This window comes from Vicia villosa, linkage group LG4 (assembly GCF_029867415.1).
Source record: "Vicia villosa cultivar HV-30 ecotype Madison, WI linkage group LG4, Vvil1.0, whole genome shotgun sequence".
Lineage (NCBI taxonomy): Eukaryota > Viridiplantae > Streptophyta > Magnoliopsida > Fabales > Fabaceae > Vicia > Vicia villosa.
Genome location: NC_081183.1, coordinates 158,134,213 through 158,275,929, shown reverse-complemented (window position 1 = coordinate 158,275,929; position 141,717 = coordinate 158,134,213). Strand labels below are relative to the sequence as shown.

The 141,717-nt window shown below is 34.4% G+C and overlaps 7 protein-coding genes, 1 non-coding gene and 1 pseudogene across 9 annotated transcripts; 6 read left to right on the top strand and 3 right to left on the bottom strand.

The window, feature by feature from the left end:
- The first annotated feature begins 24,659 nt into the window (after window positions 1-24,659).
- Window positions 24,660-31,317, top strand: LOC131600089 (G-box-binding factor 1-like). The gene is made up of 12 exons (XM_058872317.1): window positions 24,660-24,749; window positions 26,217-26,309; window positions 26,416-26,463; window positions 26,580-26,672; window positions 26,764-26,838; window positions 27,093-27,262; window positions 27,338-27,392; window positions 27,585-27,633; window positions 27,778-27,866; window positions 29,216-29,296; window positions 30,416-30,541; window positions 31,058-31,317. Exons 2-12 carry the CDS (start codon window positions 26,250-26,252, stop codon window positions 31,121-31,123), a joined length of 912 nt encoding a protein of 303 aa, XP_058728300.1. The 5' UTR covers window positions 24,660-24,749; window positions 26,217-26,249; the 3' UTR covers window positions 31,124-31,317.
- Window positions 31,318-45,130: 13,813 nt separating this feature from the next.
- On the top strand, window positions 45,131-46,882 carry LOC131600087 (deSI-like protein At4g17486). The gene is made up of 4 exons (XM_058872316.1): window positions 45,131-45,286; window positions 45,645-45,897; window positions 46,044-46,331; window positions 46,430-46,882. Exons 2-4 carry the CDS (start codon window positions 45,687-45,689, stop codon window positions 46,672-46,674), a joined length of 744 nt encoding a protein of 247 aa, XP_058728299.1. The 5' UTR covers window positions 45,131-45,286; window positions 45,645-45,686; the 3' UTR covers window positions 46,675-46,882.
- A 23,485-nt stretch (window positions 46,883-70,367) lies between these two features.
- Window positions 70,368-73,157, top strand: LOC131600086 (UPF0496 protein At4g34320-like). Of its 2 annotated transcripts, none has more exons than XM_058872315.1 (3): window positions 70,368-70,606; window positions 70,716-70,749; window positions 71,739-73,157. In XM_058872315.1, exon 3 carries the CDS (start codon window positions 71,757-71,759, stop codon window positions 72,876-72,878), a length of 1,122 nt encoding a protein of 373 aa, XP_058728298.1. In that variant the 5' UTR covers window positions 70,368-70,606; window positions 70,716-70,749; window positions 71,739-71,756; the 3' UTR covers window positions 72,879-73,157. The 2 variants fall into 2 exon arrangements, with proteins under 2 accessions (XP_058728298.1, XP_058728297.1); XM_058872314.1 differs by having other exon boundaries at window positions 70,368-70,619.
- A 694-nt stretch (window positions 73,158-73,851) lies between these two features.
- Window positions 73,852-73,933, bottom strand: TRNAS-AGA (transfer RNA serine (anticodon AGA)). The gene has a single exon. It is a non-coding gene; the product is annotated as a tRNA-Ser (tRNA).
- Window positions 73,934-78,488: 4,555 nt separating this feature from the next.
- On the top strand, window positions 78,489-79,989 carry LOC131595690 (oxoglutarate-dependent flavonoid 7-O-demethylase 1-like; annotated as a pseudogene).
- A 2,070-nt stretch (window positions 79,990-82,059) lies between these two features.
- LOC131595691 (protein VACUOLELESS GAMETOPHYTES-like) lies at window positions 82,060-83,151 on the top strand. The gene is made up of 2 exons (XM_058868122.1): window positions 82,060-82,610; window positions 82,698-83,151. Exons 1-2 carry the CDS (start codon window positions 82,120-82,122, stop codon window positions 82,981-82,983), a joined length of 777 nt encoding a protein of 258 aa, XP_058724105.1. The 5' UTR covers window positions 82,060-82,119; the 3' UTR covers window positions 82,984-83,151.
- A 14,129-nt stretch (window positions 83,152-97,280) lies between these two features.
- Window positions 97,281-101,784, top strand: LOC131595688 (probable CoA ligase CCL6). Its single transcript, XM_058868120.1, has 19 exons — window positions 97,281-97,684; window positions 97,809-97,872; window positions 97,961-98,050; window positions 98,178-98,234; window positions 98,334-98,382; window positions 98,610-98,686; window positions 98,831-98,870; window positions 98,974-99,068; window positions 99,273-99,437; window positions 99,595-99,705; window positions 99,797-99,884; window positions 99,983-100,049; window positions 100,125-100,200; window positions 100,277-100,394; window positions 100,482-100,727; window positions 100,826-100,965; window positions 101,065-101,247; window positions 101,357-101,476; window positions 101,588-101,784. Exons 1-19 carry the CDS (start codon window positions 97,533-97,535, stop codon window positions 101,633-101,635), a joined length of 1,986 nt encoding a protein of 661 aa, XP_058724103.1. The 5' UTR covers window positions 97,281-97,532; the 3' UTR covers window positions 101,636-101,784.
- A 118-nt stretch (window positions 101,785-101,902) lies between these two features.
- LOC131595689 (cold-regulated 413 plasma membrane protein 1-like) lies at window positions 101,903-104,142 on the bottom strand. Its single transcript, XM_058868121.1, has 4 exons — window positions 103,790-104,142; window positions 102,782-102,889; window positions 102,586-102,656; window positions 101,903-102,379 (listed from the first exon to the last, which is right to left on the bottom strand). The coding sequence occupies exons 1-4, from the start codon at window positions 103,978-103,980 to the stop codon at window positions 102,123-102,125; spliced, it is 627 nt and encodes a 208-aa protein (XP_058724104.1). The 5' UTR covers window positions 103,981-104,142; the 3' UTR covers window positions 101,903-102,122.
- Window positions 104,143-108,683: 4,541 nt separating this feature from the next.
- Window positions 108,684-111,778, bottom strand: LOC131600085 (allene oxide synthase 3-like). The gene is made up of 2 exons (XM_058872313.1): window positions 110,892-111,778; window positions 108,684-109,567 (listed from the first exon to the last, which is right to left on the bottom strand). Exons 1-2 carry the CDS (start codon window positions 111,644-111,646, stop codon window positions 108,850-108,852), a joined length of 1,473 nt encoding a protein of 490 aa, XP_058728296.1. The 5' UTR covers window positions 111,647-111,778; the 3' UTR covers window positions 108,684-108,849.
- Between the last annotated feature and the right edge of the window lie 29,939 nt (window positions 111,779-141,717).

Sequence of the window (141,717 nt, the reverse complement as noted above, 5' to 3'; positions counted from 1 at the left end):
TATCAACACAATATCTATTTTTTTCTTTCTCTATCTCACGATTCTTTTTTTCTTCTTCTTTTTTTTGCATGATTGTTTAGTATATTAAAATTTATATGATTATCATTCATTTTGCAATTAAGTAAATCATTTTAAATCTTACATTTGTAATTAAATAAATTTTATCTCACGGTCATTATTAGCACAATGTCTATTTTATTTTAACCAAAAATTATCTTTATTTGAGAGACAATTTTTATTTTTAAATGTTAATTTTTTTTCATCTTATGAATCTTTTTTTATATGATTATTTAATACAATTGAGTTTATATGATCACTGTTCATTTATAATTAAGTCACTCATTTCAAAAGTTGTTTAAATTCAGAAAAAGAAACTCTAAAGGGCTTTTAATTCAAAACAGAAATAAAATACAAAAAAGAAACCCTAATAAAAATTTTATGCAAAAAAATAAAATAAAATAGCAAATTGCGAAAAATATTAAAATACAGTTTTTGAGTCTGAAACAAACTCGGATGGCTTTAAAAACCTTTCTATATAAGTCTCCTCTACCTCTGAAGAACTCGACACCGAGTTCTCTTCTTGATAAAGAGTCTCATATGCTTGATATTCATGAATGTCAACAACATTGAAAGTATTAAATATATTCATGAAGTTCGGGAGAGCTACCATATAAGCATTATCATTGATCTTCAGGTCACTTTGAACGAACCATATTTGTGTGGTTGTAGCTTGATGTACGTACCAATTGGAAACCTCTCCTTACGCAAAAACACCATCACATCGTCTCCCATATTGAAAGCTTTAATTTTCCAGCATTTATCTCGCATAGGAGGCAAATCATTTGATGGCTCATATGCAGTCAATTTCTCGAAATTATATAGGATCCCTGGCACTTCTTCTGAAATTGTTGTTTCCTCACTCATCATCCCTTTACTCACCACTTACATAAAAATTTAGTTTCTTTAACAAGCATATCGAGCTCCTTTTCACTATGTGTCATCACATAGGAACTAGACGTCTTTCCTCCTAGATTCTTATCAAAGTGCAAAATAGGAACCATAGAAATTTTATGTGTGCCCTATGTAAACATCATTATGTTATCTTGTCCTCAATAAGTGACATCATTGTCAAACTGCCAAGGCCTACCAAGTAAAATATGACAAACATTCATATAAAAAACATCACAAAGTACCTCTTATTTGTAATGTTTTCCGATGGAGATATGAACTATACATGCTAGTGTTACTCGAACTCGAGAGCCCTTATTTACCCAACCGAGAGTGTATGACTTCTCATGGGGTTTTGTGGACAACTTCAAATAATCTACCAATTTTCGTGACACTATATTCTCCATATATGCTACCAGTATCCACAATCAAATTACACACATTGTTCTTGATAGAATAATGTGTTTTAAACAATTTCTTGCATTGTCATTCATCTTTGGGTGCTAGTGAAATTCTCTGCAACACAAAATTTACCCTCTCATCAGATTCTTTTTCTGCAAACTCAACCCTAGCATATTCATCCTTCACAACTGCATGTCCTACTTTTTCCTCTTCCTCTTCCCCTTCTTCCGCAACAACAACTCTCTTTGGTGGACAAATATTAAATTTGTGATTACAATGATAACATGTGTCTCTAGTGGGTTTAGCATATGGGTTATTCTGCCTCTGGACTAGTTCTTTACCCTTGCTAGACACAGCTAGGGCTTATAGTCCCCTTATTCTCAAGGTTGGAATCCCTTGTTGCTGCACTTTTTCCTTGTCGCATACTGATTCAAAGTTATTCTATGGAGAATACCTAAAAGGTGAGAAATTTCGAGAAGATTTCTCCATCAATTTTGCATTCAAAGCTAGACTGTATGCCTTAGTCACGATCCATATAGTCTCTAAACCCATCTTCTCATGCAAGGAACCCTTTAAGCCACTAATGTATCAAGCCACTTTCGGACTTTCTAATTCTCCTAATTCATTATGCTCAGAGAAACGCAAGAACTCAATTGTGTATTCTGTTACAGTTCTCTTTCCATAAACACACTCAATATACATCTTAGACATAATTTAACATCAATTATTTCATTCTTAGCCAAGATCTGGCTGACCCTTTTCTTTGTCTTTGTCTTTGAACAACAAGTTTATCTCACCATACAGTAGCAATACTCTTTACTGTGATCACCACCACCTTAACTTGCTTATTCTCATGTATGCCCATGACGTCGAAGAACCTGTCAACGTCGATCTTCCAATATAGAAACTCCTTTACTCCCATCATTCCATAGTGTAATGAAATATTAGCCTTCACTCGATAATTATGGTTATGTCGATATCTGTGATCAACTACGTCTTCCTCATAGAGATCTTCTTCTTCAGAACACGAATTTTCAGCAATAACAACATAATTGCCGTTTCAACCCTCAGAATCCTAACATGTTTTCCTCCCCTGTCTCTTCACCAGTTCTCGTTGTTGTTAGCGTTGTTCACATGATTTTTTAAATTCGCCATCTCTTCAGTCAAAGCAGCTAGAGTCCCGGTAAAAGCTGTTGTAATTTCCTCAAGATTTGCTCTGACCAGTTGATCTCCCATGGATGATCTATCTACCAAAAGAAATAGGAGAAACCTACTCTGATGCCACCTGACGTAGTTGGAAACCCTAGGGATTAGTAAGTGCTAAACCTAGCATAAAAACACAGGATTGCAAGCGCTGTCAGATAAGCTCTGAAATTCACCAGATAAAGAAAATACTAAATTTTATTAAGACCAAAGATAACTTTGAATGCCACACCAAAGGTGTTTAAATATAGAAAAAAATCCTAATGGGATTTTAATTAAAAAAAATAAAATACAAAAAAGAAACCCTAATGAACTTTGTATTCAAAAAAAGGAAATTGCGGAAAATATTAAAATACAACTTTTGAGTGTGAAACAAACTCGGATGACTTAAAAAACCTTCCTACATCACCATAATTTATTAGATAGTCAGCACAATCATTCCATTCCCTAAGAGTATGAAATATTTGAACTCGTCATTTCTTATAGAGAATCTCTTTAATGTTGTGAAGAATCGCGACATGGTGATGTCAAGCATTAACAGACTCTGAGATAAGTTTGATAGTAGAGTTGAAGTCAGAATAACACACCTGATCTTTGATGCCAAGTTCCCAGGACATACTCAAGCCATGATATAACGCATCAGATCAACATGAATGATGTTGAAATAATCAACATTTATCCGCTAAATTGTGACCCCAAGCACCATTAACATCTTGAATTAATCCCGCATAACCCGAGACGTCGGGATTATCGAGACTACTACCATCAACATTTAAAATTATATTATTACCTTTGTATCTATTTAACATGATCATTATTGTTGGATTATACATATTATACTTGAGAAAATATTTAGCTAACAAATTAACATAATACCATGTGATGAGTTTCAAAATATAGGAAGATATCCCTTCATTCGCAAGACACAATTTGTTCCTAGAATGCCACAACCACCAGCAAGCATTCAAAAAAAATTGAACCACCTTCAATACCATGTCTAATCCAATCTTATAAACTATCCCCTTGGTAGAATAATGGATCAAAGAAGTCATTAGATTTCCAAAAGCAAGTAGCAAATTCAGTCTCTCAAGAAGTGTAGAGTCGTCTCCACGTCTTGAATGCATTTAGGACATAGATTTATCTGGAGCATACCATGATGACACAATATTAATATTAATATTGTAAGAAAAGACTTGTATAAAGCCATTCAAAAAAGAATTTCACATTCTCATAAGTAGGACTATGTCACACCCATTTCTAAAATTTTTTGTTTATATAAATGAAGTGTTTTAATTTTATTTTTTTAGACGTTTAGCACAAACAACTTAAATAACTCTAATATATAATAATATTCTATTATATATTTGAAGGACACAAGATAAAAATAATAATAATAATACTATTTTAATATTTTATGTATTTAATAAACATTTAATACTATATGATAAGTTGAATATTAAAATTAATTAATATAATTATTATTTTAAAATTTTATAGATATTTAAAATAAATTTTATTTAATAAATAAATGAAATACTGAAAATTTTAAAAAATGATAAAATAAATTTACATAACTTTTATAAGAGTTTATTAATACTAATAGATAACTAATTTCAATTAAAAAACTCATAAATAAATAATTCTTTATATGATGAAAAAGTATATATATATATATATATATATATATATATATATATATATATATATATAAATATAACTATTTATTTAATCTTTATTTTCTTAAAAAGATTAAAATTGGTGTTTTAATTGTGTCAGATAATAAAAAAAATTCTCTTTGGTGAATCCTTATGATTAATCATGGTTAGTGATCAATTAATTATCTCTTATTGTGAAGAACCATTTTAGTCAAATTCAGAGAGTAATCACAATCAATATACAAATGACAACACATTAACTCAATCAACACGAACAAAATATCTTCATTCACATTGATAGTTGATTCGATTGAACAGTAAGAGAGAAATATGATGTCTGCTGAAAGCTGAACAATCTCATTTAAGCATATTGTATCTTACGATGTATCATATTGCACTTAAATATTTTGTACCTTATAGTGTACCACAATTCTCTAATTAACAATAATGTATTGCAAGACTGCACCACTGAGTAAGTTTCATTATTTATATAATCTCATCAATCAATTCATATGTACATGATCATTTAGGTTTCAGTAACATTTGCAATTATATTAAATCACACATTTAAAATAATAAACACCGCACAATATCTAGCAACATATCACTAATATCAAGGTGATGAAAATGTTAGGTGATCTGACGAAAAACTTTTCATGATAATGTTCATGTGTAGAATTGACCTTTTGTCATCAAATATATGTTGAACACAATGCATATATTGTGCCACCCTTATCCTGTTCAATATTTGGGCCTTAGACATTTATCCTATTATATACGACAAGTGTTTTCCATCTAGGTTACTCATGTCTCTCAAAAAGATTTATGGAGTATCCATTAATCATCTTTACAGTTATCCTTTACGGACAATATTTGAACAGTAATAAGTACTTGACTACACATCTAGGGTTCTTATTAGATTCATGTCTTAGCATGGTATTCAGTAGTATCACCATGAGAATAATTTATGACACTTGATAACATTTTAGTCTATCCATATAATAGTCTTTATGCTTTAATGTAATCATACTTCACAATAAATCTTGACTAAAGTTACTTTAAAAGTAATGTCCTTATGTTTAATAGGGTCTAAAGATTAAGTCATCCTTAATGTTTCATCAAATGGACGGGCTCTTCTATAGAATTTATTACTTCAAAAAACAAACATAATAAAAAATATCTTATTAATGTTAATAGATAATTTGATACAAGTACCAAATTAAAATAAAACTATTGAACTCTAGGGCTTACACCAACAATATCTCATTAGCACTAGCGTTAATTAGGGAATAACTAATACTTATATATCTAGTATGAAAATCATGTTTCTACTATGTAAAAAAAACTTTGTCAGTGGGTCAACGACATTGTCAAGTGTTAGCACTCAACATATCATTACATATCCTTTGTCTAGTATCCGTCGAATAGGGTGATAGCGCCTCAGTATTTGTTTGAATCATTGGTGAGATATGAGCTTCTTAGCTTGTGCAATGGCATCATTCTAATCCTAATAAAGGTATATGGGATCCATAACGGCCAAGTGCATGCACTCATGAACTTCCTGATCCAAACAACTTCCATGGTGGCATTTGAGGTAATAATATAGTCGACCTTAGTTGTACAATCTGCAATAATACACCAACCAACCATCTCAAACCACCTGAAATGAATCCATCTAGAATAAGTCCAAGTTGGCATAAAAGAAGGTTTCTTGTCTTTTCACCCTTTCAAAATGTTGGGCGAAGATAACTAGAACGTCATCCTTGAGTAAAAAGGATTTCTCTCCAAACTATCCATGGTACTAAGAGTTTCTTAGAGCAATTTCTCTAGACGCTTCACCTCTTCACACTAGGAAAGAGTCGCGGTAGCTACTTCCTTAGTACACGCCTTCAAAGCATCCCGCTTTTCTCTCAAAGCTCTTACCGCCTCCTGACCTTCTTGAACGATTCTCATATCGTGGTTCATACTAGACTATAATTCTCGTAGGTTATGTGAGTGTTTCTCCCTTTAAGACTTCCCTACTAGAAGGCACCACAAAAGTTAGACCTTTAGTAAGTTCGATAAACTAGCAGTAGATGTGCTAAGAAGTAGCTGGTAGTCACAAGGAAATCTCTAGGAAAGAGAGAGGTGGCGATTGGAGAACTCTACCATGTTAAAGGTGGTAGTATTCCCCAATGAAGGTTCAGGGGGAAGAACCACCACTCGCTTTCTCGCCCTCTTGTGCTACTCACTGGCATCATGATGGTATAGAAAGACCTCTCTCCTCCCTCAGAAGCTTGGGGGCGAGCCTCACCATCCCAGGATGTTTCACAACTTGGCTTCCCTCCGTCAACAGTAAAACTCTTGGGGAAGGGTGGGGGAAACCCCATCCACCGTTGTGTAACTACATCTGAACCAAACTCTCTCTCATTTTATCGAGAGAAGTTTCATCCATATCAACTACAAAGAAGGGAACACTATTAACACATATAAGATAATAAGCATGAGATCAAATCAAAAGGTAATCTTTCATTCCACAAAGCATACCCAAGTATTCCTCTAGCCCATCATCGTGTTCACGGTCATGGGTGATTAAAGTCAACGAGTTTAGAGTCTATAAGTATTTCAAAATCTGAATCATCTCTTGTTCAATGAGGGGAAAGAACGCTTGTATCCACTCCTTTGTTAAGCTGAGGATTTAGCGTCTACGATATAGGAAAGAGGGGGTGCCCCTCGTCCTTATAGTCACTAGAGAGGCATCACCTCTCCCTCTCACGTGCACAAACCTATCCTTCCAATTCTTATAAGCGTTTGCATAAGGTTTTAACAAGCACTTGCCTGTTAAGGAACTTAACGTTACCCAATCGTTGTTAGAAAGAATTTATGTGCTAAAGAAAAATAGGAACAACAAAATAGTGAGAGGGACACCTAGGTTACAAAAAATTATCTAGAATTCCCTAGGCATACTCAAAATGTTTGAGGTGACCTAGGATGGTGCAACATTAACAGTTGTCGGGGAATCTACCTCCAAAGAAGTAATAAGAAGCAAATGGCTTGTCGGAAGTGTCCATATTACACTCTTGTTTCTGAACATGGTTCCAATATCACATTATCCTCACGTCCTATACTAGAAAACCTAATGCCACGATGAAATTTGTTGAATATGTCAAAATTGGAGTACAAGGATACAATATCTATAGCATGATGGACTCACCCTATGCTGAGGGACTCACGTCCCAATCGAAAGGGCCACGCCCGAAGACAAGGGACATATATCCTACTAAAATACTCACTTCATACCATGGGACATAATTTAAATTAAGCCTTAAAACACTTTTCCCTTTTATAAGATCTCGTGCTTAAGGGTCCTCGCCTAGTAAGGCATCTCCTGGGCTCCACCTTTACAAAGTAGGAGGTCTCGCCTTTAGGATAAATAACATGTATGATAATGTTATCTCTCCCATAGTCATACAAGAACGAGTTATACCACGACTCCCTTGAAAATAAGTGGTCAACAGTCTCCCAAGTCAAGAGGGATCAATTACCACTTCCTAGGGTTTACTAAACCTTAGGCCAAGAGCCTTTATATATCCCCTCCCATAATAGGAGGAAAGTGGATCATATCCTCACCGAAAATATGTATATCATAGAGCCTTTCACCTCAGGTGAGTTGGCCTCTCTTACCACCATAAATACCACCATACATGGCATCTTGTCACCGTGGGCAAGCCTTAACCATCCTAACTATTATAAAACTACTAAGGCCTCTGATTATTCGTTACCCTTGTAGGGATACCACACACACTTGTACTTCTTGACCAATATATAAGTTATCGTGTCTGTTATATCTATAAGAGTTTTATTTTTATAACAGAAAGGAGAATGAGATTTATACTCTCTATAAACGGTAATGAATGATAATCCCAATACTTGTTTTGTGCAAAGTTAAAATAACCAAAGAAAATAATCTATCAACTAAATAATTTCTTTTAGATAATCAAAATATAAAAAGAACTACTAATCGTAATAAGCCCATGTGGACCAATATTTTTACTTCTCAATATAAATCACGCACTTGCATCTATCAGAGGGGACAAATGTAGTACCCCAAAATTAATTCATGGTTTCTTAGGAATAACAAAAAGGAGGAGTAGACTTTAAATGTGTAGATTGGCCATTCAGAGTCTTATGATTGGTAATTGGAAGGTTTGGAGATCATAATGTATCCTAAACTTGGAGAGATTTTATTTTCTAACCGTTGCATCTCTAAATTGTGCCCTTGCGTGGACACAAATTTTGTGTTCTTATTTATGTGCGTGAAAGATTATTGTTTTAGATTGCACACATAAAGTAACGAAAACTAAGTTTTTGATATTATTTGTGTCAAATTAAACATTTTCTTTTAAATCCCAATTTTTATACACCAATTTTCTCTACAAAAATCTGAACTTTGGTTATCGCAATTTTAGACCATTGAAATAAATTTGATTGATTATACAAGATTTTTGAAACCACAAAACACCAAGTTACGCATTCCAAACAAAAGGTGGTTCTCAGATGCCTTTTGTAACTCTAGATAGGCAGAAATCTTCACTACCGGTTACACAAAATTTCATTTCCTGGTTGGCGAGAAGACTATAACATTGTATGATGTATATGTCTTCTACATTTGCCTAACACTGGACATATGTTTGACCATATCTCGATTGATATATTATTGGTGAATATGATTATACATGACTCTAATAGAGAAAATTGGAGTGTGATAACACAAAATGATCTTGTGCATGACTCAACCAACTTAATGATGTGTACAACACACACATATCCATAAGACTACATGACATAAAGTGTGATGATATTACGAGAGACTCTTACAGGGCATTCACAGTCAAACCTAAATGTTGCTTTTAGTATGTTCCACTATTTTCTCTAGTAAAAGTACGACATACATATATTTCATCTCGAGATGTGATAGGATTAGAAACTTGGTCATATGGATGCTTGGCACGGGAGGTGAATGAAGGTAAAATATTTCGGATAACGTGCATAAGACCCTTAGGATGTTTGATTTTCAATGTAGGTCTGGTATGTCGTGTGTCATAGAACAATGCAATATTTAGGTCTAAAATTAAAAAAATGAGATTTTTTTATATTTTATCTTGATTTCATTTTTGGAGAGGGGTTTAAACTTCTTTTAAAATTCCCTTTCTCAATATCTAAATCACTCTTTCATCATTTCATACAAAATCAAGTATTTTGATTATTAATTGTTAGACATTATTGCTACCAATCAATATCTATATTGAGTAATTGTCTTTAACTGGGATAAGTTCTTTCTTCATAGTCTTTGCAAATTAGATGATAAAATAATTCCTTATGAAATTTTATTCTTAAGGAGATCAAATGCATGAGACAACATGTACAACCGATTTTATGACAAACGATAAATTTAGGGGACAAATGATTTATCGAAAGATCAGTTTGCAAGAAGATATCAAATAACAATGAAAACAATACAAGAACACAAAGAATTGTTAACCCAGTTCGATGCAACCTCACCTACATCTGGGGGCTTCTAACCTAAGAAAGGAAATCCGCTATTTCGAATTAGTACAATTATTCTTATAGGAAAAACAACCTCATGTTGTTCAATGCCTCTTCCTAATCCTAGTGACTTTCTATTTAGGTATCTCCCTAAATATGAGAACCCCTCTCACTTTATCTCAATCACTAATCCCAAGTGATCAACTTAAATAAACAACTTAAAGAATATGGACTTACAATTCAACTAACAAACCAAACTTTATGCTTTAAGATATGAATGAAAGCGCTTGAGTGGTGCACAAACAACAACAAAAACAAAGACTCAAAGTATAAACCCTGACGCACAAATCTTTAATACATGCACACTTCAAACGTTAGGTTTGAGTCTCCTTAAATATCAATCCTTCTTTTGGGCTTTTTCCAATTGGCATAAGCAGCTTTGATCTCGTCCAAAGATATATGAGATTTTGTTTTGATTTATTTCTTAACAACCTCTAAAAAGATTTGATTTGATTCAAATTTAATTCTCCATTTAAATTGATTTAATCATGTCTAATCTAATCAAACAAATCTATATGAATTTATTGCTAAAAGATAGCAACAAATCTGCAACAAATTTGATTGAAGCTCAACCAGAAATTACATTCAGAATAACAATAATCATGGTCTACTATCAAAGGCCAGATGTCGCACACATGCTGAAACATCGTGTCCCACATGTGTCATTGTGACAAAATTCTAAATCTTAAACGAATCAAATACAATCTTTACTTTATATAAATCGCAATTTCAACTTCTCAAGTAAAGGATTCATAATAAATATCTTGCTAAAACTGAACCACACTTCTACATATTAGATTGAAGATCTTCTTATTAAGTGCAAATCTATATCTTGTGATTAAAATAAATCCCATTAAATCTCTTCATGGAATATTTATTTAATTAAATTTTCAGCACAATCTTGGATACAACTAAACCAAATCTACCTCCAAAGCATATCCAATTAAATCTTTTCTTCAATTCAAATCCAATAAAATCTTCTTATTTAAACCAACTCCAAATTTTTTAATTAATCCATATCTAATTAAAATATACATCAACCAATCTTCCAGGAATCAAACATCAAAGCACACAAATTCACTCATAAATCTTGGTCTGCAGACTGAGGCCAGATGCTGGAATACATGTTGGAACATCTTGTTCCACAAGTTGCCTCTATATAAAATAATCTTGCAATATTTCGTTTGACCTAATGCAACCAATCAAAAGGAACAACACCTTATAGTTTATCCCTGACCTTATTTATCATTTAGTTGAATATCATTGATCGTCTCATTAGAATTATTAATTATATGTTAAAAATTCACTTAGTGATAAATCTCAAATTTAAGGTAATAGTGATATTATTTTGTATGTGTTATGTGTTTGATAATGAATATGACAACATAATGCATAACTTCCCACATTGTATGGGGCTGGTCAAATTCTAAACCATAATTAGTGAGTTTTATGAGTTAAATGTGATAATGTGTAAGAGATGACAAAATAAAGGTTAGAAACCTTTTTAAGGTATTGTGTGTTTTAATATTAAAATACATGCTATAATTTATGTGATGTTTGATAAATGGAATGATGTTGAACATTATAAAATTACCCACTCTCTGTGTGATTTGTTGCTAAGTGTTATACTTGACAAATTGTGCTAATTATGATATACAAGTGTAACTTATACATGTTATGTGAGTTATGTGCAACTTTGTGCAAAATGAATAAAGAGAACATGTTACATGTGTTGTGAATGAGTGTGAAACATGTCGAATACTTTGTGTCAATATGTGAATTATGATAGACTAATCCCTACACTACTATAAATAATACATTTCACGACGAAACTTTCACCTCAGCAAAAAAAAACGAGGTATTACGCCTAGGCGCACCATGTTTTATTTGTTTATAAGTGTAAACTAAATGAATTAATCCTTAATTTTTTGATATAACCGGGGGATCAAATAATCATATTTCACTATAAAAGCACTCGTCAAACAGATTGTAACCTAATCCTTACTTACATGAAGCCGCCCCAAACTCGCATGCATCATTCTTTGGGATGGATTACAAGACAACATTTTTTTTCATTGTTTTTCTATCTAGAACAAAACATTTTTTATGACCTTGCAATCTATCTCACATAATGGTGTTGATGTTGTATTTTTGTTCATTTGATATATTGCAAGCGTAGAAAATAAATCTTGCTTCAAATATTTGTTGTACATTTCCAAAAAAAGGAAATAGTATATGACATTTCTTGTGTACTCTTCTCTCTTCAAACAAACAGACTGCTAAAAAATGGTGAACTTAAATGCAATGTTCTGACATTCAAACATCATTCTTTTAGAAGTTGGAACTTAAACAGAGAAGGAAGCTTTAACTTACACAAAGAAGGGAGCTTAACCTTTGAAAAGATTTGTTGTAAATAATTTATCTTAATATTCTATGTAAACAATGAAATATTTAAAAAAAATTATCCACCTCGGTTTTAATCTAAAATCGAGGTGATAGTTTATAGGAGGTGAAAATTTACCTCTCTTTTATAGTTAAACCGAGGGGTATAGTAGTCATGTTTTACTATAAAAACACTCGTTAAATAGATTTTACCCTAATCCTTAATAATATGAAGCCACCCCAAAGAGAGGAAATATATACCACCGCTACAACATATCTCCGGGAAGGATTGCAAGTGCAAAAAATAAAAATTCTCACTGGCCCTGGAAACAGTTTTCTAGCATCTTGCATGAGACCTCTAGCATTTAAATCTTGATATCATTGAAGATTTGTTGCATACAATGTATTTTTAATATTCTGTAAAAGCAATGTAATTAAAAATAAAATAAAATGCGCATTCACCTCGGTGATTTGTCATGATTGATGTGATAGTTAAGTGTTTTTTTCTCTACTATATACACCGACCTTAACAAATCTTTGTCGTCCATTTAATGATTATCAATGTTCAAGATGATGCCATTAGTGATATGTGTGAAACCTAAGGGACATCCATTATAAAAGCATGTTGAATATTGAAAATCAAGCCTAAATGAAACATATGAAGCGCTTGAAACCTAAGGACGCTTGGAAAAGTTCTCTATGATGGATTGCAAGAGCATAAAATTTTCTAGGTTCAAGGTTTATTTTCTTAAATATTTATTCGAACCGAAAATGATATAATTTTTTAAATTAATTATCTTACCCTTTTTTTTCATCAGAAAAATTGCATGTAAGATCCAACAGAAGATCTTCCCCAAGATTTAATAATTCGAAGATCTAAAGTCTAAATCTTGAGGGACTTTGATTTTTATCTAGATCCCTAGGAAATTTGATTTTATATTGAACTCTAGGGAATTTGACTTTTATTTTAATTTTAATATTCTGTGTAAACAATGTAATATTGGGTAAACAGTGTAATATTCTGGGTAAACAATCTAATAACTTAAAAAAAATAATCATAACCCTCGATTTTTTAAATAAATCGAGATAAAAGATACGCTACTTTTGAAAATAATAAAACTGTAGTTGCTGGGGTTCGAATCCATGTGCATATAACTATGTTACTCAGTTTTGTTAATCATCGATGTGTTAAGTGGAAACTTTTTTTGATGCCCTTCGTTATCTCGCTACTTTAGCCGAAGTAAAACGTATTTCACATCTGAGGTTAAAAACATTATTTGTTATAATGCTAATTAATGATAATACTTTGTTATGAGTAGGTACTTGGGCCTACAAGAGGAGAAAAATATGTGTTAGGACTTATAGTTAAGTAGAGTGTTGTAATATGCTCATAATATAAAGAGTTTAACAAACCTAAGTATTGGGAGAACATTATTGTATCGAGCCTGATGGAAAATGTCTACTAGTTGGATCACAAAGAATTTTAGGAGAGAATTCCTAAGTGGTTTAGTGTATAAATTACGATGTGGAGAGCTATAATGTAATCCTAATTTACTTTGACTAGTTACATACATTAGATCTTGGGCAAAGATGAATGAGTATATGAGAATTATAATGTGTTATCCTCGTGAGTGAACATATTATTACATTTCTAACAAAGTATTATGAGCTATATGGTACCAAATAAAATATAAGTTCCATATGAATGTGTTCTTGCATGAGTTTAACTCCAAACACATGTCAATGAACGTGGTAATATGCTCACTTAAGAGACATTCATATTCAAGTTTATACTCACTCAACTCGACCGTAATCCATTTAAATGACACGCAAAAACACCGAAAGTTATATGGTAATTTTCAACATTAGAAAATTATCCACTAAGTCACTTTATGAATTCCCCCTTGATGAGTCCCCGTAAATCCCATTAGCAGACAAAACTAGTATGTTTTGTCCAACATATAAGTTTGTTAGACCATTCCTATATCGTGATCACAAATGAAACACTCCGCTTAGTCTAAAGGCCTTAAAACAAGCCCCCATTAGGTCTAAGTAACTCACCTTAATAGAATACTGCATTGGCTAGAGATTAGACTAACATTTTTCACAATACAATTTTCAGAATATTTATATACATAATTCACACATAAAGATTTTATGACACTAGTTCACATAATTCTCATATAAAGATTTCACATTAAGAGATTTTGCATTTATCACATAGGGGAATTTCACTTAATTCACATAAAAGAATTTTGTATAATTTACATAAGGAATTTCACATACCATAATTTAACCGCATGCACACATATTGATACAAATTTAATAATTAGAAGATTCAATGTAATTTTTATAACACATGTTGATTTCATACATACAATTCTTACATTAAATAATTTTCATATTTAGAAAAATATATAACATGCAACACCTTAATAATAGTATTACTTTCATAGTTTAGTCTCTAGTTACCAATAATAATATTTATTGATTCAATTACTAAATAAGGTTTGATAATTGATTCATACATACATAATGAGTTCTTTTAAGCTCCCAAAGGCCATATGCAAGGAAATAGAAAGGATGGTGAAATTTTTTTGGTGGGGAAACAACGAGAGGAAAGGTAGATTTATTGGAGGAAGTGGAATCAACTTTGCAACTCTAAAAGTGAAAGTGGTTTAGGTTTCAGACAAATCAAGGACTTCAATGATGCCTTGCTAGTTAAGCAAGGCTAGAGATTCATTACTAATCCTAATTCTCTTGTGGTTAAAACTCATGCAGCCAAGTACTAATCTAATCAAACTTTCCTTTAAGCTAACCTTAAAAACCCTAGTCAAACATGGAGAAGAATCCATCAAAGCAAATGGATAATCAAGAAAGGCACTCGTTCGATATTAGGAAATGGTGAAAAAGGTTAACATATGGGAAGAAAATTAATACCCAATCAAGGAGGGTTTAAAGTCCTAACACAAAAACCCTTGAATACAAGGGTAGTTGGAGTTAGAGACCTGATTGAGAAGGGAAACAGTGATTTGATCCATGACATCATAGAATATACTTACATACATATAGACAAAAAAGCCAAAATGGAAATCTCCTCTACAAAACTAAAGTAAAAGACATTCTCAGCTGGATAGCAACCCCAAATGGCAATTACAGTGTTAAAGCTGGTTACCAATACATACCAAACTGGAAGAAAGACAAAAAACCTCAAGGGTCCATCAGAGAGAAAGACAAACCCTTATGGAAGAAAACTTGGAAAAGCCAAGCAACTCCTAGACAATTATTCCTCATATGGAGAATTCTCAACAATGCTATACCCGTTAAGGAAAATCTCACTAATAGAAGAATTCAATGCAACCCCTTTACACTATATGTAACTAGTGTATTAATTCCATCAACCACTGCTTCTAAAACTACTTTTAGACTAAGAAAGTCTAGTTTGGGTCACAACTCAATATAAAACACAACAAAAACATTCAATTTACATATTAAATTAGAGACAACTTAACTACAATGGATGACTACACAAATGTAATTATTATCAACAACATATACTATATGTGGTTTTCTCGGAATACCTTATTGTATGACGAAAAATAGATCACATCCACTGATGCCCTTGACCAAGCCAGTTAGAGTGTCCACAATTATCATATGGCGAACAACCTCGGTCATACCAAAAGCAAAGAAGAAAAAGTAAGAAATAATCAAGATCATCAATTGAAGATTAACAAGTTTGACATGAGTACGAATACCATCACCTCATCTGAGGCCATTGATAACAACACTAACAAACACCTTTCTTCTAAAACTAAGCAAAATCGAAAGGGAACTAGATAAGGATTGCATCAATAAAAACAATGAGAGGAGGAATATGAATAAAAACTTAGAAAGCAAGAAAGACAAAAGAAGAGAAGATACATCCAAGCATAACGATGAGGATATCAATAAGAAGATCTTTGATAGCATGAGCAACATCATTAATAACCACAACCTCAAGGAGAACTACCAAATCATACAAAAGAAAAATTCTAGGTTAAACAAGTTAAAAGAGAGGATTCAGAACCAAAGTGAATGAAAAGGGAAAGAAAATGTAACAAACGTGAATTAAAGGGAGCTAAAGAGCACGAATAGCCATTATCATAATTAGAGGTTATGGAGATACAACACTACCAACATTGAGAGCCACATGTTATACAACATAAGCATCTGTCATAACAAATACATGAATAATAACAAGAAGAGAAATCAATACCCGAATCCTAACCTAAAAGGAGATTATGGTAACTATCAATTGAATAATCACAAAAATCACTCTAGAACGGACCCGTAGAGGGGCGATCATCACGAAAACATCAACATGCAAAAAATGAATAGTGACAATTCAAATCAAAGAACAAATAAAAATAATTGGAATAACAAGGACAATATACATGATAAAGGGTGGATCAAATGCAAATCTGCTGCGATGAAGCAATTTTTAGAGATGAAAATGGAGATATTCTTGCTTTCAGTGCTTGATCCGTAGATGGGGGTGAGGATCCAATTATGGCCGAAGTTACTGATATGAAGTAGACTTTAACCTTAGCAATTAAGTGTTGCTTTCTTGACGTCATCTTTGAACTTAACAACAATAACATTGTTGAAACTATGAATTCTGAAGATATGTCTAGAATGAGTTGGGGTTTGATTTGCAATCAGATGAAAAGAAAGAGGAACTTTTTTTCAAAGACTTTGGGTTCAACATGTTAGTAGAACAAACAACGAAGCAACACACCAAATTACTTGAGATGCTTCTAGTAACAAGGACAAGTTTGACTTGAAAACATACTGGATCATGTAAAGGCCCAAATTGCGAAGGAAAAAGACCAACTTTGTAACAAAGCCCATATTAGCGTAAGGCCAAACAATATCAATCAATAAATAAGGACACTTTCTTTATGGACCCCCAACCTTCTTGGATATCCGCGGAGAAATTCCCAAAATGCCCCTATATTTCAAAAATGCATCTCCGAAGTCACTATTTTATGAAAAAAAAATGGTTTCGGATGTGCACTTCCGAAAACACCTTTTTTTTTTGAAAGAAAGGTGATTTCGGAGATGCATTTCCGAAATATAGTTTTTTTCCAGAAAAAAAGTGACTCCGGAGATGCACTTCCGAATTCACCCCCCTTGGAATATTTCGGAGATGCACTTCCGAAATCTTGTCTGATACAGAATACAAAAAACAAACGAACCAAGCTTCGATTTATCATAAAGCATCAAAATTACAAACATCACAGAACATGATATTAAAGTTACATATTGTTAAACACGGGTAGTTGAGGATGAGTCAACATTTTGATAACGTCGGCTCCCGATCTTTGAAGTTTTGCATCAAACTCGATCAGACCCTTTGAAGAAAATGGTCAAAAGTTATCCAAAAAACCGCTAAATATTTGTCGTTCTCGACTTCAAATGGGGTGAGCTGAACGTCTCCCTCGTCGTTAAGCGAAGGCGATCGGTACTCAAGCTTGACAACCTTCTGATTTTCCGGGTACTGCAAGAGAGAGTTGAGCGACATTATCAATTCCGCGAATGGCGTGTCGCGCGAGAAGCGAAATTGAAACGACATCGGGTAACCACTGCTGAAGTAGAAAAAAGCTAGATGGGGGTAGGTTTGTGTCATTGCTGTTTGTGGGTTTATGATGATGAAAATGTATGGTGTATTATTTATAGACTTATTGGAGTAATAATGACCCAACAAACCTTATCTCGCTTTCAGTGGATGTTTCAGAAATGCACTTCCGAAAACATCCCTGAAGCATTAAATTTTCGGAAATGTACTTCCGAATTTACCTCAATTTGTAGCTTTCTATGCTCCCTTTAGTATGATTAGGGGTGTGCATGGTTGGTTATTTTCAAAAACCAAACCATAATCATTTTAAAATCATTTAAATGGTTTGGATTTATAACCATAACCACATTTTAATCAAAATTGGTAATATAACTGGTTATAAATTTGGTTATGATTATATAACCGGTTTTTTTAAAAAATCTAGTTTTAAAAATATTTTTTCCGAAATTTTCTTCTTCAATTTTTTTATTTATTTTGACAATTAAAATATTTGGATTCGGATAATAACCGGATTATAACCGAATCAAAAATAATTTAACTGGTTAATAACCATTTAATAATATCCGAATTATATGAATGGATAACCAAATCATTTATAACTAAACCGGTTAATAACCATTCAATTATATCCGAATATTTAAAAGTAGTTTAGATTTGGTTATGGATTTGGGCATCACAACCGGATATTTTGCACAACCCTAAGTATGATCAACCGCTTGAAACTTGATTTGGAGACGAAAAATTGATTGAGAATGATGGAGGTTTTGGAGAGGGTTTATGTTTTGGTTTAGATGAAAATGATGAAATAGTGAAGGAGGGAAAATTTTTATGAATAACTTTTTTCGGAAATGCATCTTCGAAAAAACACCTGACAGTTAAAATCCAACGTTCAATTTGAAATTTAAGTGCTTTCGGAGACGCATCTCCGAAAACACCACAAAATAGATAGATGTTTTCGGAGATGCATCTCTGAAATATGAGAAACTCTGAAGAAAAAATACTTCGGAGATGCATCTCCAAAACATGGGTATTTTGGGGTTTTCAGCAAGGATTATCCCCACAGGGGGGTCTATAAAGAAATTGTCTAAATAGATTATTTCTTTGATAGAAAACTTAAAAAACATGAGAAATAAGATATTCTCTATTTGTTACAATTTATCAATATACACATAATTCAACTGAAATTGTTTTCATCTTTAATAAAGGTTTTTTGCAAGGTGGATTTTTTACATAAATAGTAGGCCACTACAATATGAAAAAATAACTATACTAAAGAAATATATAGGATTATAATTATAATCTTAAATTAATTTAGGGTTAAATACTATTCACCCCCTGCCAAAGTAGGGGGATTCGGTTTTCCCCCTTATTTATTTCTTTGTTTGGCTGCTGACGTGGCTTCCTTTGAAAAGGCTGGAAAAATAGCAAATAAATAAGTTGCACAACCCAGCTCCAAGGGGTACACATGCGTTCCCTCTACCACTAGGCTATAGAAGCTTTCATGTTTTACATATGGAAGGATCTGTATATATGTAACATATTTTCTACTTTTCTACTTTTTTTTCAATAAAAGTATATATTCATATTTATAATGTATTATTTATTTATAAACTTATTATTAATATGTATATATTACTTTATGTATTATTTATTTATTTATTTATTTTACATAAACGTTTTTTTAATAATTTTATTTAAATGTTTTTTTTAATAATTTACGTTTTTTTAATAATTTTATTTAATTTACGTTTTTTAAATAATTTTTTAATTTACGTTTTTTTAATAATTTTATTTAAATTTATTATTAATATGTATATATTACTTTATGTATTATTTATTAATTTATATAAAAGTTTTTTTAATAATTTTATTTAAATGTAATATTAAATAATTTATATAAACATTTTTTTAATAATTTTCATAAACATTTTTATTCAGTTTTTTTAATTTATATAAAAGTTTTTTTAATAATTTTTTTTAAATGTTTTTTTAATAATTTTATTTAATTTTTTATAAATGTTTAGATATTTTTATAAATTTTTAATAAATATAAACGTTAATAAAAACGTTTAACATTTTTAAATAAATTTTTAAAAATGTTACTAAATTTTTAAATATTTTTAATAAAAACATTAATAAATAAATATAGATTTAATAAAAAAAAAGCTGTACATACAAATTTTTTTTAACATTTTATAAAAACGTTAATAAATATTTAAATGTATTATTTAATAATTATATTATTATAAAATATATAAATGTATTTTAAATGTATTTTTAAATATTTTATAATTATATAATTATATAAATGTATTTTAAATGTATATTTTAAATATTTTATATATATGTTAATAAAATAAAAACGTTAATAAAAATGTTTTATAAATTTTTTAACATTTTAAAAAAACTGGGCAATTAAAATAGTTATTAAAATATTTAAATGTATTTTAATTAACGGTTTTTTATAAAATATTGAAATATTAAAACTGTTTATTAAAATGTTAAAATCATTATTTAAAATTATTAAAAAAATGTTTATTAAAATGTTTATTAAAATATTAAAATCATTATTTAAAATTATTAGTATTTAAAATATTTAAAATACATTTATATAATTATATAAAAAAACGTTAAAATATTTTAAATACATTTAAACATAATTATAAAAAAAGTTAATTAACAACGTTAATTAAATATTTTATAAAAAAACATTAATTAAAATACTTTTAAACATTTTATAATTATATAATTATTAAATAATACAGCTTTTTTAATTTATATATTACTGAAAAAGTTAATTAAACAACTAAATAAAAGAATGGAGTATTATTGAAAAACTAAATAAAAGAATGGAATATTATTATATAGAACATTTTTGCAAATATAAACAACAAAACATGCATGGTTTGGTGGTAAGCTAGTGGGAATGTAACATTAGTGACCTGGGTTCGAAACCGAGTTTTTGCAAGTTTGATTATTTGCAATTTTGCAAGCTTTCCAAAACCATGCCCAGTCAGCAAGATTCCCCTCGCCCAGTCAGCCAAACAAGGGATAGGGGGTTCCTAGAAACAGAATCTTGTTTTCTAAGGGGCGAAGGCTAATTTTTTTTTTTAATAAGGGGGAAAACCGAATCTCGCTACTTTGGCAGAGGGTGAATAGTATTTAACCCATTAATTTATAAACCAATTGGTGAAACATGGAATAACAACTTACTTGAGAAGAAAGAATTCAACCAACTAAATTTATAAACCATGATATTGGAGGCTTACTTTTCTAAAGAAGAGATTGAAGATGTTATCTTTGAATGTGATGGGGATAAAAGTCCTGGACCTGATGGATTTAACATGAAATTTATTAAGAAGTGTTGGAGTATTGTGGGAAGAGACATAATTGAATTCATCCAAGAGTTTCATAGGTTATCAAAGTTGCCAAAGGCAGTGACCTCTTCTTTTCTTGCGTTGATTCCTAAGGCGGAGAACCCTCAAGGGTTAGACGAGTATCGTCCCATATGCTTGATAGGGAGTATGTATAAAGTCATCTCAAAGATTCTGGCAGCAAGACTTAGGCATGTGATTGGGAAGATTATATCTGAAAATCAAACTGCTTTCATCCCAGGCAGGGAAATTCTCAATGGTGTCTTGGCAACTAATGAGCTGATTGATTTTGCTAGAAGGGAAAGAAGGAATTGTATAATGTTTAAAGTTGACTTTGCTCAAGCAGATGACTGCGTCGATTGGAAATATTTGTGTGGAATCATGAACAAAATGGGGTTTGGCCAAAAATGGTTGAGTTGGTTGGAAGCTGGAATTTTTTCAAGTAGGATGTCAGTGTTGGTTAACGGAAGCCCTACAGATGAATTCTCAATCATGAGAGGGCTGAGGCAGGGGGATCCGTTATCGCCATTCTTATTCGCAATTGCGGCAGAGGGATTGACAAGAATTGTAAATCAAGTTGTGAGTGGGGGGTTGTTCTAGGAGTTTAAGATTAATGGTACTGATGCTTATAGTCTCTTGCAATTTGCTGACGACACGATTATTGTGGGAGAGGCTTCGTGGAAGAATATCTGGAGTCTGAAGGCAATACTGCGCGAATTCGAAATGGTTTATGGATTGAGAATTAACATGTCTAAAAGCAAATTATACGGTGTTAGTGTGGATCAGTTTTTTTTGGTGGCTGCGACGGAATTTTTATCATGTAAAATTGATTCCATACCATTCAAGTTCCTTGGAATAATAGTAGGAGGAAACCATAGAAGAGTTGAGTTCTGGAAACCAATAACTAGCAGCTTGAGGGAAAAATTATCAAAATGGAAGGGTTGAATGTTATTGAATGTTATCTGTCCTTCTTTAAAGTTTCGTCCAAGGTTGTTAAGGAAATCGTCTGCATTCAACGGAACTTCCTATGGCAAGGTCGGCTGACAGAACAGGAATTGTGTGGCAAAGTTGGAAGTCCTTATGTAGATCTAAAGCTGATGGTGGTTTTGGCATTACAGATGTATCTCCATTCAATAAGCTGTTGCTCAACAAATGGTTGTGGAGATTTGGAGCGGATCATAATGCAATTTTGGATGAAACTTTTACACCAAAGGTATGGAAATGTTTTTAATAGGCTGTGGAGGGATGATGAGAACTTACTAAACTCTAAAGATTCGCTACGGTGGAGAGACCTTATGTCAATTAAGGGATCGATCCTCAAACCTAGGTTCACTCAATGGGTGACTTGGAGGCTTGGTGGTGGGGGTGCTATCCCATTTTGGAATTCGAAATGGATAGTTGGGGGCTACACTGAGGAGCGTGTGTCCAAACCTGTACGCCATTGTTACAAGAAGGAATGCGTCGGTGGAGGATAATGGTTGTTGGATTGGTGAGAGATGGCATTGGAATATAGAGTGGAATTGGGATCCGTATAATGCTGAATTGGTCGCAGAAGCTACATTATTGGCAGGAATTCTTATGGAGGTTAGTCTGGTTCGGTTAGAAGAAGATGTCATGATTTGGCCATTTGGTGGTGGGAATGGTTTTTCTGTTAAATCTTTCTATGACCGGTTGTTGCTACTTAATGATGAGGATGTTGTAAATGAGAGCATTGCATCATCTCTGAAGATTGTATGGATGGCGAAAGTCCCGCATAAAGTAAAAGTTTTTGCTTGGCGTTTGCTTCATAATCGGCTCCCAACCAAAATACAACTTGCAAGGCGTGGCATAGAATTTTCTGCTAGCGAAAAACAGTGCAACCTGTGCAGTTCGACTAGTAGTCTTGATGATATACCGCATTTGATGTTTAACTGTGAGTTTACTAAGAAAGTGTGGCAGGCTGTTTATTTATGGCTTAATTTGCAGGGAAACCTTGACTCTTTGATGGATAGCCATGTACATTTGTGGGACTTCTACCATAACTTGAAGGAATGTAGCTAAGGGGAGGGAGGCATCAATTTGGTTTGCTGTAACTTGGTGCTTATGGAAAGCTAGAAATGGCATGATATTCAATAATGAGATTGGGGATGTGGAGGAAACTATTTTCAAGATCAAGATGTATTCATGGTGGTGGACTCAAATAGAAGGAAAGAACCTTAATTGTAATTTCTATGAGTGGTTTAAATATCCTCTGAATTATATTTGAGTAGGCGGTTGTTTTTCGATTGTATGTTTTTTTTATATTCGGGTTTGAGTACCCCTAGTACTCCGAGTTGAATATAAAATTGCTTATAAAAAAAATCATTTGGCAAGATCTCTAACACTAAAAAAAATAAAATTAAAAGATATAAATTGAAAATTGAAAAGTATGAATTATGAATCAAAAGTATAAATTGACTAAAACCATAGATCATGGAACATACACAAAATTGGAAATAAAAGTAAGGTAATTTCACGGGTTCAACTTGACGTCTTGCACACGAAAAGCGATATTTTGATCGAGCTCGCTATTAGTAGTTGACGTCTTGCGCACGAAAAACGATATTTTGATCGGACTCGCTATTTGTAGTTGACTAGCGATACTTTGAAGTATTCTACCTTCTAATTCTTTCCTTTTTTTCTTCTATAATAACAAAAATTATATCATTTAGTTATGTTATTTTTATTATTAATTTTTAATTCAAAGTTGTTATAAATTTAGATCTAATTTGTTTAATTTGATTTAAGGGTTCTATATTAAATTTTATTTAAATATTTAAATTAGAATTAAATTATTTTAAATTAAGATAAAATTCAATTATTTAAAGAATAAAGTAAAACTATGAATTAAATTTATTCAATGAAAGGTAAAATTAAAAGAAAAACATATATCTAAACTTGGTATTCCATTTATATATAGTGATATATAATTTGGATTTGATTTGTGTACATTAACCTAACAATTCAAATCAATTCAATTCGCACTTTAAAATTAAATTTATTCATCTAGATAAATTAAAAATAGAAAATAATAAATAAAAATATTAAACAAAAAATAAAAAAATTGAAAGAAAGAACTACAAACGTCAAATAATGTATTTTTCTTTTTGAAAACAAGTCAAATAAAGTATCAGTTCGATAACGTTCGAAAATTTTTTCTTACAAGAAATATTTTATTGCATAAAACGAAAGTAATAAAAATCTTCTTTATTCGGAAAAATAATATCCAAGTAATTAATAACTATCCAAATTTATAAAGAAAGAGTAACATACACAGACCAAAATCTCCTGCATAAAACTAGACACAGTGAAGAACTTTCAACCGTTGATATAAACGCTTTAACAAAGGCAAAATCAATCTAACGATCAAGATTCACCAGATCAAAAAGTGCGACTGTAGAAAAAAATTCCAAATTTTCAAGTTTGAAGATAAATAAATAAAACAGTGTCTTTCATCTTTCATAACATTACACAAACTTGTCTTTCGCGCCACAACGATTTCTCTTCTCTTCTCCATTAACATTCATCACCGTTTCGTTGAAACTTCGGTTTCAGCTTCTGGTAAAATTTGAACCTTTTTTTTTATTTTTTTATTCTCTCGTTTTCAATTGTTATCTTCTTTGATATTTTTGTTGTTAATTTTTGTTTCCGTTAGTGTTAGTTTAGCGATTCAAAGATGATTATTCTCGTTTATTTTTTTCGTCAATTTTGTTATTTCGGACTTGAACAATTATTCGTTGGATTTTGTTTACTGTTTTATCGAAATAATTCTTAATTAGACTTTACTCTATTGAATTGTGTCCTTTTCGCGAAGAATTTGCGGCGAATCGATGTTTAATACATAAAAGGAATAAGATTCGATGCGATTTTTTTATTTTATTTTTGAATTTCTGACAATGCAGTAATTATTAAGTGTTTTTTTTTTTTATTTAAAAAATGTCTGTTTTGATTGGTGTAGGATTATGATTTTTTTTTTAGGTTTTCTTGATGGTGGATTTTGTAACTGAATATATGGATTGTGTGTTTGATTGAGGGAAGATGAAGGAAAGGATAGTAGAGAGATAATTTTTAGGTGTCTATTCAATTTTGATTGTTTTCCAATATTGGTGGATTTGAACCGAGAGGACTAAAGTTTTAGATTTCAGATGTATTAATTACTGAAATATTTTTACATGAAATATTATGACAGTAAATTTTATAATTTAATGGAGATGCAGTTGCTTGTAATAAAGAATCATTTGTCTGCCATGTCATCAAAATAATTTTAATATATATGCGTGATTTGGAAGAATATACGTCGTTGATCGGTTGTCAGTGTAAAATTTTCTCTAAATTTTATGGGTGTAAAAAAATAAATTAGCATTATCTCTCCATTAATATCTTCTACTTTACTTGTGAATCAAGTAAGAAAAGTGTCATTAAGTTTTTCTCTCTCCTACATTAAAATCACTCACCTCTGCATTGCTTCTCTCCACTCTTTGGATCAAACAGACTATGAGATTAATGACTGTCCCTATTAGTATTGTTAAATAAAGGCTATAGCGGCGTTTGAACAAATTTTCCATTATTCCGCGCTATGTAGCACCTATTATTCCGCGAAAAGCTATTTAGTACCAATTATTCCGCAAAACGCTATTCAGTACAAAATATTGTCAAATAGCGGCACTATAACAGGTTGCATAGCAGACCTTGAATACACCGCTATCTTTTGCGATCTGCGATTGACCACATTTGCTAGTATTCAATTGAAGGAAATAAAATCGGGGTCAATATTTTTCAATTTTGTATTGATTGAACATAAATAGTTCGCTTTTATTTATTAGGTACATATATATAATCTCCCTGTTTCTTCAAGGTTTGATCCTATCAGACCTGATCAAATATATCTTGAATGTTTGGTCAAGTAGTCGATGAACGTCTTACGCAACTATCCTTCTGTGGAAAAACACTTGAAGGGTCTAGGATTGTTTTTTGACATTATGTACGTTATCATAATGTGTTTTGATTTATAAACAATTATTTATTTAGGAAGCTGCTGGATTCGCAAGTTTCTCGAGCTTGATGGGGAAAGAAGAATTCAATCCATTTGGGAGGCCTTACAATTTTATTGCGCCTCAAGATGTTAGTAAATCGTGTTATGGCTATCTTAACTAATTTTCTGAATGTACAGTCTGCTTATGGTTATAGCTGATATGCTTTATATTATTTTGATATTTCTTTCTAACAGCAAACTCCAAACCAGCCTATGCCCCCTCATTGGTCTACAAATATGCAGGTGTAAAACATTTTCTGTTCTGAACTAATTTGTGATCGTATTTTGGCCATGTAACCCGCGTCTCGTACGGAAAGGGAGAAAACTGACTCATTTATCTTCTTTTAAATTTTAAATAGGCTTATTACAATCCTGGGTCTACTTCAAATCCCTTTTATAATCCACTTGCAGCTAGCCCTTACATGTATCAGCAGTACATGTGGCAAAATCAGGTAATGATATACATATAACTGCATCGTATGACAGTTTCTTTCTTAGAGAAGCCACCTGCTGCATTTTCAAATTCTTTATTGTTTGGTGCAGGCAAACAATGCACTATTTCACCGTGATGCCCTAAATGATCCTGCAAGGCTCTCCAATAAACCTCACGTAGCTAAGGTGAACCTAACCTTTCAATAAATGTATTTGTTGCACTTCATTAATGTATTTTATTCTCGCATAATTGCTATGGAATTCATTTTATAGTTAGTATATATTTAGTAGAATTTTCGTATTTCTTTAGGGGCGGGGTTGGGTTTAGTAATTACTAGTGGATGGATTCAATGAATGTTTGTTCATCCTAGAGAAACTTCCATAATGAATTATGTACGAGTTTGTATATTCATATACAAATGTTTCTGCATTTTCGTCAGGATCCTGCACTGGCCTTTTCAGGAACGGCTCGAAGGAATGTCGGAGAAGGAAACTCGGACTTCAACAAATTATTCATCGGAAACTCACTAAGTTTAATAACTGGGGATTCAAGAGAATATGGAAACCCATCTTCAGCACCGAAAAATGATAGGGATGGAACCTCAATGAGGTACATTTTGTTCTTGTTATTTTGGTAAGCATGTTGATAACATTTTTCCTGGCCTGACTAAAAAACTGTTCACAGTGTACCAAGTGGAAGCAAGATATCACCGGGCGAAGAACAAGAGGGCACTAACAATGTATGTTGATCTATTAAATTTTTATATAAATATGTGGTTCATGAATTTAATACACCTTTTGTCACTGTTATATTTAGAAGTTAGAACATTTAAGAAATTAGATTTTTATAGATGCTTCAACTTATTCTTTAGTACAGGTCATATGCTTAAAATCTTCTGCATAAAAGTCTAACTATATCCTTTTTGTGGCAGGTTTTACCTTTAAGCATGACACTGAAACCTAACATGATTATTGGGGATGGTAAGATTATGAATTTATCTTTTGATCAACTGAGTAATGTAAATTCATGTTTTATTATTTAAAATTTGAATGATCAGATGGCGACAAGTAACAGAAATTGTATTGCAGTTCTTGCAACTAACAGTCTTGCTTCTTTCCTTGTAGAAAATCCATCTGGGCTGACTCAGAATTTAGAGACTTTGGTCAAGGAATCTGATGCTGATGAAAATGCTGATACTCAACTGAAAATTCTGGTACTAAAACCTTTTCATACCTGCAACCTAAAGCCGTAAATTTTTGTGTTAGCTAAAATATAAGAACAATTAATTTTTACTAAGATAACTCATAAAATCTCTTTTGAATCCTTGTGATAAACACACATTCGATGTAGCTGTAAGTTTGGACTTTTGTATCTTAAATTTTACAGCATTTAATGCTAATAATCAACTGCATAGTCAATGTTGAAATATAGTACGAAAGCAACCTAAAGAAAGAAGAGATGACATTGACTAGCTCCTCCTTTATATTTCTTTAGATATATCTTATAAATACCTTCTCTCTGCAATCTACATAAGCCATTTATAATTACCATGGAAAAAAATACATAGGAAAAAAATATTGCATTGTTGATTATAACATAAGATTTTTTTTAATGGTGTTGGTTATAACATGTGTTTTATGGTCTATAGCTCATTCTCCCTCTTTAACATGTTCCCTCATACAAGAGCCCTTTTTGGCTTGAAGTATGGGCTATGCATACAGGTTCTCTTAGATATTGGAATTAACTTCATAAAGTGAGGAATGTCTAAGGTGTATAAGCACTTATTACGCCCTAATTGTAGTCAATATAGGGCTTGGATCTTTTCCAATAAGTTCAAACTATTTGGTAGAACATAACTTTATTTAAAACTATGAAACCTGATATGGATATGAACACATCACTGACATGTAGAGATTAGAGATATATAATAATATGAGAAAATGAAAGGGATCGTGATTAAATGTAAATTCACATATCTGTTTTGTATGGGTGTTGGACTCTGATAAATGTCGGACACTCGGACAAGCCTTCGGTCTATAGTGTCAGTGTAACAGATTTAGGAAGACAAGGCTGTAAAAAAAAACTATACTTTTTTGTGAAATTTTCTATCAAGGCTTGATTCTCCTCATAAAAGCATAAGCTATTAAGTTACAAACATTAGATGCCCCATTGACACATTGTATGTATTGATATTTAAATTGTTGGTTTTCTATCTCGAATCTTGTTAGTTATGCTTAAGTTTGTTGGCTGCCATAGTTTCTCTGTCTACCTAGTCCTATAAGAAATCAATATGGTCATTGCCATGTCGAATTGGCAATAGTTATAGTATTTTTTTTTTTTGCAGGCCACTGATCTTGTAAGAAGTTGCATTTTTAACATGTCTAAAAAATTTCTCTAGTTTGCATTTTTTTTCTTTCTACATTTTATTCCTGTCATTTATGAGCCTTTCATGTGAAATGCTACCATCACATTCCTGTCGGTTGAATATATTTCAGAAAGTAAACTCCTTCTTAGGGTGGCCAAATTTGATTCTTAAATATTTTTCCGCATTTCTTTTGACAGGAAGGTGATGATGATGTAAGAAAAGAAAGGAAAAGACAGTCAAACAGGGAATCAGCTAAGAGATCAAGGATGCGAAAACAGGTACACACTAGACCATGACTGGTGCAATGCAGCCGGGTTTTTTTTTTCCGATATAAATATGTATCCTTATAATTACCGAAAATATTAAAATATCTATGAAATCGATAATGGTTGGATATGATTCACAATGTAAAAAATGTTTTGGGTTCGTTTCCAATTGTGCATCTCATCTTTTAGTCCAAATGTTTTTTCAAGTCCTTATTCTACTTTTTTATTTAATAAATCATGAAATAGTGATCTAATTAAATAGTTGAGACAACATAAAACTATTAATTAGTCAATGTTGTCCTATTTTTTCTACTTTGCATTTTATTACTTTCTTGTTTCTATTTTCCTTTGCTGTTTCCTGTGACCTCATGTCCTAAACATGCATTCAAATGGCAGCGACAAATACAAAACGAACCACATGCCTACCCAAGATACTTGGACTAATTTGGAATTTTATAACCACTTATTTATTAAAGCCATGACAGAACTCTGCCAGCTAAGCTGCATTTTAGACACTATATATATATATATATATATATATATATATATATATATATATATATATATATATATATACTGGTAATTATTGAGAGCTAGATTTCAAAATATCAAAGAAACAGTGTTTTAACTTGGTTGGTTATGCCACATGGCCAGCTAGGTTGATCAAAAGGATACATCTCCTTCATTGATGACCAGTCTCATAGACATGCTTATATTAATAATCTAATTTATAAAAGACGTAAGCTACAAGTTTCCTTATTATGAACTTATGGCGCATTCTCGACAACCTTTCCCTTTCTTAGGAACATGATTGTACGTACGTGGTTATGATTAAACACGATGGCCTTTATGACATCGATTGATCCATGTAAATGAACCCACCTAATGGAAAAGGAAGAAAAATTTGTTGTTATTATTGGTGTATAATCATAGGATCTTGCCTTGCCAAAAAGCTTAACAGTATCTTTGATTACCATTGTGGAAGTAGCAAATTTTACTTGTTCTTCTCATTGACTTTGTTTTACATCTCTTCTGAATTAGTTACAGTTTCCTCTAGGAAACATATAAACCTTTATAATTTTCTTGAAATTTGTATTTCATTTGATGTTCTCATTGTTTGTGCCTTGGCAGCAAGAATGTGAAGAGCTATGTAAAAAGATTGACACTCTTAAGGATGAAAATTCCGTCCTTACGCAAAGGCTTGTTACACTTTCTGAGGAATGTCTGGAGCTCACCAATGAAAACAATTCCATTGAGGTCCGTCATTTTAATTCTCTTGTTTTTCTATGCAACTTTTCTTTTTCCACCCATTGCCACTAAATCTTGCGATAAAATCCGGCCAAAATTTGTTTCGCCCGAATTCGAACTCGGGTTCTCCCAAACGATTCGTTCTTAAGTGGAGTTCATTAACCACTTGACCGCAATCAATACAAATTGATTCTAAATACAGAAAAAATTGTTTTAATTGATAGAAAACTCTTTGCATTATTACTGGATTTATCCCATTCTAAGTTCTTTTCTAAAACAAAAAAAAAAATCTTTAATCTCTCCTTCCTATTCTTTATAACCACTGATCTTTGTAACCAAGCTAGTGCAACAATTGTCTAAGGAAGTTACCTAAGCCGAAGATGTCCATGTTCATTTTCTTAAATGACTAGTATTTATTCAAAGCTTTTGATATTGGTTTATAAAGAAGGTTTTCATTATTGTGCTTCTCAATGCTCTATTTTCAAAGATTGCCACTAATTTGATTGTGATTTGATGGTGGAGCAGGAAGAGCTAGTTAAGAGGTATGGATCAGAATCAATTGCAGATTTATTGCTCATGAAGCCTGTTTGACATTGTTTCCGGTGGATTCCCAAAAGGAGTTTGAGATGGGAAGCATCATACAACTGATCAGAATCTATTATATATTTTTATTTGGGATGGAATTGAATTTTGACTGCTTTAAGTTGTCAATCATATTAGACATAATGGTTTTTTTTTTGAAAGGACATAATGATATATTTTGATCATTAATAAAAGATATTTTTTATCAATTATGAGGATTTTTCTTTGATTATCTTTAAATGATGTCTCATTAAGCTTAATTCTTTATTTTTAGGTGTTCTCTTGAATAAGAGCAAAAACACAATCACTCTTCACTCTAGTGATACACACACATATTTGTTCAAGCTTTGTTCTTTCACTCACACACTTTGTGCACTTAAGAGAATTGAGAGAAGAAGATGGAGATAGAATTTTCTCACAAAACAACTTCTTAATCACTAAGTAACCTCCTAACACTATGAGTTATACATCTTTAGCACACCACCTAATTCATTGTGTTTAAGTTTTCTACATCCATCATGCTCCTAAACTTCTTGAACAATTCAACCTGCACTACTTTGGTCACGGTATCAGCTATTTGATCTTTAGTTCTATAGTGTTACAAACATAGCCTTCCATTGCTTACTTGCTACCTAAGATAGTGAAACCTCATCTCTATGTACTTACTCCTTCCATGTGCAACATGATTTTTGACTAAATTGATGGCTGATATGTTATCAATCTTCATAGTCATAGCTCCATGGTCCTTGTCTTCAATTTCATCAATAAAGTTCACCAACCATACAACTTGACAAGCACAAAGTGAGGCTGCAAAGCACTCTACTTTACATGATGATAAAGCAACCACATGTTACTTTCTTGAGTTTTAAGCAACTGGTACACGACCTAGCATAAACACATATCCTGTTATAGATTTTTTTATCATCAGCATCACCTCACCAACTAGAATTAATGTATCCAATAAGCCTTCACTCCATTCCTTTATCTACCGTTGGAAACAAAATTCCATAGTCCAATGTGCCTCTAAGATACCTTAGTCTATCCTCTTTGTGGCGGCTGCAATATGTGACAATTTTGGTTTTTGCATGAACCTACTCACCATTCCTACACTATATGCAAGATCAGACCTTGTGTGAAAAAGGTACCTCAGTGATCCAATGAGTCTTCTATATTGAGTTGGATCAATGTCACCCTCATCTAAGTTCTTTGTCAATTACAGCCTTGGTTCAATTGGTGTTGATGCAGAATTACAATGTTCCATCTCAAATCTCTTGAGTATCTCACTAGCATATCTTCTTTGGTGCATCATCAATCCTCTTCCACATTTGTACAACTCAATACCAAGGAAATATGAGATGTTGCCAAGACCAGTCTTCTCAAATTCCTTCATCGGGTCCAATTTAAAATCTCTAATTCTTTCTTGCAGCAGCTACTTGTGATCAACAAGTCATTTACATAGAGGCATAGTATTGTCGCGACGCAAAAAATAGCCAAGCGTAAGAACGCTTGAAATACAACACAGAGTCGTCACTGAACTTTATTTATTCCAAAAGAAAAGGAAAAATATCGATAAAACCCTAAAAAGAAAAAGTCGTCGCAACCAAAAGCGGGTTCGGAAGTCCATTATGCAAGGGGAAGATATTAACACCTCTCACATCTGTTGCACTCAATGGGACCAATTTAGTTAGTTTTACGAAAGAGTTTTATTATGGTGTCTGACGAGACATTGAATCTTGCTCCTACATATTCTCAGGTGCGATGGAAAACTCAAGCCTATGTAGTTCTTAGTAGAAAAACCACGTATATGTTGATTGATTTTAGGGAGTGATGATTAGGTCGCACTAAGCGGTTAAATATTGCTTGTTGCTCGCGCTTGGAGGCTGAAGCGTTTGTTTGTTTTGCGTCAAATGGATAAAGCATACTTGTTTATAAAAAGGTTTTCGAAGTTGTGCTAAGGCGAAAAATATAGTTTGATTGGTTAGATTATTTTACGTAAATGACGAATATTCGAACATTAATCTCTACAACTAGTATCCAAATACTCGAGAAAAGAATAGGCCTACGCTCAATCAATCATTCTCTCACCCAATTTTATTGAAAAGTATGCGAGGTAAGTAGAGTCACGATTCTTTAGCGAAAAACTAGTATTTGAATAGTGAGCTCTATAGCAATATCCAAATACTCAAGGAAGGAAGAGGCCTACGCCCAATCAATCATTTTTCATCCGCGAAAGAATGAATTAAACTTGGTTAGTTATTGTGTTTTTGTTTTGGAAGAAGAGTACTTGAATAACGAGCTCTACAATAATATCCAAGTTCTCAGAGAAGGAAGAGGCATACGCCCAATCACTCCCTTTTTCATGCGATTTATTATGAAAATATACTGACGCTTTTGATTAAGTGGGAAAAGAAATTGGTGTTGACTAAGTATTTGATTTCTGCATGATTTAGGTTAAATAAAAAAATGTCTTTGAATCAAAGATTGATTTTATTCACGAAGGTGAATGGATGTTGAAGATTAACTTTATATACAAAGGTTTAGGTTTGTTTTTAAAAATGTATTTGATGTTGATCAAGGGTTTTAAATTAGAAAAAGGTTAGTTTTAATTTGCTTAAGAAAGGCCGATTTCAATCATGGAAGTAAACTTGATGAAATGGTGCAAGAATATCGAAACGTAAGGCAATGTACGAAATGTAACGAAAAGCGGTAGACAAACACGCAATAACCGCTAGGAAGAAAGTCAACATGCATACCCAATAATAACAACTAGCACACATATGACGCATTCATCGTAATCATATTAAGAAAGCAAACAAATCGTAACACACACGTAAAGTAAACATACGGAATAGCGTCACACGTGAATTATCAATATTTTCTCTTTTCTTTGGAATAAATAAAGTTTGGTAACGACTCAGTCTTTATTTCGACCATTCCTTAGACTCGGGTATTTTTTGCGGCGCGATACCTAGGACCTTCGATAAAGCCAATAAGGTCTCCACAACAACGTCACTCGTGATTCGCTGTATTCTCCACCTTAGAAGGTGAAACTGCACTTAATTATCCATATATTATGTATACAATTATTTGTAAAGTAAATACATCAAAGATATATAGATAAAAAAAGTCGTAAGCCCCAAAGGTCCCAGATCTTATAAAAGATGATTTTTTCTCTCTTCCTGAGAGCGGGCTCTTATTAACAATCAGACATTATTTAGGCATTTTAAGCATTTTTGTTTGATCTCCTCTACAGGAACACCTCCTCTGGTATATCCCATATAGTTGATAAAATTCAATAACAGACCTTTCTGATATCGAGCCTCATCAGGAAGATCCTTTTCCCTATATACGTAAATACAATTCCCTAGTAGAAAGTGATCATCAATCCAATACTTGAAGAATAAATTGTCACATCTATCACCCGCTCTGTCAGCGATGTTGGAAACTGTAACATGAGCTTAGGGCTGAAGGGGGTTATAAAAAAGAACTGGTCCTCAAAGCACCGGAGCTTCGGAAGAGGCTCAAAGCCATAAATAGTTGGTTCTTGGTAGATTAGCCCATTAACCCTCATCCGGGTAGCGGCGGAACCTGAATAGATGGAAGAAAAGGAGCTCATAAGGATCTCCTTTCAAATGTGCACACCAATACTAGTAAACTTTCATGTATGCCTAGCATGTATGCTGTAGTTGCGAATGATCCATATTTAAATGTTTCATAACCTCTATCTCAAAAACGGAAGGGAAGACGGAAGCCCATAGTAAAAAAAATCTCGTTCATACAAAGGAATGACCCAAGCACTATACTTGTCACATATTTTTTCATCTTGAGAAGGACTTAAGATTCCCTAATCAGAAGATGGACTAACTTCTATAAAAGTGTCGTCAAGATCGCTTGCTTTAGCAAAAGTAGAAATAGTGGAAGAATATACAGGATCCAACCATGAAGATGGAGCATCCTTTTGGGACTTATGAATACTTTTATGTGATTTATTGCTCATATTGCACTAACTTTACAGTTGTAGGAAAATGAAATGCTAAAGAAGAATGTAACTGCTAGACTTGAAAAGAATGACTTAGAAGAAAATGACGCTTATCCTTCTAGAAGAGACTATATTCTAGCATATAAATAGGCTTTACCAAACACATCAAATTAATCGCACACAACACTTAAGATTTTCAATTCCCAAGAGTTGTAATGATGATAACTCCGAAAATACGTTGAAGTATGGTGCATTAAATGCATCATTATCTAAAGAAACTGACACGCTTCTCCTTCACCTGTCATAAGGTGATAAAGGGATAGTTGATATATGTGGTTAATTTATCAAGCACTTGCCTACCTATACATCATCAAGAGCTTGGGGGGGATTGTTCTGGGTTAGCCACATTGACACCGACCAACCGCCAGAAAGGGGTCTTACTCTTTCCAGAATCTTCTTAGTACATGATGATTATCATCCGAATGATCACTAGAGATCTCAACTGCAAGTGCATCCAAAGGTTCTCCAAATTTCATGACTAACAAGTAGCTAGTTCATTATTTCCCTCATATATATATATATATATATATATATATATATATATATATATATATATATATATATATATATATAGAGAGAGAGAGAGAGAGAGAGAGAGAGAGAGAACTCCAAATTGAGGTAATAGGTTTCAAACTCAATTCCATCTCCCACTTGTTCTTCACACACTGAATTGAGTGTTGGAATACTAACCTTGTAGAACCCCCCCCCCCCCCCCCCCCCACTTCACTGCATCAGAAGGAGTCATCTGCCATCATTGTCGTTCCTCCTCTCATTTCTAGTTCCAGAACAAAACATTTTCAAATCTTCCTATTTGAATGAATCATTCTTTAATTTCTCTAACCTCTACAAAAATATTTGTATAAGCTTAATAAAAGACTTTTTGTTCCAGACAAAGCCTACACACATAAGATTAACCTGAATATACTATGTGGATCTCGTGGAAATATGTGCTTGCAAGTTTAATCAATTATAATCAAAGCTAAGCAAGTCATGTTTATCATGGTTTTGATGATGCTAACTCATTCTTAATGAAAACTTGTAAAGATCAACCTGACTTTAATGACAACTCATAGAGATGAAACTTGACTTTAAAGACAAAAAATCATTTAAAGTGGTCAAAGATGCACATGATACTTTGTTTAAGCTCTTCCTCCTTGTAAACTATCAATATTTTCAATATGTTATATGAATTTATTTAATTTCAGAATTAATGTATTTGTATTTGATGGTAAATTATAATCATTTTGAGTATGTTGTATAAATTTATTAACTTTTGAGTATATTGTATGAACTTATTTAATTTAATTTAAAGTTGTTTGGAAAATTGAAAGTGTGAAATAATTTGTTTAAACAAAATGATAACACTAAATAGAATTGTTATCAAATGAATGCATTTTTGAAAAAGAAATATTTCATTCAAATCGAATCAATCAAATCAAATCAAATTGAATCAACATAAATTTCATCGGAATCAATCCAAACTGAACTGTTAGACCCATATCCAAACAAATGAAAAGTATCCGTAAAACCCTATATAACTTGGCTAATGGATCTATTGAACATATTTGAAAGGTTAATGAGTTTGCTCATAGTTAGGCCCAAAAGGCCATTATGTAAGAAAAAAAACCACATCAGGCTTACTAAACCTAACAAAAATTTAACAAAGTCTTTTTTTAGAAATATATAATTAATATCTTTGTTTAAAAAAAACATGCCAACTTTGTATCTCTTCTTCAACATAATATTTAAGTCTTATCAATTTCACCACTCAACTTAAATTCAATATTTTAGATATTCTTCTACTTTTCCATTGTAGACCTAAGATATTTATGTAATAAATAATAAAAAAACTACAATAAAAAATATTTACATAAAAGTATAGGTTTAGATTTTCTGACTTTGTTAATCAAATACTCTGTCGCTCATAAATTATCTGTTGTTATCAAAAAGTAAGGATCGCCTTGCTTCGTGGAAAGAAAAATTCCTTTCCTTGGGAGGAAGAATTACTTTGATCAGATCGGTTCTATCTAGTTTGTCAATCTTTCAGTTATCTTTCTTCAAAGCGCCAGTGAAGGTTTATAAAGATATTGAGAAAATTCAAAATAATTTTTTATGGGGTAGTAGTGTGGAGAAAAGGAAGATTAATTGGTTTTGGTGGGAGTCCCTCTGTTTACCGTTTAAGAAAGGGGGTTGGGTTTTAAGAGCTTCAAAAAGTTCAATTCTGCATTATTGCTTAAGTGGCATTGGAAGATTTTGCAAGACACAAAGTCTCTTTGGTTGAACATTCTTATGACTAGATATGAGAACTTGAGGCATCAGATTTTGCTGGGAGGTAGCTTGGATGTTCGAAAACCGAAGTCTATTTGGTGGACTGATTTGGTGGCATTGGAATCAAAATTTGATTATCTTGTATTGTCTCGAAACTGTCTGTTCTTGTTGGGATATGGAACGGAAATCCTGTTCTGGAGTGGGTGTTGGAAGGCAGAAGGAATACTACTTGAGTTGTTTCCCAAATTGTTTCAGGCTAGCTCGAAGAAGGAAGGTAACGTTGGCAGTGTGAGATGGTGGTTTGCAACCACTTGGGATTGGGGTAACTTTGGGGTTGATCCTTTGACGCTTGAGTTACTGTTAGTAATGCAGGCCCTTCATTGACTTTTGGATTTTTCCAGTCTGAACGTTGCTAAGTTGGATGTTTTCGTGTGGCAACCGGATGCGGAAGTAGTGTATTCGACTAAGAGCAGGTATAATGTGTTACTTCCTTTGCGTTATGGGAGCAGATCTGAACGTCTCAATTTCTTTTTGCTTTGAAGTATTTTGGAAAGCTCCCGTGCCTTTTAGAGTCAAAGCTTTTAGTTGGAGAAGTGTGCATATTCGTTTGCCTTCGAGGGAATTGTTGAATCGTAGAGGTATTATCTCTCGATCCAATGATCTTCTCTGTGTTTTTTATTTGGAAGAGGTAGAATCTAGTGATCATCTGTTTCTGAAGTGTTCCTTTTCTATGTTGGTTTGGAAAGAGGACTTTGCGTGGTTGGGTGTTTGAGCGGTTTTAGGCGGGTTCTTGGTTTCGAGTTTGGAGATTTGTATCCAGGAGTGCTGTAAAATGGGGTGAAAACTTAAAATTGTAATTATTATTAAAATAGATTTGGCCTAAATTATAAATAATTTACAATTTTAATATAACATTAATATCATTTATTATTATTTCTCAAATTAATATCATTAATTGTAATTATTATTTATAATTTAGACCAAATCTATTTTAATAATATTACCGGTAACCTTTAGTTGAAAACTTAAAATTGTAATTTCTTTTTGGGCAAACATACATGTTAAAAAACTCACTTGTGGAAATTTTGTTTTGAAAAAATAATAAAAAATTTAATTTTTTATTTTTATTAAAATTAAAATATACTTTCCAAAACAAAATTTCTTTAATTAATTTTTAACTCATTCGCTAAAGGCACAAGTTACCATTAATTTCTTTTTTTGGGACAAGTCAAAACCAAATTTGTTTGAAAAATGGCACCAACCAAGGTCGTTTGTTTTGAGTTCACTTATTATCATAGGATTCCCTGCAACACCTGAAGATATATAAACCAATAATATACAATTTATACTTATAGTGTATTTATTTTTAAAAGGACAATTACAGATATTAATCGTATTTCCAGCTGTTTCTTCGAGTGTGGGGGATCCTTACTTTCTGTTCCAATGTGTTTTAAAATTCAGACAGGTATTGGTAATTAAATTTCGGTCAACGTATTTTTCAACTAGAATTTAATGTTAATTTATTTAAATAGTTAAAATTTATTAACTGTATTTGAGTTCAATTACTTCGTACTATGTGTTTAGGTTTTATTTGAACCATAATGTTAATCTATGTCTGCTTCAATGCAACAATTTGTCTCAAACTAAGGTTTTGTTGTATAAAAAATGTATTTATTTTGATTTCATCAAAAATTGGTGGGTCCTACTAGGTTAGTTTCTAGTAGTTTTTTTATTCTTTAAAAAATATATTGTTGTGAAATTATATGCAATGATTCTAACACACTACTCTTGTTTGTTTTTTTAAAATAATTTCTAATATACTCAACGAAAAGATAGTGCAAAAGAGATAAAAAAAATTATTTAAGTTAACTAATCAAAGAGATGAAAACTTAAAAAGATATATGTTTAATCTATTTTTTACAAAATCATTCTTTATTTTAATGAGATGAAATCAAAAATTATAGAAGAACTCGTGTTTAGAGCTATATTTGTAAAGTAGATAAGAGTTTATTTCTTTAAATTATGTGATATGATGATGTTTGTTTTGTTAGTTGTATTGAGCAAGATGTCAATTTGTTCTTCAATCTCCAAGGGATCAAAAGGAGGTAGGTAGAAGCTTTGACAATCATCAAACAATCAATCTCAACCCTGAACTTATGCCAAACTCTTTGATTTGCAATTTCCATACACTTCAAGACAGTTGAAACATCATTAAGTCTAAGTAAAGACCTTAAACCTAGATCTTCACACTTTTAAGGCTAACAACTTTTTTCCAAGCCACCATAAACAAACATTTCTTGTGTATATTACTTGTCCAAATGAAGTTTCTACAAGCCTTTTCAATTCTTCTGAGCAAAGCCAAAAGCCAAGAATAAATGCTGATAAAATAAGAAATACATGTTGTGTATACTTGACCAAGGTGAGCCTCCCTGCCATTAACAACATAGATCCTTTCCAAGCTAACATTTTCGCTAAGATTTTGTCACTGATAGGAAGCAAATGGTTAGATTTGACTCTCCCTTTGAATGTAGGGACTCCTAGGTAATTAAAAGGTATTGACCCTATTTTGAAACCAGTGTTGTCCACTATCCTGCCCAGGTTCCTCTTACTTATGGCACCAAAATGAATAAAGGACTTTGCAAGGTTGAAGTTTTAACCTGAAGCTTTAGAGTATTCAAGGAAAACTTTCTTAAGGGCGTGTAGATTAGACATCTTCCTAGAGCAGAAAATAAGAATATCATCTGCATATAAGATATAACAAGGAATCAAGTTGTGTCTATAAGATTTGATCATATCCAACTTTCCATTTGAGACCAACTTACCAATACTTCTACTAGGCATGCCAACATTTTGGTATTTTGATTGAGATTGTCTTATTTTATTATTTGTAATGTAATTTTATTTGAAAAAAATAAATATTCATTTAAAAATTGATTTCACTAAATGGATAGTGGCGGGGGCGGGGATACCCCAACCCATTTTGGGACGAGTTTGAGTTTTAATTCTTCATCCCTGTTAGAATTTGGAGCAGGGAACAAGGATTGTATGGGGCTTTGGGTTTGGGTTTGGAGGAGGTAAAAACCATCCCCGACCTTTCTCGTTGTCGTGCTTAACTTCTACTTAGAACATCCTCTACCAGATAAAACAAAAAAGGGGGACAAGGGATCACCTTGTCTAACCCCTTTAGTGCACATGAAATAATCATGTTACACTTTATTAAAGTTGATTGATGAGCAAGAAGACGATGAAAGAATATTAATTCACTCACAAAAATGTTGACAAAACCCATACCTATTTAGAACCTTCTCTAAGAAATCCCATCTAATGGTATCAAAAACTTTGGTAATGTATACATTGACAGCTAGATTGCCATGATTGTTCTTGTTGTTTAAAACATTTATGGCTTCTGAAGCTAAGCAAGCACAATCTTTAATATTTCTTCCGTTGTCTGCTCTTTAGAGATGAGGATAAGCATAATGGAAGAAAACCTATCTGCCAAGATTTTGGAGACTATATTTCGTATTTGAAATTTTACATGGCTATATTTCTGAACATCTCCATGGTATAAGTATTTTTAGACCTAGATATCACGATTACTATATTATCATTAAAGTTAAGGAGCATCCATCCTATCTTGAATAATTATGTGACTGCTTCACAGACATCTTGTTCGATAATCTCTCAATAAGTGTGAAAAAATGCATCGCCAAAACCATATAGTTATGAAGCACTAGACTTATTGAGCCTAAAGACGGTACAGGAAATCTCATCTTTTGAGGAAGCATGGTCAAAATTTTATTTGTGTTAGAATCCACCAGAGTTGAAATAATTTTTTAACAATTGTTGCATTCTGATTTGTACCTGTAAAATAGAAACAATTAGCTTTAGACATATGTTATAAGAGCATACTGAGTCCATGACTCAACTCTTACCCGTCTCTAAACTAGTTACCATAATTACACCAGGCTCTCATAACCATCCAATATGATGAAACCACAATCTGAATTGAATTAGTTTTCTCCCTCTCCCAGAGAAATCCTTCTTCAATTGACCAATTTTATGAAAAATGAAGCATTTGTGCTCCGACTTATCTAACCCCATTGGAATTGGACTCAAACCTAGATTTTTCCCTTTTGGATTCTTATACTTTTCAGTATGTTATTTAGACTCTTTGTCCGTGAGACCACTTGTTGTGTAATTATGTGCAAATATTCAAACACACCAAGAAAATAATGTGCATGACAAACAACAATGACAACCAAACTAAACTAAATCGACTAAAGCAATAGTTAATCTATCAACTAAATGTATGTAAACCCAAAATATAACAATAATAAAGATTAAATAAGGATTATTTACTAAAACAACCTTATTTAATTCAAAAACCCCACTTTAAAAGAGAGAACAAATCTCTGACTCACTGCCAATCAAAAGTTTTCATATAAAATTATAAATAAATTACACGAAATTAGCTAGAGAAATTTATAAGAACATTCCTAATATATACTCATTTATAATCCAATCTCTTTTTCTCTCAATATAAAAACCACTAAATCCCAAAAGTGTTTGGAAGTACTTCTTTAATTTTAGATCACAACTAAAGATCTCATAGACTCTAAGAATTCCTATCTAATTTTGTTTCTCTAGAAAATAACAAATCCTTAACAAAATGATAAAAAAAAAAAACTTAAAGTTAGTTTATTCTTGGAGATATTTTTATATAAAAAAAGGGTATAATAAGATATCATAGAAAAGAGAATCGTTTTTAACTTCATTTCATTTTTATTAAAATAAGTTTTTATAATCATAAGAAATATAGGTAAATTTATAATCATTTTTTAAGTTGTTTTAGAAAAAACAATATTAGTACAATATTATTTTATACTAAAAAAAATTCTATTTAATCTTTATTATAAAATTAAAACTATTTTTTTAAATGCATTAAATAATTAATATATAAATCAGATATATTAATTATTTAATATATTTAAAAATAATTTATTTATAATAAAAATATGAGACAGTGCTGTTTTAAAAATATGAGCAAAATATATCAAAGTATCACCAAAGTATCACTGTACATTTACATTTTAACAAATGTTTAAATATTATTAGGATAAAGCTAACATGTGCTCCAAGGACACATGTTAAGAAACTTAAATATAAAAATATTGTATTAGAAAACGTAATAAACACATTAATTATTAACTTTTAATGAAAGTAATATATTATTTTTGAGAAAAAAATTGCACATTTAGCTTTTTAACATGTGCCCTTAGCATTATCCTTATTATTATTATTCTATTATATCCAAATTGTATAGTAGTCTTTCAATCTCATATTAGATGTCCTCTTTGAGATTTTCATATTTTTTAAGAAAATGATTAATTGTGATGATTTTAATGATAAACTGAATTTTATTTTTACTAAAACAACTTTATTAATAATAGATAATTGAAGTAGTTATTTAAATTAAAATATATTATATATGTTCTTAATTATAAGATTCTCTTGAGTTTTTTTTTTCTCGTCCCTTTTTTATAAGACGCTCTTCAACTTTTAAAGTGCATTAATTATTTTTCCCTAACACATCCATAATTATATCATTTTTTTACAATCAATAATACATATACATGTATGAAAATCAATTAACTCTCTCTCCCTAAAGATAAATTTATAAAATTGTACAAATAACATAATTTTATCTGCATCTTATAGTAGTATTTAGGAACGGAGGTAGTAATAAATTAGTAGAAAAGTAATAATAAATATTACATTAATATTCTAAAGAAACATAACACCTATAAGTAGTGTTTTAAAATCGGACCGGTCATCAAACCGATGAGAATATTAGGTCATTGGTTCATTGGTTGAACCACTGAGTCATTGGCCGAACCGCATGACAAAATTGGATTAAACCGGATAACTCGGTTGAATAAACCGATCTCTATTGCAATACTTTATACTATTTATTAAATTGGTCGAACAGGATGACTTAGTATCTAAAAAGTGTCACAACACCTACAAAATTTTAAAAATTTAAAATATCATAATTTTACATATTTATTCTTTACCTTCAAATTCTAAATATAATCCTCACTCATAACAAATTGATACAAAATATAATTTAAATAAATTTTAAATCAGGTCTAATTGCAAATCGGAGAAAATTTGTTCCAAATAAGGTTTGAATAAAATTTAATTATATTTTAATTATAAATTTTTTTAAAAAATCATGAAAACGACGTCGTTTTGTGTGAAAAAAACCATGCATTTGAACCACCGATTTTCTAAAATCATCGGTTCACCGGTTTTTTCCAATTTTGACCGAGTTTGACCGGTTTTCACCTATTCAATAGCATACCTGATCCAACAATCAGACCAGACCAATGACCCCTCCAGTTTCCAGTCTAACAAACCGGTTCAGTCCAATTTTTATAACACTGCCTATAGGTACCGAGGAATAGAGTATTTTTTTAATAGACATATTTAGGGTCCGTTTGTTTTGACTTTTTAAAAAAATGATTTTTATAGTGTTACATAATTTTGTGAAAATTTTTTTAACAAAGAAACTTTTTATAAAAGCTTCAAATGAAAGTTTTGTGTAAATAGTTATTCTTAAAATGTGATTTTAGGTATTTCATCTATTTATAAGAAAAATATTGGATATCAAAATTTCAAAAAATCACTTAATTTTGAAGCTATTTCAAATAGATTTTCATGAAATTCATTTTTAAAATACAACTTTTCGAAAAAAAATTGCAATTTTAACTAAGTTTTGATCTTCAATAATGTATGTTTATGTTATAGGATGTCAAAATTAATGTTTTATTTTAGAAAATACTAATATAAAAAAAACTTGTAATATTTTAAAAATAAAAAATCTATTTTCAAAAATAAAAAAAAAATTATTTTTTTAATTGAGACAAACAGACCCTTACTTCAATGACAATGAACATTAAATGTAATAATGAAATTGATTTTAAAAAGTGTCAAGGTTTAATACAGAATTTAATTACGAAGTATTACTCCGTGAAATGGAGGGAGAATATTTTGTAAATGAATAATTATAGGACATTTGGCAAGTTAGTTAGAATACCAATAAAATAAACATCAAGCTTCATAAAGCTGCAATAATTTCTCACCTGAGAGACCAAAAGCTGCTTAAGCCAGCTCCTATTAATCATAGCAATAATTTATTGATGAACTAAAAAGAAAAATAAACCAAGAGATTTGTATTGAGAATAAAAAAACAAATATATGCAATCCAAAAAAGAAAAAAAAAACAAATATTAACTTGAGAAAAGAATTAAAATAATATAATTAGTATTTACAGAAAACAATATAAAATAGTGCTAGTACTATTTTATTTTATTTTTTCTAATAAAGAACAAACACACACCTATTTAAAAAAAAAAGAAAAAAAAGCAAAAATGAATAAAGAGAAAGAGAGAGAATAAATAAAAAAACCATTCAACGCAAAATGCAATGATGACAGTCAATGTCAAAGTGTCAAGTCCAGACAGAATTTCTTTCACACTTTTTTTCACTTATCCATTATTATATTTTATTTATTTTTCACTTTCAAATTTTCTCATTTTCCCAAAATAAAATATACTTTATTACTACTAATATTTAATTATTTACGATTAAATATCCTCATTAAGCATTAAAAAAAAAGACAAAGTAGTTTGTGTCTGGTTTTTAACTATAACTACATAACACAACCAGCTTTCACTTGTTTTGTCAGAACAAGAAGATATTAACCAAACAATGTGCGAGTTTCAGACACACACATTGTTTCATCAATGACTAATTATTCATTCATACTTTGGTGGAGTAGTTTTTCACTTCACTCTTAATAGGTTTGTTTATTTTCTGCTTTTTTCATTTAATTTTGAGTTGATTTTTGTTCTTGTTTTATGTGTTTTTCTAATCTGATCTATTACCTTTGATGTTGTTTTGTTCTTCCTTTTAGATTTTGATAATTTTTTCTATTAGTAGTTTCATGTCACAGAAATTGAGCTCAGATATGAGTTAGATCTTGAAATATTAATAGATTTTATTTTCACTTTTAGCTTTGAGGTTGAACTTCTCATGTTGCTAATTAGATTTAGGGTTGAAGTGATTCCATTGCTTTTACTTTAATTTGTTCAAGAAGAAACAAATTTTGGTTAATTTGTGCAAATAATTTTATTTATTTTTCTATGTATCTATCTGCAGGTTGGAAATAGATATTGAGTGGTTACTGGATTCATTCATAAAATGAAATCTGGATTTAAAAATGGATGGCCTTCGATCGTTCGGTTTCGACTCAAACACAAATCAGTTACACCCTTTTGCATATTCTCTAAATTGAAGTCAGATGGGAACAAACCTGGGAACACTCCTGTTTATCTTAATGTGTATGATTTGACCACTGTTAATGGCTATATGTATTGGGCTGGAGTTGGTATTTTCCACACTGGACTTGAAGGTTAGTTCACTTCATAATTAAGTGCTTATAGAAAAAGTGCTTATATGCATATGCATGTGTATATTACTTATATCTGTGACTATGGCGAAAAGTTATTATTTTTGACTCTGAGTATTTTCTAAGATGAAGTTTTTATGTACTTGTAGTTTATGGAGTGGAATATGCGTTTGGAGCTCATGACTATCCAACAAGTGGTGTGTTTGAGGTTGAACCTAGGCAGTGTCCTGGATTTAAGTTTAGGAAGTCGATTTTCGTGGGGACTACTAGCTTAGATCCGTTCCAGATTCGAGAGTTCATGGAGAACATGTCTGCAAAATACAATGGTGATAGTTATCACTTGATTGTCAAGAACTGTAATCATTTCTGTGAAGATATTAGTTACAAGCTAACCGGGAATTCTATACCGAAATGGGTCAATCGTCTTGCAAGAATAGGTACATTCTTCTGACTTCTGTTGTTGAAGAATAAGTGATTATGCTGCGCGTATATATGAATTTGCTTACTGATGTATCGTTTCTTGTTTCCGTTGTAGGTTCCCTTTGCAATTGCATACTTCCTGAAGCACTTAAAACTTCTACGGTTCAGCATGATTCGAACTTTCAAGAGAGTGAGAGTGAAAAAAAGAGACTACGAACGGCCTTCAGTTGCTTGTCATCGATCTCGATGCCACAAATGGAAGTACCAATGTGTTCGTTGTTTCTGCATTCTCACTATAAAGGTTGCTTACCGCCGTGGCAGTTAAAGAAATCTAAAAAAGACTCACTAAAGCAAAAATGAAAAGAAGGAATTATTGTTTTCGGTCATTCAATCTCCTCTGTAAGAGCAAAATTTTCTGTCAATAGTTATTTTGATTCTCCAAGATGTTTCAATTTTTTGTCCTTTTTATTGTCTAGCTTTTTTCCTTGTAATCTTTGTCTGATTCTGAATTTCTGTAACATATATTGCTGTGGATGTTGCTTTTAAACAAAGACATCCCTTATGGATATATCATTGTTTACGCATGCGTGTGTGAGAATCGCTAGTTTAGGTCTAAATGACTAAGTAGTTTGCGGTGCTGTGCAGCGACTGCATATGATCGAAACTTGGTCAAGCATATACATATTTCACACCAAACAAATTGCAAGTAGGCCCTGAATTGTGTGTGGCAGGAACATTTCCTAGTCAATTAGATAGGCACCACTGACCAACACTAATAATGTCATTATTGTACAGATCATTTATGAACAACATTAGTTAACACATATGACAGCTCTTACACTTCCAAACCTATTTGGATTCAAATTTTTGACGGGGAAATGAGGCGGCTGCATACCAAACAAGAAAAATGAACCAACTTCTGCAGCAATAATTGTTAGTATTGGGGGCCAAGGTGAGGCCTAATCCTAAAAACAGAATAAATTCCAAAGCTGATTTCCAACAAAAGGTATAAAGTTTCATGACTGAAAGAAATTGAACATTTTCTTCACTGGTTAATACAGACATTGCTGGTTAATCAAAATGAAAGTTTTTTTTATCTTAAATATTGATTACTCTGATATTTCCGGTGTTTGATCAAATGATGCTAACATGGGAACAAGGATGCTAGTGCTACATGTTTTATAGTATTCGTTTGACTGGAAAATTTGGACTGAGAATTTTTTCATTTGCTTGGGTCAATAATTAGATGGTTGAAAGTGATGTGCAACTCGTTTGCATTAGACCCACAAAATTAGACCTTGAAAATTAGTTGACTATGATTTTCAACCAGCATGTCATTTCAAAGGTCATTAGTCTTTTGTCAGCAATATCAGCACTTAAAGACAAAGTCTTAACGTTTTTGAATATTAACTATTGTGAATTTGTTAAAAGCTTCTTACACAATATGAAATTTGATGTGTAAGACAAAGTGTATGTTTGGATTGGCTTCTACAAGCCCCAAAAGCACTTCTAGCCCACTTCAACTTGAAAACTGATTATTTTTTTTGTTTGGATACTTTTTCAAAATCAATTCTCCTCCTCCAAAAGCAATTCTACTAGAAGCTACAATTCCTAACTTTTGAGTTTAGTAGAATCAATTCTACCTTTATTATATATTCTTTATTACAACTCTTTTAAATTTTCCTTCTTTACCCTCTTTAATTTTCATCAATTACTTCTTTTCTTTTCAATTTGTATTAGAATCTATTACCATTTTAGTAATTATACAATTCAAAATCAATTTTGCTAAAACTATCCAAACAACATTAATTGATAACAATCACTTCTATATCATTGTATCCAAACTGTGAGATATTGGATCGAACTCTAGTATGGCCGAAGGGTAGCTTCTTGGTTCGACAGGGTTAAGCATGATGTCGAAGGTTGTTCACATGCTTGTGTCGAAGATGCTAGGGTTGTTAGCATGTTAAATTAGGTTTTAGTGTTTAAACCCTAATTTGTTAAGTTAGCTTGTTTATTAAGTTGGCTTGTGTAATGGGCCTTGTGGAAAAAGCCCATTAGTTAGTATGTTAGGTTTTATTATAAATAGCATACTAGTCTCTCATCATTGCTAAGCTGCAAATCCTAATTTAGGGTGAGAGAGGTTATTTGTTATTCTTGTAAACTTGTAATCTTGTTTTAAGAGAAAGTAAAAGAATAGCAGTTATAACCAATTCTTGTGTTCTTATTCTCTTCCCTAATTCCCTATTATACTTTGTTATTGGTATCGTTTTTCACAACAAATTGGTGCGGTGAGCGTGGAGAAGATGCCGTCAACAAAGTATGAGATTGAAAATTTCACCGGAGTGAATGATTTCGGTCTGTGGCGCTTGAAGATGAAAGCCCTACTGGTTCAGCAGGGTTGTTTGGAAGCGTTGAAGGGAGAGGCAGCCATGAATGCTGCATTAACGGCAGCGGAGAAGACAACTATGATCGAGAAAGCACACAGCGCAATTTTGTTGAGCCTTGGTGATAAGGTTCTCCGACAGGTATCAAAGGAGACGACGGCATCAGGGTTATGGGTGAAACTTGAAAGTTTGTATATGACCAAATCGCTGGTAAATCGACTCTACCTGAAGCAAGCTTTGTATTCATTCAAGATGATTGAAGACAAAGTATTGGCTGAGCAGTTGGATATGTTCAACAAGCTGATTCTTGATCTTGAAAATATTGATGTGAAGATCGATGATGAAGATCAAGCGTTGTTACTATTGTGTTCTTTGCCTAGATCACATGCTCACTTCAAAGAAACTCTCTTGTATGGAAGGGAGTCCCTGACGTTTGAAGAAGTTCAATCAGCCTTGTACTCTAAGGACTTGAATGAACGAAAGGAGCATAAACCTTCGACTGTTGGCGAAGGTTTGGCCGTTAAAGGAAAACTCTTACGAAAGGATGGTAAGTTCGACAAGAAGAAAGGCAAAAGCCAGTCGAAGTCTTACAGTGGCGAAGCATCTGGCATTCGATGCTACCATTGTAAAAAGGAGGGTCACACAAGAAAGGTGTGCCCTGAACGCCTGAAATATCATGGAGGTAAGGATAATGGCAACGCTGCCATTGTTCAAGATAATTTCGAATCATCTGATGTTCTTGTGGTTTCAAGCAGTGACTCTAAGAGAGAGTGGATTATGGATTCAGGTTGCACTTGGCACATGACTCCAAACAAAGACTTGTTCGAGGAATTATGTGATCAAGATGGTGGATCAGTATTGCTGGGAAACAACAAGGCTTGCAAGATTGCAGGTATTGGATCTGTTAGATTCAAGCTCCATGATGAGTCAATAAGGTTGTTGACTGAAGTCAGGTATGTTCCTGATTTGAAGAGAAATTTGCTTTCTCTTGGTGAATTCGACAAGAAAGGATATGTTTTCCAAGGAGAGAAAAGCATCCTAAGAGTCATGAAGGGGTCGAAGGAAGTCTTGAGAGGCGTGAAGAAACAAGGCTTGTATACCCTTGAGGCTGAAGTTGTAAGTGGTTCGACAAATGTTGTATCCACGAAACCTTTGTCGAAGACAGAAATCTGGCACATGAGATTGGGCCATGTCAGTGAAAGGGGTCTGGTCGAATTAGGGAAACAAAATCTGCTTGGTGGAGACAAAATCGAAAAGCTGAAGTTTTGTGAACCCTGTGTACTTGGAAAATCTTGCAGAGTGAAGTTCAACAAAGGCAAACAAAGAACACATGGATCCCTTGATTACATCCATGCTGATCTTTGGGGGCCTGCAAGGTGTCCATCACATTCAGGAGCAAGGTATTTTCTATCCATAGTAGATGATTATTCCAGAAAATTATGGGTATTCATCCAGAAGACTAAGGATGAAACTTTTGAGAATTTCAAAAGTTGGAAGACTCTGGTTGAAAATCAGACTGGCAGAAAGGTCAAGAGGTTGAGAACCGACAATGGCCTTGAGTTTTGCAATGAGGCATTCGACAGTTTTTGTGCTGCCTCTGGTATTGCAAGGCATAGAACTACTGCAGGTACTCCACAGCAAAATGGTTTGGCTGAAAGGTTTAATCGAACTATTTTGGAGAGAGTCAGATGCATGTTGACTAGTGCGGGGTTAACAAAGGTGTTCTGGGCTGAGGCTGTTTCGACAGCAACATATCTGATAAACAGATATCCTTCGACAGCGTTAGATATGAAGACACCTGAAGAAGTTTGGTCGGGACATCCACCAGATCTCGACAAACTGAGAGTATTTGGCTGCGTAGCCTATGCTCACATTAGGCAAGACAAGGTCGAACCTAGAGCTCTGAAATGCATGTTCATGGGATACCCTGAAGGAGTCAAAGCTTATAGGCTATGGTGCCTAGAGTCAGGTCACAGGAGGTGTATCACCAGTCGAGATGTAGTTTTTAATGAAGCTAAAATGGCTTTTAAGAAAACTGATGATGTTGGTCGAAGTACAGAAACATCTGACGAAGAGCTGGAACAGGTAGAGATTCCTGTTGAGGTGGAGCATGTTGATGCTGAATTGCATATCCCAGATGAAGTCGAAGAAGAAGCAGAAGATGCTGAAGTTGAGGAAACTGACGATGACTACCTATTGTCGAGAGATAGGTCGAGAAGAGTCATCAAGCCACCTCAAAGACTTGGATATGCAGATCTTATAGCTTATGCCTTAATCTCTGCAAGTGAGGTTCTAGACGAAGAACCTAGAGACTATAAGGAAGTTATGAGGAGTCGAAATAAGACTGAATGGCTGAAGGCCATGGATGATGAGATGAAATCTCTTCATGATAATCATACTTGGGAACTGATCAAGAAACCTGTTGGGGCAAGGTTAGTCAGCTGTAAATGGATTTTCAAAGTTAAGGAAGGAATTGAAGGAGTGACGTCGAAAAGATACAAGGCAAGGTTAGTTGCAAGGGGTTTCACTCAGAAAGAAGGTGTCGACTTCAATGATGTGTTTTCTCCTGTTGTGAAGCATAGGTCCATTCGAATGTTGCTTGCCATGGTGGCACAGTTCGATCTTGAACTGGAACAGATGGATGTGAAGACTGCGTTCTTGTATGGTGATCTAGATGAAACGATCCTGATGAGGCAACCTGAAGGGTATGTCGAAAAGGGGAAGGAAGATTATGTGTGCAAGTTAAAGAGATCTTTGTATGGGCTGAAACAATCTCCTCGACAGTGGAATAGGAGATTCGACAAGTTCATGGCACGCATAAGTTTCATTAGAAGTCAGTTCGACCATTGCGTTTACTTCAGATTTCGACCTGGTAATTCATTTGTTATTTTGTTACTTTATGTGGATGATATTCTCATAGCAAGCAACAATGTTGAAGATGTGATGAGGGTGAAGGCTGAACTCAGTAAGGAGTTCGATATGAAGGATCTGGGAGCTGCTTCCAGGATTCTTGGAATTGACATTCGAAGAGATAGAAAGAAGTCGAAGTTATGTCTATCTCAAGAGGCATATCTACGGAAGATTCTTGAAAAGTTTGGTATGTCGAATTCGAAGCCAGTTGTGACTCCAACAAACCCTCAATTTAAACTGAGTGTTGATCAGTGTCCCAGTACTGATGTCGAAATAGCCTATATGAATAGCAACCCATATGCTAATATAGTTGGTTCTTTGATGTATGCTATGGTCTGTACTAGACCCGACATAGCTTACGCAGTCAGTCTTGTAAGCAGGTACATGGCGAATCCTGGAAAGGCTCACTGGCAAGCATTGAAGTGGATTTTAAGGTACATAAATGGGTCTCTGAATAGAGTCCTAATTTATGGTGGAGCCTTGGGTGAAGATAGTAAAGCAGTAATAGAAGGATATGTCGACTCTGATTATGCAGGTTGTATGGATTCTAGAAAGTCTATTTCTGGATATGTTTTCACTATGTTTGGCACAGCAATTAGTTGGAAAGCAACTCTTCAGAAGGTTGTTGCTCTATCAACCACTGAAGCGGAATATATTGCTCTCACTGAAGCTGTGAAAGAAGCATTGTGGCTTGAAGGTTTTGCAAAGGAGCTGAAACTTCAAGGTCGAAGTATCACTGTTAAATGTGATAGTCAGAGTGCAATACACCTGTCGAAGAATTCAGCCTATCATGAGCGAACTAAGCACATTGATGTGAGGCTGCATTTCGTCAGAGGAGTAATCGAGCGTGGAGAAGTCCAAGTGCTGAAGGTTTCGACTGAAGACAATGCTGCTGATATGATCACCAAGACATTGCCGAGTTGCAAGTTTTTCCACTGTATGCAGTTGATAAAGCTGCATGAAGAAAGCTAGTGTGTTCCCTTGATGTTGTAGAGTTAGATCCAAGGTGGAGATTTGTGAGATATTGGATCGAACTCTAGTATGGCCGAAGGGTAGCTTCTTGGTTCGACAGGGTTAAGCATGATGTCGAAGGTTGTTCACATGCTTGTGTCGAAGATGCTAGGGTTGTTAGCATGTTAAATTAGGTTTTAGTGTTTAAACCCTAATTTGTTAAGTTAGCTTGTTTATTAAGTTGGCTTGTGTAATGGGCCTTGTGGAAAAAGCCCATTAGTTAGTATGTTAGGTTTTATTATAAATAGCATACTAGTCTCTCATCATTGCTAAGCTGCAAATCCTAATTTAGGGTGAGAGAGGTTATTTGTTATTCTTGTAAACTTGTAATCTTGTTTTAAGAGAAAGTAAAAGAATAGCAGTTATAACCAATTCTTGTGTTCTTATTCTCTTCCCTAATTCCCTATTATACTTTGTTATTGGTATCGTTTTTCACAACACAAACATAAATCAATTCTTTCTAAACTCAATTCTATTGAAATCAATTCTATAAAACTCAATTCTGTCAGAATCAATTCTATCCACCGTCAATCCAAACACACCCAAAGAAGAAAGAGAACAAAGTAAATAGGCACAAGCAATCTGCTATAAACAAAAATATAAAGAAATTTGTTTATTCAGTTTGATCAAACCAATTTACTATAAGAGTGAGAGTAGCTATCCAATTCGCTATATTTCTAAAAGTAATTACTAGAAATTACAAAAGAGTTACTAGAAAATAGTCATGGAAATTCCCCGAAATGAACTCTATTTTATACTCAATTGTTCCTAATCTCTCAAATTCTCTATAGATGAATCACACAAGGTCAATGTGTTTAGAAGTGTTTTTCAATCTCCTTAGATACCATCAAGAATTTCAAGATAATTTCCCCTTAGAAGTTTTCCAATAAAATTCCTCACTCTCTGTTTGTTTATATATATATATATATATATATATATATATATATAAAATATGACTGCAACCCAATAAATCCTTAACAGGAAACACAACTCATTAACGAAAGGATCCATGAACTAAAATGACAAATCCTAATATACGTGAATCTCCTGATCTATATCTGTTACTCTGATGACCGTCAACGACCCTTCGAACCCGGTTGACTAGTCGACCTACTCTGCCCTAACCTTGTTGGCGCCGCCGAATTCTCTGATGCTTTTTTGGCAATTTTGATTCCTTTTAGTTTTTGACAATCTTTAAACATGTTTTTTTTTGTCACTTGAGGACTTAAAGCAAACTTATATGTAATGATATATTTGTAAAGGGCCTAGAAAAGGCGGGAAGGCTATAACTCTTTGAAGGGGCGATGACCATATGTCGCTCTCCATTAGGAATCGTTTCGCCCCAAGTACCTCTCACTCACATAGTTATACAAAACATGGGAAAAACGTTTCTTGATTAGAGAGAAGCCAGAGTCAATAAATAAGCCACATCTTCCTAGAAAGTAGGGATTCAACGATCCATCATTGACTGAATGGACAGTGATTATTCCGAAGGAAGCCCTATGCACAATGCTCTATAAATATGTCAACCTTAGAGATAAAGAGAGAGAGAGAAATGGCGATTTACCTAGCATAATGCTTATACACAAGAGCCTCTCTCATACCACCGTAAACGCCATAAACACCACCAAACAGGGTCTCTTACCACTGTGAGCATGCTCTAACCTCATCAACTACTAAGACTATGAGTATCCCTTACCCACGTAGGAATACCACACATACCTGTACTTTTTGACAAGTACAATGGCGCCTTGGTAAAACTAACTTATGTCACACCTCTTTCATTACCATCTTCTTCATCTCCCCTCTGAAGATAGCCGATTAAACTCTATGCTCTAGGGCCAACATCATAATTAGGGGTTTCTTCGTTGGAGGAAGTTCCAACTCCTTCTGGAGGAAATACGCCAGCAAGGTGCTTGCTAAAAGCGTAATATCTCACGGGTTCCCCAAAAGCGAACAAGGAGAATCGGGAGTTAGCATTACTTTTTTTTTTTGACAATGATGCCATCAAAATCCCCCTCATGATAATGAGCCTATGACAATCATTTTGCAACATCGCATATGGGATATCAAGCGAGTCTAGATAAATTCTAGGAGCTATGAGGACGTCCTAATTTGGGATGATTTCTAGAAACTCTAGCTTGATCCTAACGAGATCAAAAAATTCAAGGGTTTGCTAATAAAGTTGTTAGGCGACCAGGTACAAGTAAGTGGCCATGTGACCCTAGAGATGACATGCGGCTAGGGAGCATATGTTAGAACAAGATTTGTTCTTATCAATTATCTTAGTTTTGATGATAACAATAATATGAATTTTGCTTAAGATAATATGGTACTCTAATCCAATGCAATTTCCCTTTCAGGAAATATATATAAAGAGTACGCATAATTCAGCGCTCAGAAGTTGTGTCTCAAATGGTTCAGCATGCAACATCAGAACATGGTCTGGCAAGACATCAGAAGATGGTCGAAGCAGAATCAGAACATGGGTCTATGGAAGCATCAGAAGAACATGAGATCAGAAGCACTGAAGATCAGAAGATGGTATCACGCAACAGAAGCACTTCAAGATCAGAAGATCAGAAGATGCTATGCACCAAGCTGTTTGACTCTGATGATATTCAAACGTCGTATTCACAAACATCAGATCAGAAGGAAGTACACGTGGCAGACTACGCTGACTGACAAAAGGAACGTTAAAGCTACTAAAGGCAACGTCAGTAGACACAGCGTGAACAAGGCTCGAGGTAGTTGACAAAAGCGTATAACATTAAATGCGATGCTGTACGGAACACGCAAAGCATTAAATGCATTCAACGGTCATCTTCTCAACGCCTATAAATATGAAGTTCTGATGAGAAGCAAGGTTACCAATTCTTAACAACTCTGAACGAAAATAAACTTGCTGAAACGCTATTCAATCAAAGCTCAGAATCTTCATCAACTCACTACATTGCTGTTGTAATATCTTAGTGAGATTAAGCTTAAACGATTAAGAGAAATATCACAGTTGTGATTATCGCTTTTAAGAAGCATTTGTAAACTCTTGAATTGATTACATTAAGTTGTAAGGAACTAGAGTGATCGTGTGATCAGTATACTCTAGGAAGTCTTAGCAGTTGGCTGAGCAGTTTGTAACTAGAGTGATCAGGTTGATCAGAATACTCTAGAGAAGTCTTAGGAGTGAACTAAGCCTAGAGTGATCGTGTTGATCAGTAGACTCTAGAAAAAGTCTTAGAGGGTATCTAAGCAGTTGTTCCTGGAGTGATCAGTGTGTGATCAGAAGACTCTGGAAGACTTAGTTGCGGACTAAGTGGAAAACCATTGTAATCCGTGCGATTAGTGGATTAAATCCTCAGGTTGAGGTAAATCATCTCTGCGGGGGTGGACTGGAGTAGCTTCGTTAACAGCGAACCAGGATAAAAATAATTGTGCAATTTATTTTTATCGTCCAAGATTTAAAGTCACACTTATTCAATCCCCCCCTTTCTAAGTGTTTTTCTATCCTTCAATTGGCATCAGAGCGCCGGTTCTAAGGTGCAAGCACTTAACCGTGTTTAGAAAAGATTCAGGAAGAGAAAAACGCTTCATTTAAAAGATGGTTGATGAAAGTGAAAAGTCTACACCTACACCTGCATCTACATCTGGCTCTGCTGAGCAATACAACGGTAACAATGGTTATACAAGACCGCCGGTATTTGATGGTGAAAACTTTGAATACTGGAAAGATAAACTGGAAAGTTACTTTCTGGGTCTAGATGGTGATCTATGGGATCTTCTGATGGATGGTTACAAACATCCAGTAAATGCCAGTGGCGTAAAGCTGTCAAGGCAAGAAATGAATGATGATCAAAAGAAGCTTTTCAGGAATCATCATAAATGCAGAACTGTTTTGCTGAATGCTATCTCTCATGCTGAGTATGAGAAGATATCTAACAGGGAAACGGCCTATGACATATATGAGTCCTTGAAAATGACTCATGAAGGAAATGCTCAAGTCAAGGAGACTAAAGCTCTAGCCTTAATCCAGAAGTATGAAGCCTTCAAGATGGAGGATGATGAAGACATTGAAAAGATGTTTTCGAGATTTCAAACTCTGACTGCTGGATTGAGAGTTCTTGACAAAGGATACACCAAGGCTGATCATGTAAAGAAGATCATCAGAAGCTTACCCAGAAGATGGGGTCCTATGGTGACTGCATTCAAGATTGCAAAGAATCTGAATGAAGTTTCTCTGGAAGAGCTTATCAGCGCCTTGAGAAGTCATGAAATAGAGCTGGACGCAAATGAGCCTCAAAAGAAAGGTAAGTCTATTGCATTAAAATCCAATATCAAGAAATGCACTAACGCTTTTCAGGCTAGAGAAGAAGATCCTGAAGAATCAGAATCTGAAGAAGAAGATGAACTGTCCCTGATCTCCAGAAGGCTAAATCAACTCTGGAATACCAAGCAAAGGAAGTTCAGAGGCTTCAGAAGTTCAAGGAAATTTGAACGTGGAGAATCTTCTGATGAAAGAAGATTTGACAAGAAGAAGGTCATGTGCTATGAATGCAATGAGCCTGGACACTACAAGAATGAATGTCCAAATCTTCAGAAGGAAAGTCCCAAGAAAAAGTTTCATAAGAAGAAAGGTCTTATGGCAACCTGGGATGAGTCAGAAGATGAATCAGAAGATGAGCAGGCTAACTGTGCGCTGATGGCGACAGAAGATGACGAATCAGAATCTACATCAGAATCAGATTCTGAAGAGGTATTTTCTGAACTTACTAGAGATGAGTTAGTTTCCGGTCTAACTGAACTTCTGGAACTCAAGTCTCAGATTAGTCTCAAATACAAGAAGCTGAAAAAGCTATTTGAATTTGAAAAAAAGAAGCTTGAGTTGGAAAATTCTGAATTGAAAGATAAACTTTTAAAATTATCCAATGATGTTGGATCTCCTTCTAATTCAGAAAAATCCACTCCTAGTCTAAACCATATTCTGAAAGAATATGATTTAAGTTTCAGGAAGTTCTTATCTAGAAGTATTGGCAGAAGTCAGCTAGCTTCTATGATATATGCCGTATCTGGAAACAAAAGAGTTGGCATTGGTTATGAGGGTGAAACCCCATACAAACTTGAACCTGTTGATGAAATGAAAATTACATACAAGCCATTGTATGATCAGTTCAAGTATGGCCACTCTCATGATATTAGGCACACTTCACATGCACAAAGTTTTCACATAACACACACCAAAAAGCATGTGACACAACCTAGGAAATATCATGAAACTCATATTAAAAATTATCATGCTGTTCCTCCTATTGCTTATAATGTCAAACCCAAGTTCAATCAGAACTTGAGAAAATCTAACAAGAAAGGACCCAAGAAGATGTGGGTACCAAAGAAAAAGATTACTTCTTTTGCAGATTCTCTTGATAACAAAGAAGACAACATTCAACATGACATGACACCGGGACTCAAGTTGCTCTCAACACTTGAAGGGAAGAAAGATTGTCCTCCAAGTTCTGGTTCTTAAATCTGTTGAAGAAACTATGTTTGTAGGAATTCAGAAAAGAAGCTTATTAGTCTTGGAACCATCTATGATGTTTGCCTCTAAGGCTTTGATGTTTCTTTCTTGAGTATTCTGAATGCTCTAAATGCTACAGAATATACAACATTGAAACATTGATTGTGGACAAATCAATAAACATCTGTTTTGATGATAAACTTGTTTCTGATGAAACAAAGAGCTTAAGAATTTCTGCAGATACAGTTTTTGTCTTATCAGAAGCTGCAGAACAAAGAAGTGAACCTCCAGAAGCTGTGTATATCAGAAGTAATGGATCAGAAGATCATTCAGACTTATATCAGCACACTTCAGAAGGAGTATTTCCAGAAGAGAAATTAGATCAATTCAGAAGCAGTAATCAGAATTTGAAGGCGTAAAATCTCTCTGATATTTACAGCTGTCATCTTTTATCTGATGATGAACACGTATCCGTACGGTTTGTACAAAGCGTGCAGTTGAAAAGACGCCGACCTAGGTAACTGTATTAAATCATTTCATTTACTGTGTTCTCTCTCCTAATGTCATTTCTCATTAAATGCATAATGATTTCTTTTTTTTTAAATCTTTTAAATAACCCGCTTCATCTTCTTTCCCATTTTTTCTCTCTTTCTCTCACTTTTGTGCATTCACCTCGTTGCATCTCTCTTCAAACCCTAGTTCTTGATTTGATCACAAAGCATTATCATAATGAATCCATCTTCTCGTTCATCAATCTCTAAAGATAGTATCACTTCCACACAGAACCGTTTAAGCAAAAATGATGCTCCGTTGAAAACATGCTTAATACCCACGAAAGAACTGGAAGTTCTATGTGAATCGGCTGTGGACGTCAACAATCTTAAAGCAAATGGCTTTCAGTGTGATGCAAGAATCTTTGAGCAAGGATGGTCTAAATATCTTGATAGATTGGTTGGTCCAATTTATCCTGAACTTGTAAAGGAGTTTTGGGTACATGCAACAGTTACCCCAACTGCCATCATTTCATTCGTGCTAGGGCATGAAGTGACTATCACTGAGAAACTCATCAGAAAGCTGTACAATCTTGATGATGAAGAAGGTTGGTCTGAGTTTCAACCCCATACAGTTGACTGGACTTTAGTTGAAAAACAAATCTCTACGGTTGTTGGAACTGATTCTCATTTTACGGGCAACTTAAAGTCTTTTTATAAAGTATGGGCTGAGATTATTCTGGGTTCTCTTCACCATAGAAAAAGGATGCGCTGCTCCTCCTACATCAGTCCGACTCACAAGTATACTCTTTTCTGCATTGGCAAAAAGATAGAGATCAACATCTCTCATATTCTATTTGAGAATCTGAAAACCTCTATCTTTGAGTCAAGAGAAGATGAAAGGGCGAAGTACCCTCATATTCCAAGAACAACCATTCCTTTCGGAAGGATGATTTCAGACATTCTGATTGAAAGCAAAGTGGTGGACTCCATCAGAAATCGTAATGCCTCGCATTTTCTTGGAGTAACTCAAGGTCCCATCTTCAATGGTGTTGATCTGTTCGGACTGGAAGTCATTAAGAATGTACCTGTTATGTGCACAAGCTTTCCTGACATTCTGTCAAGAAGAATTGCTGTTGAAGGATTCATATCTTTGCATCATAAAGAACTTGATCAAGTTGTCAAGTTTTACTTGGAAGATTGTGTGAGGAAGCAATCAGACGTTGATCCTGCTTGGATCCGTGGCAGAGTACTTCCATCCAAAGATGATATTCTGAAGAAGGATAAAAAGGAACGTCAGGCAAGGCTAAAAAGAAAGGCACAAGAAGATGAGGCTGAGAGAGCCAAGAAGTTGAGGGTCACCTATGATCCTGACAAGGTGGACTCTAAAGAACGAAGAGATAAAAGGATCAGAGATTCCTTTCGCAGAACCAGATCTTCTTCTTCTTCTTCTGTACAAATCTCCAGAAATGTCCTTACTCCACCTCCTTCTGTCCCTAAACCATCTTTCCAATCACCTCCATCTGAACCAAAAGTAAACTTCACTCTACCAAATCCTTCTCCATCATCCTCCTCCTCTCCCATTCTAAACCCCACACCTTTAAGTATTCTTCCCCCAACTCCTTCTGATAAATCTCTCTCACCAATTCCCTTTACAAACACTCCATCCTCGTCTCAATCCATCATTTCTGATATTCCATCCTCATCAATCATTCTCTCAGATATCCCTTCTTCCTCATCCACCGTACTTCCAACTTCTATATCTCATCCCTTACCTATCGAATATTCCGAACCTTACTGTCTTCTCTATCCTGACTACAAATTCACCTTCAATCCGCCTGAATCTGAACCCTATACCTACCTGGAACTTTTCAGACTTGAGGTGATTAGCAGTCTAGACCTTCTGAAGGATGCTTTCCTAAATGGTCTGGATGATGTTTCTACAAGAAATCTCTGGAGAAGATTTCGCAAGGATTTTCAAGTAGAAGCAATAGCAGTACAGAAAAGACTAGTGGCAGCTGCCCCTGGTTACCCTGGTTACCTTCTGGAGGGAGATAATGGTATATACTACCATCCTCTCAGAAATTGTGTTGCTGCTGAGGAGAAGCCCTTTGTGGATGAGATGGAACAGTTGAGACTGGCTGCTGCAATGGAAGCAAACCCATGCAGGGACATGGTTATCTGGATTCCTGAGTATCCTGTTCTGCTAGGAGACTTCAAGACTCTCTTTGACTATCTAAGGGAAAACCCGTCTGAGAAAGATCCAAACTTGGTCATTCCAGAAGTTGTTGACCCACCAGTAGTTGAAGGTCCTTCTGCTCCAAGGAATCTAGCTGTCATTCTTCAGGCACTTGAGAATGGAGACTTGGAAATTCCTGCTGCAGAATATGGAGATGCTTCTATGCAAGAAGCAGATGCTGAAGATCATGTTGCCAAAACTATTCCTGTTGAGGATATCCCAGCAAATGATACTTCTATGGAAGCTGCAGATCAAGTTGTCATTCCTGTGGTTGAAAGCGGTGAAGCTTCTTCTGGTGAATCTTCTCGTCTTGAAAGGACTCTAGAAGAAATTCAGAAGAGACAGGATGAGCAAAGCTCACTCAATGATCAGTATAGTGCTTTCATGGTGAGGCAAGAAGGACACAACAATATGGTTCAAGAGATGCTGACCAAGATCTTGTCAAGACTAGGGCCATCTTAGACTGAGTCTGTGTTGTTTCTTTCTTCTCGTTGCATCTGTCTTTGCGTATCTGATCTTTCCTTTCTTCATGTACTTCTGAACCTGCTGTTTGAAACTTCAATGAAATCAACTTCTTTCTCCGTGTGTTTCATTTCTTTTGTCGTTTTATGCATCTGAATTTTTTTTTGAAATATTCTTTTTGATGTTATGACAAAAAGGGGGAGAAGATAAATGATAAATGATTTGATTAAATCTATCAGTTGCTGGGTAAAGAGGCTCCCACACATTCACTAACAAGAACTGCAAGTTCTATATGGTTTAAGTGTTTTGCAGGTATAAAGAAGTGAAGAGAATCTTCAAAGCAAAAAGCAAACACAAGAAGCAAAACCATAAGAAGCGTTATTCTGTAAAAGGAATAAGCTCTTGGAAACTGAAGCAAGCTGAGTGCTGTCAAGCTTCAGAGATCAGAAGCAAGAAAGAAGAATGAATCAGAAGCACTGATAATAGAATTTGAATATCATTGTCTATCCTGTTCTGACAAAATTCTATTTGCTCTGATACATATAATGTTATGGCTCTGATACATTATTTGCTCTGATACATTATTTCAGCCTATATGGCTCTGATACATATAATGTGTTCAAACATACATTTTATGTTCTAACTCGTTCATGCTGACTTTTGTCGTTTAGTTTTTGTTCTGTAACATTTCAGGATGTAGAGATGCTCTGATGATGCTCTGGTACATTCAACAATGTTCTGATACAAATCTAGCATGAAGTGATGTTGGTAGACATTCAAAGTTCTGAAGCTATCCGAGGGAAGCAGAAATCAGAAGATGTGAATGTTCTAAAAGATCCAGAAAACTCAAGTTCTGAAGCTGTCCTGAATGGAAGCAGAAATCAGAAGCTGTGAATGTTCTGAAGATCAAAGAAATTCAAGTTCTGAAGCTGTCCTGAATGGAAGCAGAAGTCAGAAGCTGTGAATGTTCTGAAGATCAAAGAAATTCAAGTTCTGAAGCTGTCCACGATGGAAGCAGGAATCAGAAGCTGTGAGTGTTCTAAGGATCTAAAGAAATTCAAGTTCTGAAGCTGTCCAATGGAAGCAGAAGTCAGAAGCTATGAATTCTCTGAAGGCAGAAGCTTATATGATCGTCTCTACCGAAATAATCAGGGAAGTCTTTTATCAAAGTTCTTCGAGTATTTATTTCAGGGGGAGATTATTTATCTCAGGGGGAGATTGTTAATCTCAGGGGGAGACATATTCATATGCTTATGCTATAGCTGTGTAATTTGTCTTTTGCCGTCTACTCTTTCTGATCGCAAATTCATATCATTTATATATGTTTTTGTCATCATCAAAAAGGGGGAGATTGTTAGAACAAGATTTGTTCTTATCAATTATCTTAGTTTTGATGATAACAATAATATGAATTTTGCTTAAGATAATATGGTACTCTAATCCAATGCAATTTCCCTTTCAGGAAATATATATAAAGAGTACGCATAATTCAGCGCTCAGAAGTTGTGTCTCAAATGGTTCAGCATGCAACATCAGAACATGGTCTGGCAAGACATCAGAAGATGGTCGAAGCAGAATCAGAACATGGGTCTATGGAAGCATCAGAAGAACACGAGATCAGAAGCACTGAAGATCAGAAGATGGTATCACGCAACAGAAGCACTTCAAGATCAGAAGATCAGAAGATGCTATGCACCAAGCTGTTTGACTCTGATGATATTCAAACGTCGTATTCACAAACATCAGATCAGAAGGAAGTACACGTGGCAGACTACGCTGACTGACAAAAGGAACGTTAAAGCTACTAAAGGCAACGTCAGTAGACACAGCGTGAACAAGGCTCGAGGTAGTTGACAAAAGCGTATAACATTAAATGCGATGCTGTACGGAACACGCAAAGCATTAAATGCATTCAACGGTCATCTTCTCAACGCCTATAAATATGAAGTTCTGATGAGAAGCAAGGTTACCAATTCTTAACAACTCTGAACGAAAATAAACTTGCTGAAACGCTATTCAATCAAAGCTCAGAATCTTCATCAACTCACTACATTGCTGTTGTAATATCTTAGTGAGATTAAGCTTAAACGATTAAGAGAAATATCACAGTTGTGATTATCGCTTTTAAGAAGCATTTGTAAACTCTTGAATTGATTACATTAAGTTGTAAGGAACTAGAGTGATCGTGTGATCAGTATACTCTAGGAAGTCTTAGCAGTTGGCTGAGCAGTTTGTAACTAGAGTGATCAGGTTGATCAGAATACTCTAGAGAAGTCTTAGGAGTGAACTAAGCCTAGAGTGATCGTGTTGATCAGTAGACTCTAGAAAAAGTCTTAGAGGGTATCTAAGCAGTTGTTCCTGGAGTGATCAGTGTGTGATCAGAAGACTCTGGAAGACTTAGTTGCGGACTAAGTGGAAAACCATTGTAATCCGTGCGATTAGTGGATTAAATCCTCAGGTTGAGGTAAATCATCTCTACGGGGGTGGACTGGAGTAGCTTCGTTAACAGCGAACCAGGATAAAAATAATTGTGCAATTTATTTTTATCGTCCAAGATTTAAAGTCACACTTATTCAATCCCCCCCTTTCTAAGTGTTTTTCTATCCTTCAGCATACGCTAAGGCGATTGAAGTCAACTACCTCATAGTAGACGCCTTGTCGTGCTAAAACATATTAGGCCTTCTCGCCATCAATGCATCGGAGGCAGTTATTTCCACCAAGTATCTGATCCTAAAGTACCCCTACCTGAAGGGAGAGTCACGACAATTTGAGGAAACTAGCAGACCGCTAAAGAGTGTTATGAGATGGATAGGGAGTAGCTCGCCTTTGTGAGTGCCCTCTTCTTGAGGCGCTAGATACAAACATCCATCGTTAGGATCCTAGGCTGGGGGAAGACAACAAGAGACTCGCTCCCACTGAAGACTTGAAGGAAGTCACAATAAGCCCATCTACCCATCATGTGACAAAGAAAAGTACTTCACTTACCAAGGAAGAAAAACATGAGCTATTCGACCAACTCAATAGAAACATTAACTTGTTTGCCTGGGCTTCCACTAACATATCTAGGATATACACTAAAGTGGTGTACCATTATCTCATTGTCAATCCTTATGCCAAGCCTGTGGCACAGAGGAATTAGAAAGTTGGCGAGGAGAAAAGAATCAGCTAATTGTATCATATGTATAACAATATAAATAGTTGTTAAGTGCCAAATTGTAGTTATTTTGTGTATGTAAATAGTGGCACTTATCAATGCTTTTTGTTAATACCGTTTGAATAATTCCCCGTTTTTGTGTAAATACGTATACTTTACGAATACTTGTATTTTCATATACTTTTATACCGTTTGATAGTTTTGTTGTATTTTTGTAGGTATTCTTACGTTTTCGGAGCCTGGAGGAATAAAGTGTCGAAGACACGGCTGCGAGAGCAAAGAGGAAATAATTCTGCTGTTCTGGTGCAGGGCGCTTCGCGCGCTGTAGGGCGCGTCGCGCCCTCTTTGAGTTTGAAGAACATAAGCTGGCAGAAGTTAGGGCGCGTCGCGCCGGATTAGGGCGCGTCGCGCTCTAGGGCGGTTTGGTAAATTTATACAGGGCGCGTCGCACTGAAGTAGGGCGCGTCGCGCCCACTGCGAAACTCAGTTTTGTATAAATAGTTAATAACAGATTTTTTAGGTTTTTTATCACCTCTTCTTGACAAGTTGAGCTCTGATCCTTTTTTGGTAGTTTAGAGGCTTAGGAAACACCATTGGGTGCGACGTCATGTGGATTGATCATGGATCTGACTCGATTTCATTGTACCGGTGAGATCTTTCCGGTTCATCTTCTCTCTTCCCTTTGTTTCATTCCAATGGTGGGTGTTGTATGTATGTTTCTACTCTTATTGTATGTATATTTGTGGATCTTGGGATCGTTTATATATTCGCTTTACAAATCTTCATTGTTGTTGTTCTTGATCTTTTTGCTTAAATGCTCTGGATTTGTGTTGTTGCAGACATGGACACCATAGATCTTGATTAGGAATGATAGCTGTTAGTTTCTGGGTTGCAGACATGGATTCAGGACTAACAATCTTAGTGGGTATCGAGTCTAATGCCTCCGTGTTGTTTGTGTCGGTGGAGAAATCGCTGATGTGAATAGTACGGTTGAGCTTTCGTCGGTGTTGCAGACATGGACACTGATGTGGCATCTCGAATGATGCCCGGTGATGTTGATGCGTATTGTGAGTGTCGAGCGATAGATCTTCAGATTTAAGTATTCGACGGGTAGAACTAAATGCAACTCCATAACTATTTCTCTTAGACTATTGAGATTGTTTATCTGCTTTTATTTACTTTTCCCGCATTTACTTTTCCGCACCCAATTCATGAAACTTAGAACGCGAGATAGTCGAACGGCAGTTCTTCTCACCAATCTCTGTGGACACGATAATTCCCGGATGAATACTTCCAAATCTTTTGTTGCTTGCCGCTTTACCGCTCCAACAAAATGGCGCCGTTGCCGGGGATTGGTTGAGATTAATCGCATTGCGGTGGTTTTATGTTTTAAGTTTCGTTTGTTAAGTGTTTGGGCAGGTCATTTTCTTTAGGTTGCGTTTGAGGCGAAAGCATTGGCGTACCGCGAGGAAGTTTCTTACCATTCGCGAAACAATAAAGGCGTCGAGCTAACGACGTTAAACGAGCGCTTGTTGGGAGGCACCCCAACGGTTTTATTTTTCTGTTTTTCTGTAATTGAGTTGTGTAGGTGTTAAGTGGTGGCTCACTGGAAAATCTGTCTTTTTAGACTGGTCTGGTTTTTCTGGTGTAGCGCGCGTCGCGCGCTCATGGGTGCGTCGCGCGCTGGGCAGCTTTTGGCCAGTGACCTCTTTTTAACGGGTCACTCGGCTCGCCTTTTTCCCACTTACACCAAGGCTTTATAGTATAGTATTTTATCGATTTATTTTTAATTCTTTTGTTTGTGTTTAGACTCAAATTTTGGCCCGATTACTTGGAGTCGCATTTGGTAATTCTTCGATTTTGATTGATTCAACAAGCCGGTTGTGCGGTAATGATTGATCGAATTTATACGTAGCAAGGTACTCGTTTATCGCTTTCTATAGCATAGCATGTTTTTGAGACTTTTCATTTGTACAAATTTCATATTACTCATTCTTTTTGCATAACTTGCTCATGACTTGAATCACAATTAGTTTCCCCTTTTTACCATAAATGTGAGGTGGCTTTCCATTGTATATATATGCGAGAGACCGACATTTCTTGTTTTAACTGAATATTATTATGTTTAATCTTTCGTCTGTATTGATTTTGTGAATGCACGAAAGTGATCAAGGCACTTGTTTGATTTTGAGCACAACTACCATAAGCCAAATGTCATTTTACCTTGTGAGTGTGTGACCATTAGTATCCCTTTGAGCCTTTTTGTCATTGTCCATTTTGTTTTTGAACTTGAGACATAGTTCACCCTTTTTGATGGATTTTGATTATCTTTGTTTTCTTGACCTTAACTATGATGTTTAGTTGTATTTTTACCTTGCCTTAGAAAGTAGGGAGTATTCACTTTATGTTATGGTTGAATTCAAGTTGGGGAGAAGGTGTTTGCCTCTTTATGATGTGATTGATATGAGGTAGTGGAAAGAAAAGAAAAGAAAAAGAAAAAAAAATGTGAGAAAGAAAGAAACGAAAAAGAAAGAAAAAAGAGAAAAGTTTGAAAAAGAAAAGAACAAAAAGAGTTTTGAATAAGAGTGTGCTAATAAGTTTTGTGTTTGGTGTGAAATTTGTGATGAAGAAGAGAGTTTGATTGAAATTATATTGTTTGAAACTTTGTGGAAGTAATTACTCCCTTAGGTTTAGGCAAGTTTTTGTTTCGATTAGCTTTAGGACTTATCATTTGTTTGTTAACCGAGCCACATTACAACCTTTAAAGCCCTTGTGATTCGTGTCGTTGCATTTTCGATACTATTTTTGGATGAATGCATAATTTTGTCTTTTGTTTGCAAGATTGTTGGATGAGTGTTCAAAGTCCTCACCTTTCGGTGTTTTTCATCTACCGATGAGTTTTTGCTAGACGTGATTCGTGATTGAGCTTGTTTTTGTTTAGAATGTTTTGTATGATTTTTGTACTTAGGAATCGTTTCATTTTCATGTTGTCGTTGTAGGATAGTGGTAAGTGTTTACTTTGTTTGTGCGTTTTTGTTTGAACCGTACAATTGTTTCGTTTTTCCAAATCTTGTTGATTTTTGATTCTTTGGATTTTTACTTTTGCGATTTGAGTGTTTGGCCCTGTTTGAGGACAAACAGATTCTAGTTGGGGAGAGTTGTTAAGTGCCAAATTGTAGTTATTTTGTGTATGTAAATAGTGGCACTTATCAATGCTTTTTGTTAATACCGTTTGAATAATTCCCCGTTTTTGTGTAAATACGTATACTTTACGAATACTTGTATTTTCATATACTTTTATACCGTTTGATAGTTTTGTTGTATTTTTGTAGGTATTCTTACGTTTTCGGAGCCTGGAGGAATAAAGTGTCGAAGACACGGCTGCGAGAGCAAAGAGGAAATAATTCTGCTGTTCTGGTGCAGGGCGCTTCGCGCGCTGTAGGGCGCGTCGCGCCCTCTTTGAGTTTGAAGAACATAAGCTGGCAGAAGTTAGGGCGCGTCGCGCCGGATTAGGGCGCGTCGCGCTCTAGGGCGGTTTGGTAAATTTATACAGGGCGCGTCGCACTGAAGTAGGGCGCGTCGCGCCCACTGCGAAACTCAGTTTTGTATAAATAGTTAATAACAGATTTTTTAGGTTTTTTATCACCTCTTCTTGACAAGTTGAGCTCTGATCCTTTTTTGGTAGTTTAGAGGCTTAGGAAACACCATTGGGTGCGACGTCATGTGGATTGATCATGGATCTGACTCGATTTCATTGTACCGGTGAGATCTTTCCGGTTCATCTTCTCTCTTCCCTTTGTTTCATTCCAATGGTGGGTGTTGTATGTATGTTTCTACTCTTATTGTATGTATATTTGTGGATCTTGGGATCGTTTATATATTCGCTTTACAAATCTTCATTGTTGTTGTTCTTGATCTTTTTGCTTAAATGCTCTGGATTTGTGTTGTTGCAGACATGGACACCATAGATCTTGATTAGGAATGATAGCTGTTAGTTTCTGGGTTGCAGACATGGATTCAGGACTAACAATCTTAGTGGGTATCGAGTCTAATGTCTCCGTGTTGTTTGTGTCGGTGGAGAAATCGCTGATGTGAATAGTACGGTTGAGCTTTCGTCGGTGTTGCAGACATGGACACTGATGTGGCATCTCGAATGATGCCCGGTGATGTTGATGCGTATTGTGAGTGTCGAGCGATAGATCTTCAGATTTAAGTATTCGACGGGTAGAACTAAATGCAACTCCATAACTATTTCTCTTAGACTATTGAGATTGTTTATCTGCTTTTATTTACTTTTCCCGCATTTACTTTTCCGCACCCAATTCATGAAACTTAGAACGCGAGATAGTCGAACGGCAGTTCTTCTCACCAATCTCTGTGGACACGATAATTCCCGGATGAATACTTCCAAATCTTTTGTTGCTTGCCGCTTTACCGCTCCAACAATAGTCTCCCAATACCATTGGGTACAATCGTGATATCTACATTTAGTTCTCAAAGACAATTTAGAATTAAACAACTCGTCAACAATTTATAATGTTAAAATCAAATGATATTGAATAATATAAAAGTTTATCATTACAATAAATTGTACTCAACGAATTACATGCTTTAACAAGTTTAGGATAAATTCATCTAAAGGAGCATACTCTAATGAAACTAACCAATCATTTTAAGAGAAATCATGGCAAAAGAAATAAAAACGAAGCAAAATAACATTACAATCAATAGGGACAGATGACTCCTTTCATGAATTATCTTCAACTCCCAGCTCCAAGCTCTAAAAAGTGCATTTTTTTTTTATAAAACTTAAAACCCTAAAAATTAAACAAAATTTCTATTGATAATAAGAATTTGGACCTTACGCATTATAACAGTTATGCATATTGTTCCGTGACAGCCAAAGGCCCAATAACACAAAGCCCACTTGCCCAACCCGCTCCATTGAGCCCAAAGTACAAATACTTTCACAAAGGATTTTCAGGTACACAATCTCTAATCTCCACTCTCACCACGATGAGTTGAGTGTTGGAGTGCGAACCATGCAAGTACCCCCTTTGCTCCGTCGCACCGGAGATTAACGACACCAGTTCAAGTTCAACGTCTCTAATTCAAGAGACACCATGATTGCAACCTTTAATCCATGATGCTGCATCGCTGAATCCCTTAGGAAGTTTTACCCCGTCGTAGTTTCCACCATTCTCTCCATTTCTGATTCCACAACGGAACACATACATATCCCATAAGATCTTCACACAACGCACTGCACTACTATACATGGTGCAATACATTTTTTCCAATGAGTGACTAACAATTTCTACTTCATAGAATTTTGCCAATTTTTGTTCATTTTTATTCTTTTCTCCCGATTCTCATATTCAAGTTTTCTTCATTCTTGTCATTATAACTTCCGCTATAAAAACACTGTAAAATTTGTCATCTTAGAATGATTTCGTCATTCATCAATTTTTTTACAATTCTTCAAAATTTATTAAAAGACTAAACACATGAATAGAAATAAGAGCTCTTACAAATATTGTAAAAAATATCATAAAAATGCAACGACCGACCATTCTCACCCAACTTTTTATAGAGTTGGGTAATAAATAAAGCAATCTAATTCAAGCAAAAATTTTAAATTTAAGGTGTGTTACGGGTAACAACATTTTAAGTTTGGAGTGACACTCTTAGACTTCTTCATAAGTTTTTGTATTAGATGAATAAAGTCAATCCAAGGGTTGAAAAGGAAGAAATTAATGAACATTAATTTTTTTTTATTGGGAAAAAGTAACAAAGCAAAGAGACTCATGTCATTTTCAAGTTGAAACTTGTCAAACAAATAAACCAAATACATTCCTTTTTCTTGTAAAACCCCAAAAGTCCAAAAGTGAAAGCATCATCAACATATACTAAACCGCTAACTGTTTGAGCTTAACCTATCATCATGGACCCTTCACCCTTTACTTAATATATTACTCAATCTTTTGCGCGTTAAACTCTGCACTTTCACAAAACTAATTTAAGCTTAAGAAACAAGGTGCATTCCTCCGCAAAAACCCTCTTTTATTCATTTGTTCGTGCGTGCAAGTCATTGATTCATAAATCACAGCATTGCTTCGTATCTCGCAAGTAACCACACTTTGTAACTTCCAATTCCATCCTTTTTTTAACTCACTTTCTATATTTCTCTTACTTTCCTTTTTTACTAAATGCTAATAAAATCGATTTTTGCTTTCAGCATTTCTCATTTTCTATCTGGAAAGCTCTCAAAGGTATCAACTTTACTCAAATCTCTATCTGGGTCTGCTTCATTTCAATTGTTCATCAATTTTATTGAATAGGGTTTTCTTGTTCTTATTTATGGCAATTAGTTTGGTTTTTTTAATGAATTTGTTTTTGTAAATGTGTGTGAATGGCAATAGAGTGCATTGATTTGTTGAATAGATCATGATTTAATTGCACTAATAAATAATCATAATTTCAGCTTTCACTTTACCATTAGGTGAAACTTGTAGTTTCCATTCATAGTTTTAAATTACGGATGCGGATGTTGCGATTGCGATCGTTGCGATGCGCAATACGGCCGTTGTGGCGTGGATTTTGATTGAAAAGAGTTTGAATTACACGGTTAAAAAACACTTAAAGTTAAGATTTTTCGGAAGTAAATTGAGTTTTAGGGTTTTGAATTTTGAGTTTCGAAAAAAATACTTGAAGAAATTTGTGCGGAGTTGTGTGATGCGGTTCCTAATGTGGAAGGACGCGTAATTTCTAATCACACCATAATTGCGGTTTGATGTGGTTGCGGAGATTACTGCATCAGCAATATTGCGTCCGCAATTTAAAGCCATGTTACAATTTCTCGAAATTCGGAAGTAAATTGAGTTTTAGGGTTTTGAATTTTGAGTTTCGACAAAAATACTCGAAGAAACATGAGCGAAGTTGTCTGATGCGGTTCCTAATGTGGAAGGATGCGTAATTTCTAATCACACCATAATTGCGATTTGATGCGGTTGCGGAGATTACTGCATCAGCAATATTGCGTCCGCAATTTAAAACCATGTTTCGATTTCTTGAAAAAGTGGTTCTTATTTCTTTTTTGTTTTAATCCTATCTGCTTTCGGGGAAAGAGGTCCTGGAAACTCGTTCTTCAGCTGGTAGCTAAGTAAAACTGGTCAAAGATTGTTTTAATCAGGATTTGTGGTGTTCAAAGTGGTTCTAATTTGAAATTGATTATGCTTTTTTTGCTTTATGTTGTAATCAGGTTATTTAATTTACAGCAATGGGAGGGCGTATGAGTAAGAAGACCCCTGGAACGCCGTCTGATATCAACCTTAATGCTGATATGGTAACGCAGCTGAGGTCATATGAAGCTGCCTGCAAGCTTGACTCAGATTTGCAGTCATTTGACACTAACCTTCAAGCTCGAACGAATCAGGTCATCAATTCTCTTGCAGTTGGAGTTGAAGTTCGATCTCTTTCGTTTGATTCACTCAGACAAGTCACCGAATGTCTACTTGAGATGAATCAGGAAGTTGTCAAGGTGATACTGGACTGTAAGAAAGATATATGGGAGAGTCAAGAACTGTTTGAGCTTGTTGAGGAGTATTTCGATAATAGCTTGAAGACTCTAGATTTCTGCAACGCTTTAGACAAGTGCTTGAAGAGAGCTAGGGATAGTCAGTTGCTTATTCATCTTGCTCTTCAAAGGTTTGAAGAAGAATCTGTGTCGGGAGACAATTGCTATGCGAGGACGCTACAGGAGCTGAAGAATTTTAAGGCTGTCGGTGATCCTTTCACAGAAGAATTCTTCCAAATATATCAATCTGTTTATAATCAGCAAGTACTCATGCTTGAGAAGTTGCAACTCAGAAAAGGCAAGGTTGATAAGAAGCTGAAACAAATTCGTACTTGGAAGAAGGTCTCGCTTATCATATTTGTTGCCACGGTTGCTTCTGTGTTAATCTGCTCGGTTGTAGCTGCAGCCGTTGCTTCGCCGCACGTTGCGGCTGCTCTAGCTGCTCTTACTGCTATACCAGTCGGTTCAATGGGAAAGTGGATTGATTCCTTGATGAAGAACTATGAAAATGCATTGAAAGGACATAAAGAAGTTACTATCGCATTGGAAGTTGGATCCTATGTAGCTATAAAGGATTTGGACAATATACGGATTCTAGTTAATCGACTTGAAGTTGAGATTGAATCCTTAAAGACGAATGTGGATTTTGCCATCGAGGAAGAAGAAGAAGGGGTGAAAGTTGCAATAGAGGAAGTAAAGAAGAAGTTGGGAGTTTTTATGAAGAATGTCGAAGATTTAGGAGCTCAAGCTGATACATGTAGCCGTGACATTATAAGGGCAAGGACGGTGGTTCTACAAAAAATTGTTAAACTTCCGCACAAGTGAAGACGTTTTCCTGTATTGTCAACCAGTATTTGCTGTTGTGGAATTAATCTATTCCTGGTTCTTGTGAAATTTATTGATTTTCAGTTATCATGGATCCATGCAAACTTGGGTTTTTCTGTTACAGTACAAAGCTGACTTTTATTTATTTGGAATGTGTTGGAAGCTAAAACTTTTCATCATTTTCAAGACTTTAGGGTGCTTCTGTTTGCAACTATATTTTGTAATGTAACATCTATTTGTGTTTAGCTTCTTGTTTGTTTATAAAACTGTCTCTTTCTCTTGTTTATGTGTTCTCATCTCTCATCTAAATGCCTCATCGATCTTCTTCATTTCTCTCCCCCTCAGTCGATAATTTTCTTTCGGATTCCACAGATAAAGGCTTATGATTTTAGTTTCAGATTGCTCTTCATTGTTCTTCTGATTTTCCATCTTCAACATGTTTTTCCTCCAGAATTTAGGAATAGTTGAGATTGGTTATTTCGATGTAATGATTGACATAGTTGACAGTTGAGTAGTTTTAGAGAAGCCAAAAACTTATTTAGGACACTATTGGCTTTTTCTGTTGGCATTGCTTTTATTTGAGTTGTTGAGTAGTTTTCGGATTGTCCATTTGCAGTGAATTTGATCTCTTACTGGCATATATACTATTAGCTAAAATCACTGCTTGCCACACATTCTACTATTTTGAATTCATTTGGAGTCGTGTTTTAATGTGGTGGAACAATACTTCACTGGAAAAAAACTAGAACCAGAAATAGAAGGTGAAGTGGTCGAGTCGTGTTTTAATGTGGTGGAACAATACTTCACTGAGAAAACTGAAAAAAAAAAATCGTGGACGCAACAATACTTCACTGAGAAAACTGAAAGAAAAAAAATCGTGGACGCAACAATACTTCACTGTGAAAACTGCTGAAAAAAAAAAATCGTGGACGCAACAATACTTCACTGAGAAAACTGAAAAAAAAATAAAAATCGTGGACAGCAGGATTCGAACCTGCGCGGGCAGAGCCCACATGATTTCTAGTCATGCCCGATAACCACTCCGGCACGTCCACTGATGTATGAGGGTTCTCTACCGTTTCATATTTCTCCACATGATTCAGCTTAGTAAGTTAAAATGGCTTAATTAAGAGTGAGTTTGTTAAAATCTTCTCTCTTCTATGATTGTATACTGATATGAATAGGAGGCAACTGCATCAATTATTAGTAACTCCAACAGTTTTAGGAATCAAGAGATTTCAATAATACAGAATTCCCATAAATCATGATGTTATTTAGCTGTTTGAATGTTAGACCTTATTTAATAATTTCTCTAGGTGAATGCAAACTTGAGAACTCTTTGTGTGACCTGCCATCATGATGTTACTGCAGTACAATGTGCTGAACGATGCATTATAAGAGCTGGGACATCAATGTATGAATTAGGTTATGGGGTTTTGTATATTACTATAACATACATTCTATGAGATTTGGTATTGTTTGTTGTGGATAGCCTTCAATCAAATTAATATTTGACAGCCACTAATTTACTTGTATAGTGTTAGTTCATGCAGAAATATGAGACGGTCGACGATCTTTCGTACTGCAGTTAAATACAGTGTAATTTTATTTGTTGTTGACCTCCGACTGCTAAAACGATGGCTTTGCAGAGTTTTCCTTCTAGCAGAATAGACTCTTCTAGCAGAATAGACTCTTCTAGCTTACTCTTAAATCAATTAGGAATAGGATCAATCATATCTATAAGTAAAATATTGAACTGTACATTTGTGGTATGAGTAGAAGTTTTTTTTGGCTTTACCAATCTTGTGTGTTGCAATTTGGAAAATATAATGGTTTTTGTCAATCATTCCAACTGATTCATTATATTTTGATCCTGTTCCAGCCGACTAGTAATTGCTTGTTCTGTTACAACTAACGAAGGAAGTAAATTGAAATCCCAAATTCAGCAACTCAAGGGATGACATTTGATCCACATTCTTCGTTCGCTCCCTTTCATTATGTTTAAGTTGTATTCCTTATCTTTGTTTCTAGGTGTTGTCATGTGGTTTCAGTTGCAATCTCTTTTTCCTGTTATGTATCTCTGAATTATTTTCTGTGTTTCTGAATTTTTCAAGTAATTGTTCCCGAAACGATATCATGTTCATTAAATTTCCTCTGTGCATATTTTTCAAGAAATTGTTCCTCTCCGCCACTTCTGTTTCAACTGAAATCTGCATGATTTACCACCCTGCATGATTATTGATTAGTATTAATTAATTGAGAAAAACTTGCATGGATACGAACATAAATCACTAGTGTTAGGAACAACCAATAAGAAAAGAGAAATTTTTAAATTTATTTAAAATTTAACTTCTTTTTTAATTAGATTCATGGGGTGGTTGTGATTCAGTAGGAGAGAGAAAAAAAATATTTTTGTTTTTTAATTAATAAAAATTTGTGATTGGTTGTTTCTAAAGCCACTTGTTATGTTTGTGTTCATGCAAGTATTTTTCTAATTAATGTACTCATTTAAAATATGATGCAATGAAAGTAGGCTCAACCTGCAAACAGTGCATCCTTTGAGATAAATTAGTAACCATTTGACTAGCTTGTTTCTCTGTATTTGATATCAATTCATTTTCACACTTCAAAATCAACAACTGAAAAAGTACAACAATGAAAAATTAGAATAATCCATAATCTCCCTTTAATCTTGAAATCTCTTTCAATTGATGATTACCTGATGTTCATTTTATTTCTTGAAACTGTAGACACATCACTGAATGATGATGATGATAATATTTTACGCCATTATAGTCAAGAAACTGGGCATAAGTCTGATCCTAAGATTGAAATTGAATCATATCTACAAAAAACACGGGTACCGTATGTTAAAGCAGTTGAGTTTGACATCTTAGGTGGGTGGAAAGTCAACTTAACTAGATATCCTATTTTGGCAAGCATAGCTCGAGAAGTGTTGGCTACTCCCGTCCCTACTGTAGCTTCAAAATCTTCTTTCAGCTCTGGTGGAAGGGTTGTTAGTGATTATCGCACTTGTCTAACACCTAAAATGGTGGAAGCGCTTGTTTGCACGCAAGATTGGTTGAAAGGAAAATCCATCTCCTTATTTTCTGAAGAGCACCTTGATGAGATCCATCAATTAGAGCAAGGTAAATTAATTTTTTTAACCTTTTTATATTTATAAGATTCCAATTTATTGAAGATGTGTTTTCTCGAGTGCTTTAGAAATATTTTCTATGTCCAAGAAGCTGTGATCTTATAGTTGATTGATGAGGTCAGACTAAGATATAAAAAATTCTACATTTGATACATAGCTACATGAAACAAAGGGTTTAAATTCTTAAGCCTATTGTGTATTCGTTTGTTGTAAATTTTGATGATATTTCAAAAGTTTTAAATAGTTTTTGTCTCAATTTTAAGTGAAAAATAAGATAAAATATTTTTAAAGAAAATTACTATTATTATTATTATTTAATTTATAATTTAAAGCAAAATTAATGTGGTCCATGAGTTTATTATAATATTGACTTGACTTAGTCCAAGTCATAAAATACTATTCTCTTATATGTATATCTATGCCTACACCTTACTTTTAGAAAGAGTAGAAAAAATAAAATACTTTAACGTGATAATCTAACCAAACCTCTTTTATACTTCCTTTTCTTTTGTTGCTCTTTTGTTTTTTTGCTATTTTGTTTTTGGATTACATCTTCCAGTCATCCCAAAGAGTAGTTCTGGTTGTTCTGATACCTCAGATTTATAATGAGAATCTGGGAAGAACCTGTTGAATCCTGGGGGATTTGTGCTCCGTAAGTTTTTACACGCCTCAGGTTTATATAATTGTTTATTATTTTGCATGTCAAAAATCAATGATTACAAGAAAATGGAATCAAACTACATGGGTGATCAAATTCTACAACAATCTTAAGGATTTATGCTTTATCATATCATGGTTGATGCTGTTAAATATTCAGGTTCTATATTTTCAAACTCAATGTTATATTGTTTTTTATTCAATGATGGCTAAAAGAGGTTTATGATTCTAAAGGTTTTAGTGTTATTTATCACTGGTAATATTATGTGAAAATAATTTTGTTCGTGTTCCAAAATCATATAAAGTTATACAATTTTGAATGAATGATATTTTCTAAACATATATAGAAATACTAGATTCACCGTAATCACGTTTTATTTTTAGAAATAAAAATGAATTTCTCTAATTAAGATAAAATATGACTGTTTTTAAATTTGGTTTGTTTGATTAATCTATTATATGAGATTTTTGTTATTGAAAAATAGGAGATATTGTTATGAATTGATAAAAGGAAAAGTGATATTATTATGAATGACTCGTTTGTTTTTATTTGGATGGTCCTATTACCAAAAATCAACATAATTATTTTTCTTAAATATTGATTATATAGTCTTAATTATTAAACTAGTAAGTTGGAAAATAAACGTTTCTTTTATATGATATAAAAGTAAGATAGAAACTGACATTATAAATATTATTATGATCATTAAAATACAAATTGGTTATGTTTTTAAATTAAATGTCTTTCATAATTACTGATTAATTGTAATTTATGTGATTAATTGAAATTGAAATATGTTGTAGAATTTGATCACCCATGTAGTTTGATTCTATTTTCTTGTAATCATTGATTTTTGACCTGCAAAATAATAAACAATTATATAAACCTGAGGCGTGTAAAAACACTGTCCTTAAGGATTTATCCGCCTCATAAGCGCAAATTCCCTCATAAGCGGGTGTGATTTCGGGTTTCGGGTGCGGGTTTCACACTACCCAAATCCGCATCCGAACCCAAATCCAAATCCAGTCAACTCGGGTTCGAGTGCGGGTGGCCCCCGCGGGTGCGGGTCTGCTTGCCATCTCTATTAGGCCATTGACTTAGAACTTTGATTTAGTTTGAAGTTCGAAAACGGTTGATACTTGTAGTTTATTCTCAGATCCTAATACATTTAAGTGCTAATTTTGGAAGACATCTTGGTTATGGTTACGTTGATATCTATCTTGTTTGTCATTGTAATTTATATGGTTGTTGCTTGCCATTTTTGTTTTTGTTGTGAGAAATCGATATGAATAGGCTTAAATTTTGTTTGAATGGTCTATTCTTTACTTTGTATGATAATTTTTTATTTTGTTTTGTAGAGATAACATCTCCGACGTCGGTTAATCTTGATGATGATGAAGACTTTGTAAGTTAAAAGAGTTTCAGAACACCCTAATTTAATTTTGTTTTGCAAAATGAATGTTATTTGGTAGTGCACATTTTGTGTGAAAGTTATAATTTTCTCTTACATGTATTCAAATTTCTCCTATTTTCATTCACTAAATGATATTTAAATATATTTGTCATATTTTCGTTAAAAAATAATAAAAATTACACCTAAAGAATTGTATCTAAATTTTATTTTTTTTAGAGTACCCACTTAGAATGGGTATAATTTCCATCCCTATTCAATGACCATCACATAATTTATTTGATAAATTATAAATATATTATGATTATAAATGACAGTATAGAATTATAATTAAAAATGACACCATGACAGTATAGAATTATAATTAAAAATGATCACGTCATATACAAAATTGCAAAGAGGGCCAAAGAGGATACATCAACACAAAAGGATTGGTCTACAGGTAGAGAGCAGCCATGGCTATGCAAGGGACCTCTCTTCTTGTTCCGTCTGTTCAAGAGTTAGTAAAACTACCCATTAACAATGTTCCAGAACGATACCTTCAACCAAATCAAGACTCAATTATTGTATCAAACACAAATTCTTTACCACAAGTTCCTGTTATAGACCTATCTAAATTGTTGTCTGATAATGAATCTGAGCTACAAAATCTTGACCAAGCATGCAGAGAATGGGGTTTCTTCCAGGTTCATATTGCTTATCTATAATTTCTCTCTTAAAAAAATCAATTTATGAATTATAAAATATTTTTGAAAATTAATTTCAGCTGATTAATCATGGAGTGAGCCCTTCAATTGTTGAAAATATGAAGATAGGTGTTGAAGAATTCTTCAACCTTCCTAAAGAAGAGAAAAAGAAGTTACAACAAACACCAAATGATATGCAAGGGTTTGGTCAGTTGTTTGTTGTATCTGATGAACAAAAGCTTGAATGGGCAGACTTGTTTTACATTAACACTTTCCCATTGGAATCAAGGCATCCACATCTAATTCCTTCTATTCCCAAACCATTCAGGTTTTCTAACTTTCTCAATTTAGATATGTGTTTAGCTTAATTATGTTTGTAATTAAAACAATTTGGTTGATTCATTATAGAGATCATCTCGAGACTTATTGCTTAGAACTGAAAAGAACAGTTGTGAAAATAATTGGTAGTATGGAGAAAGCTCTGAAGATTGAATAGAACGAAATAGTAGAGTTATTTGAAGATGCAAGTCAAGGAATGAGAATGAATTACTACCCTCCATGTCCTCAACCAGAAAATGTTATTGGATTGAATCCGCATTCTGATTCGGGTGCCCTTACTATCCTTCTCCAAGTCAATGAAGTGGAAGGCCTTCAAATCAGAAAAGATGGAATGTGGATTCCTATCAAACCTCTCCCTAATGCCTTCGTCATCAACATCGGAGACATGTTGGAGGTAATAGACAATAAATTTTTCACAAAATACTATAAGTTATCAGTCATGTGCTATAAGCTAACAGAGTTTTGTTGGGATTGAATTTGTGACTATATTGTTGATATTTTAAATCCTTTTGTAGATATTAACCAACGGAATTTATAGAAGCATTGAGCATAGAGCAACCATTAATGCAAAGAATGAAAGGATATCTATTGCCGCATTTAATAGGCCTCAAATGAGCAAAGTTATAGGACCAACGCCAAGCCTAATAACTGCTGAAAGACCTGCTATGTTTAATAGAATTGGAGTAGTTGATTACCTTAACGGATTCATGTCACGCAAGCTACAGGGGAAATCATACTTAGATGTTGTAAGGATACAAAAAGAGACTAGTAAATAGTTAAGTTTTAGAGGGGTTTGCAAGAAAAGAGAAAAATATGTATGACTAATCAATAAATAAAAGTGGCAATCATGCTTTAAGTTAGTTTTATGTTTGCAGGACATATGCTACGTGATAACACTGATAACATAGCGTGGAATAATATCAAAAGTGAAGTATCTGATAAAAACCAGCAACATCAAACAAAGAGAAAATATCTGGATGGTTTATGTTAATATTTGGGATGCTTAGCATACTTTGTAAACATAAAATAAATTTCTGTTACTTACTTACTTTAATATTTGGGATGCTTAGTCTGTAAGGCTTAAGAAAAGTTAGACGGAATAATTTAATTCTTCACAAATATAAAAGAGACATGAGTAAAAATAACGCAGAACACAAATTTCATAAGAGAGTATTATTCAACTTATACTCTCATACAAGGACACTATTACTGAACAATAGGATCAAGTAAGTATCAGAACAAATGACTCACTTTTTCTCTAAAGTTTATTATGTTTGATTTCTTTGCTAAGAAAAGAAGAAAAAAATGGTCAAAATAAAAACAAGAAAAATAAAACAAAAACAGCACCTTTAATTATTCGTGTTCAGCTAGCATTGTTTGATTGGTTTGATTCTCCTCACTTATTTCATAAAGAAACAGAATATAGCATATATATAGATTCTAAGTTCTAACCACTATGAACACACCTCTCTCCATGACACACGTTGCAAGATATTCAAGAATTTATTTTCTTAAATTTAATTTTCATAATGGATTATTGGCATTCTAGATGAAGATGCAAGTGGATAAGGCCAAGATAAAATTTCTCTGTGAAGATATATTGAACCTAAAAGGATTGAAGAAGGAAACTATAAATTAAGGCAAGGAATTTATTCGACATCCTTTAAAAAACTTATGGTGGCGTGCTAGTCACTTCATATTTATATCCTTGGCTTTTGAGAATTTCATTCTTTGCGTCATTATATAGCAATTAAACTGTAATTTAGATTAATCATATACGAATTAATTAAAACTTATCTAGATAAAGAATAATGTATTATCTAAGTTAAAGAAGACTCGTATATATTCTTATGGGCCACAATATACTTTAGGACACATATTCTATGATACCCCATTAACAAAAATAAGTTGTGAGAACTGATATGTGTGACTTGATAATAAAAGAGAGAAAAATAGAAAGTAGAAGAGTGTTAATAGAAGAGACAAGGGCATTTTGAAATAGTTAGTAAGAGAATTGGCTATTTTTGGATTAAATATACAATATTGAAATTCGATTTACGTAAAAAAATATTGAATCACCTTCTTGAAATGTTAAAATTTATGTCTTTTGTCCCTTAAATGTACAAGTTATCCCTGTAATATATTTTTTTTATTTACTCTCAGATTTAGTGTTTAATTTATACGTTTAGGGGAAATCCAAAAAATAAATAAATTACAGAGGATAATCCAAAACAAAATATTACATGAGAGTAAAGCGAAATTCACATATATTATGGGGGTTAAAGTGGTACTAACCCATTATTTTTTCTTTGATACATATACTCTTTTATATTATGTTTTTCTTTGATACATATACTCTTTTATAGTATGATGACAATTTAGAGTGGGAATTGGAGTGAGGTATTGACTTTAATTGGACAATACATGAGTATAAGTAAGAATTAATATGGAAGTAAATTTGAAAGAATTCATTTTAGTCTCACATAAGGAACACAAATATTAGTAGTATATATTCCAATTTGGCCAAATAGGTTGGGCCCCATGGGGTATCCAATTTTATAATGGAGGGAGGACACACCATCAAGTCATCTAAATATTTTAACACTCACAATAATGTAAAAAATATGTATTTCAAACACTTCTCAATCAAAACTCCGTTGCAACAACTACAATGCATCTTACTGTAAGCGCAATACATTTGCATTTTAGAACTATGATTTATAAATAACCACATTCTGTAAATTTTAAATTTATAGTCCTTTTTAAAATACAATTTAACATCAAATTTTCATCCTACCATAATTTCTTTTAAACCGAATCTAAGTCTCATTTTTCAAGAGTACATTTCCTCTTTCCAATTGCTTGAGCCATAAGCTAAATTTGATTCACCACATCCTATATAATTCATATAACAAATTTTCTATTCTCCCACATCCAAATAAACAAATCCACAATTCCACACCATCCTCCCCTTCTTATCATCCAAAACAATGTATTCTATTGCCAAATTTTCTCACCACAAAGACACAACCATGAACACCACAAAAAGATACAACGAAATATCCCATTTCAGCCACTCAAAACACAAACTAACATTCCAGTACTCCGATTTCCCATTCAAATGTGATGGCTGCAAAGAAATCGGCATAGGCTCGCGTTACAACTGCACCACTTGTGACTATGATCTTCACATGCATTGTTCCATACCTTCTCCTTCTCTTTTCCACCCTTTCTACCCTAAATGTTGCTTCCAGTTCCTCTCAAAGCCACCGGGCGACATACCCCGTTATTGCAATGCCTGCGAAAAGAGTGTCACTGGTTTTGTATATCACTGCTTTTCGTGCGGTTTTGATCTTCATCCTTGTTGCGCAAAGCTTCCAATGATACTCGATGATCACGGTGAAATGAAGTTGTATCTGTATCGTAAAGTGAGTTCGTCGTGTCAGCGTTGTGGACAAAAAGGGCGGAGTTGGAGTTACAGGTAAGAATGAATCTGCAAACAAACGCGTTATATCTATTTATTTTTTTGCATTTGTAACATAATTTATGGATCCGTCCCTGATTACAGGTCGTCGTGCAAGAAGTATAACCTGCATGTAGCATGTGTGAGGGAGATGATTGTGGAGAGTGGACGGAGCAACGGAAGAACAACAACAATGGTTGAGACAGGTATTCCTCTGAGTTTGAAGAATGGTCTGCACACTGCAAAAAATGGTGGGGGGAGAAGCAAAAGTAAGGCTAGGAAGTATGCTGAGATGGCTGGAATGGCTGTACAGATTGCTGTGTCAGCTGTTTTAGGAGATCCAACGGTTCTTATTGCTGGGATTATGGGGTCATTGATGTCAAGAACTTGATCTTGTGGTGAACAGATGTCTCAAGAAATCTCACACAACTCTACTGGAGAGTATGTATTGTAGACCTTTGAAAGTTATGAGTAGAAAAAGTGATTGTAACCATAGAGTATATAACAATGACTGTGATTAGCACTCAAAGTATATATACCTTCAAGGCCTTGTCACTAAGTTTAATTTTATCTTAAGATAACTCGGTGGTTTCGAAATGAGTGAGCTTTTATATCCGTATTAAAGAATCTGGTTATCGACTCGTTGGCTATTGATTCTAAGCCAATTGAATCGACGACTTCCTGTTCTTGTTTGATCCGGCTTAGGGACGAATAGTAGCCACGATGCTAGACTGTATGGTCTATTACCAAATCATTAAGGTCATAGGACAAACAAGTGGCTTTCCAACTTATTCTTCCACATAAGAGTAAGATCCGTCCGGTCCTGGTCGAAGAAAACCGTCACACCAGGGGTGAATTCTCTACCTCCAACCAACTTCTAACTGTCAAAACTATCTCTTAACTGTCAATGCAGCTAATTAAACTATGAACTTAGGTTAATGAATTTCACAAATAATACTAGTAATACTCCCCCACAAGCTTAAGGATGTTGCAAACCAACCTTGACTTTAACTATAAGGTCACGAAATGTTGCAGGTTCTAAAGGTTTGGTAACTGTATCTGCTATCTGAAGTGACATGGGAACATGTTGGACAACGAGTTTCTTGGATGATATTTTTTCTCTCACAAAATGGATGTTCAATTCAATGTGCTTCGTGTGAGTATGAAGGACAGGGTTATGTCCCAGATGAACAACACAGAGATTGTCACAAGATAGGGTAAAGAAAGAAATCTCGGTGTTTACTTCATGCGATTGGGTTTGGACTAAAGAAAATGCATGAGTTAGAAGTGAACTTCTATCATCAATGTCACTGGTCCAATCACTATCACTATATGTTCTAAGAGAGAATTTGTTATGAACATTAGAAAGAAGAAAAGTGAAGCCATATTTGATTGTGCTACTTAGGTATCTTAGTTCTTCCAACAACACTCAAATGTGTGGTAAGACGAGAGGCCATGAAGTGACATGCCTTGTTTTAACTAAATGTAATATTAGGTCTAGTTTAGGTAACATAGTGTAAGGCCACCAACAACTGACCTTTATTAATGAGGATCTAAGAAAGTATCAATACCATGTAGAGTTTGAGAATGTTGAGCATTGGTGTGGGAGCTCCATTAACATATGACATGTTGGCTCTTACTTGGAGGCCTTTAATGTACTTGGTCTTAGATAAGAGAAAGGAGTCTTGGTCATGATAACTAACTTCAAATGCCTAAAAAGTATTCAGGTCTACCAAGCTTTTTCAAGGCAAACTCGAGATTGAGTTTGTTGATGAGATCATGAACTAGAACTAGCATGGAAGATGAACCAACAATTAAAATGTCATCTACATATACCAAATAAATGATGATGCCTTGATGAGAGTAAATGAAAATAGAATGACAACATTTTTTTTGGACACAAAACCAAAGTGAAACCGGACTTAGTGAAGCTTGTCATACTATTGTTGCGAAGCTTGTCATTGTGCTTGTTTAAGACCATAAAGCACCCATAAATCAAGGCTCTATAATCTTTGTCTCTAAGATCATCCTTTTATCTTCTTCCTATTTGTTCATCATTGCAGCTATGATGGCATCTCTTTTTTTGTGGTGGTATCCTGGATCTTTGACTAGAGGAGTTCATGGTGACACTTATGACAAGAGGAATAACTCACAAAATAAAAGATACAGGAAAGTATGGGATATGACAAGAGGAATAACTCACAAAATAAAAGATACAGGAAAGTATGAGATGTAAGAAAAAGTGAAGAAGAGAGGTATACCTATTTATAGTGTGTCATTTGGGAAATTTGATCGTGTATTCATGGCAAGCATTTAATGTAGATTGTGGTGATAAAAAACAAATCACAGTCTTTTCTTTTTAAGACTCCCAAGTGATATATTAAGTGATCAAATCGGTTATATATATATATATATATATATATATATATATATATATATATATATATATATATATATGATTTCCTCAGAATTTTATAAAAATTTCATTAATACTGAGATTTGATTTGCTTGAGGCGCAAGATAAGTTTAAATTTGATCTGAAAAATCTTTGTGTCAAGCTTTTTCAATCGGTCATCATTACATGTTAATCGACTGGACTTACGTAATTAAGCCTCCTTAGTGCATGTTGGGCCTTATATTAATTCTTCTCTTTTTAGCGGCCCCAATTGTCACCATTTGCATCCCTTTTGCTAAAAATACTCTAATACTCATCTTTATGAATTAGAAAATAAATCTATTTACATGAGCAAAAATTTAAAATTATTATTGTAAAGGGTTAATCAGATTTTCTTAATTATTTAGAGAATTTCTCAACCAACCCCATGTCCTTCTCACGCACTACCGAATTGTTCATTTTGCCCTCGTGTTTTCGTAGATGCATCTCCGGAAGTACCTTTTTTTTGTTAAACGTTGTTTTGTTCCGTAGATGCACCTACAAAAGTCTTCTGCATGTGCATCTACGGAAAGGTTTTGGTGTTATATCCCGCGCCAAACCTTTCCTCTCCCTCATTCTTCATATTTTCAAACTCAACTCTCTCAACCCTCATACTCTCTCAACCCCAAACTCTCTTTTCCCTACCACAAAATCGTTATCAAATTCGGCTACGTTGTCAACATCAACTTCAACTATCTATCAAGTTCAAAGCGATATTTTAATCGGTAAGGTTTTGAAATTTTTAGTTATTTTAGATAGTTTTGAAATTGAATTGGAATGTGTTATTTAGGTATAGAAATGAATTGATAGGTTTAACAATAGTGTTTAGAGACAATGTAGGGGTTGTTTGAGGTTTTAAAGGGACGATCAAGCCAAAAAAATTGAGTCTGTAGTTGTTGGAACTATAATCAGATGCCATTGTTGCGTTTCTGAGTTTCAGTTGTTTCCGTAGACCCGTCTACGAAAGAGATGGACATTGGGGCTTTCCGTAGATCCATATACGGAAACACCCAGTGTATTCACAACTAACATGCTTCCGTAGGTCCATCTACGGAAGTATCCAATGTTTTTGAAACTAACATACTTCCATAGGTGCATCTACGGAACAGAGTCCTTGAGGAGGCACGAGCGACGCTAGCAGAACACGACTGGAGCTTTGCCGAGGGGTTCATCACATGGTACTACAGAGTCTCACATCCATACATGCTTCCAGCTGCAGAGGGAAGTCCTCTCAGACTAGTCAACGAGGAGATTCTCCGTACGCATCAGGCTCAGGTGGACCACACTCAGGATCTTCTTCCTCTGTGTCGTCAAATAGCTGACAGGGGCATCAGAGCCATTGGAGAGGGTTTATTCTCTGAGGGGAATGCTTCTAGGCATGTGCTGGATGATATGATCAGGATGGCAGAAAGTGCATTTATGTACCGTCGACATCGTGCCAGAACCCGTGGGACACTTGATGCTAGGGGTAGAGCCAACAGATCCCTTCGTGGATTCGGAGGGGATGCACATGATGATACGCAGGAGGACGTCCGACATACTCAGTAGTTATATTTGATGATGTATTTATATTTCATTTTTGTATGTATTTGATGATGTACTCGACACTTTAACCGACATTATTTATGTATTGTATTTTTATTGGTCTACCTATTGTTGTCTTTAAAATGCATTACTGAATCTGAAAATGTATGTCTTTAAAAATGGAGTTTCTGAATGAAAATGACATGAATTCAAAAAATAGCAGACCGTTCCGTAGATGCACCTACGAAACACTCTATTTTCACCATATTCTGTAGATGCATCTACAAAAGTATTTTTAAAATAAAAATAAGGTGAAATTAACTTTGTTTTCTTTTATTTTATACGCTTCCGTAGATGCATCTACGGTAGATAGTAAATTTTTTTAAAATATGGAGTGCTTCCGGATGTGCATTTATGGAAACTAGAGACAAAATTGAAATTTTATGTGGTGCATAAGATAACCATTAGGTGGGTTGTGAAAACTACTTAACTGTAGCTAAAGCTGGTTTTTCATAGCGAAATTGCACATAACTTTTATAAGGGTTAAATAGCTTTCACCCCTGCAATAGTAGCGTATTTTGATTTTCCCCCTATTAAATTTTTTTTTGTCTTCGCCCCTTAGAAAAAAAGATTTTGTTTTCAGACACCCCATATTCCATGTTTGGTTGACTGGGCGGGAGAATCTTGCTGACTGGGCATGATATGTAACCAAGCAACCTGTCCCACCAATTAAACTAGTTCTTTTTCTTGATTTTTATGGTTTGAAACTCAACTTATATTTAACAATTAATACTAACAATATATACTTACAGTATATACATACTAACATTTTATTAACTTTAACATTAATATAATAATAAATTTATATATTAAACGTTAAAATATATATATTATAAAAATATATATTTTTGTTGTTTTTCAAATTTATATATATTATAAAAATATATATTTGTAACAATATATATTTTTGTTGCTTTTCAAATTTATATATATTATAAAAAAACTGGGCAATAATTTAAACGTTAAAATAATATTAATATTTGTAAAATGTTAAACGTTAATATTTATAAATATTAATATTTGTAAAATGTTAAACGTTAATATTTATAAATATTAATATTTGTAAAATGTTAAAAAGTTAATGTTTATAAAATGTTAAAAAATTTATAAAACGTTTTCAAAAAAAATTGGACAATAATTTTTGTAACAATATTTATTTTTATTGTTTTTCAAATTTGTATATATTACAAAAAATCTGGACAATAATTTAAACGTTAAAATAATATTAATATTTATAAAATGTTAAACGTTAATATTTATAAATATTAATATTTGTAAAATGTTAAAGAGTTAATATTTATAAAATGTTAAAAAATTTATAAAACATTTTTATTAACGTTTTTATTTTATTAACATTTTTATAATTATTAATGTTTTTCTTTTATTAACATTTTTATTTTATTATATTATAAATGTTTTTATTATATATATATATATATATATATATATATATATATATATATATATATATATATATATATATATATATATATATATATATATATATATATATAGGGGACGACTCAAGTGAGAACACTTGGTTATAATGAGAAATGAGAACAATGAATCACGACCATTAAATTTGATTTTAATGGACTGGATTGATTTCTCTTTCTAAGATCCTTAATATTTAATGGACTGGATCCTAGAAAGAGAAACCAATCCAGTCCATTAAAATCAAATTTAATGGTCGTGATTCATTGTTCTCATTTCTCATAATAACCAAGTGTTCTCACTTGAGTCATCCCCTATATATATATATATATATATATATATATATATATATATATATATATATATATATATATATATATATATATATATATATATATATATATATATATATATATATATCTATATATATATATATATATATATATATATATATATATATATATATATATAGTTAGTTAGTTTAAAATGTTAGTTTATAAAAAACATTAAAATGTTAATAGTTTATAAAAAATAGTTAGTTTAAAATGTTAATATAATTAAAAAAAATTGATAAAAAGTTTTAACGTTAAGAAATTATAAGTTCGGGGTATATTTTTAATAGTTCAGCTATTGTTTTTTATATTAATTAAGTTTGAAGTAATTATGGTGTGCGTGTGTGTGATTTAGCGTTGAATCGTTTGGGTCTTGAGAGTGTGCTCCTCTTATAATCGAAGCAAATATGTAGTTCGTTTTGTAGTTTGCTTGCCTCACAATTTCTTGATCCTTGAAACCAGGTTCGAATCCTGGGTGTGACAAAATAGACCCCTTTTATAAATATATCAGTAGCACTTAATATGGTGCTGATTGATATTTTACACGTCAGTATATATCTTTTTCTCGTTAGTCATTGTTTTTATTTCACACATGAAGACAATAATTACAGCGAAAAAACATGATACTCTTTTTTTATGGGAAAAGCTAACATGTGCCCCAAGGGCACAAGTTAATGAGATATTTATAGAAATATTTTCTTGAAACGCGTGCATTCAATGTATTGAAACTTTAAATATGACTTTATTGTATTTAATTATATTTAACTTTTTCTAATTATAGTATCCTTAACATATGCCCTTAGGGCACATGTTAGCATGACCCGTTTTTTATATCAACAAAATAGAGGAAAGCTATGGATATTGTACCTTGGAATTTGTGCCACTAATTTGCGGTGCCCCACATAGTGTATGTGTTTAATGTTGCACGAAACATTAAGGCTAGCACAAGAAATTAGGTTGGAGTATATATAAGCCATGTGCGAGCTTCACAAAAAGATAAGGGGTAGGACTATAAACTTTTTTAATTTAATTTCTGTCTTTTATCTAACAAGTTTCACATATTTTATAATTTTAGCCTTTCAAAAAAAAAATTATGTTTTATATTTGTCTTTACAATTATACTATTAAATATTTCAATCTTTATATATATATATATATATATATATATATATATATATATATATATATATATATATATATATATATATATATATATATATATATATATATATATATATATATATATATATATATATATATATATATATATATATATATGAAGTGTATTTAGTGAGAAAAAATAATCTTATATGTGAGTGAGTGGAAATTTGAAATTTCAAGTGAGGTAGTGATTTTAAGAATTTATGTGTGTTTGGTTTCAGAACCAAAGACCTTTATTTATAGGCACATTTTATGGTTTGAGGGGAAACATAAGACCATTTGGTGGATTCAAACTCAAGTTGCATAGTTTTGCTTGTTTGTGAATAAATGAGAAAATTATGGTCCCCTTGGTGAAGCACAAGCTTTAAACATGACTTAGGGTGGTTGTTCTGCACATTAGGGAGTTGCTTGTTGGATTTGTGTTGCTTTTGGTGCAGAGAAAACAAGTTAGAGGTTGAAGACAAGTTGAATTTGTGATTAAAGCTGCTTTACAAGAATGGAAGTCAAGCCTTTATGCCTAAAATGGAATGATCTTGTGAACAAAGTCTTAATCACTTGGATAATGACTCAAAAGTGTGTGTAATCTCTTGATTATATGGAGATTTACAAGCAAGAAGGTCTGCAATCAAAGATTATGCAGATTTGGATCCATTTGCAACTTGGTTCATGCCTTGCAAATGACCTATAATTCAAGAATGGAAGTCCAACTTCATCCCTTCGAAACTCCTAGCTCACAAATGTTATGGAGGAGTTCTAGTACTTTTTAGAAAGCCCTAAACATCATCTACAACTTTCATATTTGGTATTTTCTCAAATTCTCAAAAGGATCATGATGAAAAGTGGTCTCAAAGTCACTTACTTTTAGAGTTCAAAATTGTTTTGTAAAATTTTCAAAGTGTTGGAGAAAAAAGTGGGCAACTTCATGGCTCCATAACTTAACATTCATTCACTTCTGGAAAAATGCTCACATAGACAAAGTTGTAGATCTTGACTTTTTCTTTAAATGATGCTTTAGAGCACAAAATTTGGCCAAGTATTGAGGAAGTTATGGTTTTTCAAAGTTGAGCAAAAACATGTGTTTTCTTCATGAAAAAGTCAAAAACCTAATTGTTGACTTTTGAATCTTTGATTGATTTTTCTTGATCAAATGAATTTAATAACTATATATTCATGATTTTGATATTCAAATGTCCATGGTTGACCAAATTTCTCAAAAGTCAAAGGTGATCTTGAATAGTTGAATTTTTCTAAATGAATTAATTTCTTCTAAGCATCAATGGAATCAAGATCTTCTAACCAAATGGATGTTATGAGTGGATTATAATGAGACATTGGAGATCCTTCTATCATGATTTGATCCATGGAATCATGCTTTGACCAAAAGTCAACTCTCTAAGAGAATTATGTCAAAAACCTTAATTGTGCACGAGATGAATTTGAAAATTGTTGATCTTGAATTGAAACACACTTGGACTTGGAAATTAATGAGGAGAATCACTTGAGCATATGAGAAATATTGAGCTCTTTTGTGAGCCTCAAAACCCTACTTTGCCTGAGTTTCTTGATCATTTATCTATCTTGGGAAACAAGTAACAAGCAAACACAATCTTTTTGTATATTTTTTGGTTAGTAAATGATGTGTGAATGATTATGTATAATGATAATGATGATGATGATCACACTCTTGGTGTTTAATGCAAGATGAGATGAGATCTCAGGGTCAAAAATTGGGGTACAACAATTATCATGGCAATCTTTGCTTCTTTCGTCTTTGTGCGATCAAGCAGATCATGAATATATCTGTGTTAAATTCAAAATAATCCTTGATTAGTGGGAATGACTTCAACGCCAAGAAAAAATGAATGGATCGTAAGTCTTTGATGGAAAACTTAGTGGATATTGTTGAAATATACTCAGTAATTGCTTGATCCAAGGTGTAAACTTTGACATCTTCGTTGAGATAAATGAATAATGATGGATCAGATTTGGAGTTGACAAATCCATAAGAGAGTAATAAAGAATGTAAGGTGTTGAACCAAGCCTGAGGGGCCTGTTTTAAGCCATACAAGGATTTCTTTAACTGACAAATATGGTCAGGGTAATCTGGATGATGAAATACTAGTGGTTGTTACATGTATATGGTTTCTAGAAGTTTACCATGCAAGAACACATTGTTTTTATACAACTGTCGAATGTGCCAACGTTGCTGAATGGCCAATGTGAGAACCAGTCGAACTGTTGAAGGTTTAACCACATGGATGAATTTTCGATCATAATCTAGTCCAGGGCGTTGATGAAATCCTTTCGCGACTAGGCGTTCCTTGTATATATCAACGGGACCGTCTGAGCGGCTTTTTACTCAAAACACCCACTTACATCCAATGATATTAAACGTTGTGTTATTGGGAACTATATCCCAAGTTCCCTGTTGAATTTGGATGCCACGACAACACTCCATTCAGAGGAAGCCATTTCTTGTGATACACATGTGGGTTCATGCGGTGATAGTAAAGGATGATTTAGAACCAGTAAATATTTTTTGTTTGGCTTGTGTATGTTATGCATGGACCGTGTGATGGGTCTTGAAGATTCAGAGGATGATGTTGATATGAGTTCCAATGGTAGTGTAGTTTGTAGTGAGGATGTCGTTGTGGGTAAAGGTGATGGTTGGATGTTATTTGAGTTTGAAGGTGTAGCTTCAGTTGATTCAGGTGTAATAGAAATGGCATGGTTAATATTGGAGATGCTTTTATGGGATGAGTAGGAGTCATACGGGGCTGTAATGTGAGGTGTAACACCCCATATATACCCGGAAATTATTCAATAATCAGAGTTTCAAAATTTCTCAACACACTAAATGAGGCGCCACATAATCAAAACAAAAACAAATCACCTCGTCGCATATAGCGGATACATAGCACCTTTGAAACAGGATAACTTATTGTATTAAAACACAGCGGAATCACTTAAACAAGTATTCAGTAAAATATCTTCAGTTAACTTATCATTTTGTTCAACCAAGATAAAACAATTAAACAACAACATCATAAAATGACATAAATCGTCTCCCCCCTAGAGTGCTACGTATCAGAGCGACAACCGACTCAAGTAACAGCAACTAAATCTTCATACTTGAATACCTGCACATTACCAATATAAAGGCAACGGCGAAACAAGAGAAAAGGGTGAGATATCAAATCATATAAGTGGGCGTATGATAAATTGCATGTTAGAATTCAAACATATAAAATCATTACATCGCAAGTATCAATATTTACCATTCACATCATACTTCCACAGTTCATAAATCTCACATACTTTTCATCGCATCATAATCATGTAAACAACATTATCCAATATATTTCACATATTCCAGTATACAACAAGTTCAATAGTATAATACTCAGAAATTCAATACTATTATTTCAATATATATACACAACCCATCATTATCATATATTCACACTTATCACCAGTTCAAGTATCAAAGCATCACCAAATTCAATTATCACATCTCAGGTACACATAACCATCACATAAATGCATATATTCAAACATCACATACCACAAAAAGTGACTCAATGCAAGACATGTGACTCTATGCATGTGGTACCCAATGTGGACCCAAAGTTCCACCGCTTCCGATTCATATAGAATCTAGCCACGCTTCATATCCGGACAAGATCAAAGCCACCAAATGTAAACATATAGTTTACCGCTTTCCGAATTCACTCTAGAATCCAAGCCGCTTCCGATCCGGACAAGACCAAAGCCACCACGTATGTTTCCAATTAAGGATCAACGTAATCTACGTCTATTTCCATTCAAGGATCACCGTCTAATACCATGTGAACCCACTGTTTCACCGCTTCCACAATAAAGCCGACTATGCCATGAATGAATGTACAATTACCAACCAATCATGCAATTAAGATCATCTCTACCATCTTAACATTCTGCATATCACAATAATTCAACTCAATGAATTATCCACCAATTGTACACAACATTCACAACACATACATATCATTCACATATAAAAGGGCAATTAATCAATTACGATTCACAAAATCCAATTAACACTAGTAACCATACTATCTCATGTTAATTCTCATTTTGCCAATTATATATGAACATGCACTTTTAACATAAAGCAATTAATCATTAAAATTAATGCTATCCAACTACTCACAAAGAATCAATATCAAAATAGCATCATCATTGTCATTTACTTCACAAAATATTTGTCACAAGGCACCCGCCCATATCACAATCATCAATTCATAAAAGATATTAACACTTCACACATAATACAACAACTTCATATAAACAACGGAGCAATTCCAAAAAATCACATAATCAACGGTCGATATCATTAAACAAACACATAGATATCCACAATAATTCATAAGGTATGATCACAATTCAATACCGTTTAATCGGACACAATTCAATTACTTCGCCGATTATCCAATTCATTCGGTTAAATTCACTACTTACTATCCTACCATAGTTCCTAAGTTAATTACTAAATCCCGAAGTATGGTTACGGTCAAATTCTCCAGATACCGTTATTTACCGACAAACCGAATAATTTATCTAAGTTCAAGTATTTTCCAATTAAATAGACTATTTGAAATTAATTCAACTATTAATTTAATCGACCAATTAATATCACAGTTTCCACAAAATAACACCACCACGTTAATGTACTAATTAAACTTAGCTGTATGTAAATTTTCATCAAATTCCGGACAACTAATTATACCGCTTAATTCGGCTATTTCGATCAAACGGGTCTGTTTTGTATTTTCATTAAATTCCATAATTGCTACTGTTACATACTTATATACTTCCTACTGTTTTAATTATATTCCATTTTAAAATTTGGTTTCATTACATTATGTTATCATGTTATATATTAAATAAACTCATGAATATGAATTAAACAACATACAGCAAGGAAAAGAAATTATATATTATATAAACTCATGAATATAACAACATACAGCAAGGAAAAGAAATAGCAAGTGCATAGCTAATGAGTGCCGATTGTCGCTCACACGTCCCAGCATTCATGGATATCATGAAAATGAAATACATCATGGCTGGTATCTTATTTTCATTATATATTAGCATTATATGTGTACTTAAATGACATTATGAAACAAACAGTGGAACAGAACAAACAATAGAACGGTAATATGTGAAACAGTGCAGAAAATGCAATAAATCTATACACCCAATCCCCACATACAAAGTTTCATAAGCCCCATTATAGGAAGAGAACCGCACCCTTACCTTATCATTTGAAGCAACTCAATGGGTCTCCGATTCACACTTTCGATTGGGCACCATGGATGGAAATCTTCAAGCTTTGTTCATCTTCTCCAAAACTTGCCTCTTTCTCTTCTATTCTTGTTTTCTCCCAAAAATGACAACTACTCTTTCTCATCTCTAAAACCCTAATTTTATCATTCTAATTGGGCTTAGTCTTTCACTTCCTTTCTATTATTCTTCACAAATTAATTAAGCCCAATAAGATAAATAACTCCAAATAACCAATACCTCACTCAATAATATTCCACCGATATAATAATTCCGACTTAAAAATAATATTATTCTTAATATTATTTTCCGACTTCAATTTAATAATTCCGAATATGCCCTTAAATAACACCGACAATTCAAATTCGACTAAATCAAATATTTAAATCCTTCAATAATTTAATTAACCAGTTTAATTAAATTTGGGGTGTTACATGAGGGATCGATAGCATGGAATTAGGAGTTATGGTTTCAGATGTGCTAGGTTGATATGGGTGAGCCAAAATATTAGGGAGTGGGAGCCATGAATGTTGCAACAGTAATGAAGGTGAGAGTTGAGGGTTTGGGTGTGAGAAAGCGAATTGGTCTTCGACAAAAAAAATATGGCGGGATAGATGCATCCTTCGAGTGGCCCGATCTAGACAAATGTAAGAGTGATATTGTGTAGAATAACCAAGGAAGACACATGGTGTACTACATGAGAATAATTTGTTTGGAGCATATGGATGTAGCCAAGGATAACAGAGACACCCAAACACTTTAAAATTTTTATAGGATGGAAGTTTGTTGTGAAGACATTCAAACGGTGGTTTATCATAAATTAAAGGAGTGGGTATTCTGTTAATGCGATATATAGAGGTTTGAAATGCGTAACACTAATATTTTGATGTAATGGAAGCATAACTTAATAGCGCGGGGGTTGTTTCAACAATGTGTCGATGTTTACGCTTGGCCTATCCGATGTGTTCCGGGATGTATGAACTCAATACCAAATATTCACGAAATCTAGTCCCTTTTACAATTGACTAACGTTAAATATTATCTAGGGTTTTGAAAACCCTCTTGAATCTCAATCTAAGGTGGGGGGATTCTTCCGTAGCTTCTTGATCCACTTATACATTGTTTTTTTTACAAAGATTCCAAATATTATTGGAGTGCTACATTGATAAGTGACAGGGTCGGCCCTACCCGTTTAGATGTCTAAAGTAAATTTTAAAATGAGGCCTTTAAAATATATTTTTGAATAATAATTTTATGGTTGCTGAGAGTTGACCTCAAGACAAAAATAAATAGATCTAAATTTTACCAACTCAACTATAATTATATATGTGACTAATGTGTCATTATATATTTTTATAACTAAATAAAAAAAATTTTGACTTTTTTTTAAACTCAAACTTTTAAGGCTAAAATTCTAGCCGGGCCCTTGCGCCGGCCATGATAAGTGAATTCGAGATATATGACCGTTCAGTAAAGTAATCAACATGATTAAGTGCTACATTTGATTGTATTTTATAATAGTCCATAGAGTTCAAAAACATAACCTACAAATAGAGGATAGTTCCCAACTAATCTTTATCTCTAAAGCCAGAGTGATACGTAAGTTTTGACATAGTCATACTCATTTTGATAAACAAAATAAATAAAAGGTGTATCCAGATGTTTTTTTCTATCACCAATTTCACCACACAATTTAAGAAAGCTAGACGTAGTCGTTTTGACAAATTTCCATTCTGTAATCATGTTCATTTAATTAGTATTGGTTCAACCATATAGTTGACTATGGTCACTTAATTTACTGAATTTTAATTTATTGTAATAGACGGCATCATAACATAACCCACCTAATATTAAATTTTGTTGCACCAATTCACAACTGCATGCATCCAATTTTCCACCTCAACTCAACTACTAAATCGTAAATGTTTCTTTTCATTTATAATTATCTGTTTTCTATTCCATATTTGATTTTTGCTTTTGTTTTTTCATTCACTTTTTCCAATCCATTGTTACCAACTTGTGAAAATTTTAATGTTTAAGAGTTTATGTAGTTTAATTAGTAAAAATAAACAGGTGTATACAGAATGAAAATATTTCTTTCTGGCCGGCATTTGGCTAAGATATTTTCATAAAAATAAAATTAAACACAAATTAAGCACTCAACAAAACACATTCATCTTCATGCAAAGAAGGCTCTTCTAATTAATGTTAGCACTTAGGCATGGACTAATTAATGATATCACTACTTTTGTTTATACAAATAATAATAAAAGAAGAACCAAAGTTTATTGACTTTATGTTTTTCATTTCTGTTTTTGATTTTGTCGTTAGCTTTTCAGCTTCACCAAACTTTTACAGCCCTTTTAAATGCTTAGAGACAGTTGAACATTAATCTGAAAAACATGCAAAATCAGTAAGAAAAATAGACACACAAACAGATGAAAAGCATATTAAAACAGCATTGAAAAAAACTACAAAAGTAGTCTTAGAATTTATTTCTCTGTCTCTACTCAACTACCTTTTATTTATTACTAGTACAACTACACAGAGATATAACTATAACCTCAGTTGTGAGCTGTGACTTGAATCATAATCATCATCATCATCATCACAGTTCTGAAACATATACCTTTTGCTGCTGATTCTCTTTCAGTTTGAGTTTTCACTATGTCAGAGGTTTACACTGTCAAGGTTGAGGAAGGAATGCCTGCTACATCTGATGGAAAGCCATCTGTAGGCCCTGTATATAGATGCATTTATGCTAAAGATGGTCTTTTGGAGTTGCCTTCTGGTTTAGAGTCCCCTTGGGATTTCTTCAGGTCACTGTCTACTTTGTTTTACTTGTTATTAATTAAGTTTGTAAGAAGCTAAGAGTTTCTGATATGCTAGTTTTATATAACGGCTTTTGAGCTTTGCTTAGAAGTTTTATGTTTCCTTTGACAGGGATTCTGTTAAGAGGAACCCGGACAACCAAATGCTTGGAAGACGTCAAAAACTCGATTCTAAAGTACCTAATTCATCTTCATTGTATTTTCAATTCCATGAGTTATTTGTTATAGTTTCAAGAGTTCAAAATATTTAAATTGAATTTTCAGGCGGGACCATATTCATGGCTCACGTATAAAGAGGTCTATGATGCTTCCATCCAAATGGGATCAGCCATGAGAAGTCGTGGTGTCAATCCTGTGAGTTTTCACCGGTTCCCGCTCTGAACTTAAATATACGCAAAAATAGAACGTGCATGTATTTAGCCAATATTGGGACACGTTAAATGTGAAATTTATGATCTGACTAATGATTTTATGTCACTAGGGAGATCATTGTGGCATATATGGTGCCAACTGTCCTGAATGGGTCATTGCAATGGAGGTATAGTACTTGGTTTGTAATTGAATCATCATTCTTATTATATTGATTATTTTTGTTGATTAATAAGAACTAATCTGATTCAATTTTCCTATTTTGCAGGCTTGCAATTGCTCTGCAGTAACATATGTTCCATTGTATGACACCCTTGGTATGTGTTTTTTGCCTTCACGGTTGTTTGTTTAGATAACATATATATTATATTATAAGCATAATTTCTATAACAAAACATAAATAAAGTCAAAATGTTTTCATATACAAGTCATGAACAGTTTTCATAAGCTATCTTGGAGAGCTTGTGGAAATAAACCAAAAATAGCTTGTGAGACAAATAACATCATAGTTGTCATAACTTTAACCTGTGTTTATGCCCAACAGGTCCTAATGCTGTGGAGTTTATAATAAACCATGCTGAAGTTTCAATCGCATTTGTTCAAGAAAATAAGATTCCATCAGTATGTTCTAGTTCTTTGATCTCAATGTTTTCATTACTGCAAGACGGAACATCTAACATATTTAATTGTTCTACTGTTAAATCTTCTGAGAGACCTAAAATTCTGTTATTTTTTCCATTCCTAAACTAACATTTGTTTCGACAGATTTTGTCATGTCTTGATCGGTGTTCTTCAAATCTTAAAAGTAGGTCAAGCATTACTATCTTATTTAAACTTAGTCAAGTTTTAAGGTTATTTTTTACGATATTTAATGCAAACTAACCTGTGTAAACTAATTAATGTTGTAGCTATTGTGAGCTTTGGAAATGTTTCAGCCACACAAAAGAAGGAAGCTGAGGAATTTGGCACATCCTGCTTCTCCTGGGACGAGTTTCTCCAGTTGGTAAGATATTATTTAGCGTTTTAAATTATGGTTGCAGTCGTGCTTACTAGGAAAGTTCATGGCTCGATCAAGAAGAATCAAACTCTTACAACAGTTCGCTAAAACTGAACCGATAAGCTTGTTTTCAACTGCCTACTGCTATGCAAATAGTAGCATGGACAATTTTGACGGGACATTCTAAAGTATTTTTCTTTCTTTCTTCAGGGAAGTTTAGAATGGGATCTACCACCAAAAAAAAAGACTGACATTTGCACAATAATGTACACAAGTGGAACAACCGGAGAACCAAAAGGTGTCCTTATTAAGAATGAGGCTTTCATGTCTGAAGTGTTGTCTATTGATCAAATTATCATGTTAACAGACAGAGTGGTAAGATAACCAGTTTTTTAAAACTTCAAGGATTTCACATTAAACTTCTTCATATTATCTAAGATTCATACAATGCATGAAAAACAAAGTTCAGTTTTCTATATTTGTGAGATGATATAGTAGTGACAGGAAATATGCAACGTTGTAATTTTTGTAGGCTGCAGACGACGATATATACTTCTCCTTTCTTCCTCTTGCTCATGTATACGACCAGATAATGGCGACCTATTGCATCTTCAAGGGCTCCTCAATAGGATTTTGGCAAGGCGTAAGACTTTGATTCCGTTTTTTCATTCTTTCCAAGTCTTTTGTTTCAACTCCTAGAATTTCTTATAAATTTTCTCTTTTAAATCTTGCAGGATGTTAGATTCTTGATGGACGATGTTCAGGCATTGAAACCAACTATATTTTGTGGTGTTCCTAGAGTTTTTGATCGTATTTGCTCCGGTAAGACACCAATATATTCTTCTCATCTTTTATAACTTTCTTATACTTGTGTAACTATATTATCCAACAAGCACTAACTATATGTTTTTCACATGAAGGTATCAAAAGCAAAGTTTCATCTGCTGGATCAATCAAAAGTGCATTGTTTCATTATGCATACAACTAGTACGTTTACAACAAATCTCTTTAGAGTGTCTTAATTATATGTTTGTGTATAGACTAATCAAGAGTCCATTACAGTAAGTTAAGTTACCTGGAGAAGGGTCTTCAACAGCATAAAGCAGCACCTCTGTTTGATAGGCTTGTGTTTGATAAGGTAAACTACTTGTTTTAGGGAATTTTTTCGCAAAATTTTGTTCAGTCGAAACTAAAAAATTTCGATTTTTTGGTAGACAAAACAAGCACTCGGTGGACGTGTTCGTATCCTATTATCAGGAGCTGCTCCTTTGCCTATACATGTGGAAGAGTGTTTGAGAGTCACTAGTGGATCCACATTATCACAAGGATATGGTATATGAATAAATGAATCTTCTTCCTAGCACAATGTTGTGATTGTGTATCACATATTAATCTATTTTCTTTTTTTTTCCATGTCAGGTCTTACTGAAAGCTGTGCCGGGTGTTTCACATCGATTGGCGATGTGTTTTCTATGATAGGAACAGTTGGAATTCCCATGACAACCATTGAGGCCAGACTTGAATCTGTACCAGAGATGGGATATGATGCACTTTCCAGTGAACCCCGCGGGGAAATTTGCCTGAGAGGAAATTCATTGTTCTCTGGTTACCACAAGCGACAAGATCTTACTCAAGAGGTTATTGTCGATGGTTGGTTTCATACAGGTATATTGATTTATCCCTAGTAACTAACTGAGGCACATATGAAACCCATATTGGCTCCAAATGCAGTATGTTAAGATATGATTTTGATATCGTTGCAGGCGATATCGGAGAATGGCAACCAAATGGAGCCATGAAAATTATTGATAGGAAAAAGAACATCTTTAAATTGTCTCAAGGAGAATACATTGCTGTAGAGAATATTGAAAGCAAGTATCTGCAATGCCCTCTTATAACATCGGTATGCTTCTATACCGAAGCAAGAATTCTATTGGATATCAAGTGTTTAAGGAAAGTTCATTTACAATAATAATGAATAAAAACATTTCTGTGTTTTCAGATTTGGGTATATGGGAACAGTTTCGAGTCATTCTTGGTGGCTGTGGTGGTTCCTGAAAGAAAGGTTCTTGAGGATTGGGCAGTAGAGCATAACTTTACTGGCGACTTTAAATCTGTGTGCGAAAATTTAAAGGCAAGAAAATACATTTTGGATGAGCTCAGAAGCACTGGTCAGAAACTCCAAGTATGTATTATATATGATTTTCTTATGCTATTCTGCTTCTTTTTGGTAGAATATGATGCATGATGAATGTGTGTGCTAGCTACATCTGACATGAATGAAACTCTTTCAGCTTAGGGGATTTGAGCTGCTCAAAGCTATTTATCTGGAACCATCTCCCTTTGACATAGAGAGAGATCTAGTAACTCCAACATTCAAATTGAAGAGACCTCAATTACTGAAATACTACAAGGTAACTTGTTTCATTTTCTATGATTAATATGTCATATTTATTAACTTACTATTGCACTTTATGCTTTTCTTAAATACACTAATGTTACTCTCTGCAAACATTACTTGGCAGGATCAAGTTGATGAACTTTACAAGGAAGCAAAAGGAACAATGGCATGAGCCATGTGATGCAAAATCTATTTGGTTTTATGTACATTTAATTATATTGATTAAAGTGATAATAATCTATTAATATAGTATAGTAGTATGTTAAAACAGCAATGTAATTCTTGTCAGTTTAATTAAGTAATAAGATCATTTCTATGAAATGTTAGAACCTTCTCCAACTTAAACAGCAATGAATGCACTTCCAGAAACACAACGGTGTATGATCACACAGCATAGAAGTACAATGATTTCCACATGTACAATATTCAATTCGTGAATACACAAGAAGATAAGAACATACAGCAATATTAACCATTTTCTTAAGGAATAATGAAGCCAAAAAAGTATTCAGATAATATTTCACTTCATATTTATACACATACAAACTATAGGGACACGTGTCAGTCCCTAAAATCAGTTTCGATCAAATGAACAGCGTATAAGCCAAATGGTTACACTTACATTGACTAAATACTAATTTTTCACTCTATGATTATGCCTATGTAGTGATATAGACAACCAGTGTCCAGATGGGATAGACTAACAAAAGGATTATGCCAACTGTATTTGATATGCCATTAGCTTTTGTGAAAGAATCTCTAAAACCACCAGAAGCCCGAATATGTTCTTGCATCAAATAACATGCAATGATAAGGCACACTACAACCCCAACTGCATTGCTTTTAAAGGTGTTTGCAAGTAGATCAGGAGCAACAACAATAAGAAGAATCAAAGCAGCAGGCAATTCTAGCCAATCTGTGATAACCGTGACAAAAGATTAGAAATTATTCCGGGGAGAGTGTTTTGTAGTTTTTTCTTTTCCCATTTTTCAATTTAAAAGGGATGTGAGACAGTATGAACCGATAATTTCTACATAACAGAAAATATGTTGACAGAGACACCAGTATAACGCGCATCAAATAAAAAAGAGCAAGACTACTATCTTTGAAATTGTACTATACCAGGAAAGTGTTTTGGAACAAAAAGCCGTAGTACAACAGCAATGAGAGCAATCCATTTCCCAATCTCTCCCCTGTGAAGCGACCAAAATAAGTTGCATGATATGATACCAAAATAAATAAAAGAGCAGGAAGTTTGGTATTGGAGAACTGTGAATGGTAGGAAGTTAGCAATAATAAAGCAAGAAAAGCTAACCACCTGAAGATGGGGAAAATCAATGAAGGCAGGCTGAAGAAAATGTATGGAATGAGTAGTGTTGTGAAAATGTTGGTCTTCCAGTTCGTACGATCCAAAATCAACAAATAACTGCAGTATACAAATAAAAATATCAACAATCACAACAAAAAAAAAAACTCCCTCTTGAGCAAGAATTTTCTAGCAACTTTACTCTTGACACAAACACCGAACCTAGCTTTGGAAGACAAAAAGGAGAGCTACAGTAACACATGAACTAAAATTGAACTTTGTTGAGTATGACTCATATTCACTAATAAGTGGACATACGCTCGAGCAAACCTATAATCATGACAGCATTGCAACAGCAACAATAATAATGAAACCTTATCCCACTAAGTGAGATCAATTACATGGATCAACTTTCGCCATAATATTCTATCCAAAACCATGTTTCTATCAAAATCGTTAATCTCGAGATCTCTCTTAATAATTTCTTTTAGTTTTTCTAGGTTGCATAACAAAAAAACTACATTGTCTGTCTCCTCGTCTTCAAGGAGATGTAGGCACATTGAGAAAAACTTTGTGATTAATCCTTGCGTTTTCGTGTATATTCATTTATCTGTTTGATTTAAAAGTTGTAGAATTTCTACATCCTCTCCCCTTGGTGTCTCACATTAGGCAAGGAAAAAACTTTGCAAATGCATAGTAGTTGCATGCAAGACCACCCATTCATAACAAGATCAAAATTGGAATTTCTCTTGGAACTATCATCTTCTTCCTTAATTCTAAAGTTGTCACAAGAACTTGGAGAGGATTGAAGCATAGCAGAACAAGTTTAAAGTTAGGGTTGCAAAGAGCAAGAGAAGGAAGTCTTGACAAAATCTTCCTTATAGGTTTTGGGTAAATATACGACACAAATAGTTTTAAAATGCGATCTACAACTGTCAATATAATGACAGCAACTTAATTTATAAAACGTGAAAGAAATGAAAGGAGAGAGAGTTCAGAGGATTATTAATGATTACATACATAGCAGAAATGGAAGCGATGAATTGGAGGATGGAGATTCCAGAACCAGAGACGCCAAGCATGGTCATGACATGATGAGTGAGGTTATCAGCGGCCACAGCAAGGTCATTGAGATCAGAGGTAATCAGTTTCGCTGTTGTTTCATCTTGAAAATCTGTCCTCAATGCTAAGTAGTTATTCGTCTTCCACATTGGGAGCTCAGCAATGGCAAAGATGGAAACTGTGGTTCATAACACAGAGGAAAGAGATCTAGTGTTTTGTTGTGTACTGTGAGGACTCATAGGATCACGACGTGGAAGTTATTAGATTATGAGCTGGCGTCTCTTATTTAATTTTACTTTTTTAAAATATTTATTCCATTTTTATATCTATAGTGTAACGATAAAAAAAAAAAACAAAAAAAAACTAGTACTAGAAGCTTGATTGGTTTCCTAAGGACAGAAAGAGTGGGAGAACTCAATTCTCATAAATTCAAGAAATTTTGTTAAGAGAATGGAAAAAGAGACAACTCATTGCAGCCTACAATTCTCAAAAAATGAAGTATCCGAAAGGAAGAATATATCATCATGAACATGACTAGAAGCATGTCAGTAGAGAAAGGAATACGTAAGATATTTTGGCCTCAAGATGTGCACTAAGCAAATTATGTTTTGAATAGAAGTCCTAGTGCAGCCATACCAAAGACAACTTGTGAGGAAGCTTAGCACAAGTCAAAACCATCAATTTAAGTATTTAACAATTCAAAATCTTTGGATGCATTTCCTATGTATGCATACTAGATGCCCAAAGAAGGAAGTTTGATGACAATAGCATTAAGTGGATCTTCTTGGTAGGCAGTGATACATCCAAGGCAATATCTGCAAATACAAGCAGGGATGAGGTGTTTGCTAAAAATGAGAAGTGGACTTAGAATAAAGAGAAGGAAGTTGAAGGTGTGGAGTTTGGTATTGATGAAGATATAGTGAAAACAATGGTCACTACTAAAAAAACACATCTAATGTCAAATGCGAAATACGTTTGATCTCGACTACGAAAGCGAGGTAACGAAGGGCGTCATGAAAAGTTACCCCTTATCACTCAGGTTATTAAAACGCCAAGGGGTAAAGTTAACTGCACGTGAGTTTGATACAGATACAGCAAAACAAAAATAAAGGAAATGCTTCATACACAAAATCTAAAACATAAAATGTTATCCTAATCTCACCCCCACTTAATTCCTTTGGTGGTTTCTTAACAGATACACAATCAAAGATCCTTTGAGGGACAAAAGATCATTCTTCGATGGCTATCAATAGTTTTAAATCCAGAGACATAAGGTGTACGTACATGCAATTCTTCCAATATGCATAATTTCCATCATTGAAAATATGGGCTCTATTGTATGCTAAATTCAAATCATTTTGCACCATATTCAATAACTTTTCAAATTGTTAAACATTATTAAAAGAACCTCCTCTCGATGCTAATTGTTGGTTTGAATATGGGTAATTTGTCTCAATGACAAAAAAAATCCCTTCTTTTTGGTTTTAGAAATTAGATTAAGCGAGCGAAAAAGAATATGGTGAAAATTTTGTTTTAAAGGTTATGTGCTATTAGAAGAATATTCTTGCAATACACATACACCAATGATTTGAAATGAAGATATAGACAATATAATGAGTAAATATTGAAGCTTCAAACAAGATGTTTGATGAACTTAACAATTAATCAATTTAGAGCAATTGTAATTTCAATTCTTTTTTTTACAAAATAATCAATAACATGATTATTTAGAAATCCTATTCTAATCAAACCTAATCTTATACAAATTAAGACTATGAATGCAATAAACCTACAAAGCATGTAATTCTAGATTAAGCGATAATTCTATAAACTAATGCAAGCATGCAAGAAATCTAAACGAGAGGGTGAGAGAAGAGAGTGCACAATGATTTATATTGGTTCATTGATATCGTTCTCATAGAAACCTAATCCAGTCTATGATGGTAAACCATTAAAAAAAATTTCTTCCACTATATTCCTTGATTTACGTTTCAGTTAAAATAATTAAATTGAAAGAAAGATAACTCAGAACAATTCAATTTATCTTCTTTTTGCTTCTTGATTAACCTTGTCTACAACAAGCTCCTCAAGCACTCGTGATCTTCACTCGATCACCATTTTCAACCTTTGACAAACTTCAACTTTGAATGCTTACTGATCTTAACTCAATCCAAAGCATCAAACCTTGAGTTCTTTCCCTCGACCTTGACAACTTGTTGATCTTCACTCGATTTCAAATTTCAAGCCTTGAGTACTTCTTATTGAACAGGTTGACCGATGCACGAAGAAAAACTCCACACCTATGTAGAAAAGATTCCTTTTTTTCTCCTCAATAAAGTTCACCTCTTGAATTTCCTCAACATCAAACACCTGCTATGAAATCTACAGAGAATCCAAAATGCACAGTAAGAACACTAATGGATTCTCACCGTACCTTATCATACACACAAACAATATGATAATTCTCCATGAAAATGTTAAAGATGGAGATTTGAGAGAGAAATGAAGTTGTAGTATCAAAGCTTTTTCGCACAGAAAAATATTTGATCTTGTTCTCATAAAAATATGAGAGATTCTTAACTTTCCAAATGAAAAAATTTATTTATCTGTGCATGAGATGATGCAAAAAATGAGCTAAATGAATCAATTCGAATGTGGAAAATGAATAGGATCAAATCCAATTTAAATCTATTCAAATCAGCATTTGAATCAAATCAAACCATTTTTGAATCGATTCATTTCTTCCTTTTGAGGCGGATCAAGCAAATGTATAAATTGATTCCTGCAAAAAGAACAAAAGAGACTTTTGAGGAACTTTAATGAATCAGATCAAGCCATATTTGAATCAATTCATCAAACCTTTTGAATCAAATCAAATCGTCCATGAAAATTTCTTTGAATCAATTTAAATCGTCTATGAATCAATTCAAAATTTTCATGAATCAATTCAAATCTTATATGAATCAATTCAAATTTTTTGTGAGTCAATTCAAATCGCCATGAACCAATTCTAGTTTCTCGTTAATCAATTCAAAATTTCCATTTCAACCTTTAATCGATTCATCCAATCTTTGAATCCGATCATACAAGTTTGACTTATGTCAACACTTTATTATATGCATGAAAACCCTATTATTTGTATGTATGATGAGAGATTGAATGAGAAACTAAAATGTCACGATAAAACTTAATATACAAAGGCACAAAACAATGAAATAGCTAATTATGCGCTTGAAGTTAATTTCACTATACTCAAAGATATGGAGTTGATTACAAAGAAATGTTTACATATAATAAAGTGTCTCACCTAGCCACATATGTATATATAATAAAGTGGCTACATATGTGACTAGGTGAGACACCATAAGAAGTGTTATAGCAGTGTCAACTATGAGAGGATGGAGTGTTTACCAACTAGATGTAGATGTAAATAGTGCTTTTCTCAGTGAAGAATTAAATGAAATAGTCTATGTTGAGCAACCTTTAAACTATGTAAAGAAAAGAGAAGAAGGCGGGGTCTATAGGCTACATAAGGCTCTATATGTGTTGGAGCAGCCTCTAAGAGTCTGGTACAACAAATTAGAGAAACATTTTGAAAATAAAGTATTTTTCAAGTGTTGTCATGATCACACCTTGTTTGTGAAAGAAGACAATAATGAAAGTTGTTCATAATCACCCTATATGTGGAGGATCTTATATTCGTAGGAAATGGCAGCAACATGTTCAAATAATTCAAACAATCCATGTTGAATACCTTTGACAAGGCTGGTCTGGAAAAGGTGAGACACTTTCTAAGAGTTGAAATTATGCAAGACAATGAGGACATATTCATTTGTCAACAAATATATGCCAAGGAGATACTTGGCAAGTTTGGTATGATCCAAAGAAATCTTATGTGCATTGTCGTCTTACCAAGACCTAGGATATCAAAGTATGACAAAGGAAATAATATGGATCATGTTGAGTTCAAGCAAATTGTGGGAAGTCTAATGTATCTAATTAATTACCACTAGGCCATATTTAATGTTTATAGTGAGCATGATAAGCAAATAAATGGAACATCACGTTGAACCCCACCTAATGATTGCCAAAAGGATTTTGAGGTATTTGAAAGAAACAATTGAGTTGTGAATAATGTACAAGAAAGGTGAGCATTCCGATTTAGTGGCTTACTCAGTCAGTGACTATGGAGGAGATGTAGATGACAAAAAAAATACTTCATGTTATGTGTTCATGCTAAGGTCTAGTGTTGTGTCTTGGTCATCAAGAAAGCAACCTATTAAGACCCTGTCTACAACTAAAAGCTGAAATCATATATGCAACTTATTGTGTGTCAAGGCATTTTGTTGCATAGAGTTTTAGATAGCTTGAGTCTAAAGCACATTGATATAAGGTTTCACCTTCTAAAGAACCTAAGTAAAAAAAAAATGAATTGATGTTTTGTACCTCACAAGACCAGATAGCTGATATAACGACAAAGCCTCTAAAGTTTGAATTATTCTAGAAGCTCAAGAAATTACTTGGAATTTGTAGGATTTCAAAGAGTGCTGATTCTTATTTTTGATGTTGTGTTGTGATTCTATTTGTAAACCACTTGTCTAAATAAGAGAGGGAATTTTAGTTGTAGACTTTGTTAAGTTTGTTAGAAGAACTTAAAATCAGTTAGGATGGTTATAACTCATTTTCAGTTGGAAGTCTGTTTGGTGTATAAATCATATAAATGCCATTGGCCTTAGTAATAAAATCATAAGTTGCAATGCATAGCTTCCTGTCTTAACAAAAACTTGCATTCAACAAATGGAATATCATTTGTGTTGAACTCATAGTAAAACATGCAATTTTGAATGCAACATTGTAACTTAAAAGCATAATAACTTGTTCACAAATTATTTCATAAATATTAATCAAACTTTTACAACATTTCCCCACATAATACTAAATTTAAAACAAACAATCCAAAAGAAAAAGGAAGAAGAAGAATTACAAAACAAGAACATTAAATACAATGAAACACAATTTCAGGTAGTAGAAGCCTTGGTGAGTGAAGTAATGGTAATAGAAACACCAACAACAGCTTCTTTAGTCTCAAAAGTAAAAGTATCATAACGCAAGAAAAACTCAACCAAGAACAATCTACACAAAAGCACAACAAGATTCTTCCCAGGACACTGCTTATTATCCACAGAAGGTTCATCTGTTTCTTTCCCATTCGACCACAAAACATACTTCAACAACTTTTCACCTTCTCCAACAAACCTCTTAGGAACAAAAACCTCAGCATCATCAAAAATCCTAGGATCCTTAGTAGCAAAAGATTGGTATCCAAATAACATCTCACCCTTCTTAACTTCAAAAGCAGCATCATGACTCTCCACAATCAAATCCTCTCTTGCTTTTGCATATTGATATCGAACAATCGGTTCAATCCGCATAGTTTCATAAACAACAGATTTTACTAAAGGCATTTTTTCCAATGCCTGAATTGTTACTCCTCCTTCTTGTTTTACGATAGTTCTTATCTCGGTTGCGAGTTCTCTGTGTAGCTCTTGGCCGCTTAAACCAACCAATTTGAAGAGTGTTGGGAATTGATTCTTGAATCCTCCGTATGAGTTGAAACAAGCTATGAAAATGAGCTGGTGACATGCTTCGGATCTTTTCAATCCTGCTTTTTCTGCTTCGTTTAAAAGTGTTACAGCTGAAGAAGAAAATGCTTCGTAGAGTTTCTTGTAAGAGGAGCTGACCAAACATGTCGTAATATAGTTAATGTTAGGGATGCAAATATCTTTCAAATTTCAATATAATCAAAATAAATTATAAATGTTATTTAATAGTCAATGATTATGATTAACTAACCGTTTAAACTGTAATAAAAATCAAATATTTTAATGATTTAACCGTTGTAATCAATGCACTTTTACCGTGTATAAGAATTAAATCCATAAAATTTAATGATTTAACAGTTAGATTTAATGAATTAAGTTCATTGATTACAACTATTAAATCATTAAAATATTTGATGAATCAACTATTGTGAATCAACTATTATGATCAACTATTAGATCAGATGAATCAACCAAAATTATAAAATTTAATGAATACTATTTATTACTACTATTTAATAACAATAATATAGTAGTTTCATTTGCTAATAACATTTTTTTTTAAATTATTATTCATGAGAGATAATTATTTTATGTTCCTTATTATAATATTTATTGCTTACTATTTAATAAGAGGTAAAATATTTAACAAATATGTTTTTATCTTTTTATTGCGAAAAAAATTAAAATAACCATATTTAAAAAATATATATAAAAAAACTATAATTTGGAAAAAAATAACACAAATGACTAGGTTTGGTAGGGCACCCAGGTACATGAGCACCAGGTGCATGAGCACCTGGGATGGCTCATGCGAGTGTCCTACCATACCTGGTCACTTGTGTAATTTTTTTTTTTAAATTATGGTTTTTTTTTGTATTTTTTTAAAACATGGTTATTTTAATTTTTTTTCTTTTATTGCAATATTTTTGAAAAATAATTTTTACAAAATAAATCCTGTAAATTTAATTTGTTAATAATGAGATATAATTATTGATATTTTAATGACATGAAAATAAAAAAAGATTTATTATTTTCTAAATTCCACATCTTTAGTTGACATTTTCTCTTATCTCAATGACAATGATTCAATTTAAGAGATTACATAAATTTATTAACAAAAGTAAATTAAAGAAACAATCTAATGTGAACCTCTTAAAAATGGTTAAAAGAAAGATCTTCACCAAATTTAATATATTTTGAAAAATAGAAAATAAATGTAATATTTTATTAAAATATATAAAAAATAGTAATATTTATATTGGGCTTGATATATATATATATATATATATATATATATATATATATATATATATATATATATATATATATATATATTGAAAAATCAAATAAACTATTTTAACATAATAATAAAAGATCCTCAAAGAGAAGGTCTTATGAAATGAACAAGAAGAAAAAATTTGAGTAAAATTATATGCTTAAAAAAGTAATAATCTCACCTTGTCAAACAAGCAGGAAAGGGAAGAGTACGTAGCAAGAGATCTTCAAGATAATTGAAAATCTTTGGAAGCTTTAGGGTTTCAATTGGAAAAAGTTGAAAGAGAATCCATGTATCACACATTTTAGGACCTTGAGAACCAAGTTTAGTTTCAGAAGGATCCTTATTATCACAAAAAAGCCGAAACATGAAGTTAAACGAAGCCACACTAAAAATAGTATTAAAATCCGCTTTACCACTTTTACCAGAAAGCCCTTCTTCAATCTCATTAAAAGCTTCAGAGAGTATGCTTCTAAATAGAGGGATAAAAGAGTCTTTCCTTAACAAAAGTTGATTAAGAAAGAAACCTTTGATAAGAGCATGGTTAGGTTCAGTTGTGTCTAACTGTGCACACACACGGTAGCCACCGGTGAAGTTTGTCGACGGCATGAAGGTACCGTCGAAGACGTTGTGTTTCTCGACTTTTTTGTTGTCGAAGAGGATCGGGAAGGAAGCTGCGTCCAAGAGTGCAATGACTCTTGGGTTTGAGGAAATGAATGGACCTGGTGGCATGTTGGTTCTGAAGATTGTTGAATTGTATTTTTGGATTCTTGTTGAGAAGAATTTGTCTCTTCCTTGGTTATAGAAATAATCGTGTCGGTCGAAGATCGGTCCGATGAAAGGGAGGCCATAGCTGCCAGGGATTTGTTTTAGTGGGAGGTGGTTGTCGTTGTTCTTGGTGGTGGAAGATTGTTTTGGTTCTGATGATGATGCCATGTTGATGAAACTCTAAATATTTTTTATATGTTAATTGGTTTGGTTATGCTATGACTTATGGGGTATAGTTGTTTTCTTTATATATAGTGGCAGTAGTAGAAGTATAATGATATTTTGTAGCTTATTTAAAAGAAACATGTTTGGCATGAGTCTATATATCTTAATGAGAAAGATAATAATATGATACATTAGGTATTAAGTGAAGTTTTAGGAAAAAAAAATATAAAAGTAAAATAAGTTTTTATATAGTTTTTTAAATTTAAAGACGAAGTAGGAATAACCACCTCAGAGATTCAGATACACAATTGTGAATATTATGGAATGTTATGATTAGAATTTTCGTGATGACGTTCAACCTAGTAATATTGTCGGTTGATTAAGATTTGTCGATTAATTTGCATATAGTTATAAGATAAACTAAGGGAGGGAGTATTATAAGAGACGTGACTGTGTTATCAAGAGAGGATTTGTCCCTTCCATCAAGTAGTAGTATATTCAATATATGTATTGCAATTTGCAGTCCGGTGTCCGGTGAAAAATGGTTAATCAATTAGTATAATTGTAGGAAACGATATCCATGTGTTGTCACCGTGTGGAAAACGATTTCCTCAAGTAGTATATTCAATATGTATTGCAATTTGACAATGTATCTGAAGACAAGTAAATATCCAAAGCTACACGTATAAATGAGAGGATTTGGAGTGCATGATAATGATATTTGTTGACAAAGCACAAGAAAAAAGAGAAATGACTAAGAAATACAAGAGTTGTGTATTATTAATTCAAATGATAAGATTATATTATTATAGATAGATAGATAGATACACTTTATATTTGTAACAATTGTCAACTAAGATTTTTTTATTAATTTTATAATAAAATTAACTAATTAATAATTCTTTATAACAAATATAACAACTAATAAGGGATACTTATGAATAAGAATGGAGAGAGAAACTCTTCTTTCTCTCTAACACGTTTGAAGTATCAGCAAGTTCAACATGAATTCTTCTACAACATCCAGAAATTAAGAAGACAAGGATGGATGGAAGCAAGTTACTACACGAAAGCGACATCAAATTTCAAACAAAAGGCGTTGGGACAATGTAGGAAGACATTGTTTACGGTGATTTCCGGTAAACAACCGCTAGTCTTCCAAACTATAATAAATATGATTTGGTTACTCGCAAGATCGACTAGATTGATCCTAGGACACATAGTCAAGAAGATTGTCATCAACGTTCATTTGAACCATATTCATTATTTGTCTTCTTCAATAAGCGTTGTTCGATTAAAGAACCAATAGTCTTGACAAACTTTGTTATATATAAATGTGACTTCAGCGAAAAGATAAGTAACATAACATAGAAAATTAAAAGGACTATTGAAACGTAAAGAATCTTAAACTGCAGAAATGTTAAAGACTTTGAAAGTAAATAACATGAAAGTAATTCGAAAGTAAATGACGTTAAAGTAAAGATACAGAAATGTAAATGGCAAGAAGTAAACGAAATGCAGTAATTCTGGAAGATATTTAAAAAAAAACAAAAGATAATACACATGTATTAAAATGGTGGTGTCATACGTACATTTTCTCAGCGAACTCTTTCTCTTAACGCTTGATACTTGAGTAAATATGTGAGTGATTTGTACAAAATGAACACACAGAATCCTAACATTAAGACTCCTATTTATACTAGTTTCGACCTTAACGGTCCTATACTAATCTGCTGCCACGTTTCTCATAAGAACTTCTAGCGATGCCATCTGTTACTTGGACAGTTACGAAACCGTCTTCGAATTTCAAATCTTCCCGCCTGAGTCTGTCTTCGACGCGTGGCAGTGTATTAAACAAACACTACGAAAAAAAACACGCTAAGTAGTAATACTTGAAGATATTTATAAATTTGTCTAAGTCCCCGAAGACACATACTTTTCACTAGCTTTCAGTATTCATTATCTTCATAGCGAACTTAGAAATCTTTACTCTCGAAGCATGACCATCAGTAGCCATTCTTTTATTTTTAAGGGATGGCCATCAGTAACCATCTTTCCTTCGATTTTCTACTTCTTCGAAGGATAAATACTACAAAACGAAATCTTCAGCTAACAAATTGCCCCCAATAAATGTCTGTTTCGAGAGTCAACAGAAATAGGCGTTTCTTGTCATTATAAGATTTCGTTCTTTATTGATCTTTGAGAGTTCCAAGACTGCTGACTAACGTCATAATCATTGATGACCCTGTTTCCGAAACGTCTTGTCATTTTCAAAGATGTCTTCTCATAACTTACATTCCCACGTTTTAACCTTACTTCTTGATCATTACTCCTACATACTAGGAGTGAAGCTAACTTTATTCGACCGCCGTTGGATTAAATCACCAGCCGCCACGTGTTCTTTGGATTTTACCCAAAAGATTTAAAAAGGGTTTCCGTTAAACCTTTAAATACTTGGTCTTGCACTTCTACACAACTTTTCATTCCTATTTCTTCATCTTCTTCAAAAAACCAAACATCTTCAATTTCTTCAAAATCTCGTTCTCTTAATCAGAAATTTCTCTATGGCTTCATCTTCAAATGTTCTTCAACCTGCTCTGAAGCTCCAATCAACAACACGGTCCGGGGAACAAGAGCACGTTCAAAACCCTAACACCGAAGAAATACGCGCTATTTACGCTTCCCAGGTAATCATTCCCTTTGAACTTTCTGGAAAATCTCTCGCTTTTATGGGTCCATTACCAGGTGAAAATATCCCATCTCTGAATAAATTCTTCCCTGCTTATTACAAGACTAGACCATTAGTTAGCAAAATTAGGATAGATGAAGATGGCTGTTCTCCCTCAGAAAAATCCGCTAACATGGAAGAAACTCCGACTGTAACTCCTTTAGCTTTAGCGAAAATTAGGTTAAACTATATGACCAACTCTGTAAAAGTGTTTAGGTCAATTCCTTTGGCCAAAGATCCTGATTTGTACTATGCCTGGTTAGAAAAAGTAGAGAAACAGAAAGAATCCTTCTGGAAATCGTTGGGAATATACGATTTGATTCAACTGTCAAAGACAGGTTTAGAATACAACCAACCCATGTTAGTAGCAGCGGTTCACTTTTGGGATGCTTCTCACAACACTTTCCATCTCCCCTGTGGAATGGTTACCCCTACTCTTTTTGATGTGGCTGCGATTACAGGACTTCGACCAATTGGCGAAACCTTCGATCCTAACGAAATGGATAATGATACTATTGGTTTTAATGACTCACAAGTCACTTATACTGCATTCATCCAGAAGCATCATATTACCACCGAAACGGCAGTATCCGATGAAGAACATATTGCTTTTCTAGCGCTATGGCTTTCACGATGTGCCTTCTGCTCAAGATCTATTCAAGTTGCAAAGAGATACCTTTGCATGGCTAATCAGTTGCATGCTGGAAAAAAGCTCAACCTCAGCCAACTGCTTTTAGGGTCTCTTTATGAAAACCTCAGCGAAGCTGCAACCCTCACCAAGAATTTCAAATCCGGTAGTTTACTTTATGCTGGCCCTTTCTGGCTATTACAACTGTGGCTTAATGCTACATTCGAAACTCATTTTCCCTTTCGAGGAAACGTCAATGAGGAGGATAGCAAAATCAAGAATCGAACTATAGAAGGGACCAGGTTAGCTTACCTAACTCCAAAAGAAGAAATTGGAAAGCTTCGTGAACACTTCTTGGCGTATTCAATGATGTTTGCCCGGCGTAACCAGTTCGATCCTTCTATGGCCCCCTTTGTACACAGAACAATAGGTCCTGAATGGTTTACTCGAAAATTTCCATCAACATCTCAGGATAAACAAACTGAGTCTATGGAAATTTGGGAAGCCTTTCTGACTCCAAGGTTATTTTCCCATCGCCTTCGACCATCAAAAGGTCAATGTATTCTCATGTGCTACCAACCAAATTTGGTCTCGAGACAGTTTGGGTTGGTTCAAATAAAACCCAAGTGTTTATATGAGAAAAGAAACCATATGTGTTTCCATACCTTGTACTTGACTGAAGAAGAATGTAAAACAAAAATCAACAAATACGTTGGCACCACCAATCTTCCTCCTGTCTCTTTCGAACCTGCTTTTTATTCTACACCAGACTTTCATCAATGGTGGACGGATTATTATAGCTCCCAAATCTTTGATGCTGATAGCCTTGCTCAAGAACTAACTGCAGCTTTTACTGATGTGCAGGAGAATTTTCAAAAAGGTACTTCAACTCATATTAAAGAAATCCAAGCTTTTCAAAAATTCTTTGAAACTATCTACAGGCCTGATGATCTTAGTCGGACCGTTCGTGAGGCTGCAGTCATTTTGCGCGAAAAGTTTTCCGCCAAACTGGATAAGTTGAAGTTTCCCTCGTATGTTCGACCAGAACTACGTTATGAAGTGGCTTTCAAACTTAATCCTCCAAAATTCCCTCCACTACCAAGTGCTGATTTTGGTGCGGCTCTAAGTCCTCCTTTCCCAGACTGGTTCGTGTGTGGGAATGCTCTCAAAATTCTTCGAGAGAGTACCAAAAAACGCGTTGAACGAGTGGTTCCGACTAAGCATACCTTGGATACTTTCAAAGGACATCTTCATATAGATCTTAAACATGTTCGTGTCCTGACCCCAATACCTGAAGGTTTGGATTAAGACAATCTTTTCGACTGACTTTTCTTTTCTTTGCTGATATACTGATTTCAGTTTCAACTACAGCTGTTGCACGAAGGAGGAAGATCAAGGAAGCTTCTGCCCAAAAAGATTCTGGGACATCTAAGAGCAACAAACCAAGTGAAAGTGATTCCATCGTTACTGACAAGAAGCCCACGGTACATACTCATCTCATATTCTTGATTTTGTACAATCTGTGAGTAGTATCCATCTTACTTATCGTCTATTTGCCAGAGCTTGAAACCCCCAACAGGTTCGAAGCGGAAAGCTTCCTCGACAGCTGCCTCAGATGGCGAAGATAAATCCCCTCCCCAAACTAGACAAGGACACAAGAAGAGACAAAAAGCTGTTACCCCTTCAAGAAAAGGGAAAAGGATAAGCCCCTCTAAAACTGTTTCTCCTGGTGATAAGGCGTCCTCTGAAGAGTCTCCTTTGAAAACTGCTAGTAATGCTTTCGTTGTGGAAAGTCATAATTCAAGTCCAGACAATATCCCAACCAAGGTATTTGGGTTCCACCCCACATATTATCTTGTGATCTTAACCAAATAATTAAACTGACATTTACCTTGTTATTGCAGGAAGACGCTGGCACTGCCACTTCAGGTTTCAAGGACCATGGCTTTACCATTAATGTTAACAAACTTTACGGTAATTGTCAAACTTTACGGTAATTGTCAAACTTTAACTTTCGTTAACTAAACCCCTCAAAGGCTTATCTTTATGACTAACTTTGCTCTATTTAACATAGGTACCTCTCAAAATCAAACTCATGTTCTCTCGCCAGTCTTTGAAGACGTTAGGCCAATTGCTACCATATTGCCTAATGAACCAGTCGAAGAAAGTCACTCCACTGACGAATCCCCACCTACTCATCAAGACAAAAATTTGGAAGAAGATCACCCATTCTCAGGCAGCGACAATGTGAACCCCCAAACACATGACAGTGAAGATACTGCGTCGGAGCAAGATGCTATGGAAGAAATTTCTCAACCAGAAAAACAAGATCCTCAAGGGACTTCGACTCTTGATACGAAAACCATTCCTGAGACAACTCCGACGCTTGCCCCCGTGAAGCCTACTCCTTTGGAGCTGGAACAACTTAAGCAAACTGATCCTCTTAGTTTCTTAAAGGCCATCATGGATGCGAATACTTCTTCGCCTTCGGAACTTAATGTCTCTCCAGCTGCAACTGTAGAATCTAGTGATAAAGAAGATATTCCTAGCCTCCTCCGACAAATAAAAGAGAGATTCTTTGGGGTCAATCTTGTAGACGTCCTCAACCGGGAACCTATTAAGAGTCACAACTTAAATCAACTTCTAAAGAAGGTAGATTTGCTTCAAGTTTCCACAGAAGTTTCAGAGGTAATTGTTCTGTTAGGCTCTCTACTCGAGCAACTCCAGGCCAACATTCTTCGAAAGCAAAATGTCGAAAAAGAACTATCTGAGACAATGGCCTCTCATGACTCTTCATGGAACTCTGCTGTGGACGCAACGAAACAAGGTGAGGCCCTCAAGCTTAAACATTCAGAAAATCAGAAGGCCTTTGATGATTATGAGAAGAACATCAACTCCTGGAAACAAGAGATAAAGGCACTCGAGGACAAGATAAAAGAAGCTGAACGTTGTCAGGCAGCCATACAAAAATCTAACCAACAAGATTTGCTCGAAGTGGTGCAGTCGGGAATTAGACATTTCGAGACTGCACAGAAATTAGTGCCAGAAATCGAAAGATTGAAGAAACAACGGGCACTAATCGAGCTTCGTATGTCTTCGTGGGAGACTCAATACTTGAAGATCAGAACGGATCTCCCTAAGGATTTTAACTAGATGTTTTCAGTCCTGTTACTTGTTGTACCTTTGTTTTGTAATCGAAACTACTGTAGACTCATAATATTTGTATGCTTGACTCCCATTTATATCTATAATGTTTGCCAGCATTACTTTTAGCGAATCTAAACATTTCTGCCAAAATATATCTTTAGATTCTCTACAGTGCTTTTTATTTAATGCAACGTGTAGAACCTGAACATCTTTCGCAGCATCCTTGCCTCTAGACTTGACGTTTCCCCTTCTCTAGCCATAATCATTATTAAACAGTGACGTCACTTTCCCAAAAACGTCGGTTTAAGACGTGCGTGCATCAGTTTCATGATTACTTCTCAACTTCCAAGGGCGGGAAACGGCGGAAGCCATAACTTCTTTCTTTGGAAAACCAACCGCAGTCCAATCACTCATTAACAATTAAAAACCACCCTTCAGTATTCCCAGTCTATATAAAGGGTCAAATATTATCTTCATTTCTTCATTCATGCGCTTTCTCTCCAAACCAAACACAGAAAAAGAAAACACACAACTTCTCTCTCAGAACACCTTTCTTATCTTGCAATGGCTGAAACTCTCTTCTTTAACGACATCAAAGCCTTCATCAGAGGCGAGTTCAGACTCTCTGAGGATGAACTTGTTCGTCATTTATCAACATCGAAAACCTCTTTGTCAACCAAGAACTGGACTTCTATTTTGAAGAAGTCTTGGAGGGTGCTATTTACCCCAACATGGTGGCAGAATTCTGGATGAATGCGTCTTTACGCATAGATCCTGAAGGTAGGACCACCATTGATTCTGAAATTCGACACGCTCGTCTCAGCATCACTCCCACCACTATTGCCAACCTAATAAGATGCAATAACTCTGGTGAAACTTTTGATGACAACAGTTTCAGCATGACTACTCATCTCATGTTGAGAACTCTTATGGACAATGATCGCTTTAGTGCCAAAGTCATCAGGATCTGGCACCAGATGCTCGTGGGGAACTTCCAACCTCGGCGGATCGATGAAAACAACATCATGGTTGAAGACTTGGAGTTCATCCTCTGTGGTCTTCGAGGGAGGAAAATTAACATTCCTTTAATGATCTTTAAAGGACTTGTTAAAGCTGTCTCTATCGGTGTTGACCGTCGAGGGAGTGTGACTTGTCTTCCCTACGGGAGACTCCTCAGTTACATTTTCCTGAAGAAAGGTGTAGTGAGGCGGATGCGTGGCTCTGGAGCCAGGGATATGTTCGAAGCTGAACCTTCGCCTGTGCTGTCCTTGGAAGGCTTGGACCAAAGGATCAACTAGCTAGTTTTTTCCTTAGGGTTTTTTTTTTCTTTATTTATATGCCCCTTTTTTTCTTTTTTTCTTTTTTTTTGTAATCTTGGATCCTGTTCTTTGGATCCCTTGTAATGCATGTACTTCCATGCTTTTAAATGAAAAACACTTTTGGTGTCTCCTTAGACTCTTTTCCTTCCATTTAAAATTTATTCTGATCGCAAAGCCATTTTGATCAACGTAGCGTATATGTTTTGACACATGCCTGACCATTTTGGCTTTTCGTAGTACCCTGAGTATCTACGTTTTTGCAATCCTTACTTCGTACATACTTGGTTTATATCTCTTCAAATATTTCCCGTTTACTCTTAAGATCCTACGATCTTCTGCTAATTCTTCAATTTCGTAAGCATTGTTCGAGAATACTTTCAAGATTCGGAAGGGTCCTTCCCAATGTGGGGACCATTTACCAAGTGCCTGATTCTTTCGATCTATAGGTAAAATAACTTTCCAAACTAAGTCATTATTAACAAAAGTTTTACCTTTCACCTTTTTATTATATGCTCTGGACACTCTTTCCTTTTGCCTTTTTATCATTTCCAGTGCCCGAAGTCTGTCTTCGTCCAAATCTACTAACTCATTCATCATTAACTCCCAGTATACGTTGGGAGGAATGTCTGCTTGTCTTTGTATTCTTACCGATTGCAAACATATCTCAATTGGGAGTACTGCATCATGTCCAAACGTCAACTGGAAAGGAGTTGTATTTGTGGCTTCTTTTGGAGATGTCCGACAAGCCCAGAGCGCTTGATCTAAAGTCTTATGTCAATTCTTAGGTTTCTTTCCCACATGTTTCTTAATAAGGCCAATTATTATTTTGTTTGCTGCTTCAACCTGTCCATTTGCTTGGGCGTAATAAGGTGTAGAAGTAAATAACTTGAAACCTATTTCTCTGGCAAAGTCTTGCATTTTTCGTCCAGTAAAGACTGATCCCTGATCAGTTGTTATACTTTCTGGGATTCCAAACCTATATATAATGTGTTTCTGAATAAACTCAATCACAGCCTCTTGATCCACATTTGCCAGTGGTATTGCTTCGACCCATTTTGTGAAATAGTCTATTCCTACCAAAATGTACCTTTGACCTTTAGATGACTTGGGGTGAATTTCTCCAATCAAATCTAATGCCCATCCCCTGAAAGGCCATGGTTTTACTATCGTACTTAATTCGTTTGCTGGAGCGTGTTGGATACCTGCATGTTCTTGGCACTCTTGGCACCCTTTCGCAAACTCTATGCAATCCTTTAACATCGAAGGCCAATACATCCCATAACGAAACAAGAGCCATTTCATTTTGTGCCCTGCTTGATGTGCACCACATGCCCCACTATGTACGTTCGACAAAGCCAAATATGCTTCTGCTTCACCCAAGCATTTCAACAATACCCCTTCAGGAGTTTTCTTGAATAATTCATTTCCCATCAAAAAATATGACAATGCTCTATACTTGATTCTCCTGTCTGTATCCGTCGAAGGGTTTTTTAGGTAGCTAATAATTGGACTCCTCCAATCTGTGTCTGCCAACGAGTCTATATTTAGTACTTCGAATTGTTCTTTGTTGGCATAACCCAATTGTGAGTTCTCTAGATCACTTGGCGAAAGTTTAGTAAACATTGCTCTTCCTCTTACTTCAATCAATTCCTCCAACTTTTCTTTTGATACTTTATATCCTGAAGCTAATTGTGCCAAGTCGTTTGCTTCCTGGTTATTCACCCTTGATACGTGTTTTAATTCCACATATTCGAATTTCTTGAGTAGCCTATTTGCGATGACAAAATAAATGATCAAACTCTCTTTGATACACTTGTACTCCTTTGTCAATTGTTTGATGACCAATTCGGAGTCTCCTTTAATTTCGACTCTGGTTGCCCCCAATTCTAACAAAGCCTCAAGTCCAGCAATTAATGCTTCGTATTCAGCTTCATTGTTGGAGCATAATGGACCTTCGATTTTAAACTTGAGCTTTGTTGGAATTCCATCAGGAGAAATTATCAATATTCCAACCCCAGTACCCTCTCTATGCGTTGAACCATCGAAGTATAACTTCCAAGGTTTTAAGTCCACATAATGCTGATGATTCTCAACCACCGCATGGTCGACAAGGAAGTCTGACACAATCTGACCTTTCATTGCCTTGAGAGGCTGAAATATTAATGAATATTCAGTAAGGGCTAAAGCCCATTTGCCAATTCGACTATGTAGTATTGGCTTAGATAACATATGTTTAATAACATCACAATGAGATGAAACGTAAACATCAACTGGCTTTATATAATACTTAAGTTTGATACAGGAGAAATACAAACAAAGGCAGAGTTTTTCTATATCAGTATATCTAGTCTCTGCATCATTGAGTACTATACTTAAGTAATAAATGGCTCTCTCGATGCCATTCTCATCCTCCTGGGCAAGCATGCTGCCTATTGTTTTATCTGATGCTGAAATGTATAGGCGCATGTGCTTCTTCCCATTTGGGGGAGACAGAATTGGTGGACAAGTCAAGTATTGCTTTATCTGATCGAAAGCTTCTTGATGTTCAGCACGCCATTCGAATTTTCCTTGCTTAAGCCGAAATAGAGGTGAGAAAGCTTGCGTGCGTCCACTCAAGTTAGAGATAAATCTCCTTAAGAAATTTATCTTGCCCAATAATGATTGTAGTTCTTTCTTCGTGGATGGGGACTTGGTTTCCCTAATGGCTTTCGTCTTGTTCTGGTTAATTTCTATGCCTTTTTTGTGGACTACGAACCCCAAGAAATCACCTGCCTGCACAAAGAAAGCACATTTAAGGGGGTTCATCTTCAAGCCATATTTCCTCATTCTTTCGAATGATTGGCTCAGATGATCGAGATGACTCATACCCGAGGTAGATTTTACCACAATGTCATCTATATACACTTGCATGAATGTTTCTATAAAGTCATGAAATATAGAATTCATTGCTCTTTGATAAGTTGCCCCAGCGTTTTTCAAACCAAAAGGCATCACAACCCATTCGTAAGTGCCTATTGCCCCTGGGCAACGAAATGCTGTCTTGGATACATCATCTTCTGCTATAAAAATTTGATTGTATCCCGAATATCCATCCAACATGCTCAAATACTCAAAACCTGCGGCTGAGTCTACTAGCATTTCTGCTATAGGCATGGGATATTCGTCTTTAGGAGTAGCTGCATTAAGGTCACGAAAGTCTATGCATACTCTTAATGAGCCATTCTTTTTAATTACAGGTACTATATTAGCAATCCACTCAACATACCTTGTAGTTTGGATAAATTTGCACCGTAAGAGTCTTTCGACCTCTGCTTTAATCTTCGAGTGAATCTCTGGCGCGAATCTTCTGGGAGTTTGCTTTATGGGCTTCTTCCCTTCTTTTATTGGTAATTTTAGTTCGACTAAATCCCTTCCTAGACCAGGCATCTCATCATAGTCCCAAGCAAAACAATCTCTGTTTTCTTTCAGCATTTTGATGACCGTTGCTTTCAATTCTGGTTCTAGTTTCGCGCTGATATATGTTATCCTTTTTTGATCATTGTCTCCAAGATTTACTTCTTCAAGTGGATCTTGGGCCAACATCCTTATATTCGGCGCCATTGGGTCTTTTTCGAACCCCAAAGGTTCCTCGTCGTATATTGCATCCAACCTTTGGTTTGGTTCTTCTCTTATGATCTCTTCGTCTGGAGCCGTGTGTTCAGGGAGTTCGAAACTCGCACGTATCTCCAATTCTGTTATTCCTTCTTTGGTTAAAACTGCATCTATCTTTGTATCTGATAGTTCGGCTTCGAGAGCCGCCTTCCTTTTGTTCTCGGCCACATAGGCCGAAATCTTTTCGAAGAACGAAGACTCAGACATGATTAATGTCATCGTCCCAGCCTGTTGGTCGTACTGTCGGATAATTCTCCAATGGTGCTGTATCTGGTGGACCATCCATGATCTCTCTATCCCATTGGAATCCATTTGGGTGTAAAGTTAAATAGTACAATGCATTTTTATTTGGGGTATACATTTCTTCTGCAGCATGACAAGGGCCTATGTTTGCCAGGTTCCTGTCGAAGTTGGTTTTGTTCACCTGGTTGACCTCAGCCATGTAGTAACTCTGATCACCTTCGATATTCTCCACTATACCATCTTCTCTCCAAATTGTCACCCTCTGATGCATTGTTGAGGGCACAGCTGCTACCCCATGAATCCATTCCCTACCAAGCAAAAGATTGTAGTTTGCCTTTGCTGGTATAACCATGAACATGGTTGGCCTGGTAACTGAGCCTACTGTCAAATTGACTTGAACAACTCCCAGTGTTTGTCCTATTTTGCCTTCGTAGTTAGATAAAACCATGTTATGTGGCCTTATATCCGTATCGAACATACCAATTCTTTTTAGCATGTATTGAGGCATTAGGTTCACTGCTGCTCCCCCATCAACTAGGACTTTATTAATGCCAACGTTCTCAATCTTAGCCCTGATATAGAGTGGCTTCAAATGATTTCGCATACCCTCATCAGGCCTTTCGAAGAAAGCATTCTGTTCTTCTACTGCACCATTATTCAGCACATAGTAACACACAGGTTTGTGTTTTGTCATTTCTTCGATATCAGCCTCTTCACAGTCTTCTACTTCAGTTTCCTGATTAAACTCGTGAGGGAGTACGGAAACAACATTGCAATTCAAGTTTATAGATGACACTCCATCAGAATCAAAATCATTTGTCATTCTATCCTCTTCTTTCCAAGAATTTGAACGCATCTTTTCTTCTTCATCCAAGAGTTTTTCAGCTTCGAATAATCTGCGTTCCACCGGAGGTTTGTTTGACTTTGCCCCCTGGTATGGGACTTGGTTGCTACTAGATTCTCCAGCTTCTCTTGGCCTGTATTCCTTCTGAGCCTTTTTTATTCTCTGATGCCTTCTCCACTGGGACCGAGACATAGGATTTTTTCCTTTATAATTCTCTAATCGATACGCCTCTCGATTTGGTCTTTGAAATTGTTTCCTATATGCCATTGCAGTTCTACCACCTTGGTCCCAACTTCGCCATTTGTTGGTTCTTGCATCAGCTTGCACCCACCTATCTCTTGGCGCATCTGCAGGGATTCTGAAAGTTACCCTTCGAGTTCTGGGGTGTGGGCTATCAGGCCTCTTTGTTGGAGTCCATATGTCGAAACCGTACAGGTTAGGACGCAACCCCTGAGTTTCTTGACTCATGTAGCAATACACACGTTCGAATGATCGTGCTAGCATTTCGTCATAGATTGCCCCACATCTTGGGCAGAGAGCAACTTCAGTGTTTTCTTTGTGGCATCTGACCAAAAATCCTACCAAGCTTTCCTCCATCTTTGGGTACAGTTGTAGTAGGGGATTTGGCTCTCTTCCTGGGTGTTCCCATCTTTCGCGTCGAACCCTTTCGAAGTTGGCTTCGACCCTTCGATTCAGCATGATCGAACACCTTGGACACATCCATTGCTTACCACCATTTCTCTCGTGGCAATTCCAGAGATATTCTTTGAGGCTTTCGGTTCTTGGAGGAACTTCGATGCCCCCATTTTGCCTCGTCAGCCATGTCTCTAGTTCGCCAAATTCGGACACTGGTCGTCTGGCGCTGACCATGTTAACCGCTGCTGGAGGAACTTCAGAGATCTGGATTTTCTGGAGTTTCATCCTGAGGTCTTCAGTGGCCTCACTGTTTTCTTCCTTCGATGCTTCAGTTATTTCTGTCTTGGAAGATTCTTCAACAACAGTGTTGAAGACTATTTCACCTTTTAGGCTTTCAGTAGCCTGCTTTCCATTGAACATTGCTTTAGTCTTCACAACTTCAACTTCAGAGGCCTCCACCATGTTGATATCTTCTACCTCGCAGAGGCTAGCGTCAGCAATGTTTAGGGGATTGGTATCGACCCTCATATGACTCTTGGTCTTGTCAGCAAACTTCAACCTTCCATCATTGAGAGCATTTTGAATTAGATCCCTGAAAAGAAAACATTGAGAAGTTTTATGGCCTAAAAACCCATGATATTTACAAAAACCTCTTTTCTTCCGTTGTTCCAACGGAGGAATTTTTGAATTTGGAGGTAGTATCATTTGGCCATCTTTTACCAATAAATCAAATATTTCATCACACTTGGTAATGTCGAATGTATAAGTTTTCTTAGGGAACCTATCATTCTTATCGTTTTCTACTGGGTTTTTTCCATTGGCAGGATTTAGCAATTTGCAGGCGTAAGGTGGCGCTTCTTTCAATTCAGCCAAGTCTATTTCGACTTCTTCAGGGCTATACGAGTCATTGAAAGACTCATCATCAGCGTCCTCGGCTTCGACGTACGCTACTCTCTCTTTCTTATAACTTTTATTCGCCCTAACTTTTTCTGCCTTCAGTCGTTCGACTTGTCGAACCCTGTCTGCTAATTGGGCCATGTCCCTAAGGTATTGGGTATCTAGTTTCTTTCTTATTGAATAATCTAGACCACCTGCAGCCATTTCAACAAGTTCATGCTCTGGGACTGTTGTAAAACACCTTGATTTCAACAAACGGAACCTATTTAAATAATCATCAATTGTTTCTGTGAATTTTCTTTTAACACTCGCCAATTCTTTCAAACTTATCTTAGTTTGACCCATGTAGAATTGCTCATGGAAAAGCCTTTCCAAGTATGCCCATGCATCTATCGAATTTGGTGGCAAAGTAGTAAACCAAATGAAGGCATTTTTTGTCAGCGAACTAGGGAAATATTTGATCCTTAAATCCTCGTTTCCCGCTAAGTCTCCTGCTTCTGTCAAATATCTAGCAATATGTTCCACCGTTGACTCATTAGTTTCGCCTGAAAATTTTGTAAATTTGGGTACCTTAGTGCCCCTAGGCAATTCTGTCTGCATGATATAATCTGATATAGGGGATGTATAGTTTGGACGTCTAAGTCCAGTACTAAGGCCATTATTGGCCATAACCCTTTCTATCATGGCAGTTAAGTTATTTTCTGTAGCCAGATTTTCTCTTCTGACTCTTTGAACAACCTCATCTGGGTGTTCGTTCCTACCCACAATCCTTAATCTGGGTCGCTCCTCCTCCGTTTCTTGTCGAACGGGGACGGCTCTTTGATTTGAAGCTTCTAAGTTAATTATTGGAGTTCCTTCGAACATCTCTGTTCTTCGTGAGGGGCCTACATCCCTAGTGGCTGTCCTAGATGACGGAACTATGTCTTGTACACGTTCTAAAATGGGCCTCTCTTCTTGATTCGAAGGCTGTTTGTCTTTCCTTTTAGGTGGTGTTATTCCCATGAATTCTGCCATTCGATTCATTTGAGATGATATCTTTTGGAAAGTCTCCATGTTTTCTCTATTTGTAGTAGTAACATTTGCCATTAGTGGGCTTAAAACTGAAGTCAATTCTCTGGCCAAAACCCCTACCATATCATGGTTGCTTGCATCCATTTCTTGTCGAAATGTTGCTTGGTTATTTGTGGTAAAGTGAGGCACCTGGGTAGAAAAACCAGTGTTATGCGCACTTCGACCCACTGAACTAACATTCGGTGAAAATGTCGCATTGTTAGTTGGGGCATATATAGATCCTGCCCCTCGTACGCCTGTTCCATATGGGTATGGCATTCCATATGAACTATTTGGTCTCCATTCGAAAGCAGAATTCGTGCCTTGACCAGGCAAATTATTTGCAGCATTTGTCGAGGCAAACAATACGTCCTCTGCGCTTGTGGATGAGGGTGCGGTTGTCGACACTGAAACTGGAATAGTCCCTGAAAGCCCTGTATTATTTTCAGGCAAAGCCTGGGAATTATCTGCAGGTCTCGATCCATTTGGACCCGTTGCATCTCGTGTTCCTTGAGTAGAAGTCGAATTTGCCGCTCCTGATCCTGAACCTTGTGGGGGATCTTGATCACCCCCTGCACTGGCCGTAACGACCATTTTCCTGTTGTACCTTCGTTTGGGAATCAGTTGTGCACTGTTCTTTAATTTACCGTTCCTAAGGTTCATACAAGATCTTGATATTGTCTAGACAAAAATAAAGCAATTGATTAAAACAATCTGCTTGACACTGTCCCACTGGGCGTGCCAATTTGTTTACGGTGATTTCCGGTAAACAACCGCTAGTCTTCCAAACTATAATAAATATGATTTGGTTACTCGAAGGATCGACTAGATTGATCCTAGGACACATAGTCAAGAAGATTGTCATCAACGTTCATTCGAACCATATTCATTATTTGTCTTCTTAAATAAGCGTTGTTCGATTAAAGAACCAATAGTCTTGACAATCACTTTGTTATATATAAATGTGACTTCAGCGAAAAGATAAGTAACATAACATAGAAAATTAAAAGGACTATTGAAACGTAAAGAATCTTAAACTGCAGAAATGTTAAAGACTTTGAAAGTAAATAACATGAAAGTAATTCGAAAGTAAATGACGTTAAAGTAAAGATACAGAAATGTAAATGGCAAGAAGTAAACGAAATGTAGTAATTCTGGAAGATATTTAAAAAAAACAAAAGATAATACACATGTATTAAAATGGTGGTGTCATACGTACAATTTCTCAGCGAACTCTTTCTCTTAACGCTTGATACTTGAGTAAATATGTGAGTGATTTGTACAAAATGAACACACAGAATCCTAACATTAAGACTCCTATTTATACTAGTTTCGACCTTAACGGTCCTATACTAATCTGCTGCCACGTTTCTCATAAGAACTTCTAGCGATGCCATCTGTTACTTGGACAGTTACGAAACCGTCTTCGAATTTCAAATCTTCCCGCCTGAGTCTGTCTTCGACGCGTGGCAGTGTATTAAACAAACACTACGAAAAAAAACACGCTAAGTAGTAATACTTGAAGATATTTATAAATTTGTCTAAGTCCCCGAAGACACATACTTTTCACTAGCTTTCAGTATTCATTATCTTCATAGCGAACTTAGAAATCTTTACTCTCGAAGCATGACCATCAGTAGCCATTCTTTTATTTTTAAGGGATGGCCATCAGTAACCATCTTTCCTTCGATTTTCTACTTCTTCGAAGGATAAATACTACAAAAAGAAATCTTCAGCTAACAGACATCTGAAAGTTGTAAAAGAAGATGATAGGTGTACGACAACATTCTTCTTTATGGCGTTCCCTGATGATCATAGGAAATGTACGAAGAGTTTCAATATTTTGGAGATATTTATGAGGTTGTCATCCCTTCAAAGCGTAATATCAGAGGAAACTACTATGGTTTTGTTAAGTTTTTTAATGTTAAGGATGAAAATCTTCGGGCGATTAAACTAGACAACATTTTCTTTGATAGGAGAAAGCTCTTTGCTAACCTTCCAAGTTTCCAAAAGAGGCGGGAGAAGGTGCATAGATATAATAGGATACCGGTTGAGGAAGTCAGGAAAGTTCTGTTAGACGCTGGCCTTAGGATCTAGAGGGGGGGGGTGAATAGATCGTTCACAGTTTTACGGATTTAAACGACTTTTCAGCGGAAGTGATTCTGAATCGACTCGCGTCTATTCCGAACCACTATCGAAACGATTATATATGTGTTTAAAAACCAGTCAAAGACTTGAAGTAAATGATAAGAGTATATGTTGCAGAATCAAGGCGTTTCTCTTATTGAAAATCAGATTAACTTTTTGTATGATGGACAATGTTTGCAATGCAGTAAGAGTGATAGAAACAAATATACAAACACTTGGTGATAATGATCAAATTGAAGGTAATTCAATGTGTGATGGATTGTGATGTTTATGTACGTTCTTAGTTCACAATCTTAACACTCGAATCGTTGATCAATTTGCTATTATAACCAAATATGAATAGAATGTAAATGAAAAAGTAAAAGCGACAAGAACACGATATTTGTTTAGGCAGTTCGTCGATCGTCCTCGCTACGACTACGTCTGCCCCCAATTCCAAATTGAAATTGGGTAATCTTTCATTAATGTTGAAAGTAGTATATACAAAGAAGATAACAAAGCGATAAACGATAAACCAATTATGTCGATCCTTTGAATCTTCTTCCCCCTTAATCTTGAGCAAGATCAAGGTTATCCAAGAGCTTCACTTTGATTCCCTTCTGCAGTGTCTTGATTCCTTGAACTCCCCGTTCCTCAATCGTTACACTCAGCCGAATCCTCAATGAACGCCTCTTGATAAAAACCCCCAAGAACCACCCGTCGTGGAGGACAAAACCCGCAGATTTTATTCACCAACAAACCCCACAAACCTTCACCCACTAGGAATCTTCAATTCCGTTCCATGGACGTTATCGAACTCATCACTAACCCGCAACGCAAGAATGATTATGTGTAATTGTGTTGGAGATGATGAAGAACGAAGATGAGAAGCGTTTGTGTATCTTTCAGTCGTTGGTGTTGCTTGAATAATTAACATGGAATGATGTATATAGTTGCTGGTATGTTGGAGCAGAGAAAACACATAATTTGGGAAGTTTTCAGCAAATAGGTTGACCTACTTTAGTGCTTAGGTCGACCTAACAGAAGCAGAGTTGAAATTGTCCCAGTTAGGTTGACCTGTTAGGTTGGCCTAAAGTCTGTTAGGTTGACCTGCTGAAGGTTTAGGTCGACCTAAAGTCAGTTAGGTTGACCTGTTGAAGGTTTAGGTCGACCTAAATGCAGTTGTTTCCAGTTAGGTCGACCTGTTGAAGGTTTAGGTCGACCTAAAGTCAGTTGAAATGCATTTTTGTGACTTTTCTTCAGTTTAGGTCGACCTAGGAGTGTGGGTAGGTCGACCTAACAGTGACATATGTAAATCCCTTCAGTTTAGGTCGACCTAGGAGTGTGGGTAGGTCGACCTAACAGTGACCTTGTCAGTTTTGCTGAGTTTGCTCTAGTTTTGAGTCGACCTAGGGCTTTGCTTGGTCGACCTAACAGATGCAATACCATTTTCTGAGTGATTTGAGCTTCATAATCTTCCATTGTCTTGAGTCATTCATTTATGCTTTTGTATTTGGTTGCTTGTGATGTTTGCCATGAATCAAAAACTCATTTGTGAGTGTATGCTTGTTCTTACAAACTCCCCCTTTTTGATGATGGCAAACATTTGATTAAATGACGAAAGTTCCCCCGGTCTTGTATGCGTAAGCTCCCCCGTACTAAGCTCCCCCGTACTCTCAACTCATCTCCCCCTTTGTCAACATCAAAAAGAAAGAAACCAGGAGAATAGTAGAAGAGAATAACAAAATAATCTAAACACAACAATGTCTTACATAACACAATAGTAAAGAAATAGAGCATAATATCCAAACATATTTAAAGGTACAAACCAAGCTTAAGTTCAAGTAATAAAAGACATAATAACATGACAGAAATGAGATGCAATGCAATGAAATGAACTAATGCAATACTCGCTATCGTTTGCCCAAACATGTGAGTGTATGCTTATTCTACTATTTTTATGTCCAAACATGATATGTTATGAGTAATGATGAACAACATATACATGTAAATGAGATAGGTGGAGAAGCATATACGAAGTCACTATAAACATGTTAATTGATAGCATATTATAGCATCAATGATATTTTTGGAAGTGAACAACAAACATGTTACCACTTTCTCAATTGTAGGTATCTCGTCATCATTTCGTATAAAGAAGTATATTGCTCTAGTCAATGTGGAATGATGCTTGATTTGATGATGAACTACCTTCATACTGAGGGAGATGTTAGCTTGAGCATAATCAATATATATAAAGTAAAGGAATAAAATTAAGAAAACAAACGCATTTAGCTCAAAATTAGAGATATCTAATATCCCTAATTCCCTATGAATGTTGAAGAACTGCTCCGTTGCAAGAGGTTTGGTGAAGATGTCAGCTAGTTGCTTCTTGCTCTTCAAGTTTATGGCACTTGTGTTGTCGCACATGATAGGTATACTGTGGACCTCCGATTTTTTTAATTCCGGGCCATACCTCTGATCTGTAGAGATACGTGAATTGACTCTTTTTTATCGCTTAATGCTTTCGCATTTTGAAAATTCACAGAGTCGCCACCGACCTTTTATTTTATCCAATTAAGGAAAGGTTTATAAAAGAAACAGAAAAAAGACCTTTAAGAAATTCTGGGTAAGGGGGTAGGTTATACAAAGGGAAGGTGTTAGCACCCTTTGTATCCATGGTTATCCATGGGCTCTTAAGTTTGCTTAGCTCACTTGTTTTTCGATCACTTTTCAATTGCTCTGAAATTGCTCATATGTGGTTTCAAATACCTTTGTAATTTGAATTTTGTAATGATCCGTGTGTGGATGTATACAAAGTGCTTGTTTATCTTTCGAAAGATGTTTTGAAAAGAACGTTAACTTTGTAATAACCCGTGTTTGGATGTATACAAAGTATTGTCTTTTTTTGAAAGTTTTGAAAAATCAACATTGTATGAGAATTTTGTTTGTTTTGATTTGAGCAAGCAAACTAGGAGGTCTACCCTGAGTTGTAAGGTCTTTATCCTATTTCCTTTAAAAATCTATCCTTTCATCGGATATAAAAGCAAGGTTCGATTTTGTACTCAAAACAGTAGAATTTGACTTTGATTTTGAAAGAATGAGAAAGGATTACCTGAAGAGGTGCAAGTGTGATTGTGATTGGATTCAGATATTTATCTTTGAAGTTAGTGATCTAACGGTTCAATTTTATCTTTGACATACACGCAGTTTATATTTGCGGGAAATTAAAGTACGGAAATGTAAAGTGCGGAAAGTAAATCTACGCTATTACATCGATTGTGCAGGAAATGTAAACTAGCCTATTTACATGAATTTGACATCCTATACATTTATCTAGGAATTTAAATTGCAAGAAAAATAAAAGGCATGTTTTTGGATTTTTATGATTTATTTTAATTATAATTAATGCACGATTAATTAAATTAAAATGAAGAAAAATGATGAAAATAGATTAAAACCTAGAAATTAAGTTTAAAATATGTACAAAAATATGTGTCAATTAATTTTAAAACAAAACTAATTTTTTTGGAATTTTTGAAATTGGTTTGAAATTGATTTAAGTTAATTAAAACATAATTATGCAAATAATTATACAAATAATTAAAACTTAAAGATAAAATGATTCAAAATATGTACAAAATTAGTTTATAATATATAAACAATATTTAACACAAAGAACAATTTTTTTTAGGATTTTTTGATTGGTTAGAATAATTAAGAAGCAAATATATAAATATATACTAATTAATTATACAAAATATTGAAATTTTTGAAGAAAATAAAAATATTTTTATTTCAGAAAATAATATATTATTTTAGAAGTCTAAAAATATTTTTTGTGTATTTTTTTGGATTTTTAAAACTATTTTTAATTAATTTAACAAAGAAATTAAAATAAAATAGAAAATAAAAATAGAAATAAAAGGGATACTTATCAGGTGTGATGGGCTGGAAAGTGCATGGTATGGACTGCTTGCATGATGCGTTGGATTGGCTTTTGAGATTGATCATATGGCTCAGATCATGAGGGAACATGATAGCCATATGGAAATCAGTGCATATGATTAGTCAGATATTCAAAGTCCACGCTGGGACCCACGCTGGCTGACCAGCGAATGAGGAGAAGGAAATCTGCCACGCGTGCAGATAGAAAGGTCAACTTTTGACGGACGAACCACGCTTAGACGCGTGGTCGTCTTCAACCTCCGTCTGCCTTATTTTTTAAACAAATAGCGGGGGTTTTAAACCTCCCCTATTTGTACGTCAGAAACACAACTTTTGGTAGCTTCCCACACCTGCAAAAATAAGCGTTATGAATAAAAATAAAGGACCCAGATCTACTTAAAATCACCTCCTGAACACGATGGTGGTATTAGTTTTGCTATTTGGGCGCTGTATCTATGGATTCGAAGAGGTTGAAGCTTAAGCATGCAAGAACACTTGTTCATGGCATAGAGCTATCCTCACGTGGAAACTCTCATGTTAAAGCCCAGATCTATCCTATGAGGCCTCATGAACTCATTAGAATGATTAGTTTATATTGAGGTTAATTAAATATAGGAAAACGAAAATTGATTATGTATGAATATGAAGAACACTTATGCACGTGATACGACTCTCATGGGACCACACAAAGAGTTTATTCTTACTTTATATGACCTTAGAAGATGATTAGAATGATTGTTTGGTATTGATATTGATTGGAATATTGAATTTGAAAATTACAAAGTATATGGAATTTTTGAGAGATTTGATGAGTTTTCTTGCTATACTCTTGCTATATTTCGTGGGTCTTCTTGTTGTTGATGTATTCCACTTCTTTTATAGGCCAAGGGCTGCTTGGAAGTGAAGCTAAGAGCATTGATTGCTTTGTTGAAAGTTTGATTTTTAAATATTAAAAATCTTTGAAAACTTGACCAAGTCTTGCTCTCCTTCAATGCACTTGCCTTGTACTTCATTTGGCTGCAGAAAAATGGAGATTCTTTGATGAGTCATGCTTGAATTGTAAGCTACCATTTATCCATGCATTTTCCTTTTAATTTTAATCTTAAAATAAGATAAAATCATGCAAAAATGGATAAAAAAAGGTATGGGCTTAGTCTTGGTCGTGGGAGGCCCATATCATCATGGAAATGATGTTTGAATGCTGAAAACTTGGCCCCTTTTGGAAAAAATGCAATTTTGAACAATGTTGGTTTCATGCATTTTCCAAAATTTAGCCAACTTTAACAAGGTGTAAATCCTTCAATTTTTGTCATATGAAGGAGATCTTGCACTTTTTGGAAACCTCAAAGAGTCCTCTAACCAATGCCTTTGGTCTCATGTAAAAATGATTTTTGAAGCTCCTTGTGTGTCCCTTTGAAAAAAGTGTCTTTTTGTTGACTTTGAAAATGACCTGTAATGTCTTTGATCATATTTTTCAAATGGTGAATCCAATGACCATGGGATCAATGGCATTTGAAAGATAATTGAATTTCCTTCAAAACAAGCTTTGGTTTGAATTTTTTGGATGAAGGATGAGAGAGTTATGATCAGTCAAAGTTGAGTTGACTTTTCAGGCAAAAACCCTAATTTTGAATCTTAGGGTTTTGTTGATTTTTGATCTTTCCTTGATGAATTATGATCATCCAATGATCAAATGATGAATCCTTTGACAAAATATGGACTTTGACAAAAAAATTCATTTTTGACTGTCTGTTGACTTTTTTGGTCAAACGGGTCGTCTGTTGACTGTTTGAGCTGCTGACGGTGCGTCTGAGTGAATTGAAGTTTGAAAATTTGTATGATGGTACTTTGAGATATATGGATGTGTATGAAATCCATTTGAGCTCTCAAAAACTTGTTTCTCCTGTAAAAACAAGAAAACCCTAGTCAGGGACTGTTTATGTAGGAGACAGTTAAGCGTACCTGATTTTTGTGCAGTGTTGAGTCTCTGCTAATCGCGTGATATTCAGAGGACTTTTAGAACAAAAATCTTGGAATTTTGAATTGTGAAAGATTGATTTGATTGATGGTACAAAACACTGAGAATTGTACTGCCAGCAGTTTGGCTGTCAACTGACTGTTCAGGTATTGATGTAGCAGTTAGAGTGAAAAATCAACAGTCAAAGTTAATTTTCTTTTTTGTTGTTTTTTGTTTTTGTTTTATGTGAAAAATGAAAGTTTATTTACATGACTTGTTAGAAAAACACAGACATAATAAATAACTAATATTTACGGTATGCGGGCAAAATTACCGATAATAACCCTGAAAATCATTTAATGCACAGAAAAATGAATATTTGACTGGCAGAAAACACACAAAATATTATCTGAGTAATTAAGCAATATTATGACAAATAGTACAACATTTAATACTGACAGTACAAATATCACATACTATATTGAACAGTACGACGAATAAATGGTACATTTAAGAAATAAGAAATACGGCAAATTTTAAGAATGACGATTAATGACCCATGCTATGAACAATAACATGTAGATGATTGGGAGTGCAACCATTGCAGGTCCACACTCTTCAGGACTATGCAGGCAGAAGAAAGTCATGATCACCGTAGCAATGGTGATGACTGTAAGAAACAGTGTCTCTATCCACTTTGCCATTCTTGTCAGGGAAGAAGAGAAAATAGATATGAGATAGGAATTTGAAAGATGAGTTGGAATTTGATGTGAGATTTTATGGAAGAAAATGAGAGGTATTTATAGAATGGAAAGAAGGAAAGAGACGTTGGGGAATGATGTGATTCCGTACAAAAGGAAAATTTGAGTGGAAGTAAGATTTGAAAGAAAGTGGAGATAGTGTTGGGAAAAAGAGAGATTTGATTTTTTGAAAAAGAGATTTGAAAAGATTTTTGAAAATAATGGAATATAGTACAAAAATTAGTGGGAAACAAAAGATAATAATAATCTACTTGTTACCAGTACAGTCTGAGTTTCCTGATTCTGCGCCTGCAAAAAGATTTAACTCTGTACCAATTGTGTCAGCACTATTTATCTGTAAATAAATAAATAGTATGTGTGAAGTAATAAACAGTATTTGGTGTTTGCGTAAGAATAAATTCAACTGCAAGCCAAATTACTGTATAAGAAAAATTCTAAAAACTAAGTATTTCATATGTCAGGATATTTGTTGAAATAAAAATCCATGATTATATGAGACCCTTAATTTTTAGATTGGAGTTTTCTTGAAAAATATGTGGGCAAATTTTGGGGTATAACATATACGATCAAGCTTAATACCAAAGTCAAGAAGTTGTTGCTTGAGCCATAATATCTGCGCACAGCAGCTTCCGACAGCTACATATTTTGCCTCAGTAGTAGATAATGCAACCGATACTTGTTTCTTGCTATGCCAACTTATCAATGAATTTGAGAATAGATGACATGTTCCACTGGTGCTCTTTCTATTGGATTTGCAGCCAGCAAAATCTGAGTCGGAGAATCCTACCAAATAACACTCATTTCCCTTCGGATACCATAGGCCATATGTAGGAGTTCCACGTAGATGTCACAGAATTCTTTTGACAAATTTTAAGTGAGATTCCTTTGGACAAGATTGATATCTTTCTCATCTTTGTCTAGGTTAGTATTTGTTGCCATAGGTGTGTCAATCTCCTTCGCTTCACTCATTCCAAATCTTTTGAGCAGCTCCATGAGACTCATCTCAAATTCACTCTGCATAAGCTTCGAAAATTCTTTGACAAGTTTTGCATTAGTCGACCCAAATATAATATCATCTACATAAACTTGGACTAAGAGTACATCTTTATCTTTTCTTTTGATAAAGAGAGTAGTATCAACTTTACCCCTAGAGTACTCTTGGCTAAGAAGAAATTTGCTCAAACGTTCGTACCAAGCCCGAGGGGCTTGTTTAAGACCGTATAGAGCACGTTTCAGCTTATAAACATGATTTGGATGCATGTAATTCTCAAAGCCGGTTGGCTGAGCAACATAGACTTCTTCATTTATATAGCCATTTAGAAAGGCACTTTTAACATCCATTTGGAATAGTTTGAAGTCTTTTGAACAAGCATAGGCAAGTAATAGGCGAATAGCTTTGAGACGTGCTACAGGAGCGTATGTCTCTTCATAATCAATACCTTCCTATTGATTGTAACCTTGAGCAACTAATCTAGCTTTGTTTCTAGTGATAACTCCATTTTCATCAAGTTTGTTACGAAAAACCCATCTAGTACCGATTACTTGATGATCTCCCGGATGAGAGACAAAGTCCCAAACATCATTCCGTTTAAAATGGTTTAATTCTTCTTGCATGGCCATTAGCCACTGCTCATCAAGTAATGCGTCCTTCACGTTTTTTCGGTTCAACTTGTGAAACAAAAGCAAACTGATGACAAAAGTTACTTATCTTGGAGCGTGTTGTCACGCCCTTCGAGATGTCCCCTATTATGTTGTCGGTTTGATGATCTTTTACATTTGTCCAGGCCTTAGGAAGTTCTTCATTGTTTGAGATGCTTTCTTTTTCAACACTGTCATGAGACTCATCTTTCTCTTTCTTAGCATCTTCCTTTGCAACACTTTCACTTTCGTCTTCCTTATCTTTGACAATGTCTTCAATAGATGGGCCTACACTTCCTTTACCAAGTATGGCTCCCCGATTGTTATCTCCATAGGTGACATACCCCTTTTTCTTTGCTTGAAACTCAATGAAAGAGTGATATGTCTCCTGTCATGTGTCTTGAACATCCGCTATCAAGGAACCACAACCTTTCGGCAATGTCAAGACACTTTTCCTGCGAAATTAATTTAGAGTGGAAGGTCCCCAATCTTCATTGGGTCCTAGGTGGTGAGTACATAAATTGTTGCACTTAGGCAACCATTGAAATACTCCTTTAGGAACTAAAATCCTCCTAAATTTGCATTTTTCAATGGTATGACCCTTTTTACAACAATAATGACAGGTAATATGATGAGAATATGCTGTTTTGCTAGTTGATACTTTTGGTACAAAAGTGTATTTACTATATAAAGGAGTATACGATCTTTTGAACTTATTTGGATCAACCGCAAAAGTCACTTTTGGTTGTAGAGCCTTATCTAATTTGGCCTTTAGATCTCTTACTTCTTTTTGCCAAATATGACATGTCTCACAACCAAACCATGATGTAGGATCTTCCTCAATTTTATCCTTTTGAATATCTAGCATAGATTGTTTCAAAGCTTCCATGTCCTTTTCGGTCTTCTCAACTTTTGATTCAAGATACGAAAAAAATTTCTTATTTGAGGCCAAAAGTTTGAAAGCTTCAATTGCATCTCTATGTAGTTCTTCAAAGGCTAATTTTAATTGAGCATGAGATACCTTATCTACAAGTTCAGGTTTAAGATGACTTACACGTTTCTTTTTCTTGTGTTGATGAGCCGTAAGACATAGGTTTGTCGATTCTTCTTCATCGCTTGATGAGTCTTCACTTGAGGAATCACTTTCCCATGCTATGTAGGCTCTTCTAGACTTGTTGTGACTTTTGCTTTGATTCTTGTCTTTCTCCTTCTTGAGATATGGACAATCCGGTTTGTAATGACCATCTTTGCCGCAATTGAGACAAGGGCCTTTGGATTTTCTTTTATTGTTATCATCTTGTTTGGACTTGTCTAATTGCTTCCTATGATTAATCAAGCTTTTTCCGGAGAGTTTTGCTCTATTTTTCTTTATGTACTTGTTGTATCTTCGCACAAACAGTCTCATTTCCTCATCATCGGAGTCTTCGTCATCACTTGTATCACTATCCTCTAGCTCTTGTCTTGAGGTCTTGGAGCTTGAAGCTTTTAGAGCTATTGACTTCTTCTCTACCTCTTTCTCCATGTTCTTTTCTTTCTTTGCCCTTTTCTCATGCATGTCAAGGCATTTAAGGTGTTGTTCATGTTCCTCTAGTTTACCAAATAGAGTTGTGATGTCTAAAGTGTTTAGATCATTTGCTTCCTTTATTGCTGTAACTTTGGGTTGCCATTCCCTGTTCAAACATCTTAAGATTTTGTTAGTAGCAACTGCATTGGAAACAGGTCTATCAAGTGAGTTTAACCGATTTTTCAGATGAACGAATCTCTTCTGCATGTTTTCGATGGATTCACCATCTTCCATGTGGAAGAGTTCGAACTCTTGAGTTAACGTATTGATCCTAGCTAGTTTGACATCATTCGTTCCCTCGTGGGCAACTTGCAATGTGTCCCGCATAGCTTTAGCTGATCTACAATGGGAAACGCGATAGCATTCATCAACTCCTAGAGCTGAGATTAGAATGTTTCTCGCTTTCCAATCGTATGCATATCTCTTTTCATCTTCAGCATCCCAAGTATTTTCTGGTTTTGGAACAACTGCACCAGCTGCATTTGTCATGGTGATCTGAAAGGGACCATTGACAATAGCTGTCCAGATGTTCCTATCAATTGCATTGATGTGGACACACATACAATCCTTCCAATAGCCATAGTTTTCACCGTTGAAAACTGGAGCTCTATTGTGAGCCCCTTTAGGTCCGGAAGCCATCTTTCCAATAAGTGTTTCACGTAGCACGGAATAAACCAGAGCTCTTGATGCCACTTGTTAGACGCTGGCCTTAGGATCTAGAGGGGGGGTGAATAGATCGTTCACAGTTTTACGGATTTAAACGACTTTTCAGCGGAAGTGATTCTGAATCGACTCGCGTCTATTCCGAACCACTATCGAAACGATTATATATGTGTTTAAAAACCAGTCAAAGACTTGAAGTAAATGATAAGAGTATATGTTGCAGAATCAAGGCGTTTCTCTTATTGAAAATCAGATTAACTTTTTGTATGATGGACAATGTTTGCAATGCAGTAAGAGTGATAGAAACAAATATACAAACACTTGGTGATAATGATCAAATTGAAGGTAACTCAATGTGTGATGGATTGTGATGTTTATGTACGTTCTTAGTTCACAATCTTAACACTCGAATCGTTGATCAATTTGCTATTATAACCAAATATGAATAGAATGTAAATGAAAAAGTAAAAGCGACAAGAACACGATATTTGTTTAGGCAGTTCGTCGATCGTCCTCGCTACGACTACGTCTGCCCCCAATTCCAAATTGAAATTGGGTAATCTTTCATTAATGTTGAAAGTAGTATATACAAAGAAGATAACAAAGCGATAAACGATAAACCAATTATGTCGATCCTTTGAATCTTCTTCCCCCTTAATCTTGAGCAAGATCAAGGTTATCCAAGAGCTTCACTTTGATTCCCTTCTGCAGTGTCTTGATTCCTTGAACTCCCCGTTCCTCAATCGTTACACTCAGCCGAATCCTCAATGAACGCCTCTTGATAAAAACCCCCAAGAACCACCCGTCGTGGAGGACAAAACCCGCAGATTTTATTCACCAACAAACCCCACAAACCTTCACCCACTAGGAATCTTCAATTCCGTTCCACGGACGTTATCGAACTCATCACTAACCCGCAACGCAAGAATGATTATGTGTAATTGTGTTGGAGATGATGAAGAACGAAGATGAGAAGCGTTTGTGTATCTTTCAGTCGTTGGTGTTGCTTGAATAATTAACATGGAATGATGTATATAGTTGCTGGTATGTTGGAGCAGAGAAAACACATAATTTGGGAAGTTTTCAGCAAATAGGTTGACCTACTTTAGTGCTTAGGTCGACCTAACAGAAGCAGAGTTGAAATTGTCCCAGTTAGGTTGACCTGTTAGGTTGGCCTAAAGTCTGTTAGGTTGACCTGCTGAAGGTTTAGGTCGACCTAAAGTCAGTTAGGTTGACCTGTTGAAGGTTTAGGTCGACCTAAATGCAGTTGTTTCCAGTTAGGTCGACCTGTTGAAGGTTTAGGTCGACCTAAAGTCAGTTGAAATGCATTTTTGTGACTTTTCTTCAGTTTAGGTCGACCTAGGAGTGTGGGTAGGTCGACCTAACAGTGACATATGTAAATCCCTTCAGTTTAGGTCGACCTAGGAGTGTGGGTAGGTCGACCTAACAGTGACCTTGTCAGTTTTGCTGAGTTTGCTCTAGTTTTGAGTCGACCTAGGGCTTTGCTTGGTCGACCTAACAGATGCAATACCATTTTCTGAGTGATTTGAGCTTCATAATCTTCCATTGTCTTGAGTCATTCATTTATGCTTTTGTATTTGGTTGCTTGTGATGTTTGCCATGAATCAAAAACTCATTTGTGAGTGTATGCTTGTTCTTACAAGTTCCTTTTCAGCATAAACATTTCAACAAGAAGGAAGGAAAATCCTTTGTAGAGGTAGTAAAAGTGGCCCATGCTCCAGTTGTTACACCATCGAAAGTGATGAAGCGGAATCTAGTGTACCAAGTTCCAAAAAGTGAACTTGCTAGGTTTAGAAAAGTCTTCGTTGGTATTGTTGAAAACGCAAACATAACAGATCTTTAACTCGGTGGGGATGTTTTCTATTCAGATGGCACCTTTGGTGCAAACTGTAACACCATAAATCCCGAACATATGAATTATGAAATATGCGAAAAATATAAAGATACGAAGTGGAGCTACATCTCAACAAACATCTTCAAAGTATCTCATAAATAAAATTCAACTTCATTTATATCATAAAACCTTAAATTAAATAACTCGCTGAAACAAATAAGGTATTCATATCCCAATGTTAATCAATCAGAGTGACATAACAGAAAAACTAAACAACTGAAAAAAAGGTACCAAAAAGATAGCAGAATATAAAAGTGTTAGAACAAGATTTGTTCTTATCAATTATCTTAGTTTTGATGATAACAATAATATGAATTTTGCTTAAGATAATATGGTACTCTAATCCAATGCAATTTCC

Bases quoted from the DNA above. Each gene is read 5' to 3' on its own strand.
- LOC131600089 (XM_058872317.1), top strand. From the start codon at position 26,250: ATGGGGAAAGAAGAATTCAATCCATTTGGGAGGCCTTACAATTTTATT. The intron at 26,839-27,092 runs GTGAACCTAACC...CATTTTCGTCAG, and splicing joins ATAAACCTCACGTAGCTAAG to GATCCTGCACTGGCCTTTTC. The intron at 27,263-27,337 runs GTACATTTTGTT...AACTGTTCACAG, and splicing joins AGGGATGGAACCTCAATGAG to TGTACCAAGTGGAAGCAAGA.
- LOC131600087 (XM_058872316.1), top strand. From the start codon at position 45,687: ATGAAATCTGGATTTAAAAATGGATGGCCTTCGATCGTTCGGTTTCGA. The intron at 45,898-46,043 runs GTTAGTTCACTT...ATGTACTTGTAG, and splicing joins TTTCCACACTGGACTTGAAG to TTTATGGAGTGGAATATGCG. The intron at 46,332-46,429 runs GTACATTCTTCT...TTTCCGTTGTAG, and splicing joins CAATCGTCTTGCAAGAATAG to GTTCCCTTTGCAATTGCATA.
- LOC131600086 (XM_058872315.1), top strand. From the start codon at position 71,757: ATGGGAGGGCGTATGAGTAAGAAGACCCCTGGAACGCCGTCTGATATC.
- LOC131595691 (XM_058868122.1), top strand. From the start codon at position 82,120: ATGTATTCTATTGCCAAATTTTCTCACCACAAAGACACAACCATGAAC. The intron at 82,611-82,697 runs GTAAGAATGAAT...CCCTGATTACAG, and splicing joins GGGCGGAGTTGGAGTTACAG to GTCGTCGTGCAAGAAGTATA.
- LOC131595688 (XM_058868120.1), top strand. From the start codon at position 97,533: ATGTCAGAGGTTTACACTGTCAAGGTTGAGGAAGGAATGCCTGCTACA. The intron at 99,706-99,796 runs GTAAGACTTTGA...TAAATCTTGCAG, and splicing joins CAATAGGATTTTGGCAAGGC to GATGTTAGATTCTTGATGGA. The intron at 101,248-101,356 runs GTATGTATTATA...AAACTCTTTCAG, and splicing joins GCACTGGTCAGAAACTCCAA to CTTAGGGGATTTGAGCTGCT.
- LOC131595689 (XM_058868121.1), bottom strand. From the start codon at position 103,980: ATGTGGAAGACGAATAACTACTTAGCATTGAGGACAGATTTTCAAGAT. The intron at 102,890-103,789 runs GTATGTAATCAT...TGTATACTGCAG, and splicing joins ATCGCTTCCATTTCTGCTAT to TTATTTGTTGATTTTGGATC. The intron at 102,380-102,585 runs GTATAGTACAAT...CGGTTATCACAG, and splicing joins TGTTCCAAAACACTTTCCTG to ATTGGCTAGAATTGCCTGCT.
- LOC131600085 (XM_058872313.1), bottom strand. From the start codon at position 111,646: ATGGCATCATCATCAGAACCAAAACAATCTTCCACCACCAAGAACAAC. The intron at 109,568-110,891 runs GTGAGATTATTA...ATGTTTGGTCAG, and splicing joins TTTCCTGCTTGTTTGACAAG to CTCCTCTTACAAGAAACTCT.